The sequence below is a fragment of the Strongylocentrotus purpuratus genome, unplaced genomic scaffold (assembly GCF_000002235.5).
Source record: "Strongylocentrotus purpuratus isolate Spur 01 unplaced genomic scaffold, Spur_5.0 spur5_scaffold_1, whole genome shotgun sequence".
Lineage (NCBI taxonomy): Eukaryota > Metazoa > Echinodermata > Echinoidea > Camarodonta > Strongylocentrotidae > Strongylocentrotus > Strongylocentrotus purpuratus.
The window spans coordinates 18876401-19020579 of NW_022145594.1; the positions used below are offsets into that span (position 1 = coordinate 18876401).

Genomic DNA, 144179 nt, shown 5'->3' on the forward strand with positions numbered 1-144179 from the left:
ATGACCTGATGACCTTGAAAATGTTCCTGTCACGTCTCATGACAATGACCTATGACTGTGTCAAAATTGAAAGAAATTAACACAACCGATCTTGAGTTAACCGATAAACAAAAAACGGGAAGAAATAAAAATAAATAATAATAATAATAAAGAAAGAAAATTCTGACGAAATCAATAGGTGGTCTGTTGACAACAGACCACCTAACTAGAAATTTAATTCGTCACGAAGACGAATAAGGTGGTCTGTCTAAGTCTTATGATAGAATTGAGAATGGGAGAAGTTATATAGACATGTAAACAATGATGATCATGATGACCATGATGATGATCATGATAGTAAAGGTGATGATGATTGTTGCTGCCGCAGGATCAAAATAACTCAACGTTGAAACGGATGTTCATTTTCTGGTGACGAATGTCTTTATTTGACTTAACGATTGTCAAAACAAAGTAACAGTGATGAACAGTGCCGTGAAAACTGTGAACATAAAAAGTATAAAATAGCACAGAATAATAAATACCGTGCGAAAGATACAAATATATATACACAAGTAAATATACAGATTACTTGTCAATTTAAAGAGTTGATAAACCAGATAGATGTTCTTAACGAGAGTTGTTCATACAAATATGATTTGTCAAAATAAGTATAAAAAGGGTTCATGATAAAACATTTATGATATGAGCTACAAGTCTCTTACAAGAAATTTGATAAACATGCATTAAGAGCATACTAGTTAAGACTATGAATATAAAAGCAAGTTTTATATGCTACTGATTTACAGAGAATTCTTATTCATGAATAATTACTCAAACATGAAATATTCAAATGGCTTTCCATAATTTAGCGTTAGATGTAAACAATCTCACGTGTGTGGAAAACTAGCTCACTGAACGCTACTAATCACAACATGAAAAAACACTTATAATGTATCAAAATTACAAACTGATAGATCATGTAAGTAATATAAAATTGTTCTAAATACATTTCTGCAATAACATACCTCGTTGGCAGGACTTTTCCATCCTTGGGCAGCAAAATATACCTTGAAACTTTGGCGTTTCTTGAAGACCCCACAAAACACGTATTGCTTGGGCCAGGTCGTAATTCAGAAAAGCCAAGGGTCAACGCGTTCACCGAACTTATCGGCACACGGATATCAAATAATTTGTCCAACTGGAATTTTACTTAAAACAACCAACGATTTAGTTTTGACAGAATTTACTAATGTTATTCGCATTTCAATGAACATTACTTTACATTTCAGTACATAATTAATGATAATAACTTATTTCTTATGCTTGAATGTATGGAACTATTTTCTCGTGCGTACTAAAAATGTGTTTGTAGGCCTTTTATTGACATTGACCCGCGCTAGGCATGCGCTGTAAATCTTTCTTAAGTAACAAAGAGAAATTACTTAAAGGGCGATGCACATGTAAAATAGGTGGTGCTATGAACAAAAATTAAAAATACTAATGACAAATTCTGGCGGCAGCCACACTCCCACCCAAATCATCTAACTGATTTTTCAAACAACAAAACTATCTATTTGAAACAAAACAAGGAATTGACCGACTTGCAAAATTTATAAATACAAATGGTCTTCCCCAAATTGAGAAAATATTTCTTAGAATGTCAGGGCAGGATGAAAGTCCAGGTTAGTCAAAGCCATTTGTCTGGGTAAAAGTGAATGTCAGCTATTAAAGTCAAGCTTAGTCTTCAATCGCCTTGTCGGTGCTGCGGATCAAAACTACCAGTTTGTGTACTGGCCTTTCAAGAGTTGTCCTCTTATTTACTGGCTTACCTTTTTTGTCCAAGTCTGGGGTCGCCATGAGAAGTCGCACCTTCCGGACTAGACCATCATCACTGGACATTGTTTCCATGACTCTCGCAACTCTCCAATCTGTCCGACAAATGGCTTCTTTCTGGACAGCATGCAGGAGATTTCTCTCAGCGACTCTTTTGATCTCAACATCATCTATGTCATGTCCCTTGCGCCTGTAACAACACCTCACTAGTACAGCTACCGCTCTAATAGCGCTGTCCAACATGGCGAAGCGGTTCAACCTATCTTCAAATGACGTAAAGGTTGAAATCTTGGTCTTTGACATTACTGTATGTACTGTCGAAGACTTCACTTCAACGTCGTCAGGAGAAACCTCTAGTGTGACATCTTGCTTAGCAACTTCACTTTCCCAAAGGAAGTCTGGTCCTCCTAACCAGTTTGACGAAAGAAGTTCCTCTGTTGTCAGTCCACGTGATGCGTAGTCAGCTGGATTATCACCGCTAGTAACATAATTCCACTGACTACAACTTGTGGTTCTCAGAATACAATCCACTCTGTTCGCAACGAACATGTGGAAGCGCTTAGACTGGTTGTACAGGTAACCCAGAACAACCTTGGAGTCGGTCCAGAAGATATTCTTGACTGAGCTGTAGTCTAGCTCCTTATTCAGTATTTTTGCAACCTTGGCAGATAAGGTTGCTGCCTGAAGCTCCAGTCTGGGGACGGTAGACTGCTTGAGCGGTGCTACTCTCGCCTTTGCCATGGCAAGAGAGCAGTGGACTTGTCCCCTTTGATTTCGTAATCTGACATATGAACATTGTCCATATCCAGATAATGAGGCATCTGAGAAGTGGTGCAATTCCACTTCCTCAGCCTCTCCGAAATCTTTGGGCTGGAAGCAGCGAGGAATCTTTGCAGTTTCTAGCTTCAGGATCTCCTGTCTCCATATTTCCCATCTTGTCCGAAGATAGTCAGGAACGGGATGATCCCAATCCATCTTTTGTTTGCACATTTCCTGCAGAATCATTCTGCCAGCAAGGACAACTGGTGCAATGAGACCAAGGGGATCATATACAGACGCAACTGAAGCTAGAATACCTCGTCGAGTGAGGGGTTGATCCTTCAGAGTAAGTCGGAAGCAGAACTCATCAGAACTGACGCACCACTGAAGCCCAAGAGCTCTTTCGATTGGTGAGGTTTGTTCACCTAGCTGAACACTTGCATTCGTGACAGTGGCACGTTCCGATTTTGGAATGGTGCTGGTTACGTCCTTGCTATTGCACACAAATTTGTGCAGACGTAGATTGCCTTTAGCACACATTTGAGTTGCGTCCTTGATTAGCACAGCTGCTTCCTGTTCAGAAGACATGCTTTTTAGGCCATCATCGACATAAAAGTTCCTCTTGAGGAAGTTGGCTGCACGGTCACCGAGTTTCTTGTGGTCCTCCGCAATCTGTTTTAAGCCAAAGTTGGCACAGCCCGGAGATGAGGTTGCCCCAAAGAGGTGGACCTTCATCCTATGATCTACTGGGGTCTTGGAGAGATCCCCATCCTCCCACCACAAGAAACGCAGATAGTTTTGATGTGGATCTGCAACCTTAAACTGGTGGTACATCTTCTCCACATCGCACATGAATGCCACAGGACCTTGGCGAAATCTCAACAGGACACCGATGAGAGGATTAATCAAGTCAGGGCCTTGCAGGAGATGGTCATTGAGGCTTGTCCCAAGATACCTGGCGCTACAATCGAATACAACCCTGACCTTGCCAGGCTTCTTAGGGTGATATACCCCATGGTGAGGAATATACCACAAGCCTTTGTCACTACTATCACCGACCATCTCTGCATCACCGCGTGCCAAGATCTCCTTCATGAATACCTTGTAGTGACTGTGATATTCAGGTTTCTTCAGGAACTGTTTCTTGAGACCTGCTAATCGACCCAAAGCAGCCTGTCGATTGTTCGGAAGAGATGGCGGTCCTTTCTTGAATGGAAGAGGCATCTCATAGAACCCATCCTCTCTCTGGCGTAAACCTTCGGTGACAACTTGAATGAATTTTTTGTCATTTTGTGACATTGCATCAGCTTGTTCAGCTTCTTGGAAGTCCCTTTCCATGAGCTGAAGGAAATCCGATGCAGTCGCTTCCTTTAAGGGAGACTGGTAAGCGAATGTCACCTTCTTGATATCGATCGGGGCCTCTACCTTCATGCTGACTGTCCTGTATGTGTGGCCAAACGAATCGAAGCTGTTGGACAAGTCAGACTGACCTCCAACAATACTCCAACCAAGGTCTGTTTGGACAGCATACGGCTCACCATTTTGGCCTCGGACTGACGTCAGAGGAGCAAGGGCCTGTGCACAATTGTAGCCAATCAGAAGACCGACAGGACAGTCTTGTTTTGGCGCTATCATATCCTGCACACACACGAGATGAGGCCACTTGGAGGCAGTTTCTGGAGTCGGGATATGACTGTCGTCCAGAGGGATAGACTGCCTAGTAAATGTGGAGGGTAGACGAATTTTCTCCGAGGAATAAAAACCTCTGACACGAAGATTGTCATACTTGAAGGTTGAGATCGATATCTCATCTGTCAAAGTTGTCAACGACAATGTGGCAGGCTGGGATTGTACATCCAGGTCTTGGCCGACATCTTCGGAAAGGAAGGTGGTGTTTGACATGGAGTCTAGTAGTGCATACACTAGAACCTCCTTGTCAGGCCTCTCTGTACTAGAAAGGTACACAGGCACAATCATTGATGTAAGGTCACTACGTTCATCGCCTTGTACTTTGTGCGTTACAGCTTGAGGATTTGAGGTCGATGCGGTTTGAGCTTCCTTCGGTTGGCTTGATGCCAAGTTGGCCTTGTTCGAATCTCTTTGGTCCTCATGAAGGCAGCTTGGATGCCTTTTACTGCACTTCTTGCAGACCAGTCTGCTTTGGCAATATTTAGACATATGGCCTTTTTCAAGACAGCCATAGCAAAGTCTTTCATTTTTGATGAAATCCTTTCTCTGGGACATGTCTTTCCGAAGGAATTCCCGACAGTCATTCAGGGAATGATGTTGTCTCTTGCACAACAGACATTGCTTCTGTGAAGTTGAGCCAGACGTAGAGAGGGTTACCCGTTTTGAGACTGCGGTTTCCTGTTTTCTCTCTCTAGTCTTGCCAACATCCACAGTGAGCAGAGGATCATTAGCAATGTCTGCTTCGTTCCCAATGAAAGAAACGAAGTCAGCAAACCTAGGATAACAAAGTCGCTCCCTTTTTGTCTGTGCCACCGAGCGATTCCATCTATGGACGATATGATCTGGTAGTCGAGCAACCATTCGGTTGATCTCTCGTATATCATCCAGAATGTTGAGATCGACAATCTCAGCCTTGGCTACCAGACACTGTTGAAGGAAGTCTGCAAACCGCTGCAGCCCATTGTGATCCTTGCTGGTTATCTTGGGCCACACATCCAACTTTGTCCGAAAGGCTTCAGCAATAGCAAATGGATTGCCAAACCTCTTTTGAAGGGTGCTCTTTGCTTGCTCAAATGCATTTTCTGACCTCAGGAGAAAGTAGCCACTGACTGCCTCCTTTGCTGGACCACCAAGATACCTTCGAAGGTAGTGAATTTTTTCACCAGGAGGGATGCCTCTTCGCTCTACCAGAGTAGTGAAAGCCGACACCCAATCTGGATATTGGAGTGGGTCTCCAGTGAATATTGGCGGCTCCGGAACGGGTAGACGACTCTGAGCCAAGGCATCAGCGAGATCTAAAACTGGTGATCTTGGCTGGAACATCGGAGCTTGGGGATCAAGCACTACTTGCGCTTGCTGTGACACGATGGAGGCTGGTTCATCAATCAATTTGCTTTCTAACTTGGGAGATGCCCTTGGGATCACATCAGTTGGATTTGGCTGATCTTCGATCTTTTTGACAACAGTTTTACCTCCACGCGAGGATGAAGAAGAGACTGTGCTGGTTCCATCTTCTTCATCGTAGACTCTCATAATTGCTTCTTGTGCCTTGAGCTTGCCTTGTAGTCTTTCCTCTTCTAGTTGTCTTTTCAGCTCGGACATTTTGAAAACTACTTGCTTCCTCCTCATTTCTTCCTCAAGTTCCATTCTTTCGAGCTCCTTTTCCCGTTCATTTTGAAGCTTCTGGGCTGTAAGCTCTTCTTGTAATGCAGCGGCTTCTGCTGCGACTGCAACTCGTCGTGACGATCTGGAAGATGTCCTCGAGAGTCGTGATTGTGTTGAGTGCGCCAACCGAATTGATGGTTGTCTAGAAGAAGACATGTTGGATACCTTATCAATATCCGATAAGATATTACGAACAGAAATAGAAGATTCATCCATTGCCTCAATAACCTCATCATCAATGGAGTCTTCATTGAGCCTTTTTAGCTCAACAAATATCTCCTTCAAAGAATTGAGCCTAGCAGTAATGTCAAGCTTATTCACTGCTAAGCTATCACCATCAATGTTTTGAGACAATAAGCTATTTCGAGTAGATTGTATGATCGAATGCAAATCTATATGTTCAACAAAAAACTTACCTTGAAGGTCGTCTTCTTTATTCTGCAATGCTTTCTCTGTCAATTTGACAGGACGAGTGGAGCGGCGAAGTGTTTCAGGAGGTAAGTTAGTCGAGTCAGTAGTCAAGTTATTTTCAGTTGGTTGTTGCCCTTCCATATTGAACGATATATTTTTGAGGTAAATAAACCAACGAGAAAATCAGTGTTTGAGATCAAATTTAAATAATCTTGACCGAAATTTGAAGTTTGAATTTGAATCAAAGTTTGGAAGTGAAATAGAAATGGGCGTGTGGGAGTGGGCTGGTAACAGCAAATGGCAGTAGCTGATAACAAATAGCAAAGATAACTGCTTTAACCCAAATCTCAATTCGGGCACGATAAAAACACAGCGCTACGCAGGACATACAATTCGATACATTCAAGCTTTGAAATAATAAAAATATCAAACGTAGCATAGAATTAATGATATTATCATGAATCCAAATCAATTCCAATATCAACAAGGTAACCCGATTTCTAATCAATTTCAAATTATTATGACCTTTTGTTCCCTTGTTCTTAAAGGAAAACACTATCGGTAATCAGTTTCTTTTTAGTTTAGAAATTTTTTCAATCTTAATAAAAAAATATCCTTTCAAATGAACTTGATCATGTTATTTTGTCTCAAAATCATCTATAAGTGCACACACAAGGTTATTCTTGATGAGATGTTACATACACATAACAAATTCTGTAAACTTATCTCCACTCGTTAGATAAGTATTTTAAGAAAATTATAATCTTAGCTGAAAATTTAAATCCCAAACATCATAAGGGAATCAAATCTTATGTTGTTTTAAATTACGTTATCCAAACAAATCAGAATAAATAGCTGTTACAATTCTGGGATACGAACCAAGACTCTGTTAGAGATCTTAAAGGTTTTAAATCTGAAATTCTCTCGAGAAGTTGATATGCAAGCCTAAATCAATCTTTAGCTTGTTTATTGCTTAAGTTTCCAAACGAGAAATTTCAATCGCATATAAATGTTCTAGTGTTCTTTCTTTGATTTCAATCTTCAATTATTTTGATGAAAATGAACCTGACATCCTTGAGCGATGATCAACCTCCAAGCCGTTTGATTGCCCGTGTCTTGCCGAGTTCCTCGTCAGCTTCCTTAGTGGCCAGGTGAGGACGAATGCAGTTCCAGACATCACATCAAATATTTGGCTTGAGTAGTTGATCCAATTATGGATTTCTCAGGTGTCATGTCCATCCGAGTTTTCACTGTTGCTGCCGCAGGATCAAAATAACTCAACGTTGAAACGGATGTTCATTTTCTGGTGACGAATGTCTTTATTTGACTTAACGATTGTCAAAACAAAGTAACAGTGATGAACAGTGCCGTGAAAACTGTGAACATAAAAAGTATAAAATAGCACAGAATAATAAATACCGTGCGAAAGATACAAATATATATACACAAGTAAATATACAGATTACTTGTCAATTTAAAGAGTTGATAAACCAGATAGATGTTCTTAACGAGAGTTGTTCATACAAATATGATTTGTCAAAATAAGTATAAAAAGGGTTCATGATAAAACATTTATGATATGAGCTACAAGTCTCTTACAAGAAATTTGATAAACATGCATTAAGAGCATACTAGTTAAGACTATGAATATAAAAGCAAGTTTTATATGCTACTGATTTACAGAGAATTCTTATTCATGAATAATTACTCAAACATGAAATATTCAAATGGCTTTCCATAATTTAGCGTTAGATGTAAACAATCTCACGTGTGTGGAAAACTAGCTCACTGAACGCTACTAATCACAACATGAAAAAACACTTATAATGTATCAAAATTACAAACTGATAGATCATGTAAGTAATATAAAATTGTTCTAAATACATTTCTGCAATAACATACCTCGTTGGCAGGACTTTTCCATCCTTGGGCAGCAAAATATACCTTGAAACTTTGGCGTTTCTTGAAGACCCCACAAAACACGTATTGCTTGGGCCAGGTCGTAATTCAGAAAAGCCAAGGGTCAACGCGTTCACCGAACTTATCGGCACACGGATATCAAATAATTTGTCCAACTGGAATTTTACTTAAAACAACCAACGATTTAGTTTTGACAGAATTTACTAATGTTATTCGCATTTCAATGAACATTACTTTACATTTCAGTACATAATTAATGATAATAACTTATTTCTTATGCTTGAATGTATGGAACTATTTTCTCGTGCGTACTAAAAATGTGTTTGTAGGCCTTTTATTGACATTGACCCGCGCTAGGCATGCGCTGTAAATCTTTCTTAAGTAACAAAGAGAAATTACTTAAAGGGCGATGCACATGTAAAATAGGTGGTGCTATGAACAAAAATTAAAAATACTAATGACAAATTCTGGCGGCAGCCACAATGATGATAATGATAATGTTATATGATGATAAAAACGATAATGTTAATGATGATGATGAGCACAAGCATGATCCTGACATCTGATTGAAAAAATAAGGAAATATTTAAATGGCAAATAGTCTCAGCTACAACATACTAAAATTTGGGAGAAAACTGTTGAAAAACAACCGAGATACTGGTCAAAACACCTTGTCATGCAGATTCATGTTTTGAAAAAAGTGACCTCCCATAGACATAACACGCAAATATGACAAATTATGCATTGTCACCTTTAATCGAATATTTCACTATGATGATGTCATCTAAATGAAAAATAAATAACTTATTTCTGATAGAGAATTATCTCAGCTACAACATATCAAAATCTGGGAGAAAATTGATCACCGATAAGTGAGATAACCTCAATTAAACAAAGACAAAAATGACGTCATCAACAAAATACATTTGTTTGAGTTTGGATGCCAATATGATGACTTTATTTCACTTTGTACGAGTCAGGGTGGTATGAAATCATATCTCCAACTCATGCTTTCTCCAACCATGATATAAAAATTGGGGGTCAATACACTATCTGAAGAGCTATTTCGATTTATAAAGTAGCATGTTTTTGATCAAATTTACATTATATTGCCCATAGCAGCACGCGCGGAATTTGAACTTTGACGCGTGCTCACGGTTTTATGAAAGGTCAAGAGTGACTGAAATTAATGTAAATTGTCATTTACGGTAAGAGGAATCTAAATCATGTACACAAATTAAATTTGACCTTTTCCGCGCATTGTGAGCGCGCGCACCGCGCGCGGGGACAAGTACGGACGGAGAATTTTGAAATGCTTAAAATGACCTAATTCGTACTCTCGTTTAATAGTTAAGTGATTTTGAGCATTTTAAAATTTTGACGCGCGCGTACGTGCGCGTCATGACCTTTATGTGACCTTTGATGACATGACTTGTTGACCCTTGACCTGAAGTATATGTGATATGAATATGAATGACCTTTGCTCATGCATCATGAAGATATGATGGATAACGTGATTTCACAAAATGGCGCCTGGATGACGTCACGATGACCTGATGACCTTGAAAAGGTTACTGTCACGTCTCATGACAATGACCTATGACTGTGTCAAAATTGAAAGAAATTAACACAACCGATCTTGAGTTAACCGATGAACAAAAAACGGGGAGAAATAAAAATAAATAATAACTAGAATTTAATTCGTCACGAAGACGAATAAGGTGGTCTGTCTATGTCTTATGACAGATTTGAGAATGGGAGAAGTTATATAGACATGTAAACAATGATAATCATGATGAACATGATGATAATCATGATAGTAAAGGTGATGATGATGATAATGATAATGTTATATGATGATAAAAACGATAATGTTAATGATGATGATGAGCATAAGCATGATCCTGACATCTGATTGAAAAAAATGAGGAAATATTTAGATAGCAAATAGTCTCAGCTACAACATACTAAAATTTGGGAGAAAACTGTTGAATAACAACCGAGATACTGGTAAAAACACCTTGTCATGCAGATTCATGTTTTGAAAAAAGTGACCTCCCATAGACATAACACGCAAATATGACAAATTATGCATTGTCGCCTTTAATCGAATATTTCACTATGATGCATCATCGAAATGAAAAATAAATGACATATTTCTGATAGAGAATTATCTCAGCTACAACGTATTAAAATCTGAGAGAAAATTAATCACAGATAAGTGAGATAATATCAATTAAACAAAGACAAAAAATACGTCATCAACAAAATACATTTGTTTGAGTTTAGATGCCAATATGATGACTTTGTTTCACTTTGTACGAGTCAGGGTGGTATGAAATCATATCTCCAACTCATGCTTTTTCCAACCATGATATAAAAAATGGGGGTCAATGGACTATCTGAAAAGCTATATCGATTTTTAAAATGGCATGTTTTTGATCAAATTTGCATTATATTGCCCATAGCAGCACGCGCGGATTTTGAACTTTGACGCACGCTCACGGCCTTATGAAATATGAAGAGTGACTGAAATTAATGTAAATTGTTAATTACATTAAGAGGAATCCAAATCATGTAAACATTTTGAATTTGACCTTTTTCGCGCGCTGTGAGCGCGCACACCGCGCGCGGGGACACAAACGGACGGAAAATTTTGAAATGCTTAAAATGACCTGATTCGTACTCTCGTTTAATAGTTAAGTGATTTTGAGCAATTTAAAATTTTGACGCGCACATACGCGCGCGTCATGACCTTTATGTGACCTTTGATGACATGACCTGTTGACCCTGGACCTAAAGTATATGTGATATGAATATGAATGACCTTTGCTGATGCATCATGAAGATATGATGGATAACGTGATTTCACAAAATGGCGCCTGGATGACGTCACGATAACCTAATGACCTTGAAAATGTTCCTGTCACGTCTCATTACAATGACCTATAATTGTGCCGAAATTTAATGAAATTAACTAAACCAAACTTGAGTTATCCGGGCCACAAAAAACGGGGAGAAATAAAAATAAAGAATAATAACTAGAATTTAATTCGTCACGAAGACGAATAAGGTGGTCTGTCTAAGTCTTATGATAGATTTGAGAATGGGAGAAGTTATATAGACATGTAAACAATGATGATCATGATGAACATGGTGATGATCATGATAGTAAAGGTGATGATGATGATGATAATGATAATGTTATATGACGATAAAAACGATAATGTTAATGATGATGATGAGCATAAGCATGATCCTGACAACTGATTAAAAAAATGAGGAAATATTTAGATAGCAAATAGTCTCAGCTACAACATACTAAAATTTGGGAGAAAACTGTTGAATAACAACCGAGATACTGGTCAAAACACCTTGTCAAGCAGATTCATGTTTTGAAAAAAGTGACCTCCCATAGACATAACACGCAAATATGACAAATTATGCATTGTCGTCTTTAATCGAATATTTAAGTATAATGACGTCATTTAAATAAAAAATGAATGGCTATTTGTGATAGAGAATTATCTCAGCTACAACATATCAAAATCTGGAAGAAAATCGATCACCGATAAGTGAGATAATCTCAATTAAACAAAGACAAAAATGACGTCATCAACAAAATACATTTTTTTGAGTTTAGATGCCAATATTAAGACTTTGTTTCACTTTGTACGAGTCAGGGTGGTATGAAATCATATCTCCAACTCATGCTTTCTCCAACCATGATATAAAAATCGGGGGTCGATGGACTATCTGAAGAGCTATTTTGATTTTTAAAATGGCATGTTTTTGATGAAATTTGCATTATATTGCCTATAGCAGCACGCGCGGATTTTGAACTTTGACGCACGCTCACGGCCTTATGAAATATGAAGAGTGACCGAAATCAATGTAACTTGTCAATTACGTTAAGAGGAATCCAAATCATGTAAACATTTTGAATTTGACTTTTTCCGCGCGTCATGAGCGCGCGCAACGCGCGCGGGGACATGTACGGACGGAAAATTTTGAAATGCTTAAAATGACCTGATTCGTACTCTCGTTTAATAGTTAAGTGATTTTGAGCATTTTAAAATTTTGACGCGCGCGTACGTGCGCGTCATGACCTTTATGTGACCTTTGATGACATTACTTGTTGACCCTTGACATGAAGTATATGTGATATGAATATGAATGACCTTTGCTTATGCATCATGAAGATATGATGGATAACGTGATTTCACAAAATGGCGCCTGGATGACGTCACGATGACCTGATGACCTTGAAAAGGTTACTGTCACGTCTCATGACAATGACCTATGACTGTGTCAAAATTGAAAGAAATTAACACAACCGATCTTGAGTTAACCGATGAACAAAAAACGGGGAGAAATAAAAATAAATAATAATAATAATAATAATAACTAGAAATTTAATTCGTCACGAAGACGAATAAGGTGGTCTGTCTAAGTCTTATGATAGATTTGAGAATGGGAGAAGTTATATAGACATGTAAACAATGATGATCATGATGAAAATGGTGATGATCATGATAGTAAAGGTGATGATGATGATGATAATGATAATGATCATGATGATGTTGATGATCATCTTCAGACCATGATGATGATGGTGACATTGATGATAATGATGATGATGATGATGATGAGCATGAGCATGATCCTGACATCTGATTGAAAAAATGAGGAAATATTAAGATAGCAAATAGTCTCAGCTACAACATACTAAAATTTGGGAGAAAACTGTTGAATAACAACCGAGATACTGGTCAAAACACCTTGTCATGCAGATTCATGTTTTGAAAAAAGTGACCTCCCTTAGACATAACACGCAAATATAACAAATTATGCATTGTCGTCTTTAATCGAATATTTAAGTATTATGACGTCATTTAATTAAAAAATAAATGTTATATTTGTGATAGAGAATTATCTCAGCTACAACATATCAAAATCTGGAAGAAAATCGATCACCGATAAGTGAGATAATCTCAATTAAACAAAGACAAAAATGACGTCATCAACAAAATACATTTTGTTGAGTTTAGATGCCAATATTAAGACTTTGTTTCACTTTGTACCAGTCAGGGTGGTATGAAATCATATCTCCAACTCATGCTTTTTCCAACCATGATATAAAAATTGGGGGTCAATGGACTATCTGAAGAGCTATTTCGATTTTTAAAATGGCATGTTTTTGATGAAATTTGCATTATATTGCCCATAGCAGCACGCGCGGATTTTGAACTTTGACGCACGCTCACGGCCTTATGAAATATGAAGAGTGACTGAAATTAATGTAATTTGTCAATTACGTTAAGAGGAATCTAAATCATGTAAACATTTTGAATTTGACCTTTTCCGCGCGCTGTGAGCGCGCACAACGCGCGCGGGGACAGGTACGGACGGAAAATTTTGAAATGCTTAAAATGACCTGATTCGTACTCTCGTTTAATAGTTAAGTGATTTTGAGCAATTTTAAATTTTGACGCTCACGTACGCGCGCATCATGACCTTTATGTGACCTTTGATGACATGACCTGTTGACCCTTGACCTGAAGTATATGTGATATGAATATGAATGACCTTTGCTGATGCATCATGAAGATATGATGGATAATGTGATTTCACAAAATGGCGCCTGGATGACGTCACGATGACCTGATGACCTTGAAAAGGTTACTGTCACGTCTCATGACAATGACCTATAACTGTGTCAAAATTGAAAGAAATTAACACAACCGATCTTGAGTTAACCGATGAACAAAAAACGGGGAGAAATAAAAATAAATAATAATAATAATAATAACTAGAAATTTAATTCGTCATGGGGACGAATTAGGTGGTCTGTCTTTAATTCCTATGTTCATGCTCATCTTTAATTCAATATTTACTATATTGAAAAAGGGAGAAGTTATATAGACATGTAAAGAATGATGATCATGATGATGATCTTGATAGTAATGGTGATGACGATGATGATGATGATGGTGATGTTGATGATCATCAACAGACCATGATGACATCTGATTAAAAAAATGAGGGGACGTTGAGATAGCGTATAGTCTCAGCTACAACATACTCAAAAATCAACAAAAATCAAGCCGAAATAATGGCGATATTGCTATCAAAATACAAGAATGTAGAATCCAGATTTGAGAAAAAGTCATCTCCCATAAGGATTACATGCAAAAAGTAATGGATCAAGTGATAATAGGGTAATAATAAAGTAAATATGGTTGTCTATTACATTATTTGCGATTGTACGTGTTTTAATATTTAAAGGAGATGGTACAGTAAAAGGTCAAAAAGAAAAAAAAGTGAAAAAAAAATTTGTTGGAGACCCCCGGACTCGAACCAGGGACCTCGAGGTCGGAAGTCAAGTGCGTTACCGATATACCAAAACATTTCCCATAGAGATTACACGTAAACGGAAAATGGAATGATCAAATCCCACTTTGCAAGTGAGATATGAGCATGATCCCGGCATCTGATCGAAAAATAAAGGGCACACTTGTGATAGCTTATTGTCTCAGCTACAACATACTCGAAGCTCAGCGAAAACAAAGCTAAAACGACGGAGATATTGCTCGCAAAAGACAGGATGTAGAATCCAGTTTTGAGAAAAAGTCATGTCCCATAGAGAATACACGCAAAATGTGAAAAATTGACATGCCACCTTTAATCACAAAAATACGCCATGATACCTTTGTCAAAATGAAAAAGTGGGGCAACTGCATTTGTAGAGAATTGTCTCAGCTAGATCATATCGAAATTTGGAAGAAAATCGATCAATATTTACAGAGATACAATCAATTTTCCAGAAATCTGCTGACGTCATAATATGCAAATTGAAATTTTGAGTTGGGAGGCCATTAGGATGACGTCATGAATTAATTGAGGGTCAAATGAGACATGAAATCATATCTCCAACTCATGTTTTTTCTAACCATGATATAAAAGTTGGGGTCATTGGACTATCTGAAGAGCTATTTTGATTTTTAAAATGGCATGTTTTTGATCAAATTTGCATTATATTGCCCATAGCAGCACGCGCGGATTTTGAACTTTGACGCACGCTCACGGCCTTATGAAAGGTCAAGGGTGACTGAAATTAATGTAAATTGTCATTTACGGTAAGAGGAATCTAAATCATGTAAACATTTTGAATTTGACCTTTTTCCGCGCGTTGTGAGCGCGCGCAACGCGCGCAGGGACACGTACGGACGGAAAATTTTGAAATGCTTAAAATGGCCTGATTCGTACTCTCGTTTAATAGTTAGGTGATTTTGAGCATTTTAAAATTTTGACGCACGCGTACGCGCGCGTCATGACCTTTATGTGACCTTTAATGACATGTCCTGTTGACCCTTGACCTGAAGTATATGTGATATAAATATAAATGACCTTTGCTTATGCATCATGAAGATATGATGGATAACGTGATTTCACAAAATGGCGTCTGGATGACGTCACGATAACATAATGACCTTGAAAATGTTCCTGTCACGTCTCATGACAATGACCTATAACTGTGCTAAAATTAAAAGAAATTGATTAAACTGATCTTCAGTTATCCTCTGAACAAAAAAGGGGGAGAAATAAAAATAAAGAATAAATAAATAATAATAAAGAAGAAAGAAAATTCTGACGAAAACAATAGGTGATCTGTTTTCAACAGACCACCTAACTAGAAATTTAATTCGTCATGGGGACGAATTAGGTGGTCTGTCTTTAATTCCTATGTTCATGCTCATCTTTAATTCAATATTTACTATATTGAAAAAGGGAGAAGTTATATAGACATGTAAAGAATGATGATCATGATGATGATCTTGATAGTAATGGTGATGACGATGATGATGATGATGGTGATGTTGATGATCATCAACAGACCATGATGACATCTGATTAAAAAAATGAGGGAACGTTGAGATAGCGTATAGTCTCAGCTACAACATACTCAAAAATCAACAAAAATCAAGCCGAAATAATGGCGATATTGCTATCAAAAGACAAGAATGTAGAATCCAGATTTGAGAAAAAGTCATCTCCCATAAGGATTACATGCAAAAAGTAATGGATCAAGTGATAATAGGGTAATAATAAAGTAAATATGGTTGTCTATTACATTATTTGCGATTGTACGTGTTTTAATATTTAAAGGAGATGGTACAGTAAAAGGTCAAAAAGAAAAAAAAGTGAAAAAAAAAATTTGTTGGAGACCCCCGGACTCGAACCAGGGACCTCGAGGTCGGAAGTCAAGTGCGTTACCGATATACCAAAACATTTCCCATAGAGATTACACGTAAACGGAAAATGGAATGATCAAATCCCACTTTGCAAGTGAGATATGAGCATGATCCCGGCATCTGATCGAAAAATAAAGGGCACACTTGTGATAGCTTATTGTCTCAGCTACAACATACTCGAAGCTCAGCGAAAACAAAGCTAAAACGACGGAGATATTGCTCGCAAAAGACAGGATGTAGAATCCAGTTTTGAGAAAAAGTCATGTCCTATAGAGAATACACGCAAAACGTGAAAAATTGACATGCCACCTTTAATCACAAAAATACGCCATGATACCTTTGTCAAAATGAAAACGTGGGGCAACTGCATTTGTAGAGAATTGTCTCAGCTAGATCATATCGAAATTTAAAAGAAAATCGATCAATATTTACAGAGATACAATCAATTTTCCAGAAATCTGCTGACGTCATAATATGCAAATTGAAATTTTGAGTTGGGAGGCCATTAGGATGACGTCATGAATTAATTGAGGGTCAAATGAGACATGAAATCATATCTCCAACTCATGTTTTTTCTAACCATGATATAAAAGTTGGGGTCATTGGACTATCTGAAGAGCTATTTTGATTTTTAAAATGGCATGTTTTTGATCAAATTTGCATTATATTGCCCATAGCAGCACGCGCGGATTTTGAACTTTGACGCGCGCTCACGGCCTTATGAAAGGTCAAGGGTGACTGAAATTAATGTAAATTGTCATTTACGGTAAGAGGAATCTAAATCATGTAAACATTTTGAATTTGACCTTTTTCCGCGCGTTGTGAGCGCGCGCAACGCGCGCGGGGACACGTACGGACGGAAAATTTTGAAATGCTTAAAATTGCCTGATTCGTACTCTCGTTTAATAGTTAGGTGATTTTGAGCATTTTAAAATTTTGACGCACGCGTACGCGCGCGTCATGACCTTTATGTGACCTTTGATGACATGACCTGTTGACCCTTGACCTGAAGTATATGTGATATAAATATGAATGACCTTTGCTTATGCATCATGAAGATATGATGGATAACGTGATTTCACAAAATGGCGTCTGGATGACGTCACGATAACCTAATGACCTTGAAAATGTTCCTGTCACGTCTCATGACAATGACCTATAACTGTGCTAAAATTAAAAGAAATTGATTAAACTGATCTTCAGTTATCCTCTGAACAAAAAAGGGGGAGAAATAAAAATAAAGAATAAATAAATAATAATAAAGAAGAAAGAAAATTCTGACGAAAACAATAGGTGATCTGTTTTCAACAGACCACCTAATAATAAATAAATAAATAAAGAAAGAAAATTCTGACGAAAACAATAGGTGATCTGTCGAAAACGACAGACCACCTAATAATAAAGAAAGAAAATTCTGACGAAAACAATAGGTGATCTGTTTTCAACAGACCACCTAATAATAATAATAACTAGAAATTTAATTCGTCACGAAGACGAATAAGGTGGTCTGTCTAAGTCATATGATAGATTTGAGAATGGGAGAAGTTATATAGACATGTAAACAATGATGATCATGATAGTAAAGGTGATGATCATGATAATGATAATGTTATATGATGATAAAAACGATAATGTTACTGATGATGATGATAATGATCATGATCATGGTGATGTTGATGATCATCATCTTCAGACCATGATGATGATGATGATGGTGACATTGATGATGATAATAATGATGATGATATTGATGATGATGATGACGATGATGAGTATGAGCATGATCCTGACATCTGATTGAAAAAAATGAGGAAATATTTAGATACCAAATAGTCTCAGCTACAACATACTAAAATTTGGGAGAAAACTGTTGAATAAGAACCGAGATACTGGTCAAAACACATTGTCATGCAGATGCATGTTTTGAAAAAAGTGACCTCCCATAGACATAACACGCAAACATGACAAATTATGCATTGTCGCCTTTAATCTAATATTTTACTATGATGACGTCAGATAAATGAAAAATAAATGATATATTTTGATAGAGAATTATCTCAGCTACAACATATCAAAATCTGGGAGAAAATCGATCACCAATAAGTGAGATAATCTCAAATAAACAAAGACAAAAAAGACGTCATCAACAAAATACATTTGTTTGAGTTTAGATGCCAATATGATGACTTTATTTCACTTTGTACGAGTCAGGGTGGTATGAAATCATATCTCCAACTCATGCTTTCTCCAACCATGATATAAAAATTGGGGGGTCAATGGACTATCTGAAGAGCTATTTCGATTTTTAAAATGGCATGTTTTTGATCAAATTTGCACTATATTGCCAATAGCAGTACGCGCGGATTTTGAACTTTGACGCACGCTCACGGCCTTATGAAATATGAAGAGTGACTGAAATTAATGTAAATTGTCAATTACGTTAAGAGGAATGCAAATCATGTAAACATTTTGAATTTGACCTTTTCCGCGCGCTGTGAGCGCGCACACCGCGCGCGGGGACACTTACGGACGGAAAATTTTGAAATGCTTAAAATGACCTGATTCGTACTCTCGTTTAATAGTTAAGTGATTTTGAGCATTTTAAAATTTTGACGCGCGCGTACGTGCGCGTCATGACCCTTAGGTGACCTTTGATGACATGACTTGTTGACCCTTGACCTGAAGTATATGTGATATGAATATGAATGACCTTTGCTTATGCATCATGAAGATATGATGGATAACGTGATTTCACAAAATGGCGCCTGGATGACGTCACGATGACCTGATGACCTTGAAAAGGTTACTGTCACGTCTCATGACAATGACCTATGACTGTGTCGAAATTGAAAGAAATTAACACAATCGATCTTGAGTTAACCGATAAACAAAAAACGGGAAGAAATAAAAATAAACTAGAAATGTAATTCGTCACGAAGACGAATAAGGTGGTCTGTCTAAGTCTTATGATAGAATTGAGAATGGGAGAAGTTATATAGACATGTAAACAATGATGATCATGATGACCATGATGATGATCATGATAGTAAAGGTGATGATGATGATGATAATGATAATGTTATATGATGATAAAAACGATAATGTTAATGATGATGATGAGCATAAGCATGATCCTGACATCTGATTGAAAAAATAAGAAAATATTTAGATAGCAAATAGTCTCAGCTACAACATACTAAAATTTGGGAGAAAACTGTTGAAAAACAACCGAGATACTGGTCAAAACACCTTGTCATGCAGATTCATGTTTTGAAAAAAGTGACCTCCCATAGACATAACACGCAAATATGACAAATTATGCATTGTCGCCTTTAATGGAATATTTAACTATGATGACGTCATCGAAATGAAAAATGAATGACATATTTTTGATAGAGAATTATCTCAGCTACAACATATTAAATTCTGGGAGAAAATCGATCACTGATAAGTGAGATAATCTCAATTAAACAAAGACAAAAATGACGTCATCAACAAAAAACATTTGTTTGAGTTTAGATGCCAATATGATGACTTTGTTTCACTTTGTACGAGTCAGGATGGTATGAAATCATATCTCCAACTCATGCTTTCTCCAACCATGATATAAAAATTGGGGGTCAATGGAATATCTGAAGAGCTATTTCGATTTTTAAAATGGCATGTTTTTGATCAAATTTGCATTATATTGCCCATAGCAGTACGCGCGGATTTTGAACTTTGACGCACGCTCACGGCCTTATGAAATGTGAAAAGTGACTGAAATTAATATAAATTGTCAATTACGTTAAGAGGAATCCAAATCATGTAAACATTTTGAATTTGACCTTTTCCGCGCGCTGTGAGCGCGCACAACGCGCGCAGGCACACGTACGGACGGAAAATTTTAAAATGCTTAAAATGACCTGATTCGTACTCTCCTTTAGTAGTTAAGTGATTTTGAGCTTTTTAAAATTTTGACGCACACGTACGCGCGCGTCATGACCTTTATGTGACCTTTGATGACATGACCTGTTGACCCTTAACCTGAAGTATATGTGATATTAATATGAATGACCTTTGATAACGCATCATGAAGATATGATGGATAACGTGATTTCACAAAATGGCGCCTGGATGACGTCACGATATTCTGATGACCTTGAAAAGGTTACTGTCACGTCTCATGACAATGACCTATGACTGTGTCAAAATTGAAAGAAATTAACACAACCGATCTTGAGTTAACCGATGAACAAAAAACGGGGAGAAATAAAAATAAATAATAACTAGAAATTTAATTCGTCATGGGGACGAATTAGGTGGTCTGTCTTCAAGTCTTATGATGTATTATAATATTTACTATATTGAGAAAGGGAGAAGTTATATAGACATGTAAACAATGATGATTATGATGATGATGATGATCCTGATAGTAATGGGGATGACGATGATGATGATGATGATCATGATGATGTTGATGATTATCATTAACAGACCACGATGACATCAGACTGAAAAAAATGAGAGAACATTTAGATAGTATATAGTCTCAGCTACAACATACTCAAAAATCAACAAAAATCAAGCCGAAATAACGGCGATATTGCTCGCAAAAGACAAGAATGTAGAATCCAGATTTGAGAAAAAGTCATCTCCCATAAGGATTACACGCAAAAAGTAATGGATCTAGTGATAATAGGGTAATAATAAAGTAAATATGGTTGTTTATTACATTATTTGCGATTGTACGTGTTTTAATATTCAAAGGAGATGGTAGAGTGAATGGTCAAAAAGAAAAAAAGTGAAGAAAAAAAAATTGTTGGAGACGCCCGGACTCGAACCAGGGACCTCGAGGTCGGAAGTCAAGTGCGTTACCGATATACCAAAACATTTCCCATAGAGATTACACGTAAACGGAAAATGGAATGCACAAATCCCACTTTGTAATTGAAATATGAGCATGATCCCGGCATCTGATCGAACAATAAAGGGCACACTTGTGATAGCTTATTGTCTCAGCTACAACATACTCAAAGTTCAGCGTAAACAAAGCTAAAACGACGTAGATATTGCTCGCGAAAGACGGGAATGTAGAATCAAGTTTTGAGAAAAAGTCATGTCCCATAGAGAATACACGCAAAATGTGAAAAAATTAGCTTGCCTCCTTTAATCGCAAAAATACGCCGTGATGCCTTTGTCAAAATGAAATATTGTGGCAACTGCATTTGTAGAAAATTGTCTCAGCTAGAACATATCAAAATTTTAAAGAAAATTAATCAATTTTTAGAAAGATACAATCAATTTTCCAAAAAAATGCTGACGTCATAATAGGCAAATTGAAATTTTGAGTTTGGAGGCCATTATGATGACGTCATGAGTTAATTGAGGGTCAAATGAGACATGAAATCATATCTCTGATTCATACTCGCTCAAAATATGAAAAAAAAATTGGGGTCACCTTGCATCCTAAAGAGCTATAATGGATTTTGCATAGGCATGTTTTTGCCCATATATGCTATGTATTACAAGAGCTCGCGCGCATTGAAATTTATGTTAAACGGTCGATTATTCAATTATTTATAGTCATAAAGAGACAAACATGGTATCAATTTGTTTGTAAGAATATGTGAAATATTATGAAAGAAAAAAAATGGCGATTCTATGTTGCAAAATATCAGTACGCGCGAAAACGCGCGCCCATCCGCGTGTGCGCGTTTTTTTGCAAAATGCTTGAAATGGCCTGAAACGTATGCAAAATTAATTTGAGACGATTTGGAGCATTTTTATTTTTTGCGCGCGCGCTGACGCGCGGACGTACGCATGCGCGCGCGTTTTCTGACCTGAAATTGACCGGACGGATATTGACCTTAATCGTGATAAATATGAATGAGAAATGCCTTTCCGTTATGAAGATATGATCATGAGTAAAAAGTACCAACAAAAACACAAAATGGCGCCTGGATGACGTCATGAAAACTTGATGACCTTGAAAATGTTACTCTAACGTCTCATGACAATGACCTATGACTGTGTCAAAACTGAACGAAATTGACTAAACTGATCTTGAGTTATCCTGTTAACAAAAAAGTGTGAAAATAAATAAAAATAAATAATAATAATAATAATAATAATAATAATAAAGAAAGAAAATTCTGACGAAAACAATAGGTGATCTGTCGTTGACAGACCACCTAATAATAATAAAGAAAGAAAATTCTGACGAAAACAATAGGTGATCTGTCGTTGACAGACCACCTAATAATAATAATAATAAATAAAGAAAGAAAATTCTGACGAAAACAATAGGTGATCTGTCGAACGACAGACCACCTAACTAGAAATTTAATTCGTCACGAAGACGAATAAGGTGGTCTGTCTATGTCTTATGACAGATTTGAGAATGGGAGAAGTTATATAGACATGTAAACAATGATGATCATGATGAACTTGATGATAATCATGATAGTAAAGGTGATGATGATAATGATAATGTTATATGATGATAAAAACGATAATGTTAATGATGATGATGACCATAAGCATGATCCTGACATCTGATTGAAAAAAATGAGGAAATATTTTAATAGCAAATAGTCTCAGCTACAACATACTAAAATTTGGGAGAAAACTGTAGAATAACAACCGAGATACTGGTCAAAACACCTTGTCATGCAGATTCATGTTTTGAAAAAAGTGACCTCCCATAGACATAACACGCAAATATGACAAATTATGCATAGTCACCTTTAATCGAATATTTAACTATGATGACGTCATCTAAATGAAAAAAAAATGATATATTTTGATAGAGAAATATCTCAGCTACAACATATTAAAATCTGGGAGAAAATTGATCATCGATAAGTGAGATAATCTCAATTAAACAAAGACAAAAATGACGTCATCAACAAAATACATTTGTTTGAGTTTAGATGCCAATATGATGACTTTGTTTCACTTTGTACGAGTCAAGGTGGTATGAAATCATATCTCCAACTCATGCTCTTTCCAACCATGATATAAAAATTGGGGGTCGACGGACTATCTGAAGAGCTATTTCGATTTATAAAGTAGCATGTTTTTGATCAAATTTACATTATATTGCCCATAGCAGCACGCGCGGAATTTGAACTTTGACGCGCGTTCACGGCCTTATGAAAGGTTAAGAGTGACTGAAATTAATGTTAATTGTCATTTACGGTAAGAGGAATCTAAATCAAGTAAACAAATTGAATTTGACCTTTTCCGCGCGTTGTGAGCGCGCGCACCGCGCGCGGGGACAAGTACGGACGGAAAATTTTGAAATGCTTCAAATGACCTGATTCGTACTCTCCTTTAGTAGTTAAGTGATTTTGAGCAATTCTAAATTTTGACGCGCACATACGCGCGCGTCATGACCTTTATGTGACCTTTGATGACATGACTTGTTGACCCTTGACCTTAAGTATATGTGATATGAATATGAATGACCTTTGCTTATGCATCATGAAGATATGATGGATAACGTGATTTCACAAAATGGCGCCTGGATGACGTCACGATGACCTGATGACCTTGAAAATGTTCCTGTCACGTCTCATGACAATGATCTATGACTGTGTCAAAATTAAAAGAAATTAACACAACCGATATTGAGTTAACCGATAAACAAAAAACGGGAAGAAATAAAAATAAATAATAACTAGAAATTTAATTCGTCATGGGGACGAATTAGGTGGTCTGTTTTCAATGTTATGATCATTGAAAAGTCAAAAAAGAAAAAAAAAGTGAAGAAAAAAAATTGTTGGAGACTCCCGGACTCGAACCAGGGACCTCGAGGTCGGAAGTCAAGTGCGTTACCGATATACCAAAACATTTCCCATAGAGATTACACGTAAACGGAAAATGAAATTCTCAAAATCCCACTTTGCAAGTGAAATATGAGCATGATCCCGGCATCTGATCGAGAAATAAATGGCACACTTATGATAGCTTATTGTCTCAGCTACAACATACTCAAAGCTCAGCGAAAACAAAGCTAAAACGACGGAGATATTGCTCGCGAAAGACAGGATGTAGAATCCAGTTTTGAGAAAAAGTCATGTCCCATAGAGAATACACGCAAAATGTGAAAAATTGACATGCCTCCTTTAATCGCAAAAATACGCCATGATGCCATTGTCAAAATGAAATATCATGATGACTATATTTGTAGAGAATATTCTCAGGTAGAACATATCAAAATTTGAAAGAAAATTAATCAATATTTACAGAGATACAATCAATTTTACAAAAATATGCTGACGTCATAATATGCAAATTGAAATTTTGAGTTCGGAGGCCATTATGATGACGTCATGAGTTAAATGAGGGTCAAATGACACATGAAATCATATCTCCAACTCATACTTATTCCAACCATGATATAAAAGTTGGGGTCAATTGACTATCTCAAGAGCTATTTTGATTTTTAAAATGGGATGTTTTTGATCAAATTTGCATTATATTGCCCATAGCAGTACGCGCGGATTTTGAACTTTGACGCGCGCTCACGGCCTTATAAAAGGTCAAGAGTGACTGAAATTAATGTAAATTGTCATTTACGGTAAGAGAAATCTAAATCATGTAAAAAAAAATGAATTTGACCTTTTCCGCGCGTTGTGAGCGCGCGCAACGCGCGCGTTGACACTTACGGACGGAAAATTTTGAAATGCTTAAAATGACCTGATTCGTACTCTCCTTCAATAGTTAAGTAATTTTGAGCATTTTTAAATTTTGACGCGCACGTACGCGCGCGTCGTGACCTTTATGTGACCTTTGATGACATGATCTGTTGACCCTTGACCTGAAATATATGTGATATGAATATGAATGATCTTTGCTGATCCATCATGAAGATATGATGGATAACGTGATTTCACAAAATGGCGCCTGGATGACGTCACGATAAATTGATGACCTTGAAAATGTTCCTGTCACGTCTCATGACAATGACTTATGACTGTGTAAAAATTAAAAGAAATTAACACAACCGATCTTGAGTTAACCGATAAACAAAAAACGGGAAGAAATAAAAATAAATAATAACTAGACATATAATACTTGTTTGGAACAAGTATAGGTGGGCTGGTCAACTTAAATTTTAAACAAAATAGAGCAAAAATAAGCAAGATACTGCTTTAAAATTCTCAAAAAACAATATCATGTAGTTTCATGACGTAAACGAAATTCACCTTCTATAGGGATAACGCAAATTATGAAATTTTTGGCATGAGGCCTTTAATCGAGATTTTCACTATGATGACGTCATCAAAATGAAAAATGATTATTACTGAGCTTGTAGAGAATTGTCTTAGCTACATCATAACGAAATTTTGAAGAAAATTTATCAATATTTACAGAGATACAATCAATTTTACATAAATATGCTGACGTCATAATATGCAAATTCGTATTTTGAGTTCCAAGGCCATTATGATGATGTCACAATATACCTAATGGCCAAATGAGACATGGAATCATATCTCCGACTCATACTCTATCTAAATATGAAAAAAAATTGAAGGTCACGGTTCATTTCAAAGAGCTATATTGGATTTTGTATAGGCATGTTTTTGCCCATATATGCTATGTATTAAAAGAGCTCGCGCGCACTGACATTTATCTTTAATTGACGCTCATCTTGTTATTAATGGTCATAAAGAGATAAACATGGTATCAAATTCCTTGAAAAAATATAAGAAATATCATCAAAGAAAAAAAAATGGCGATTCTATGTTTTGTAATGGTGTTACGCGCGAAAACGCGCGCAAATGCGCGTACGCGCGATTTTTTATAAAATGCTTAAAATGACCTAAAACGTATGCAAAAAAAATTTGAGACGATTTTGAGCATTTAACAATTTTGCGCGCGCACTGACGCGCGAACGTACGCGGACGCGCGCGTTTTTTGACCTGAAATTGACCGGACACATATTGACCTTGATCATGATAAATATGAATGAGAAATGAATTACCGTTATGAAAATATGATCATGAGTAAATTTTCAGAAAATTTCACGAAATGGCGCCTAGATGACGTCATCAATCAAGGGCAAGGTTGAAAACTTTGCTGTGCCTTGTTCATATGCCTATACATATGTGTACCAAATTTTAAGATATTTGATTGAGCCATTTTCAAATTATCTTGAACACAAAAAAGTGGGTCGAAATAAGAAAAATAAATAATAAATAATAATAATAATAATAAAGGCAATTTTAACAAAATTATAAGGTGGTCTGTATTAGATACAGCCCACCTAATAATAATAAATAAATAAATAAAGAAAGAAAATTCTGACGAAAACAATAGGTGATCTGTCGAAAACGACAGACCACCTAATAATAATAAACTAGAAATTTAATTCGTCATGGGGACGAATTAGGTGGTCTGTTTTCAATTTTATGATCATTGAAAAGTCAAAAAAGAAAAAAAAAGTGAAGAAAAAAAATTGTTGGAAACTCCCGGACTCGAACCAGGGACCTCGAGGTCGGAAGTCAAGTGCGTTACCGATATGCCAAAACATTTCCCATAGAGATTACACGTAAACGGAAAATAGAATTCACAAATCCCACTTTGTAAGTGAAATATGAGCATGATCCCGGCATCTGATCGAAAAATAAAGGGCACACTTGTGATAGCTTATTATCTCAGCTACAACATACTCAAAGCTCAGCATAAACAAAGATAAAACGATGGAGATATTGCTCGCGAAAGACGAGAATGTAGAATCCAGTTTTGAGAAAAAGTCATGTCTCATAGAGAATACAAGCAAAATGTGAAAAATTGACATGCCTGCTTTAATCGCAAAAATACGCCATGATGCCCTTGTCAAAATGAAATATCGTGGTTACTGCATTTGTAGACAATATTCTCAGGTAGAACATATCAAAATTTGGAAGAAAATTGATCAATATTTACAGAGATACAATCAATTTTCCAAAAATATGCTGACGTCATAATATGCAAATTGAAATTTTGAGTTCGGAGGCCATTATGATGACGTCATGAGTTAATTGAGGGTCGAATGAGACATGAAATCATATCTCCAACTCATGCTTTTTCCAACCACGATATAAAAATTGGGGTCAATTGACTATCTGAAGAGCTATTATGATTTTTAAAATGGCATGTTTTTGATCAAATTTGCATTATATTGCCCATAGCAGCACGCGCGGATTTTGAACTTTGACGCGCGCTCACGGCCTTATGAAAGGTCAAGGGTGACTGAAAAAAAATGTAAATTGTCATTTACGGTAAGAGGAATCTAAATCATGTAAAAATTTTGAATTTGACCTTTTCCGCGCGCTATGAGCGCGCGCAACGCGCGCGGGGACACTTACGGACGGAAAATTTTGAAATGCTTAAAATGACCTGATTCGTACTCTTCCTCAATAGTTAAGTGATTTTGAGCATTTTTAAATTTTGACGCACGCGTATGCGCGCGTCATGACCTTTATGTGACCTTTGATGACATGACCTGTTGACCCTTGACCTGAAGTATATGTGATATGAATATGAATGACCTTTGCTTATGCATCATGAAGATATGATGGATAACGTGATTTCACAAAATGGCGCCTGGATGACGTCACGATGATCTGATGACCTTGAAAATGTTCCTGTCACGTCTCATGACAATGACCTATGACTGTATTAAAATTGAAAGAAATTAACACAACCGATCTTGAGTTAACCGATAAACAAAAAACGGGAAGAAATAAATAAAAATAAAGAATAAATAATAAAGAAAATTCTGACGAAAACAATAGGTGGTCTGTTGACAACAGACCACCTAATAAAGAAAGAAAATTCTGACGAAATCAATAGGTGGTCTGTTGACAACAGACCACCTAATAATAATAAATAAAGAAAGAAAATTCTGACGAAAACAATAGGTGGTCTGTTGACAACAGACCACCTAATAATAATAATAATAATAAAGAAAGAAAATTCTGACGAAAACAATAGGTGATCTGTCGTTGACAGACCACCTAATAAAAAAATTGAAAGATGAAGGGAAAATAAAATGAAGCATGCGTTACTGTGAGCCCATTCTATAAAGAACAAAAAGAAAGAAGAAATTCACTTATAAACAGCAAGGTACCGCCATTTTAAGATATAGGCAAATCTGAAAAATTTATTCAGGCCTACAATTTGTGCCTATTATTTATGACAAATAGTTTATTTGCAAAATTAGGAAGAATTTTGAACTTTTTTCCGAATGTTTTTTTTTTGTCTTTAACAAAAAACTTGTATTGCTTCATCATGTCAACAAGGAAATAACGTACGTCAGAAATACTTCAGAATTATAAATGTAAACTAAAATGGACGAAGGAAAATGAAAATGAGTACGGCCTTTTAAACTGTTAACGATATTTCAGTGATATCCCGCTGTTGACTTGTTGTTTGTGTATCTATTTTAATTTCAAACGTGCGGCACGTTTCAATCCGAAATTGAATTGTCATATGGAAGTATCTCCAGAATATTTTGTCTATACAGTTTCTAATTTCATCGAATCATAGTCTAGTTATATACATATATATATATATATATATATATATATATTTGATAGATTTAAAGAAATCATTCATAAGATACCACATCCCTCAGAATTCTTCAAATCGTCGCTGTTTTCACGAAGTGACGGTAGTGAAAAAAAATTGCATTCACTTTGCGTTACGATTTTCCTCACTACCGTCACTTCGTGAAAACAAGTACGAAATGTACGCGAAATTTCGTCACCCCCATCATACCAGTCTTTGATAGCAATACAAAAATATATCAGATTAAAAAAAATTGTATGCAAAAGTAAAGAAGATTGTCTCACTGATTTTGGAGAAAATCTCCACTCGTTTGGCCGCGTCGCATTTCACCATTCCTTTAAAATTCAACAAATGAATGTGATCGGTCAGTTTTATCTCCTCTTTCTGTCCAGTAACATCTCTCTCACTATGTGTTGTGGCCCCCTTGTCCGCTTCACCCGGATATTCACCTAGGTGCATCAACCAAAATGAACAACTGCATCAAGATTATGTGAATTAGGTAAATGATTTAAGAGGAATATTGCAAGACTCTATTATCATTCATGTTCATATTCATATTCACATTTTATGCGTATACGTGTATATACTGATACTAATATTGGAATTTATATTTTTGTATTCGCACTCGTATCCGTTTTCATATTCAAATTCATATTCATATCAATTTTTGTAATCAAATATAAGGGCAATCGTAATATATTGCAATGGACTTTTAAGAGGCGATCCCTCGACCTTTAAAAATCCGAACTAATTACCTGTAAGAGAAAAGATGAGCGAATTGATTAAAGATGACTTCCCAGCTTTTCCTAAGCCGAACACTCCCACGTTGATGTTATTAGTGTCCTTATTCATCGTTGTTGATGTGTTTGGTGAAAAGTCCATGATTTTCTTCCTCTTTTCAAGTAACGACTGCCTCTTATTACGATCTGCCCGTTGAAAACAAAACGGTGAAATGTTTGATATTGTTAAAATAGGTCAACGAAATGTTAAAGACTATTGATAATATGTTAAATAATACAGGATGTTGCGAACATGGGAATAATTGAACATTATTTCATTACATATTTTATGTCCTTATCAAACGGCATTTACTGCTAGAAAATAAATTTTAGAAGTTTTAAATTGAAGAAATATTGATATGATATTGCTAAATAGTTTACCATCTAGATGATATATGTACGTTACAACTGATAATGATCAGATTATTAAAAGTAAACTCTATTGAATTGGGCTCGTATCCTAGGAGCATATTCCTCTTAAAAAAAGGAAGTTCCATTTATAATAGTGGTAGTAGTGGTATTACTAGTCTTAGAAATACTTGTGGTTGTAGTAGTAGTAGTAATATTAATAAAAGTAGTTGTAGTATTAATAGCTGTTGTAGTAACAGTACTAGTGGTAACATTAGTAGTAGCAGTTGTTGTAAAACGAGTATTAGTAGTGGAAGTAGCAATATTAGCAGTAGTACAGTGTAGTTGTATCAATGCTACATGCTATACACACATACACACAGTTAATGTACACTGTGGTGTATGGGCTCTTCTATACACAATATAACCAGTCATGCTGGATTGCAACTTCACTCTGATGTTTCTCTATGTGTCTTCATTTGAGTACTAACCATATAGCTAAACAACCCCACATTATATGGTGGCAGCGATACAGAACCTACTGGACAATATTTGTGAACTTTGCATCATTTTGGAGAGATTTTGGAGGCCATCTTATTGACACACTGTCATTGGATCAACAGGTGCTTCTTTCTACAGTCCCATATGATGGTTTTACTGTAAGTAAAATGTGCATTGATATTTGCATTACTATTGGAGTTTGAGTAGCTGGTATGAACTATGAATGAATCATTTACACCCCGCATGAATTGGGAAGACCCCGACAGAGCAAATGCTGTTAAGATTTTTCATCAGCAGTGTGACTTATACTTCTCAGTCAAGAATGTTGCGATTGGTAAGCAAGTGGATCATGTTATTTTGTTCACTGGTGCCACGGGTATCAAGCTTTACAACTCGTGGGGTCTGGAAGGTGGAGATAAGAAGAATCCAACTGTTGTTTGGGAGAAGTTCGAGACACAACTGAGGCCAAGGGCAAATTTCCGTGTAGCTAGGCTATACCTTCAGAAATATGTGCAGAAGGAGAGGGAAAGTGCAGATGACTATATCTCGCGTCTGAAGCTGCAGGCATATGACTGTGAATTTCGTGATGACACTGAGCTCCAAGAACGCATCATTGAGCAGTTCATCACAGGCACTAGATATCCTGAGCTCCAGAAAGATCTTCTAAGGAAGAGCAAGTCCCTCACTCTTATACAGATGCTTGAGCTGAGTAGAACATTTGAAGCATCGCAGATGCACATGGCTCAACTAGCGCAAGTACAGACACATATTCAGCCTGCATCGATTGATGTAGTTCGTTGGAAGACTAACACGAGTAACAAGTGTCCTAATTGTGGTGGTAATCATGCTCGCAGTCCACGGGAAGCATGTCCGGCTTATGGCACCAAGTGTAACAGCTGTGGAAAGCTGAATCACTGGAGGAGTGTTTGTCGGTCTCCAGCTCCAAGTACACAGTGGTCTGGGAGATCTCCAGCTTCAAGTACCCAGAAGTGGAAGCAGAAAGCTAAATGCGCTACGCCACATCGTGGAGGCAAGAATGTGAACTCCATTCAAAGCACGAACAATATTGAAGCAGCAGCAGCGGTCCCACTACTGAATGACGCAGTGGATGTCCTGTCATGTAATCGAATTATTGTGTCAGGTATCAGTGCTGTAGAGGTGGATGACAGGGACGACCTAACAATAGCGTATGTGGAAGTCAGACGGGATGAGAGAACCATAATGAAACTGCGTTCGAAGGTTGACTCCGGTGCGGAGGGCAACACACTTCCTCTTCGGATGTTTCGTGGGATGTATCCTGGCCATCTCACTAAGGATGGAGTTCCTCATCCTCAATCAGTGCATAATTCAAGTGCACGGTTGTTCGCTTACAACGAAACACCAGTGATGCACTTCGGTTCGGTGAGGCTCCCCTGTCGTTTCAACAACTCAACTTGGCTTTATGCTACATTCTACATCGTAGAGTCCAGGGGTCCAGCGATTATCGGATGTGACACAGGCTTTAAACTGAAGCTGCTTACTCTACACACACGCATCAACGAGATCAAGCAATAATACAGGATGTTGCGAACATGGTAAAAAAGGAAAATTTATTCATTATGTATTTAATCACCTTTAAATATCAAACGGCATTTACTGCTAGAAAATAAATTGTGGAAGTTTTAAAATTGTAGAAATATTGATATGATATTGCCAAATAGTTTACCATCTAGATGATACGTACGTTAGAACTGATAATGATCAGATCAAAGTAAACTTTATGAAATGGGGCTCGTATCCAACGATCATATTGGCCCCCAAATACATGATATAGCTATAAATAGCATTATGATAGTGGTAGTAGTGGAAGTAGTGGTAGCAGGATCAGTAATAGTTGTATTGGTGTTAGCAATAATAATAGTAGAAGTCGTAGTAGTAGTAGTAGTAGTTGTTGTTGTTGTAGTAGTAATTTGTGGTAGTAGAAGTAGTAGTAGTAATCATACTAGAAGTCGCCGTAGTAGTAGTGGTAGGAGAAGTGGTAGTAGTAGTAGTAGTAGTAGTAGTAGTCGTTGAAATAGCAGTTGTAATAGTGACGGTAGTAATGGTAGTCTTATTAGTTGTAGTAGTAGAACTAGAAGTAGTAGTAATAGTGGGAGTAGTAGAAGTAGTAATTGGGGCAATTGTAGTAATTGTGGCAGTAGTAATAGTAGTAGTAGGTTTAGTAGTAATAGTCGTAAAAAAGTTGTATAGTAGTCACAGTAGTAGTAATAATTGTGGTAGCAGTAGTATTAGTAGTAATAATAAATTGAGTATTATTAGTAAATGTAGTGGTAGTGGTAGTATTAGTAGTAGTAGTAGTAGTAGTAGTAGTAGTAGTAGTAGTAGTAGAAGTAAAAAATTGTGGAAGTAGTATTGGTAATAATAGAAGTAGACGTGGTAGTAGTGTCAGTAGTAGTGGTAGTAGTAGTCATGATATTGTTAGTAATTGTAACGATAATGGTGGTAGTAGTAGTAGTAGTAGTGTTATTAGAAGAAGTACACTTTTTGGATACCTTGTTTAGCCCGGGGAAAACTTTCTTCAAAGTCCAGTTATAGAATATAAAAATTATATTTTAGAGGGGAACTTGAATTTATATCGTGAATTATAAGCCTACACACTTAAAAGTTTATTTTTATTATCCATTCTCTCACTACTCTCGCTCTCTGTTTAAAAGTGTAACGACTTTATAAAAATAAAAAAATTGGCAACATGGTATAAATATTGTTTTACATTATCAATCCATATTTTTTATACCGTGAAGTTTAACATGGGATAAAACAATTTATTAACCTACTCATTTAAATGTGTACTTTCACTTTCCGTTCGCTCACCGTTCTTTTTCTCCATTAAAGGTGTACATGTCTCTATATCCATTTGAATATCGTCATCTGTTTAAAAACGTAAATGATATATTTAAAAAATTGGGTAACATGTTATAAATAGTGTTATTCAGTATCACGTGTCGGACGAAAAAACTAAGACTCGAATATATCGTCATTGTTCTCATGGCATGATTTTAAACGTAATACAACACCAATAAATAACATCATCTAATAACGTCAAGAAATAGATAAAATTGTCCAAATTAATCTTTCTAACTCCACTAGTTTGATATATAATCCCATTATCATACTGTTCAATCTGAATTGGGATTTATGTATTGAATATGATTAGAATAGATGTATTAACTCATGAAATGGGGACTTAATTTTCTTTTACAAAATGTACACACAATGAATTTCAACTTTTGGGTCTGGCTTGGTTCCTTAAAAATGCACGATGATTTATCCCTCCATTAGACGCAAGGATAGTCTACTCTTAATGGAGTACATAAGGAATATCATATGTAGGCCTAAATAATGTTTTTTGAGAAATGAGGTTGAGGGAAGTCAATGTGATCCCATGATAGACAGTTCGATCATGTTACCTTGTCCATGTTGTGGTCTCTTATATTTCTTCCACAGAAGTACAGGTATGAGGATAACCAGCACCAGCACCACAAACACCACCAACCCCACAAATGCCGAAATTCCTGCTGATACTAAAAAAGATCATTTAATTATAAGAAGGCATAGTAAACCAATTGTCTTTCAAAAAAAAATAGATTTCGATATGTTTGACTATTGTTAATACGTGAATTTTTCTAACACAAATATGTACATGATTTGTAATTAACCATGATTTATATTATCATCTTTCGCAACAGAACTGTCAACCATTTAGGATTATTCATGCATGTAAAACTGAATTGATATCACCATGATCACGTAGGAATATAATAGTGTTATGGAGATAATATTCTTTATGGAAAAATCCAACCCTGATGGACAACTACAGTAAAGGGAAACAAAACAAATCAGAAAAGCAGACTGGCATGACTGGTGAACATCTCAATTACATTATTATTGCTCCGATAATATTTGCACATTCGCGCTTTTTCCCGGCCTTCTTTTTTCTATTTTGTTTATTTTGAACCTAGTACTACAAAGGTTGGATTACACTAAGCTTTTGATTCCATATATTGCTTGAATGGGAAGACTCTTACCTCCAGGGGGAACCTTGTTGATCCCAACTGTCACAGATGCTATTCCGCCAATTGCCTGGCCCTCAGCGATGCAGGTGAAGTAGTATTCTTGATTAGACTGAAATGCAGAAGCCTCTAATATCACAGTTAGTTTTTGATCTACAGTTCCCTCTCGTTTTCCCTTGGTAGCTATTAAAGATGTCCCGTTCCATAAGTCATATAGGGTGGTATTATCGAACCAGGTCATGTATAATTGTGGTTTAGCACCCTCAACGAAGCAATCTAGCTGCACATGACGTTGGTTACGTGTGATCTGGATCATACAGCTTGCCTTTGGATTATCCGTCACATTAACGGAGACACGGTTGTCGCTTCCACATTCGTTAACCCTAACGAAAGGCCTGATTGCTTGAACTGTAATAGGGAAGATTGTCAATGATCATCATCATTTTAAGTAACCAGAAAAGACCTGAAAACGATTGGTACAACCTATCGACACGTCGAGATAAAACATACAACGTACTTAGTAAATGCCAACATGGATTTATGAAAGGTCATTCCAGTGAATCACAACTGATCCGAACCATGCATGACCAAACTCTTTCTTTCGACAAACAGACTCAGCCTGACGTTATTGTTTCTGAATTTTCTAAAGCGTTCGACACTGTGCCCCATCATCGTCCCCTCCTTAAACTTAATCAGTATAGAATCGATAGGAAAATCAAGAGGTGGATCTCATCTTTCTTACAAGACAGGCACCAACGGGTAGTATTTGGAAGAACATTCACTTTTGGTTAGGGTTATGTCGGGCGTTCCTCAAGGGACAGTGCTCGGAGCTTTTCTCTTTCTAGTATATGCATAATAGCTCCGTGTTGTCTCATTTGAAAACGCGCTCTACCGTCAGAGTCAGCAGCCTGACATGTTAGCCTATGGAATTTTACCCCCCAAATCGTGTAAAATTCGTTTTTTTTTTTAACGGAAAGCACATCTACCCCGACGTATGTTATCACTAGCTCTGTCATTGGAACCCTCAAGTCCCATTGACTTTTTAAAGTTAACCCAACGTAATTTGATCAAACTAGGTTGCAAGTTCGCCATTGCCTATAAAACACATGTGAAACAAGTCGAACTTTGGACTCAGTTTGCCAAGCGATTGTAAGATTATAGGTCAAGCACACGAAGGATAAGAAGCATGAATTATCATAGATCACTTCTGCTTGGTTCATTATGTCCATTTTATCCAGCCCCCCCCCCCCCCACCGTAATTTTTCCATTTAGTCAAAGCAAACATTTTGCCGAGGTAAGCAAAAACATGAATATTCATGATCACCATGGACTATTCGATTATTTACAGAGGGGTGCAATTGTTCACCACATCAAACTCCCCTACTTTAAGTCAAGTATTTCATTGTATTATGTAGTTTGGTAGGTTTATTTTAATAACTGTTTAATAATCAGATATCAATGATAGTTTAAAGATATGGAAAAAAATGTTCTTGTATTTTATATTCAGCAAAGCAATCCCACATACGAATTCACTACCAAGTGTCGTCTAATCCGCCGATTGTTGTCTGCTATATACGTCCAACGAGCGAAAATGAGACAACCGGAACAATATGTCAATTACCCACCGGACGAGATATTATCCTTCAGTTCAGTTCAGTTCAGTTCATTTATTTTCCACAATAATAAAAGTACAAAGATGTACATTACATATAACAGATATATACATGTATATACAATAACAACAACAAATACCAAAACAAAATGTGAACATTTACAGTAACATTGACAAAGAGCATAAGTGATTGATTAAAGTGTAATGATATAGAACATGTTATTATTGCGGAGGGAGCCAACTGGAAGACAGGAAAATAGTCTTAAGTGCGTTGGCACCCATCATGATCAATTAAATATAATCTTAATACATTAAATAACAATTGAATAATTGCGTTAAACAAAAAAAAAAAGCAAAGTAAATTTGTATATAAAGAAAGAAAGGACGGGTTAAGAAGCTCTACTAACGTTGTAGTTGATTACGGTATGAATTTATCAAGTGTTTTTTTAGTTTGCGTTTGAAAGATTGGAGTGACACTGAGTTTTTTATTTCATTTGGTAAAGAACTCCACAGTTTTGGGCCGGTAAAAAATAAAGTAGATTTTGCATAGGATGTACGTATTTTGGGGAAATGAAAATCATTAGAAGACCGAGTTTGATAAGAGTGAATACTTGCATTTATAGGAAATAGATCAGTAATATAACGAGGGAATAAGCGATTTTTACATTTATACATGAACATACCAGTTTGTAGCTGACAAATATCGGATAGGCTTAATACATTGAGCTTATGAAATAGCGGAGCAGAATGAGAGTTATACGAGGATTTTGATATCAGGCGAATGGCTTTTTTTTGTAGTTTAAAGACTCTATCAGAATCCTCGACTGTACGACGATACACTGACGACTTCATGTTATACTCTGGCATTAAAACTCAACTTGACACTACCAGAATACAGGACGACCTGGACAGACTTTCTGCATTGGTGGGTAAGTGGCAAATGCAACTACACCCCCCCCCCCCAAAAAAAAAAAGTCATGTTCTTAGATTTGCTGCTTCTAGATCTCCTGTGATAACGAAGTACAGTAAAGGAGGTACCGTATTACAGGAAACCCCCTCTCCCCTCTTACTCAAACCTTGGTGTATAGATATCTCCCTTGATTTAAAGTGAGATAGACATATTTCTAATCGAAGGAAATTTCGAAGGTCTGTATATTGCACAAGGCCTTGGGGGGAGGGGGCACTTGACCCTGTCGATGTCCGACTACCTGCGTCCAGCTACATGAGCCACCAGACGTACTTCCGGAAATTCCTTCATACAGTATTCCACCCGCACCAATTGATTTAAACACTCTTACATTCCACATACCATCAAGGACTGGAACTCACTACCCCCCCCCCCCCACGAAATATAAAGGACCGCAACATCGACACCTTCAAACTACAAGCAACCAACTTTTTTCGCAACCAAGGCTCAAGCAATGAAAACTAAATAACCACCAGTGCGCACCCCTCATCCTCCTCGTTTGGTTCCTAACGGGACGTTGAAGAGTATTCCAAAGAAGAAGAATAAGCATAAGAGGGCCTTTATTTAGGGCCAACTAATCGTGTCAAAAGATCAGGTTGTGTAACCCCAAACCTCACTCACTCAAATTTGTCCTCACCATGGAAGCCTTCAAAAATTACAAATATTTCGACATGAGAACTATAAACGTTTTTGCTGTGAGTTCCTAAATTCATTTGCAATATCACGTGCAACGTGGATTTTTAATAGAAATAAATGTTCCTGAATAAAACAAATTATATATTAACTCATATTAAAGTAGAATAAATTCATCACTTCGCAGTTGTGTATGAAGGTCTGAAAATTCATTTGCAAGCGAGCAAAAAAGAGAGATTATTTATTTGGTGGGTCGATAGGATTTTTGTAGAGACAATAATAGTTCTTTAGGGGTTTTTCAGTACCATTGTGCATAAGTAGAATGAGAAAGACCCTTAAGGTTACATAATATGACAAGAAAAGTGACTGCTGTCAGTTACTTTTTATTTTATCAGCACAATAAAACGACATACCTGTCACTGTAACATTTGTATAATTGCGAAACACTTGTCCTGTCTCAAAGTCGGAAACTTCACAGATATATCTGCCCTCATCCTCCACGATGACGTCATGTATGAGAAGAGAATAGTCTTCGGTAATATTATAGCGCCCCTCGTCGTACCCCGGACCCGATCTTTCTCCGACCTGATAGTATTGATCTAGAACAACTAGCAGATCACTGGATGACGAATCGCTCATGAATCTCCAATAGACGGCAAATGATTTATGTTCGTAACCACATTTTAGTAGCCCTTCTTTGCCGAATGTAACAGTAATCTCCGGAATGGTTTCAACAACCGGGACAACGGATGCTTCTCGACCTAAGGGGGCATGAAAAGAAAACTTTTCTAGAATTTTTCCTGAATTTGATTTTTTTTTTTTGCGTTTTCATCAATCAGTTATTTAATGTTTACGAGCATAAATTAATGTCTCGAAGCGAAAAACTTATATAGCTTCGTATTGGATCGCTAATCCCTGGATATATATTAAAACAGTGGCGTAGCATGGGCTCAGGTATGGGGGGGGGAGGGGGAGGGGGGCAGTCTTTAGTCTACTATATCTGTGATTTTCAACCTTCTTTATGGAACCCTTTTTGGTGTTACAAATTTTCGCGTCTCCCCAATCCAAACTTCATTACAAATGATTTGTTTTACATCCCTCGTATACATAGACGTACGGGCACATCGGGTGGGGGCTGTGAGCGTATCTTGCCTGGAAAGAAACTCTCCGGATGCCGAATACTTATCAAAATACACTAGATACAATTCACCTTCTTTCCTTTCCTTTCCTTTCCTTTCTGTTTATAATCCCAACTTCTTTTCTCCCCAAAAGGCTAAATTTGTGATCATTCACGTAATGTTTAGAACGAAGAAAAAACAGAAAACGATATGATAACGTGAATATATCACAATCTTTGTATGCGGATATTAGAATGATCCCGTCCGTTTATAGTTCCCGATTAACATGATATCAATTCAAGGAAATATGTTTGATTGCAGTTAAATAGAAGTTGGTAAAAGGCAATCAGAAAGTAGGCACTTACCTTGCATTTGCAGGCTAAGCAAAACTAGTAAACAAAATAGCTTGGAAATCATTTTGTAATCTTTCCTTCGAGCGTGGTTCAGTTCCTGCACATTGGCTGTATATGTCTGCATGTGTAAGATGGCAAGCTTGCTCATTGTCCAAAAGTACATGCGATATGACGAGCGGTTTGTTTGTTTAACAACTCTGCACGATCAATAATTGACCCCATGTGACTATAACATCATGAGTATAATGTTTACATGCATATCCTAAATGGTACAAAGTGCGATGAATTATGAATAATAGGTGACTAATTAATAGGGGTGCGGGTGTGCGCCCTTTCGCCATTAACTTGTTCCTTTAGTTTTCCTCCATATCATCCAAGGGTCCACTTGGTATGTTGCATGATCATTTATACATAAAGACAACTGATGATAATAATATTGGAAAATATTACAAAAACCACCTGAAACTGCCTGTTGGTGTGGGACCATCTATCTCACATACACGTTCGTATGACTGCTTACACTTCTGAGCAGTTCTGGGTGGAATTAAACGAAACCTTTTTATTAATCAAATATGTATGGGTTAGTTTGTATTTTTTTTAGTTTGAACTTCTTTTCACTTTCTTTTCTTCTTCTTTTTTTTGTTTCATACTTCCCTTTTCGGCCCCCTAAATGATGTACGCTGTTAATTATGGCACTACTTGAATGGATATAGCACAATACTACATTCATAGGGAGAAAAGTAACTTAATAAATCCTGATGGATAAAAAAGAACACAACAGTCATTATCTTAAATGACCACTGTCAACCCTTTCAAGTGGTGAGTAGTGCCTACCTGACCAGATGACATAAATGCCAGTTTTCCTGAATTAATGGATAAATTGACTAACCCACACCTTAATACGTCTGGCAGTGGTAATTGATGATAAAGAGGAAATGATCTACCATTTTTCATCAAGTTTGTTTCTATTCAGAAACTTTCTCGCGATAAATGTAGTCTTTTATTACAGGTATTAATTTCGCACTAATTAAGGGTGTCTGGCATCTAGGGGTGTATGGCTGGCGTAACCCACCACTCAGTTGTATTCCCGGTAGTTCGTATATTTAATTTATGATTTCAACCAGGAGCGGATCCACGTAGCGATTTTTCCGCCCCCCCCCCCCAACCCCCAAAACGATAAAAAATATAGGATAATAACGTAAAGTTAACCTTTTTTAAAACAAAAACAAAAGCGCCCCCCCCCCCCCGCTTATTCGCCGGCCGGCTGAGTTGGCGCTAAATTTTGTATATAGATTTGACCCCCCCCCCCCCCCCTTGTCGCCGACTTGATCCTCTTTAGGCGCGGATTCACGGGGGGGGGGGCTGACGGGTCAACAACATCCAAAAATAATTTTAAAAAAAAATATTCTCAGGAATTTGGCCAAACGAACAAAAATAGTGATCTCACCCACCCCCTCTCTCCGCTTATTCACCGGCTAGCCGAGTCGGCGTAAAATAATTCCTGAAAAATTGGACCAAAAAAAAAGTGCCTCTACCCCCCCCCCCCCCCCCACTTATTCACCGGTGGCTGAGTCGCAACTAATATTTTCTCACGGATTGGGTCCCCCCCCCCCCCTCTTCCCGCGGCTGGATCCGCCACTGATTTCAGCAGGAGTGTGTCCAGTTCTCCTTAAACTAGCAAAAGTAATTCATATTTACAAAAAGGACAATGCACAAAAAATGAGCAATTGTCGCCCAATATCTTTACTTTATAGTATATCAACAATTCGTGGAAAAAATGTCTACAATAGGGTACATGATTAAAAACAAAATCTGGTTTAGGAAAAACCACTCGGCAGCTGGCTTTAGCTCTTGTACAAACATACGACAGAATTACCAGTGTAGTGGCAAAAAAAAACACGTATTAGGAATGTTATAAGACTATTGCAGAAGTTTGGCCAATATGACATCCTCTTTCACATTATGATACAATTCAAGTTACATGTTGCTATCAAATTTGGGGCACATTTGGGGCTCCCAACACTTTAAGGGGCTTTAATATTTGCGCTTATCTACAATTGGAAGTAAGGTAATCAGGAGCAAATAGTATTTCATGTATTAGGGAACTTTTGAATAATGATTTTCATATTCATGTGCTTCAGAATTGGCTACCATACAAAACAAAACTACAAGTTGATAATGGCTCTAGAACGCTGACTATTCTTGAATAAAGTTATTTTATATTTAACCAATACACCTAAGCGGATATTTTGTTCTCGTGCAGTTTCTGTTTAAATCTATGTTATAAGAGAGAGGGACAGGAAACAGGTACAGTTAAGTTTAGCCAGCTCACTTTATTCAAACCGTTCAAAATCAAATATACAAAGCCTTGAATACAAATACAAATGAAACTTTTTTGTTTGTTAATATGCCTCTAAATGCCAAGGCTAGATAATACGGACACCCAATACATTTACAAGTAAACATAATTATTAAAAAAAAATACAGTACATAAAGCATTACACACTAAACTACAGGAAAACAGAACGTAGAAAAAGTGAAAAAGTAAAGGGAGAAAGTGGGTGAGAGGGTGTGTGTGTGTGTGTGAGTGAGAGCCAGAGAGAGATAGGGAGAAAGAGAGAGAGAAGTGGCGGAGGGGGTGTGGGGGGGGGGGGGGTGGGTAATAAAGTCAATAGGAATGTACATATTTGTCTGGCTTTAAGCGTATCATTAAACGTTTGAATTCAGTTTTTAATCAAGTTATAGTTTAGCTAGAACTTATCAGGAGGGAGATTATTCATAATTATACGAGGACCCAACATATTTAAAGAATTAACGAGTTGACTGACTTTTTAAAAAAAGATAATGGAAATTAGAGTGATTTTCATTGAACTAATTTTTAAAATGATATTACATAGGTGGTAATTCATGTTTCTCATAATACATCAGTACCGCAATTTGGATTTTATGAATATCAAAATTTGTCAAGGTGTTTACTCGTGTACATATTGAGCGTGGCGAAGCTATATAAGGGGCTTTGAACACATGTGTAAAGCCCCTTTTTGCAATCTGAATACGGGGTCCAATTTTGTAATGCCAGAGCTTGCAAATGTAATGTTGCCGTAATATATATAAAGAAGTATAAAAGAGTATTATATAAAGAGGTGTTTTCTGTACGATTACTACGCAATTTATATAATATGCCTATGCAATTGAATATCTTATTACATACAAACATAATACACGGTGTTTTATTTATTTCATTTTATTTGAAAAGGGTAGCCCCATCAGTAGTTAAAATACTGTTATACTTGGGGGCTCTGCATAACATACATATACATATAAAGACATACATATACATGAAAACATCATTACATGGTGAATAGTAAACATGATATACCAGAAAGAATACACATTACATTTTAAATGTAAATTTAAACTCAGCAGGTAAACGAAAATCCAACGCAACACAAATTTGAAGAAGAAAATATATATATCGTAGTGACAAAATTATAGTTTCGTCACTTCAAATGGTCTGATGATTATTTTCCACAGTGATCAGTTTTCTATCACAGTTAAAATGTAAAACAAATGATTCACAACCAATATTCAATATTGAAATGCAGAAAATGTTGTAATTGTTGACTAGAATACGTATGTGAGAAGCATGTAAAGAGTTAGTTAAATTCTCCAGCAATTATATTAAATGTGACTTCTTTGGGCAGAATGATTATACAGCAGAATTCCCTGTGATAGGACACAGGATAGTAGCTGATTTGACTTTTTGTGACTGAAACGGTTAAAAGACATTGCAAGTCTGCTAATCATATTCACATGACCAATCAGGACCTCAATTGCAGATATCCATGAATCTTTAACAGTCCATGTACCCCAAGCGCAATTTCTTTAAAAATCCAAACTTACATTGTTGTCCATAATGCTGGAATTAATTTATCATACGTATTTTCTCGAAATGATTATGGCAATACGATCTATTCCTGATAGACACAGTTCTTCTTGGAAACAATATAGATCAATCTCTATGACTCTTAGATTGATTAATAGACTTCCGAGAAGATGTACATTTTATCACAGGAGGGCTCACGGTTATGTGTCTTTAACTCTGTTAAAAAACCCATTCGTAATCTTTTATAAAATGGTGCACCAATCGTCTCCTTTCCTGAAATGTGGAGACTGCCGGTTTTCCTCTACAACTGTTAGACAATGCAAAATAAAATCAAGGAATTCGATACTTCTTTCCACATCTTCCTCGTGGCTCTCCAGTGTGTAGTTGTCGAGGATACAAACACGATCTTTGGGTATTCCAATGGTATTGGCCATCTTTGTTTTAATGTTATCATCATCGTCATCCAGGTCACCTTTATCTGGTATCACCAGCACGATTCCTTTACCTGCAAGTTTGACAATTCAGGCAAATGTACAAAGATGTGATACATAATCTTAGATATGGAGGAAGTGGGGAGTATAATTGATAACACATTTAGCTGTGAAATCTTCGTCAAACCAATATGAGCCAATGGGGGCACCGGTCATTGCATATTAAAGGTATCTCCCAATAAACCAATACATCCCCACTTAAGTTAAACAAACAAATAAAACATACATTTTCAAAATCATATTGATATCCCCATGCCTTCCCCAGCCATCATCATAATTATATTGCCACCTTTTTCTTTTTTATTATCTAATCCCTTCCCCCTCAATAAAGGGCTTATCACTTTTTAGTTTTCTTTCCCATTCTAGATCGAGAAAGAAAAACATCCCCAAATCAAAAATGAATAAAACAATACTGCCCTCAGACCTCCCCCTTTCGTTCTTAAAGTATTAATGTCAATAGGCCGTCGCATCTTTGTGTGTATGATTTTTCTCATTACAAATTTGACAAAGTTGAATTTAAAACATAAACTAGAACAAAAATTGCAAAAGGTGGCAAAGGCAGACTTCAACCGGTTCATTGGAAAACTTGTTGTCTATTGTCTAAATGTTATTATTCAAATTTGATTCCTTAATCAAACCAACGACTCCCCCCCCCCCTCAAAAAACAACAACAAACAAACAAAGCTATTGAAAAAACATGAGATCTTCAAAGGACTAGTTTCAGTATTTCGTCAGTTTGGTTTGCGTATTTCCTCCCAATATAACATTTGTCATCATAACAATGAATTAACAACAACAACTACTACTACCATTACTACTACTGCTTCCACTACTACTACTATAACCAAAGAAGGAATCGGTCGGTTTGGCGGTGTGAATGTCGTATTAGTTCCTGCGTAATGCTATGGTCACATTACCCAAAAGTAGCCTGCTCGGCGGCCGAGCGGCGAGTTTTTAACCAATTCTGCCCGGCGGCTACCCAGCCACCGAGCGGCGGCCGCCCAGGTACCGCTCGTTTTTAGGGCATCGCTCGGTCGCCGCTGAAGTTTTAGCGCGGAGTTAAAATTTGGACGGCGCACGCTCACTTTTCACTCGCCGCCCAAAATACGCTCGGTGCCTGGGCGGTCGCCGCTCGGGCACCGACCTAATCGCTGGGCGATGCCTAAATTCCAGCAGCGACCGAGCAGGCTACTGATCGGTCGGTCGCTGCTCTGATTTGTGACCATAGCTTAAGACACTAACTTTGGACTCTGTGTAAGCGTTGCCTAATAAACTTAGTTTAAAATTCCATGTTGTAAGTTCGAGATTTTAGACGTTATTTGGCATGTGAAAATTAATCGTGTTCATTATTTTCAGATGATAATCTCTATGTCTTCAGAAGTAAAAATGTCAATGCAATGTGTAGAATCCTACCGAAGTAGCGGCACACGTCGTTGGACAACAACCTCATGAATTTCTCACGTTGTTCCTTATTATTCCTGGAATGAAAGAAATATTTGAATATACAATTGTGAAATCAGATATCAATCCCTTTCCTGGCATACCGTTAAAAATCGTTTGTTTGTTTGGTTTATACTAGAAGAAAAGTATTAAGGATATATTTCCCTGATTTTTTTTTATCTGCCAAGAATTCATGAAGGGCTGACCTTATGCAGAAAGTGCATGTCCTTGCACTGACCGGTTCTCGGACATGCAAGGACCGGCGTCGTATTGTGGTAAAATGTCCAGCTTACTAAAAAATGTTCAAGATTCACCAACATTTTAGTTGCTAACTGTAGACCCATCTCAATAATGGTTGATAATCTGGTTTGTTAAATTTTGAAAGTAGCAGTCATTGTATGCGTAGTTTCCGACAGTTAGCTGCATGCGAGCGTCACAGTACCCCTAATAACGGTCAGTGAAGAGAAACAGAGAGAGAGAGAGAGGAAGAAAGAGAAAACAAAGAGATAGAGGGGGAAAGACAGACAAAGGGAAAGAGTGAGAGAGAAAAAGAAAGAAAATAGATAGAGAAGAGAGAGGCAGAGACAATGGGAGAGAGAGACAGAAAGAGGGAGAAAAGGAGAAAATCAAGGATAAACGGAGAGAAAAAGAGAGAAAGAGAGAGAGAAAAAGAGAGAGAAAGAAAGAGAGAAACACGGAGAGAGAGAGAGAGAGAGAGAGAGAGCAGGAGAGAGAGAGAGAGAGAGAGATACTGGTAGGTGGCTTTATATGGCAGCGGCATTTTAGAGCAGATAGCATTTCACTCAAATTTGAACATTTTGAAAGAAAAATGAAAACAAACAAGTGAGCAAGCGAGATGCACTCTATCTATGCTTGATTTTAAGAAAAAAATGCGACGATATTTTTAGAGTCCTCACCTCGAATCACAGATGAAGATTGGGCAGTGAATCTTTATCGAGTGTCCCTCTGTAAAAAAAATTTTAAAGAATAAAAATTGAAAAATGATGACAAAATAAAATGGTGCATGCGTTACTGTGAGACCATTCTATAAAAGAACAAGACAGAAAAAAATGTATACATTGCAAGATACCCAAACTTAAGCTAGAGGAAATGTAACAGTTCATTATACTGTTGGTCATAAAGGTGGAATAATTATTTTTACCCCAATTTATGAAATGATTTTGACAATGATTTATTCCTAATAGCTCTAGCTAACAGTATACATTCTCATATGTTATTGAATAATAATTTGCGAGTGTTTGTTTTGCGTTCTACTTTGATAGCAATATAGAAAGATATCAGATAAAAAATTGTATGTAAAATTTAAAAAAGATTGACTCACTGATTTGAGAGAATATCTCCTTTATTTTGGTCGATTTGTACTTCTCTATTCCTTTGTAGTTCAACAAATGAATGTGATTGGTCAGTTCTATCTCCTCTATTGGTGGATCATTGTCTCCCTCCTTATGCGCTGTGGCCCTGTTATCCGCTTTACCCGGATAAGCTCCTATGTTCATCAACCAAAATGTAATATTATGTGTTATTAGGTTAGCGATGCAAGAGAATTTTGCAAGACTCTATTGTTATTCATATTCGTACGCATATTAGTATTCAAAACCAAATTCGTATGTTATTAATATTCATATTACTATATATATATTTATATTCACATTTATTTTCATATTAATGATAATATTCATATTCATATTGTTTTATTCGTGAAATATATGGACACATATGGAAACGTTGTATCATCTGCTCAATCTGACTTGCGTGCACAGAACAAATAAGCATTTTTCCATGAAAAAGTGAAGTTTTCTAAAATGTGCGTTTCTTTCCAGCATTGGGGCGCCCGGAAGTCATTCGGGTAACATTTCATAAAGTATAATATAAAAAGACCATATGCAAATTTTCTGTAATTTTGTCGGAAAAAATACATTTATCCAGCATAATGTCGTCTCTTTTTGCGTTGGAGAAGAGCAAATAGTGAGTTTCAATCACACTTTGGCCGCTCTCGCAAGCTCTCACTCGTTCCACTGTGGTCAAGAGACTTTGGGGCAAGCGGTTAATGAAAATACTAATCGTTAGCTTTCTTCTGGTATCAAACTTGTTTTGATTGATTGTATAATTTTGTCAGAATAAAGGAAACAAAAAGGCTCGACCAATAACTTATCAGCGTCTGAATTGACCTTTTGACCTTGAATTCCCTGATGCAAGCGCACTATGTCGTCATATTTGCTAAATCGGTGTCTTTTATCATGAAATGAGACACTTTCACAATGTTTATACATCTTTTTTTGTAATTATTAGTAAGATATAACATATTTTTTCTGATATTATTGAAGTTTTGGGTTTTATTTAATGAGTAATTTTAAAATAAGACCCATTTTACTGTTTTGATTTACTGGATCGTACCACTAAAGTCGCAGGGTAGAAAGATGCATTTTCCAACAGCGCCAAATTTAATTTACGTTCCGACATTCTGTTAAATGGTTTCGTGTTGTTACGAATCCACTGCTTTCTGCTCCAACAAACGTCCACATGCGGAATCGTTTATCAACTAAATCATTCAAATTTATGGATGTTTCCTAGCTTCCCAGGTGTTTGTGTTGCTGTTGAAGCATTTCATTCACCTGCTATCATTCTTTGTACTCCAATTGCCAGAACGTAAATTTCATTTTGGTTTTATATTTTCACCGGAGTCGTTTATCAACTATATGTATTCAAATGTATAAATGCTTCCTCCCCAGATGTTTGTGGTGTTTATGCATTTCAGTCACCTGTTATTATTCTTTGTACTCCAATTGTTAGAATACAAAATGCATTTTGGTATAGTTTCATGCAATAAGTAAGTCAATAAAAGAGTATGTTCTGCACAATAAAAACACTGTGTGTCCCAATTGTACAATGTAATGTGTCCCCTCATTTTGTAATAGTTAATTTACCCGTTCACATAATGGAACTGCCTGACCGATGAAGCCGGTGGCCTGTGACCCCTGAGCACTCAACACCGTGTGGGAGTCAGTTCGTGGTAAAATTCTTTTATGAGACAAATACAAGCAAACATTTCCATATGTAGCAATATTGCAATGTAGCATTCAGAAGCAACCCCTTCGCCTTAAGCAATCCGAACTAAATCACTTATATTGTTACCTGTAAGAGAAAAGATGAGTGAATTAATTAAGGATGACTTCCCAGCTTTTGGTAACCCGAACACTCCAAGATTGATGAGATTAATGCCCTTATTCGTTGTTGTTGGTCTATTTGGTGAATAGTTGTGTATTTCAGTCCTTTTCGTAAGTAATAATGGCCTCCTGTCAGGAGCTCTCTCTTCTGCCCCTCAAATACAAAAGACAGAAATGTGTGATATTGTTAAAATAAGCCCATGATATTTTTTAAAACTTAAGATCATATTTTTAATAAATCAAGATTTTGTCAGTATTGGAATAAGTAAAAAAAAAAAATAGATATATTTATTGATAATTTGATAAAACTGCATTTATTTTTAGAGTTTTGAAACAAAATATTTATAAGGCTATTGGCGAAGAGTTTACCGACTGTATGGTATACGTACATTACAATAGAAATACTCAAAATAGTAGCAGTATAAATACTAGAGGTACTATAAAATAGTAGAAGTTTTAATTATAGTAGTAGTAATAATAGTTTTAGCAGTAAAGTAACAGTATTAGAGGTATTATCAGGAGTAGTAATATTGGTAGTAGTAGAAGTAGAAGTAGTAAACCTTATATGATATATTGTATAACCCGGGCAAATATGCCTCTAGTTTAATTCATCTATCTTTTTTTCTTTTTTTCATTTCTACTTAAGGGTATTCCTCGCCTACTTACTTAAAGGTGTACTTGGGCCACTATCCATTTGAATATCGTCATCTGTATAAAAAGGTAAAGAAAAACAAAATCAAAACAATTCGCAATATCCTATAGATATTGTTATTCAATTCAATTCAATTCAATTAAATACGGGTTTATTCACATGACGTTCTGGCAGCCGAAGCTGAATTACAGGTCATTTACAAGTTTTGATGGCTAAAATACAGCATTATACATGTAACCATGAAATAAAGTCAATGACATATAAAAGGATAAATATACTAGATACATTCATACGCGTAATAGGAAGCATCATTAAACATAAAAATATACAGAATGCAAGAAGCTTATTCTTTTGAATAATAATCATTTGAGTATTTAGTATTATTCCATTTTCTATAATCACATGCAACTTAACGTGTGTAATATTAAGCCTCAAATATATCGTCATTTCTCTCATGGTATGTCTTTAAACGTAATACAACAACAAAGAATAACATCATCTAATAGCGTCTATAAAAAATAAATAACATTGCCCAATTTAAAATTCTTAACTCCACTAGTATGATATATTTCCCATTTTTCTTTTCTTTCTTTATTATTTGGTCCCATAATCATACTGTTGAATCTGAATTAGCTTCTATGAATCAAATATAATACAAATTAACAGATTTACACAGGAAAAAAAGGAGAAGTAAGACAAATGATACCTAATGATACTTTTAATACTAATGATGTTTTTTGTTCTGACTTGATGTCTTAAAAGCGTAGATGGCCTACTGTTTATGGGTTTATAAGGTTTATGATATGTGGGCCTAAAGTATGTTTTGTAAAAAAAAGGTTGAGGGTAGTCATTGTAATTACATGATAAACGATTCGATCATCTTACATTTTCTATGTGGTGATCTCTTGCATCTCTTCCACAAGAGTACAGATATGATGACAACCACCACCACAATCAACACCACCAATGCCGAAACTGCTGCGGCTACTAATGCCGATGGTGATACTAAAAAGAGAATTCAATTATAAGACGGTATAGTATTTGATTGTCTTTAAAGCCTATCTGCACTAGTTTTGCCAGGAGGGATTATACCTTCCTGCAGGGTCACTGACTGGTGGTTATCTCTCCAAATCAGCTCTCAATAAACATAAGAAAAAGAGTACCATGGGGGACCAATGGTCACCGATTTGGCACTGTTTGGTATATAGAGGGCGCAAGTTGCGTAAGTAGTGCAGTGCATGGGGTTTTCATTATCATTTTACGAAACAGAAGTGTCAACCATGTGGGATTATTAATGCCTGTAAAACTGAATGTATATTGCCATGACTACGTAGGAATAAACTAGTGTGACGGAGATAATATAATTAAAGGAAAAATCGAACCTTAAAGTGACTCGGTAACATTGTTGAAAGTTCATGAACAATGTGTGTAATTTGTGTACGAAATGTTACTTATTATATTTCTTCTACTGACTTAAATACTAACCCTCTAACATGCGAACAATCCTGAAAAAATTCTCAATCTAAAAAGATATTTATGGTTTTTATTGAACGTGTTACTGTACGACACCCTCTAACAGTAAATTCTCCCAACCATTTTCGAATTTTCCTTATTTTCTTAAACTACCTTATTATCGGTCCGATTTATTTCGAACTTTCGAACCTATTACAAAAGTTGGGTTACATTTTAAGCTTTTGTTAGGATATTTTTCGTTAATTGGAAGACTCTTACCACCAGGGGGAACCTTGATGATCCCAACAGTCACGGATGCCATTCCGCCGACTGCCTGGCCCTCAGCGATGCAGGTGAAGTAGTATTCTTGATCGGACTGAAATTCAGAAACCGCTAATATCACAGTTAGTTTTTGATCCACAGTTCCCTCTCGTTTTCCCTCGGTAGTTATTAAGGATGTACATTTCAGTGAGTCCTGCGGGGTGTTATTATCGACCCAGATCATGTCAACTTGTGGTTTAGCGCCCTCAACGAAGCAATCTAGCTGCACATGGCGTTGGTCAGGTATGGTCTTGATCATACAGCTTGCCTTTGGATTGTACGTCACATCCACAGATACACGAGTGTTGCTTCCACATTGGTGAACCCTAACGAGAGGCTTGATTGCTTGAACTGTAAAAGGGAATATAATACAATATCAATTATTATTACCATTTAAGTAACCAACAAAATAAATCTTAAAGACGACCTATCAAAACGTCAAACTAACACTGTTTTTAAAAATACGTGATATTAGTTAGGGCACATTACGACCGAGCATATCTTTTTAGAGAAAATAACAGATCTTGAAGGATTTTTCAATATAATGTCGCCAATGAAAACGGAAGAAAACCTGTAAAGTTACAAATTTGTCCTGCTTTTGGGCAAGCAGGAAAGATTTGCACTACATTATATGACCTGTGTCCTCGGACAATTGCAAGAAAAGTGCATAGTTCTTCACAAAGGCCCGTATGAATTTATCGCCGACCTAAAGCTACGGTCACAAAGTTTCGTACGAACGATGCGTTCGTAAGAATTTCCCTTTTCATACGAATTCCAGAGTTCGTAGAGATTCGTAAATAGGGCATAGTTTATAACGTCCTTCTAATGGAGTTCTTACGAACGCCGTTTAATTTTTCGTTTTTTCCGTTAGAATGCCTTACAATCTTCTTTCGTCAGAAATACGACCATCTTATGAGATTTTGTTCGCGCAAGATTGTCGTAGGTGTAACTGACGGCATTCTCAAGTCTTTCGTATGAAGTTCTTACGATTTTGGGGTATATTTTGTCTAAATTGCAAAAAAAGCGCTGCATAAATTGCATTAATTGTGTACGTTTACCTTACAAACACCTTACGAACGAAGATTCTAATGGCCTACTTACGAACGACTCTTGGCGTTCTTACAAACGCCGTTAGAGCCATACGAACGCCTTTAGAGCCCTCTATGAACAACTTAGGGCGTCCTTACGATCATTGGAAGAATGTTAAGGCTTCTAGAATTGTCTCTCTATACGAAGTTAGTTGCGTGGTTCTTACGATGTTATTATGACGTTCGTACGACCGTCTTGAACACAATCTTGGGCAAGACCATCGATCAGTTTGTGACTTACGAACAGTCTTCGAAGGGTCTACGATTTCAAGCTGATTTCGTACGGCCTTCTTAAGAAGATCTTACGAAATGGTCTGAAAGTCGTTCAAACGGCGTTCGCAGCAGTTCTTAAACGAACTGCTACGATCGCCGTACGAACGATTTCAGAATATTTCGTAAAGCTTCGGTACTCAGGTCAATAATACACACCTGTCACTGTAACGTTGGTATAATTGCGAAACATTTGACCTGTTTCAAAGTCAGAAACTTCACAGATGTATCTGCCCTCGTCCTCCACGCTGACGTCATTTATGATCAGAGAATAGTCGTTAGTAATGTTATAGCGCCCATCTTTGTACCCCGGACCACTCCTTTCTCCGACCTGGTAGTGTCGATCGAGAACAACTAGCAGATCACTGGATGACGAATCGCTCACGAATCTCCAATATACAGCATATGCTTTACGTTCGTAAGCACATTTCAGTAGTGCTTCTTCGCCAGATGTAACAGTAATTTCCGGAATGGTTTCAACAACCGGGACGATGGATGCTTCTCGACCTAAGGGGACATGAAAGGATATTTTTGGCGACTTTCTCCTAGAATACCGACTTTTTCTTGAGTTTTCCATCATCAGTTACACTGTCGCTCATAAAGTTGGAATATTTTTGTTTTACCCCAATAAATATAAAATTATTTTGACAAACATTAATTCTTAATAGATATAGAAAGTAGTATACATTCTCAGATTTTATTGAATAATAATTTGCCAGTGTTTGTTTTGCGTCACTGCTAAAAGCTTGTGTATGCTACTATGATTATCTAGGGGACCTACGCCCTTTAGTAATAAATGTCAGTAATGAGGATTAATGCCCCACAAAAGGGCACTAATAATATGGCACATCAACACAGTTTTGATCCTCGGGCCTCACAGTTACGAGGCCATTGCTTTGCCACTGAACCACGTAGTTGTTTTAGTTGCGACATTTGAGACATACAAATAATTAACATATTTCAGGGGCGGATCTAGGGGAGCACAGGGGGCACGTGCCCCCCCCCCCCTCCCCCGGCCCTCTAAAAATAGTGCTCACTACCCCCCCCCCCCCCCCCCCCCCAATGAGCGAATTTTCTGCCGGAGCAACAACAACAAAAAATAGTGCTCACTACCCCCCTCCCTAAGAAATCCTGGATCCGCGCCTGTATGTATATTATATCAACTACGAAACGGAAAGCAAGAGAGCGTAGCGAGCGAACTTTGGGGGAAATTAAAGAAAGAACGGGATCTTCACACATTTTAAAAGGGGCAATGAACGGAAGTGAAAAGGAAAACTTCTCGTGTCTAGAATTAAAAAAAATCAATAATATGATAACGTGAATACAATTCATGACAATGTTCGTAAGAGGATATTTCAACGATCCCGCCCGTTTATAATTCTCGATTACCATGATGTCAAGGAACTGTTTTTGATTGCAGTCAAATAGAAGTTTGTAAAATGCAATCAGACTTACCTTGTATAAGCAGGCTAAGCAAGCCTAGTAAACAAAATAGCTTAGGACTCATTTTGTAATCTTTCCTTCGCAAATGTTTCCAGTCCGTGCGCTTTGGCTGTATATGTCTACATTCGTAAAGTGGCAAAGTTGCTTTTCGCCAAAAATCCATGCGAGTTAACGAGCGGTTGTTTGTTTAAAAACTGTGTACGATCAATAAATGGCACCCAGTTTGAATAATATCATGAGTAAATGTTGACTGTTCATGTTTACATGCAACTCGCAAATAGCACAAAGTGCGTTCATCAGGGATCATAAATTGAATAAATATAGCCTATATTCAATACTACCTCATGGCAAAACAGTATTTAGATCTAACCAGTCATAACCAGGCGCCCTTAATAAGTACGAAAATTAAATAACTCACACCTTAAAACGTCTTCAGTGGAAATTTATGAAATTGGGTACCGCTCTTTTGTTTTTATCAGGCACATTTTAGGTACCTTATTCGCGGTCAGTGTATTTTTTTTTATTACATTTATTTATTTGTCACTAATTAAGGGCGTCCAGCAATTGGGGCAGCTGACAGGCAAAACCCTTTACTTAGAACGTCTGACAATACTCATTTATGATCTAATAAGAGTCATGATTCATTTATTTAAAATCAGGTTTGATCCACTAGTGAGCACTAATTTTTGTTGAGGCCCTCGAAAACAAAATCGCAGCCCCCCCCCCCCTTGAGCGCCAGGGGAGGGGGCCCATCTAAAAAAAGGGTAAAATTAACGTGTTTGTACACGTTTTTCAACAGGGGGGGGGGGGTGGGGGTCAGGCTCCCCTCGTTCCACCACTGCTTGCAGGCACCTTCACCCCTTAAATTGTCTGGCAGTGCCAATGGAAGACGAGGTTGTGCTGAACGTTTTCCACCACGTTTGGTCCAGTCGCCTTTTCCGCTAAAATCTAGCTAAATTTTGGGACCCCTTTGAATTTGGCCCTATAGGAGGCCCTCCTGGCCGCCCGATCGCTTTTTGCACGGCAGACGTCAATTTCATGACTATCGTTTGTTTATGGATCATTATTGCGTTCCTGAAAATGAGTTTTTCCCTTTTTTGCTATGTAGGCCTACGCCCACTTTTAGGTTACCGACCTTTTAGCCGATCACGGAAAATGTTGCATGTTGTGTATACGCCCCTTCGAGATCGCAATACGATCTTCGCTTTACCATCGCGGAGGGCGCTGTGAAGAAAACAATTCCAATTATCCTTATTTATCTATCAAGGAAGTGAAGAAATGGCGTCGAAAAGGTCCTAATTTTGTTGGGTAAGCCATTATATATGTTGTTTCTTTATTCCTTTGATATGTATTTTGTATTATTAACATAAGAAAGGGATGTCAATGGTAGGTTACTGCGTAATTTGGGCTTTGATGTCGTTGCAATGCCACGTCGAGCGAAAACAAATTTTTTATTACAGTCCCATATGTTGCGATTAGCGTTGGATATAGTTCACGTAATTATCTTCATTGGCATTGCATTGTTAATTGTAGGGAGCACTCCAGCAAAGCATAGAGAGTCAATGCTAATGCGTTTTGACCTCTACTCTAGCACTGCACTACATGTTGATAGGCAGCATTTTAATACATGAATAGTCATTACACTCATGACACACAGATGCACACAATCATGCCGATGCGGCTGACCCGCAAGATTTTTCAGATTCGGGTAGCGGGACCGCCGATTACATCGCTAAAATGTGATATTTAAGGATATATTTGCCATTGCAAATGTGGTTCTTACTTACTTTACTTTAATACATGATGTTGTAGGTCTAAGCCTGTTCATCGATCCAGGATTCTTCCATGATTACTGCTATTTGTGGAGGGAGGAGGTTGTGTAATTAACATGAGACAATAGACAACACCTAGACCGGCTCATACAAAAGGCTTACATTCTTTGACCAGTGACTATCAAGTCTATTCTTAAATGAGTTTACCGACCCAGTGACTATGGCATGTTATGGTATGTGTGGGATATATGTGATATGCTATTATGCAATGTATTTTAAAGGGATTTAACCATGAATCCAACGGACCGGACGAAAACTGTCGCCGGTCGATTACCCCCTCCTTTACTATAGCGCAGCTTTTAATGATGTAATACGGGGTCCAGACAACTCGCCACAAAGACAACCCGCCCCAAGACAACCCGCAACAATACCCTGGACATCTCGCCACAATACCCTGGACAACTCGCCACACTTTTTTCCCCTCATGATTTCTAGATCTAAAATCCCTCATCTTCATGATCTTAGATGAAATTGTCATTTTATGTATTCATTATTCTTTTATAAACACAGTCATGACAGGAAACATGGAAATTGTGAGTATTTTGAGAGCTTTCCTAAAGAATAAAGATGATTTTCCTTGCGCTTGCAACAAGACCCGCAACAAGAATCTATTTTGGACTGTGCGAAATTAACCTAGAAAATATAGAAATAAACCATATTTCAATTTTATTTCGCGGGTCAACTGCCTCCTCCCCAATCAGGACGCCAGTGCTTCCAGTACCCTTCCATGAATTCCTACCATTAAAAATTATCAGAAAGGAAAAAGGACATGTACAAAGGATAAAGGGGGCACTTTAGGGGAACCTGGAAAAGTAGGGGCACAGTGTCCCCCCCCCCCCCCAATGAAGAATGCCGCCTCTGACGAAACTAACCCAGAAAATCTAGAAATAAATCACATTTCAATTTTATTTCGCGGGTCAAATAACCCCCCCCCCCCCCCCCCCATCAGTACACCAGTGCTTCCAGTATCCTACCATTAAACAATTTCTGAGACAGAAAAATGCAGCTGCTATAGACCTCTAGATCTAAATACCAAGTTATCCCAATGATCTGGCGGTCGTACGCCTTCGGTTTGTCAAAAATATATTATTGTTGCAAGGGAAATCAGCTTTATTCTTTATTCTTTGTAATGACTGTGTTTATAAAAGCACGATGAGGGATTTTAGATCTAGAAATCATGAGGGGAAAAAAGTGTGGCGAGTTGTCCGAAAAGGCACCCCACCCTGGACAACTCGCCTGTGGCGAGTTGTCCAGGGTATTGTGGCGAGATGTCCAGGGTATTGTGGCGGGTTGTCTTGGGGCGGGTTGTCTTTGTGGCGAGTTGTCTGGAATTCTGTAATACACAGCAAGGAAAGTAATGCAGCTACATGTATGTGTGGTAGTCAATAGGGAGCGCGCGCCGTGCGTTCGCTCTCTAATCTATAGCACATGCTCGTAGTTGGACGAAAAAATGAGACCGAGCGGTCAGAGTACGTAATCCCCCGCACGGCCGAAAACTACACCTGCAGGTACTGTGATCAGAAATTGGAATCTAAACTAAAAAGAGATACGGCGCTATAGTATCCGGCTGCAGTGATATAATACGTGCGGTGGGATACTTTTTTGCTTGCGATACTCAAAAAATCTGACTCTAAGTCTGAAAAATATTTGAAATACAGCTCATTTCATGGTACCCATATTCCTTACAAACACTTGAAGATATTCAATTTTTCAGATTCGGGTACCGGGACCGCCGATTACATTGCTAAAATGTGATATTTAAGGATACATTTTCCATTGCTAATGTGGTTCTCCAGTGACTCTGGCATGTTATTGTATATGTATGATACGTGCTATGCTTTTATGCAATGTAACAGACCAGCCAAAAACTGCAACCGGTCGAAAACTCCCTCCTTTACTCTAGATGTACCTTTTTTGCCTCAATCTCAACTTTCCTCTTTTCTGTTGATTGACAGGATTTCAGAACCGGTCTATTGGTAGGGTCTCTGATCGTGCACTCGGTTTTGTGTGCTAAAATTTAAACCCTTGCCATAGAAATTGCACACATCCCTATGCAGTCTACAGTGTACATGCGTTGCATACTCATGCAGAATTGGTCAATGTTTTTATCACCAAATTGAGATTAAAACTTTTTTCTTTGTGGTCCTAAAGGCGATGCACAAGAAATGAGTCATCAAATATTGCATACAGCAGGCTTCTAGGAATATTGCCAGCTGAGATTAAGATTTTTTTAGGTGGCTGGCAGAAGAAATAACTTATTAACAATTTTTTTTTTTTTTTCTCCCCCAGATGTTTTTCCTTACCAAAGCTGAAGCAGTACAATGGATCTGAGTCTGGCAAAAGGGAAGAAAATAATGAAAGACGAACCCCAGGATGAACTTAAAAAGGAGGGTCTGACCCTGAATGATGGCGCCAAATCCAAACCACTCAAAACCAAATGTGCTAAAGCAGAAAAGGTAACAATCTGCCTAACGTTACAAGGGAAGTCCAGCCAGATATTATCTTGTGTTTAATAAAAGCAGAACAATTAGGGGAAAAATCTGACATGTTTCTCTAATTTGTTTGGCTTTTATTAAAACCAACTCAATATCAGGGTGGAATTCTCCTTTAAGCCAATATCAAACCCTGCCTGAGTGCACAAATTAACTCCCAACAATTTATCGATGGATACATATCTGGATTCTGAACATATCAAAATAATTCCATACCTGAATGAGAAAAAAAAGAATGTCTTTATTGATATACTCGCAAGTTCATGTCTTCTTTTTTCCACATACATGTATTCATGACATGTAACAAGAAAAATGTTATAAAATGGAAAGATTGACACTTGGTCTTTCATACATGGGGTCACTAAGTTAAGCTAACTTAACTTTAGTCACCTTTGAGAATACAGTCTGTGACATGCTATTGCTGGTTCATACATGTAGGTGACTTTTGCTAAGGAGCGAAAAGGTAAACCTGTGAAAGTATGTTATCGATGAACATTTACAACTTTTGTACAGAAACAGTGAATAACTGTATCGTAGGTTTGTTGACGTATAGTTATTCTTTTTCTTTAATTTGATAAAAAGATGAAACCCAGCTTTGCCTTATGTCTGAACGGACAAAATGTTGATACACATTTGCCATTCTTGACCCATGGATAACAAATGGGGACTTGGCAGGACTGAAAATTCTGAAATCTTTAAGCCTTTCTGGCAACTTGATTAAATCTAGTGTAAGAAGGATTGCCAAGTAGCTAATCAAACCAAGAAATTGATAATCTTTTAAAAGCCTTTGTTTTTTTAGCAAAGCGTTCTTCATTTATTGGCAGGCAAGCAAATGTGCCTAGTGTCGATAAGCTCTGGTGGAAAATAGGCTAACAACATATGATTCGGCAGTGTAATTTTGCGAATCTCCCTTTTTTCATTTTCAGATGGAGGAAAGCAGAGTGTCAAAGGGTAACAAGCATCTTTCCTCATTCAACTACCTCATTAAAAACTCTGATCAGTACTTTACCTCAAGGCGGGTCATCATGGTGCCCTTTGTCTGTGAAGAGTGCGGTGAAGCCTTTGAGAGCATCTCGGAGCTTGTGCTCCACTTCCGGAGCCATTTCAACGGCAGTCTTCACGAGTGCTCGGTGTGCCTGACTCCGTTCAGCAGCAAGCATGCTCTTAAGAAGCACATGGTGGCACATAGCGCAGGTGACACCAAAGCTAGCAGACACTCGGGGAGTAAGGATAAGGGGAACAATCTGCAGGAGAATGGGGGAGATGGTGAAGAAGAGGGTGTAGGGTTGTTCAGGTGTGTCCACTGCAGGAAGGTCTTTGAGAGCGAGACGCACCTTGAGGATCATGCCGTCGAACATCAGATCCAGGAGCTGCACACGTGCGAAGAGTGCGGCAGGTGCTACCAACAGAAGCACCTCCTGGACAACCACATCAAGATGCACCACGTTGAGCTGTGGACGTGTGAGGAATGCGGAAAGAGCTTTGAGAACAAGAAGCGACTGATGGTCCATTACGAGATGCACAGCGGCATCCAGGCCGAGAAGCGGCACAAGTGCGACGAGTGCGGGAAGGCCTTCGTTGCAAAGTCAAAGCTTCTGCGGCACATGCGTGTTCACACGGGCGAGCGCCCTTTCCGTTGCGACGTCTGCGGCAGGGGATTCAACGACAGGTCCAATCTTTTCATTCACGCTCGCGTCCACACGGGCGAGAAACCCTACACCTGCACGCTCTGCGGGAAGTCTTTCACGGGGAAGAACGACTTGAACAGGCACGAGATGATCCACACGGGAACCAGACCGCACACATGCAAACAGTGTGGGAAAGGATTCCGCGAGAGTTCAAAACTGAAGCGCCACATCAAGACTCACATTTTACATGACTCAATGCACAAACCCAACATGTGTCCTACGTGTGGAAAGGGATTCCGTGAGAAGTCAAAACTTAAGAGGCATGTTAAGATACACGAAAGAGCTATTAAAAGCTGAGTATGTTTAAACATGTTACGACAGTGCTTCTATTCATTCCAATCTGGTGTATTACGTCACTGCAACATTCAGATAAACATTTTTTTGTAATGTCAGAAAGCCATGTTCGTTGAATTCCATGCATTTCATGCTATTTACAATATGTAAACAGCAAAATTATTTTTTTGTTAACCAGACTGGTAAGGCTTCAATAGTGCCTTTAGTTTCATTTGGCATCTTAGTGAAATGTGCTATATGTCTTTCTTGCAACTTCTTAACACTCACAGTGCCATCTTTTTTGCAAAAGTATGTCATAATGAGAGACGCGTTTCTACAGGATTGAAGAAAAAAAAATGATTTTCATACTTTTCTGGACTCCTCCAGGAATGCTCTTCTGTAGAAAGTCAATGTAATCAGATTAAATCTGACTCTTAATCATGGAATAGCGTACTGGAAACCAGAAGTGATTCTTTCTCTGCATGCACACCTTCCCATTTCTCTAGAAATGTTTGCGCACTCTAGCGTTATCATATCTAGGTCATGGGACAAAGTGCACTCTTTTGAGACATGCAGTATACAAGCTAAAGTCTATTAACCTATTGTCTGCCGGAACTGGGCAGTCCCTGTGTTAAGTCTATGGGGATGAGACAATTTGGTAGTCAACAGGTTAAATACACTCCTGTAGAAACAACCTGGTAACAACATCTAGGATAACTAGTGACAATGTGACAGGGCTTTATCATGGTTTGTTTTGCAAAATTTCTTCTGGATAAAACAAGAGTTCCACAAAATTGAACTTAAAATATAAACCTAATTTCAAAGTCATTCAGAAACACATCAATCTCAATCTTTGTCCAGAAGCACTAGATTCAAATTGTAGTGGTTAGAAGTAAGTGTGAATTTTCACTACAAAATTAAATGATTGCTTTTCTGCTGACAAAGTGTCAGAAAGAATGTTTCTATTTTGTAACCTTAATTGAAAAGAAAATGTTCTGTTTACTGTCTATTCATGTTCCATGCAAAGCATTCCATACATTTTGAGTTGGAACTTGGAACTCTCACTAAAAACATGACGGACAAAGAAAGAGGACAAAATATACAGTTCCTCATTCTACCCTCAACAGTTGCTGTGGTAGACAAAGGAACATCCCTTCACTGCTATTATGTAAAAATGTGTAGAACATGATGTCTGGTCGGTGTGTTTCAAACCATCAGATCATCTTATTCATGTGACAGTTTGCTAGTAAATGTAAAGAAGAAGAAGTGGATGGAGAGAGTGTCATCATGGCACCAAAGTCAGTAAATCCATTGTAAGAGGGGAAATACTGACTTGAATAAATGATGATGATGATGATGGTGACCTGAATGTTCATGTATGCATATCTTATCCTTCAACAACTGTTCCCAGGATAGATTGGAAATCACCTTGATTGTAAATACCTAAATTTGCTCCATTCCCAAGTGTTCTTTTCTTTCTCTTTGTAAGTGTTTCTGCAAAATCATTAAAACAATGGGATGAAGCAGGGCAAATTCAGTTTTTAGCGCTGGTGTGGTTACTACGCCATTGTTTGGCGCAAAATTGTTTGGAACCAGCAACCTTGATAACTAGGCCAGTGTGACATTGGTATTCTATTATAATTACCTGTACATGATTTTTTGTGTAACCTGTTGATGTGATTGGACATACAGTGCGTCCCGGAAAAAACGAAACCGAGATTCATCAATGTTTTATCATAACTTTATCACAATTATAATTGATAAATGACACATATTTATGAAGCTTAGATCCTCTTCTAACAAAAGACTTAACTCTGTTTCGTTGACAATCAGCCGTAGACGAAAGACTTCATGCATGGCTGATTGTCAACAAAACAGAGTTAAGTCTTTTGTCAATTCTGCTTGTTGCTACGACAGTCAGCCAGTGAAAACGAATTATGGAAATGCAAGCACTATTTCAAACATACAGAACGTTGTCTTTCCTTGCTCATTTTTTCTGATTGAGGTGTCATATGAAAGGCCAGAAACTCAACTTTCTAGACATGTGACTTTTTCTTTGAAATTCAGATACAGTCCGCCAAATGACTTTTTGGTCTCCTCTCTTCAAATTCATTTTAATCACTCATGCGTGAAATATGCATCATATGAGTTGCATTCAATGAAAGAAGAGGATTTAAGCTTTCCAAATATGTGTCATTTATTAATTATAAATGTGACTATATTATGATAAAACATCGATAATTCTCGGTTTCGATTTTCCTGGGACGCACTGTATAATCAACTTTGTCATGTAACATTCAGTTTCTATAGACTACTGTACACCCTAAGTTATCTCAGACTTAATATTTAACAGGTTAAAGCGATACTGAACTGATGAACTTTCTGCCTTCGTGTACTGTTTATTGCACATCGCCATCTCATGCTTAACTTGCCAACAAGGCGTAACCTAATACCTAATTTCTTTTCCACATAAATACCGAGAATTGTTGCCATTTGCTTATGCCTTGCAAAGGCCAAGATCTACGAATAGCACACAATGGTGTACAGAAAGATTACAATAAATAGCAGTTTTTTTTTATAGATCTAGTCGAAACGAGCCATTTGTTGATTTTTGTACTGCTATAGTTACCAAAGCTTTGAAAATGTATTTGAATTAAAACCTAAATTTGTACAGTTGTTGTGTAGGATTGATTAAAAGTACATTACAATATGACGTTATGATAATTTTTTAATCTTGAATTATTTTCTGGCAGGAATTTTGGCTACATTGTGGTCATGGGCCTAAAAAGTGTATTTTTTATTTTATTTATGTGATTGAGAGATTTAAACCTTTATAACGAAAGTGAGCACAAATTATCGCGGGATGCTCATTGTATCCAAACTTCAAAATAGTGACAAGTGGACAAAGGATTATGTGCACAAAAAAACAAAAACAATTCCCTATAGTGGTATTAGTGGTGACCTCATGATGATTTATTCTTGTTTAGTTGTAAGACTCCAGCATTCCAATAACATGTTTGTTTGAATTAAATTGACACATTATTGTTATATATTTGGAGGGAAGGGGAATTAATAGAACTGTTATTTGTTAGTAATGTGTAATATGAAATTGCAATTGAAATTATTGAATGTTAGTTGGTTTTAAAAGTTGGTTTTGATTGTTTGTTTTATCTTGACTGCTCAGAAAGCATGGTATGGTTGTAAGCAAGCAATTAAGGTACCGACAGCTTTGGAGGGACTTGGTTATGAGGATTATTGTATCGCCAAAGGGCATTAGCGCATTGACTTGGTTTCAAACCCGGGACCTCCCGGTTGTGAGACCACTGCTCTACCACTGAGTCATTATGCCTCGTAATAATGTTGTAATTTGAGAAAAGAGAGTAGTGTAGACCCTATTCAATGTTTGTTTTGAATGAAGAATTGGTTATCTTGATGGATTTACAGAATCATAGGGTGCCTGTTCAATGTTCAGACTCTTCAGAAGATATTTTGCCCTGTTCAGACTATATTAAATTTGTTCAAAACTCATTTAACAAAACGTATAAGGATTCATTGTATAGTGAAAGGGGCGTTCAGACTAGATGCCAACATAATATCAAGAAATACCATTACAGAAATAGTTATGAAGAGGTCGCTATGCCAGTGCTTTCTTTGTTTATTAGACGTCAATGGAACTCCGGGGTGTGGGTTCATTTAGACTTAGATGAAATTTATTTGAATCTTCTTGATGCACCTTGTGACCTTAGGGTGTCAAGGGAATAGTTACAACTAATATTGTAAATGATTTCGATTATGTTTCATTCTCTGTTTAAACAATTTGTTGATGTATATTTATTATCTACCTATTTTCTAGATCAAACAAGTGTCTTATTTATGTTTTACGGTTATTAATTCATGGGAACTAATTGGTGCTTATAGTGTATGAAATATCAAATGGTGCTTTAGAACTAATCTCAGCTTGAACACGTTAGCTACAAAAAATATAGTTTATAATGATTTATATAATTTAAATAGAGATGTTATTTACAAATCATAGTGATATTAGTATTATCTTTAGTATGAAAGTACTGTTTTTGAAATGTTATTCTATTGTAATCTATGTTTATTTAGTTTTTAGCATAACAAAGTAACCTTGATTGAAATGATTCCAATATTTTATGAAATAACAATTTTACCTAAGAAATAATGATATACTAATGTAGTCAATTACCATTGGCATTATTCTGGTAATAAAAGTATGAGTACTGAATAATTTTGAACTTCCCCCAAGTTTGTGTTTTGTGTTTATGTTTTCCCCCATCAGTTATGATTATTGTTCAGAATCTTATCATGGACCACTGATTTTAGAATCATTATTCCAATAACAGATGAGTGGAATAATGATTCAGATTTGCAGATTGGGAAATGTGCTACAGATGGAGTGGAGAGAGAGAGAGAGAGAGAGGGAGAGAATAGATAGAGAGGGGGAGGGGGGTGGGTGTCTCAAAATGAAGAAAGGAAGACAGAGAGAGAGAGAGAGAAAAAGAAAAACAATAAAGTTATCGAAAGGGAAAGAGACAGGAAAAGGGCCCAAGCCAGAACATAATAAAGATGGACTGGTGAAGAGAATTAGACATTGAGAGAGGGAAGGGCAGTTATCGCATTTTTTAAAGAGAGTGAAAGAAAATAAAGAGCGTACTGAGATGTATACAAAAACAATTTAATAATTAGAAATAATGATCCTCAGTACAAGAGGAAATTTTTTACAAATGTTCAGCCTTAGGGCTTGTTAAGAAACGACCTTATTTGACTTATAAATTGTTGTGCGTGAAAATATGCGCATCCTAAAAAAGGCGAACAGAGTATGGCCAACCCGATTTCAGTTGGTCATAACTTGGCGCTACCATAAATTAATGGCTCTGGGTATTTCGCCTTTTAGCGCCATCTCTTGTCAAATGGATGCCAACCTGAAATCCGCTGCTGTTTGGTTTTGAGTGATGTTAAAGACAAAGGGCAAAGCGTGGCTCGTGAAGAAAATTGTTTAGTCCAGGGTTTGATTTTGCAGTTATTGTAAACAGTTGTCATGGAAATATGATCACCGAAACATATTTCTTATAATCACACTATCATCAGTATCACTAGCATAACCGTCAACATCACCATCACCTGTCATTATTGTCATCCTCACTGGTATCTTTGTAATGACGTCATCAACCTCATCGTTACGAATATTTACTTTACTATGCATCAATTTCACCATCTTCACCATCATCAGCATCATCATTACCGTCATCATCATCATCTCAATACCAGCAACATCGTTACCGTCATTATCATCTTCATTACCATCATGGGCATCATCCTCCTCATCATTGTCATCACCAACATCAACGTCATCAGCATTACCCGTTCCCCTCATTTTTCTTCCTTCTTCTGGTCTTCCTCTTCATCATCATCATTGTCATATATCATATAGAAAAAGAAAAGAAAAAGATTCTGAGAAATCGAGGGTTTAATAGGGGAACCTTGGTTTACAGGGTTACAAGTTCACTTTGGTAGCTCAATTGCACTTGAAAAATTATAATCGATGAAGACGACAATAATAAAACACCAACCGAACGAAACTCTAGACCAATAAAATGATACAAAAATAGCTACTAATATATCTACAAAATCAATTTGTTTGAAATAATCTACGCATTTTGCTACAATCTCAAAAGGGAAGACATTTTTGGGGTACACTCTATGATATAAATACGACACTTAAATGTAATAATGACATTCTGAAACTCAGGGATACATATTTTGGCATGTCATTATTGTTGAAAAGCGGAAAGATTGCATTGTTATGTAAACTATCCTTTCTGAAATAGGTGTAGACTGACATCAATTTTTTTTTTTGCAATTACCAATTGCTTGCGAAGCAGAGAGAATCTATAGAATCATTATATATCAGGTTTCACATTTGTGAAAGAAAAGTAAGGAAACAAAAACAATTTAGAAAAGTTTGGGTAGGGTGGGAAAAATATATCGGCATTTCAGCGGACAAGTAGAGGGTGTCACGGTAAAGGCATCGGGATTGTGTTCAATTCAAGTATTGGATGACAACATCAGGAAGGCTAGTGCGCATGTGCAGATTTTCGCTGGTTTCTAGCCAGTCGAGCCTTGGCAGAAATTACACTAGAAAATGAAGAGAGAAAGAGAACAGCATTGATGGAATTGACTGCCGATAAATATATTATACATTCTTGTGTTTTCTTCTGCTATAACTTAATTCACATTTTATACCTCATTTACTCATTCATGTGTCATCATGTTCGTCAATGATAGCAAATTACAAATCAGCTTGAATCACACATTCTTCAAAAGAGAGATATCATGTTAGGCTTACATAACACAGGACCTTGAATCATAGAAATTCAGCCTTTTTTTCTCTACTTGAATATGATAATTTTAATTTTACTAATGATAAAAGTTATTTCACACATTACGCATTTGTATCTACATGATTACACAACCAGGGAATAAAAAAAAAGGTTAGTTGTCTCTTCTGCCTGAGTTTACAAAGGTATACATAAAATGTGAGCGACTTCACTTAGGATATTTCTTCTGACAATGAAAGTGAAATCTAACTGACTTTAAAATCAAATCAAAATTAATCGGATAGGACAAACAATAAACGAAATAGAGTCAAACGTGAATTTCATTGAGAAAAAAAATTCTAAAATTATATAAAAATAGATTCCTACCCATCCTGCAGAATTTTCTGTATCCAGCCACTTTCCTTGCTTTGGTTTTGTCGCATTTACAGACAGCCTTAGAGAGAGGTTGACGGCAGACTGAGTGAATACAAAAAAATATTGATTATGATAATAATAATAATGATGATTTTAATAACAACCATTCCAATAATAATAGCAGCAGCATCCATAGTAGTAGTTAAAGTGGTTTATTATTTGTTAAATTAGTAGTAGTAGCAGTAGTAGTTGATGTTGTAGTAGTAGTAGTAGTAGTAGTAGTAGTAGTAGTAGTAGTAGTAGTAGTAGAAGTGGTAGTAGTAGTAGTAGTAGTAGTAGTAGTAGTAGTAGTAGTAGTAGTAGTAGTAGTAGTAGTAGTAGTAGTAATAGTAGGAGGAGTAGTAGTAGTAGTAGTAGTAGTAGTAGTAGTAGTAGTAGTAGTCGTAGTAGTAGAAGTGGTAGTAGTAGTAGTAGTAGTAGTAGTAGTATTGGTAGTAGTAGTAGTACTATTAAGAAGACGAACGAGAAGAACACAAAAAACAAGGAGAGGAAGAGGAAAAGTGGGAGGAGGAGGAGGAGGAGGAGGAGAAGGAGGAGGAGGAGAAGAAGATGAATTGCATTAATGCATTATGCATCGCCTTGTAACTTGAATGTTATTACCAAATACAAGTTATAGTCAAGTAAAATAAAAAGGAATGTTAAAACCCCTTTGAAATGTTGGGGGCCTCCAACATTAGATGGCAAAATTACACTTAAATTGAATAATAATGTGAAAGAAGATATCATTTTAGACACATTGAGTGCCTTCTTCCTACTTTCAACAGAAAACTCTCTTTGTTTGCGAATTTGGGGCTCCCAACACTTTAGAGGGGCTTTAATGATCGGGGTGGGGGCCCGGAGTGGGGGGGGGGGGGAGCACTTACGGAAATATCTTCCAGTTCCTGTTCCTCTCTTTTCCATCTCCTCATCCTGCTCGAACTCGGCCATGAGGGAGGCAACCGGGTCTCTCTTGCTCATGAATTCTTCCTCCTCGGCGAGCTCGAAGTCCATATCATCGACGAACTCGGCCACAGTAAGCACGATGCAGGCAGCCAGGACGAAGGCAAGGATCAGTTTGGAAGCCATCTTAGGTCTGTAACCAAGGAGATATTTGAATGGAATTGAATGGAATTCAACGATTTTGATGAGTACTGTATTATATAGAGCTTCATTGAAACGAGAAGATAATATAAGAGATGTGGTGGAACAGTCTGATTGAAATAGTATCAATTGAATAGAACATAAAAGAAATGAAATTGAATGACATTGTAGAAATTTAATGCATTAGCATTGAATAGAAGGGAACATAATATAAATGAATGACAATGAATGACAATGAAATACAATCGAAGTATTCGGAATAGTCACAAATATTATAATCAAATGAACTCCTCCTCTTCGCTGATGGCGAGGTCCATTACATAATACGAAATGAAATGGAATTGAACAGAGTACAACCTGTAGAATATAACTGAATGAAGTGGAACGGTAAACAAAAGATAATGAAATGTAATAAAATAGAATAGAGTATAATTGAAGCAAATAAAATATTTAATAAAAACATAAATGAATGAACTCGTATGCCTCCTCAGCGAGATAAAAATCCATTTCGTCGACGAAATCGGCCACAGTTAGCACATACCATTAAGCCAGAACGAGGGAAAGGATCAGCTGAGAAGCCGACGGAGAGGGCATTATTGGAATGGAATTAAATATGATTAATCACAATCAGAATTGAATTTCAAAAGAACGTCAAAGACTAAAAGAATAGAGAAGAGAAAAGAAGTAAAGAGAATGAAATGGAAGTTTAAAGTAGCATTTTATGTTTGCGCCTTGAGCAATTGATTGTCAAGTGGATTTGGTGCCGTACACATGTTATGTATGATTATATATTATTGTAAATGAAATGAAATAGTATGGACAATTAAGAATTGAAATAGAATTGGATAGCATTGAATGATATTGTATAAAGTGGAATACTAATAGAATGTAACGAATAAAAATAAAAATTAGAATCGAATTAAGTGAAATGGTAAGTATGTAATGTTATAAAAGGAAGGTAATTGGTTAGAGAGAACAGGGTTAAAATGAAATAGACAAACAAAGATGTACTGTAAATTAAAGGATTTCCTCCTCCTCTGCCGCGAGATCGAAGTCCATTTCGTCAACGAACTCAGAACACAGGACGTATCTTAGGTTTGCAACAATGGAGGAAATTGGAAATGGAATTGAAAAAATGAAACAAAATGATAAGATTTGGATACAACTGAAAAAGAAGAGAAGAGAAAGCAATGAAATGGGAAGAAACATGCATAGAATGAGTTGACATTGAAAGAAAAGGAATAGTTTATGACTTAATGAAATGTAATTCAATGATTTGACTTCGAAATCATTCGAATTGATGAAATAAAATAAACATTAAATGACAAGTAATGGAATAGGAAAAGCATAAAATAGAAGGTAATCGAATACGTTGAAAGAGTATAAAATATTATGGAACGGAATGGACCAGAATGGATTGGAATATAATATAATGGGATGCACTATATTGGAATGAATTTGGCTGAAAATGCACTTATGGAATAAAAGGATACTTGATGAAATAAAATTTAAAATGTCATGGAAGAAAACGGGATGGGATAGAATTGGAAAGGAATGTTTGTTAGAATTGAAATGAAGGTTGTTATGAAAATAATGCACAGTTCTATGGGATATAGAATTAAACATAGCGTTCAGAAATGGAATGGATGTTTATAGGATAGAATACAAATTGGAATTGGGATGGGACGAAGAGTAGTGGACCATTTGAAGTGAAGGACAGAATTAGAGCTAAACTTAACGGAAAAGAATAGAAAATATTGAAATATAACATTATTTATACATTTATATCATATACGGTACAACGCCACATTTTATTGCTGTACTTACCCTTTTTTACAAGATCACGCACAAAAATCCACTAATATAGTTCAAAAACCCGCTGTGTTTTTTAATCAAATGCAAACTGTGTGAAAAAGGAATAACTGATCACGCTCTGAAGATCCTTGATTAACACCAAATTAAATGTCCTTTGTTCTCTAAAATGGCTGTTTTCCAGATGCATGGATAATCAACGTGATGCCAATAAAACTCGCAGCAAGCAACTTGGCTTCTTTCTCAAAAGTGCAATCTCCGAGAAAGAAGAATAATGTCACAAAAATAATGATGCACGATCTCTCTTCAGTTCACGGCAAAATTTGACAGTTCATAATGAATAAGAACTAAGAAAATGATTGGGAAATTACACCCTGCCACATGAAATTTGATAAGACAAAGCAATTATCGGATTGAGTTATTAACTCGAAAGGCGGCGCACACCATGCGTACAGATAGTGCATGTGTAATTACCGTAGAGAGAATAGACTATTGTCGACAATTTTGAAGTTAATTAACGGGTTTTGAAGAATGATAAAAATAGAGGAGATCTTACCGTGTTTTTGTGGGCTGATCACAGAATAAAGTCTGGTGATGCGGAGTTAATTAGTCCGGGATTGGCACTGGAAGAAATTGTAGAGTTGGGCGAAGATTATATGGGGTAAGATGTGATATGCTTCAAAGGATTTGTCTTTCTCCAAGTTTTGTACTATAGTGATTTGAAAGGATGGGTCCACCCCTTGGGATTATCAGGATAAGGGATAGTGCAAAGAAGGATGCGGCACTTGGCATGTTATACTCTCAATGACGTATAACTTTGGCATATTTTTTTTTTTTTTTAGGCGAAATGGGGCTGTAGCAAAGATGAGGAGGGGGGAGGTGGGGGGGGGGGTTGATCTACCGGTATAATGCGTGTTCAGGGGATCTTACCATGTTTTGCTATTCTTTGCCCCCTCCTCTTTTCTTGACTCCTCCCCATTTTCGAATCGGTTTGCCACACGGTATAGAGAGAGGCACAGATATAGGGTGGGGGAGGAGACAAAATAAAGAGAGAGAGAGAGAGAGAGAGAGAGAGAGAAACAGAAAGAAAGAAAGAAAGGAAAAAAAGGAAGGAGGGTAGGAAAGAGAGGGTCCATTTCCGTGGTAGTGGTTGGAGCGAAGGGAGACGAATTATTGGTACCAACATCGTCTTGTAGGAGGAGTTGCTACGCATCTTACATTATACCATAAACATGTACCTTTGAAATGATTAAATGCAAGTGTCGTCTACCGTTATGATAGATTGAGTTGTTCATAGCTGAAGAACAAATTTTTATCTCTAATTTTAAAATGTTTGTGTTAATAAGGTTCAGTAATTGGCAATATCTGTAGAACTCATTTTACAAAAGAAAAAATAATACCACCTTTTTGAGTACTATTGGTAAAACTCATCGATCACGAGTTTTATTTCTGTTTTAAGCGTCTTTCTTTTTTTCGACCAACAAGTAAAGGAGCAGTGCCGCATCCCACGCCAATGGGACATCTTTCTCTGGATGTTGCGGCTTCCACAGCGCATCAAGGTTAATCTTCCCGGCCGCTAGCCCTCCGCCGACCCGCCCATGGTAAGGTGACCAGGCGGGCAGACGAGTCATTAGCACCAGTAAATTAGACCGCTCGATTGCGTGAAAGCTTGTGTGTGATGAGAGAGAAGATAAAAGCAAGATCGCCGCAAAATGGCGTTTTAAACAACATTTTAGATAATATGGAGGGTGTTTTTTTGCCCTTGACTCTGCAGCCCGCCGCCCCTCGGCAAACCCATAACCGTGATTAGAACTCAACGCATTCGTCTCACCTCTCCATCTCTTGTTCCCTCTCAATTTCTTTCTGCTCTATTAACTACTCAGTTTTTATTAAATATCAATGGTAGGAATTTCAATGATTTCATATTCATTATTTTCATTTCATGTTGAGGTGTAGGCCTATCAACGTGGTCAATTCACTGTAATTTTGTCACTTATAAATAAGAGAGACAATCCATATAGGCGTTCGTTGTACCAAAATGCTGTAAAGCAACTAGAAAACAAAGATTTCGGCACTTCTGTGTTCTAGACCATTTTAAATTGTTTGTTGTTTGTTTGTTTTTTATCTTTCTTTCTCTTTGTCTTTCTTAAACATTTTTCCAATCTTGTTATTGGTTTCCAGCCATACAAACAAATTCGGTCGACTTTCCTTTGCAGGAAATTGATTTGTTTATTTATTTATCCATGTCTTCTTTATACAAGCAGGGTGGTCCCAATGACTGAAATGACTGAATGAAGATATTGTTTCTAACCATATTTATCATTCCTTTGAGGGAAAGGAGGGGGAATCCTCAAAATCCTTATTGCCACCCTCCCCGCTTGATGTGTAAAACATCCTGGATAGTGTAATATTATTCCTTTCCTTTTTCTTGTATTCTGTTTTTTTTTTCCTGCTTATGCTATTCCACAAGCTTTGTTAAATTAAAATTAATGTAAATTAATTCTTGCCCAGAGCGAGTCAATTCCCTCGAGTCACCTTTTCTCAAAGATCCGCCCATCTCATTTCAATAACGCGTTAATACAATAGTTCTAAAATTTTCTTTCTTAAAGCAAAATGCAAAGATAAGATAAACCCCTGGGTCAAATATAAATCCCGCTATTACGGAACACATCTTCTATATTGAGATATATTTTTTCTTCAAAGTCGAAGTTTCGTGCAAAGTGTTAAAGATATAAATTCACACAGACCGTGAAAGTTAGCGCTATACAAGTTCTTAACTTGATAGCGAACATTCTTGTTTTATCTCTCTCTTTCTCCTCCATCTCTCTTGATCTATATATATATCTCTTTGTCTCTCTCTCTCTGTCTCTTTGTCTCTCTCTCTCTCTCTCTCTCTTTGTCTCTCTCTCTCTCTCTCTATGTCTTCCTCTTTCTCCCCCACTTCTCTTTATCTTTTTTTTCTCTCTCTCTCTCCCAAGTTCTCTTTCACGAGAGTTCTCCGTTAAAAATAAGTAATTGACTATCTTTCAACGGCGGCCGAAGAGCAATTTATAGCTTTTGATTATATCAAAACAAAACGAATGTTTTCTGTCTTTTTGAAACAATCGAAGTAATACACATTTCCCTGGAATGTCAAATTTACCATTTGATAATAAATATTTGTACAACGCATACAAAAGATTTTCTTTGTTTCTATGGCAACAAAATAACTAAAGGTTGCATTCAGTCAATATGCCCTTTTTCCCCTAATAAGATACGACATACTTAAGTTTACACCTTAAACCTATATAAGGCAACAACAAAAAAGTCAACTAAGGTAGGTATTAAGGTTCATGTTGTTGCTTTTGTTTTGGGACTTTTAACCATCACCATCATCAGTCTACCCCTCCTCAAATCCTCTCTATTACTAACCAAAAAAAAAGCAACAATAAATGAATCACGTTTGATTAATTACACCATCTTAAACATTAATAGAAAGGGTCGGTGTACGCAAAATGAATTACGATGAGAGAAGATGTGATGCAGAATGATTTTCACTGGTGCGGAAAATTATTTTTGCATTGTAACACTATACTCGCTTTTTCAACTAGCGCCTTCGCCGTTCATCTTCGGCCAATCAGACACGTGCATAACTTCCAATTAAATTAATCATGATTCAATTAGGTATGGGTTTGAATGAGATTCTTTCAACACATATTCAATTTCATAGATCCCCGTTAATATTCAAATTTGCATGGTTGAATGGTCGCGGCCAGTGGGAAATTACCTTTTAATTGCGATGAAAGTGATTAGCTCAAGATCTACTGGGGCAATATAAGTTCTAATACAGTTGAGAAAGTCTTTGAGAGTTTTCGATTATTTCTTTAATGTTAGTATGAAAGAGCCTAGTGTGAAATAGAAATGTCCCATCAAGGGGCTAGCTCTTCAAATCCCTTCATATTCGAAATATGACAAGGTGGAGCTGAAATGTTTATACTAAACTTTCATATCAGGTGCAAGTGAAGTATTTCTTTGTGTAGTGGATGTGACTTTTTAGCAAGACTGCGACAATTTCTGATCATTTTGATGATTCATAACCCTCTCAATAACCCCAATTATTGTGTGCTAGATAATCAACGAATTCCAACTGTTTATACAATAAGTATATTTAAATACTTGTAATTGCACGACTCAAAATCAAGTATATTCTGAAAGAGGGATTTGAGTTCTACCAAAAGTGAAGGAAAGTGTCCTCTTTCTTATTAATGTTTTATTTATGTTAAGGAATGGCAGCAACAACTTAGTAACAACGTCACATGAACACCTTTCTTCTTGAAATGCCCCATATTCGATATATAAATAGCTTTAAATATATTGGACAAATTGTAATGCCATACACGGGTGTGTATTATTTACAGTTGTTCTAACTGTGTGTGATTTTCACCAAGATGGAGTTAATTTGAGAATATTTTGATGATCACCATACCTCACAATACACAATTAATTTGTAAAACATTTTACGTCACACGATGCTATCACAGATTACAGGAATTAAAAGCACGTAAGCACAGCCTTCGGAGAAATCGCCTCAGGGGCAATTTCAATAGCCTATCGTATATATTATACCTACAATATGATATTACATTATTTTATAATGGGCCTTTTCAATATTAGATACAAAGCGCATATCGAGAAACACCTGCAAACAAATAAAGAAATACAACGTTTTCATTTTTGAATTGAATTGAATTGAATTTATTTATTCACCACCATTGAAAACATTGAAACAAAAGATAAATGTACGATGACAATGTCAATATAACATAAATGCATGACATGAATTATACAAAATACATGTTCTGCAGCGATATACATGTACATTATGACAAAGATAAAGTAAACTTTGCTTCAAGAGTAAAACAATAAATGACCAGTTACAATGAGTTTGTGATCGATGGTAAAATAGAGTAAAAAATAGCACATGTGCTAGTCGAGATTTGTGTATAATATTAACATGAGACTGGTTACTATATACATCTATATAGTTACGAGGCTATGATTCGTGGTTTTCACTTAAGAGTAATTTTGTAAGTTTTTTACGAAAAGAGGTTCTTGATCTCTTTGAGGATGACATTAATCACAAACAGAGAGGCATATTAAAACAAATCAGAAAAGAGGTGTTTTCCGACCTCATTTCATCAACCTCGTTTTTCATCACTGCTTTAACATCAATTTCAAGATTATTTATAATCATTTTGCGTCATCAAACAATAGAAGGGCTACTAAGCATGGACAGGCCATTTCCGTCATCTAGGTTTGATCTCTGCCTCTGTTTTGATGAACCTCAACAGTTAATCGTTTCCCCAGTCATTTTGTTGCGATCTATCATTTTTTGGTCGATCTACAGCTTAATAGTGTGAATTAATAGTCTTGAAATCGGATCGGTAATTTATATCGAGCATTGCCGCGGACACCAACGTTTTTTGACTTTGTATAATTGAAACATTTATTCATTTATTGAAACAAATTTATACGGGAAAAAAAACATGATCAGCAAATATGTTTTCATCATGGTCCTGATTGAAGACATACATTAGTAAAACAATATATATATTTTTTAATAGAAAATACAATTACAGCAACTTGTAGGTTACAGTACGATAACAATTAGAATAGCACATTGAACTAAAATGGAAAACATATACACCAATAATCCGTAGACACAACAAGAATGCCCGAATATTCAATTGACTCGGAACAAACCGGAAGACGAAGTAGAAGAAGAAGAAGAAGAAGAAGAAGAAGAAGAAGAAGAAGAAGAAGAAGAAGAAGAAGAAGAAGAAGAAGAAGGAGGAGAAGAAGAAGAAGAAGAAAAATTCGAGAAGAAGAAGAAGACGAAGAAAAAGAAGGAGAAGAAGAAGAAGAAGAAGAAGAAGAGTAATTCGAGAAGAAGAAGAAGAAGAAGACGAAGAAGAAAAAAAATTCGAGAAGAAGAAGAAGAAGAAGAAGAAGAAGAAGAAGAAGAAGAAGAAAAATTCGAGAAGAAGAAGAAGACGAAGAAGAATAAGAATAAGAATAAGGAGAAGAAGAAGGAGAAGAAGAAGAAGAAGAAGAAGACGAAGAAGAAGAGGTTTTTTTCTAAACAAAAATTAGTTTTTCGTGTATTATTTACTTTGTGTACAGAAGAGAATATACAAACTAGAAGAAAGACGTGTTCCATTCATCATCATTGTAAAAGTAATTACTTGAAAAATATTATAAATATACCAAAGCCAGAAAAGATATCAAATGAAAAGGAATAGTAAAACCATCACTCATCAAAACCATAAGAAAAGGCCAAATGCAATTCGTTTGTCACATTTACTTGAGGATAATCTAATAAAAATAATATTGACAAAGAAAGGTTGCTGAAAGGAGGAGCAACGAGAGGAAACGCCTCACATGTTTGAAAAGCCTGAACAAATGGGCCTCAACAAATGAAATCAGCAATACCTGCTTTGTTAAGAATAGCAAATACTGGACAGCAATGGAGAGCCATGACCGCCAATGTCTGTTACAAGCCTGGAACATGTTAATGATGATGATGATGATGATAACATTACATGCAACATAGCTCTTAGTACATAGTAATTTTGTATAAACTGGAAACGAAAAAAAAACATACCAAAAAAAGAATCACCGAAACGGTCTGAGCTGAGACGAAATGAGAGACTATCTATTGAGACTTAAGCAGGGCAGATGGCATAAGAAGTAGGACAGGGGTTATGATATTAGTCTAAATGAATATATGACGAGGGAAACAACTTTTCTTAACTGTCTTAATCTTGCTTAATGGTTTGCCCACAAAGTGTCGGCCGTAAATGATAGTTTGAAGGAGCAATGCTGCAAAAAAATTGAAAGAAAACGGTTAACATGTTTTTGATTATGCCGATGTTTTATATTTTTAATTACATATTATATGATGGCGCAAAATATATATCTATATCTTGTTAGATAAGTACATTATCTTACTGTTTGTAGTGCCACGTTAATCTATAACGGTGTTAAATGGGTTGTCGTGAGTTGTCATAAATTGTCCACGTTATATAGATTCAAGAGAAAAATCTTTCAAGTATTAATCGAAAAAGTATTCATGAAAGTATATGTGTGGAATTCTTTTTGTATATATCTTGTTTGAGGCACATATCTTCTGTTTAATACCAACATTTATATGACTTACATTTTAATCTCAAAAGGGTGGGTGCTTTTTTCTTTAACTATAGGTCAGATTATTTACTTAAATCATACCGATTGTCTCGCATTGAATAAAAGATGTTACAGTAATCCGAAAGGCAAGATATTTTTCCCTGTCATTGAATTTGAATAAAACCGTATTTTCAATATATTTATATTATATACACATATACATGACGGAATATATTGAAACAGTTCATACGAAAGACCTGAACTTTTAATGATGTTTATTTCAGCTGTTTTGATAATCATTATTATTGAATACATTCACATATGTATATATATTATTTAAAGCTTATCTGCCATAGTTTACAGGAGGGATTAGAGCGCTCTGCAAGGTCACTGGACAGGTGGTTATCTCATCAACTCAGCTCTCAGTTAACATAAGAAAAAGAGGATCATGGGGGACCAATGGTCACCGATTAGGCATTGGTTGTTATATAGAGGGCGCAAGTAGCTACAAGTAGTGCAGTGGGCCTTTAAGATCTCATCTCTCAAACCGAAATGCTATCTCCTTTCCCCCAACAGTTTATATAATTATTTCTTGTGCGCCTGGTGCATTCAATTGTCAAACCTTATCAGATTTACGGATGCACCATTTTCGATTTGAACTCTGATTCATACTTTCATATATTTCTTTATATTTTAATGTTTTTGTTTCAATTCATATAGTTTTGATATTGTTTTCTGTCATGATATTCCATCTTTTATCTTTGTATATATTGTCATGATGACGGAAATAAATGTCAATTCAATTCATTTCAACTATATATTCACTTGAATTCAAGTGAGGCTTGGGGGTTGGTCATTGGTCAAATTTAAAAAAAAAAATTGCGTAATTATCAAGCGTTAGCTCTCTCTCTTTAAATTTATTTAACTCAATGAAATACATTTTGATATTTTGATTCATTTTGTACTGGCCATCCGTATTCCAGTCGGCCCGTGTCGTGTTGTGTGTGTTATAGGTAAGAGCCCTGCCCTCTCTCGTTGTCTCCCTTCTTTCCCTGTCCCTTTTACTCCTTCTATGTTATGTTTCATTGGTTTATGTATTTGTGCGTTCCTTTAGTATTGATATACTATTTTTGCAACTATAAGTTATAGGGGGCTGCAATCTACAAGCCCAGCTTTTCAGCAGTCCCCTCCATGACCAACCTGTTTTATATGCCTACTGTACACTGTGGACCAATTACAAATGTATTGTTAAGTTTCATTGTTTTACTATGTACAATGCAATCCCATGTACTTTATTTATTTTGTTGGAAATGGAAATAAACGAAATGAAATGAAATGAAATGAAATGAAATGAAATTGTTCCAAACCTCACCCACCCCAGGCCAAAGCTACTGGCTCATCTCCGTGGTATAGTGGTTAAAGGTAATACAAAGATTTGGTAAGGGGTCATGAAGTTCAAATGAACAAATTGGAAGCGTATGCGATCCTACAATATTCAGTGATCGGTATCGCGGTTGAAATCGAGTCTAAAGTCATGAAATTATGAATAATAAAGTCTTCATGTTGTTTAGCTCCCTCTCAAGGTCAAGGTATTTATTAAGCTATGAAACAATGTTTATTGACTAAAATCGACCGATTAACTATTACCGTTTGGAAATTATATATCAGAATAACATAGATTTTCATTGTCGTAGCTACCACTGTACGGCCGTAGACGCTATTTGAAATTCATCAAAATTTACCGGGAGCACCTGTAATTTTTATATTCAATTTTCTTCAAAAGCAGAAGTGTTTTAGGGGTTTAATTTTCTAGTGTTTATAATACATCCACAGGGGCATCCAAATATATCAAAATTGTAGAAATTCACTATCCACCCAATTTTCAAAGTTTCCCAAAACTTTGTATTACCCTTTAAAGCATTGGCGTCCTCAGCAAGTTACCTGGGTTCGATTCCCGGTAGACACTTTTAATTTTCAACGTTTTCCAAAAACAAAAATAAAAAAGTGAAGACGGAAGTGGGGAACCATTATTCCCTCATTATAGTTCGCATTGTAATTATATACATTATCTTCTGTATGTAATATGAACATATATATAAATGTTTATGTAAACATTTTTTTTTTTTTGGGGGGGGGGGGGGAGGGTTGGAGGGGATCCATTCAGCTCAAAGAACAAATGGGAATTTTCTGAAACATATCTAAATTATCTCATAATATGTCATTTCATTAAAAAAAAAAGACAGAAAAAGAAATATGTATCTGCTATTTGTCTTTTTACACACTTAATATCTCGTTCTATCTCTGTCTCTATTTATATATATATATATATCTCTCTCTCTCTCTATTCTGGTGTGTGTGTGTGTGTGTGTGTGTGTGCGAGTGCGTGTGTGTGTGTGTGTCTCGCTCTCTCTCTCTCTCTCTGTCTGTTTCTCTTGCCCTTTCCCTCTCTCTCTCTCTCTTTCTTTTTCCTCTCTCCGTTACCATCATTCTCTTATAAATTCATATGGTCTCATTTTGAATTGTTTTAAAACAAAACGGTACCTAGACGGCGTATGATTTAATAGTAAACCGATTTCTTTCCTGGTATTATTACCTCTAATTACAATTCCAACAAATATTTTTCTTCACATTATGTGTCTCTTCACCTCTTTTTCGTAATCGCCTCTCACTTCCGTTCTCTATATCTCCTTATCTCTCTCACTTACTCGATTTTCCTCTCAGTTGCTCATTTGAAGGATTAGCATTAACTTAATGAAATTGGGTTTCTTTGCAAGTGGACCGTTTAAGCTTTGAAAAAGAGATACATTAACCATATAAAGTGAAATAGGTTGATACCCAAAGATAATGGAAACTCGTTTAAATGCGATTGATTGATAGAGCACAATTAACAACTTGTATGACTAACGTACGTGCCACACCCCTTCATATAACGATAAAACGTGGGATACATCGAATAAATAGTGAGAAAAAAAGAGAGAAGAGAAGTGCATAGGCGAAAATAATAGGTTCTATTTCGCATTCTAAATTTGATTTGCTTGAAATTCGTATCTTGCACCTAGTAAGACCGCGGCACCCCTCCCTAACAATTCCAGTGCCCCCTCATGTTATTCACACAACAACACTGATAAGCAGAATAAATGAAATAGGCTGCACGAAAGTAAATGAAACCACAGGCGAGGTCAACCAAATTTATTACTTTTTCTTCTAAAACACATAAATTATGTGAGACAATGACGAACACTGGAATGCATGATAAATATGAGTAGGTACATTACTTGAGTGCACCGCCAACGTTTCCTAAAAGAAAATGATTTCCTCAGTTTCAGTATTGTGGCCATGTGATGGCTAAACAAACCAGAACTGGTTACGGAGTTAATCAAGTCTTTAAGGTATAAGAGAGAAGCTCACTTTCTCTAAACGAAAGAAAGATTCGCCACCTTACAAAAACTAGGGAGGTGAGACAGTCTCACATCCCTACAAAAACACTCAAGACACACACTCAACATATTCATGATATATACAAAGACAACTGTTAATAGACAGCATGATTTTTTCGTCAACATGAATTAACATTTAGCTTTTTAATGCAATTGATTTTCATAAATTATTTCATTTAATTTTAATTGCACCTATGAATATCAAATGGAATGTAACAATGTCTTTAGCGACATTACACCTTCTTTTTTTCTTTTTTCGAGTAACGCGTACTAGGCTGATCCTTTATTAACACGTGATTAAAAAGAAAGTTGAATTCTGAGAAAGGTGAGACAAAAAATGTGAGCTTTTTCATTCTGTTTATGTTAGTGTGGAAGAGCACCGTAGAAAAAACAGGGTCTCTGAAAAGGATGGTTCCTTGAATGCTCTCATATTCGAAATATATAATGAAATACCTGAAGTGTTGTAAGCCACAACACATTCTTTTTTTGAGTCCCATAAACATATTTCTGTGCACAGAGCTTGTGACTCTAAACAAGAATAGGACAATCGCTTCTAGGCAGTTCGTTTTGTAATGCAGTCGCTTGACCAGCGGTCAACTTTATCTTCCAAGTGTCAACAGTCAAAATGTAAAACTTATTGGGGAAAATTTCACCTTTTAAATATTGACTTCCATATGCAGTTCATTTCTTTTTTCAGAAACGACCTACTTTATAATAGCTGTGTTTTATTCTTTAAACAATATAGATTTTTAAGACCAAATTTTGATTTTCTTAAACAAAACTTATATATACTTTAAAAAATCAACATGAGTTCAATACTTAATCTAATACTGTATCATCAAAAGCCATTGCAAAAAGTCTTCCTATTCTGTTTTGTCTTTGAGTAAATGAAATAATATTAAATATTTCTTTCATATCGAAAGACCTTCCATTCACCTCTCTCATTTGACAAATCTTTACCCCATTGAATCTAACATAATTCCAATGATAATGTTCTTGGCGTTACAAGAAATGAAGTCATAATTGTAATTAAAGAGTACCTAGTTTTGTAATGAAAGATATATGGAGTTACGTCAATAATTTCACTACGCCTGATGTAGTTAAGCAATTTAGATTAATGAAATAAACATTTATCAACATTTTGCGACCCATATTCAGTTTATACCAAAGCACTTATAGATTGAATTAGCTGTCAACTCGTGCATCATCGAGTGATGGCATTATTAACATGTGGAAGTAATCGACGTGAAAATGGATTTCCCTGTTTATTATATATACGTTCATTCATTTATTGTTTAGCCTTTTGGAGTCCCTGTGTACTGGATCTCAATCAATTATCTTTGGGGATACAAATCTCGATATTCGAATTTAAAAAGTAGTCGTGTCTGAAACCGGTTATTGTTCATGTAACAAACTACATTCTGTAGTATTTTTCCCGAATATTCATCAGTGGAATTACATATTTTATTGCTAATAATCTGATCTGAGTTAACTTAAACAAACCATACTATATAACAAAAATAAACCTGACTATTCTGCTTAAACAGCATAACATAAGTAATAAGATATCACTGTGATACCATTCCATATAAATGCATTGTTCTTAAAAAAAAAAAATGTTTCTTGGCTTGTAAATATCGCATGGATAGTGAATTATTCTTTCAAAACATTACTATACTTTACTAATAACATCCAATTTGAATACATTCTGTTTCATTATAGAATTTCAAGTATTGTAAGTACACGTTTTGGCACTTTTGTTTGCGCCCTCTACAGGTAGTGCTTGGAAAATACCACAAAAAGCTACTTTAGGCTAAGGTGAAAACGCAATATTGTTCAAAACTTGGCAGTGAACTGTACACATTGATAACGTAGAATTTATGAATAACTTGAAAATCATATTGCATTCTGACGATATATTTCGGGCAACTACGAATACCCACCCCTCCCCTTCCGAAAACAAGTTTATGACATAATCCAAGGATTTCAAATTCTTTAATGTGACCTTCCGACAAAAAACAAAAATATTCTCACGGAATATCTCAATCAAGGATGTAAAAAGCTGCGAAACAATGTGTTGATCAAAAATCAAAAATCTAAAGATGAGGAACTCAGGACCAATTCTCAGACTGGGCGAAGCTGGCGACGGGCACCTATTAAACAGAAGGATAAAAGGGAAATATGATTTACGTGAAATGGTAATAGGCACGTTAACATAAAATAAATGATATATTGTAATAATGAAGTCATAGTCTATTCAGAGCAATCTAAATTTGAGATCAAATCGATCCCATAACACTAATAATAACAACAATAATATTTGTTTATAATTTTCATTAAAAGTAATACTGATAATTATCAAAGCAATAACAAAAATAATAATAGCGGTAATAATAATGATAATACTAGTAACATCAATAATAATACAATTATATTTATAATAATAATAACAGTAACTAAAACTAGCACATAGAACGTTCTACTTAGTAAAAATATATCAAAGCGTTTACAAAATATAAAATACATGATATTGAATTGAAGTTAAATCCTTCAGACTTTTAACACCACAATTAAATTCATCGAAAAAATATTAGATTACTTAGAAATGTGTATCCTAAATTATCATTAAATCGTGTTTGAGATTTCCCCTCCATGAGGAATAAAGAAACTAAAAATGGACGATTTTTTTTCGTTCATAAGTCTAGAGCATAAACCTAGAATCACTCAACAACAGCTTGAAGAGTAAAAGTTAGGAATGGAAATGATAAGGATGGAAAATTGAAGTTCTTTAAGAATAAAGAAAGCGTCACTTTTGACTATAATGAGTTTAGGTTATTGAATCTACAGTAGACAACAGAGACACTGTTTGAAGCTATGGTAATTTTTCATTGTGACGATGTTTTAAGAACAAACTTGGTAAATTTCCATTAAATCCCTAAATAATAATGATTAAGAAGACAAAATGGAAACAAAATGGATTGACAGATGAGTTGCATGCTTTCCAAAGGCTTATTCATGCACATGCACTCTGGTCAGCTTAGGTTAAGAAAAAAGTTCACGGTCATGACATTGACACCAAATCTAAAGCAAAATCAAACAAATGTTAGATGACAATTAAATCTTCTTTTTCGACTTCCTCGAAACTCCAGCTGCATTAGAAAAAACGCGATGTAGCTTCGAGTTCTCTACAGTTTTTAAATATTGAACACAAACAAACATTCAAAGCGTGTAGAGGATTATAAATTGTAGCATTATAAGGCTACAGGAATTACCATTTTATAAAGGGGTTTTAAACAAAACTGAAAAACTACAAAATAATATGTGACTAAGGGTAAATAATACTAAATAATATACATTTCACTCTAAATACCATACCAAAATTATAAATTGATTAAAAAAATAATTGTTTAAAAAAAACCAAAAAACAACCAACATATACCGACAGATATATTTGGCTTGTGTGTGCCACAAAACTTCTAGATAATCTTGCCTTAGGTATATAGTTATTATATTCTTTCATCAACGTTTTCGCCTGTAGTAAGTCCATCGTAATAAGTAATGATCTGTTATCGGTTCATCAACTTCTCATGCCAAAAAAAAGGAATATGGCATGCGAATGAAAAGACAGAAAAGAAGAAAAGAGAAAAGTTATAAGTTAATCATTTTATAGGAAAACGGGTGTCGTATAAGGGTATATTAATAATACACCCACTGCCGAATGACATGGCTACATGTGCATTTTCTAAGCGAATAAAATTTGAGTCTTACATAATATAATATTTGGTATACTTAAATGTTACAGTCAGCCTCTAATAATACATAATGTAGATCCATTAAGAAAAAGAGCTTTAAATACATAGATATTTTATATTTAAAAGGTAAGAATATGCATTCAAATTAAGCGATTTCACAAATTGCATTTCATCTCCGAATATTTGCTTTTCTCGGAAATTATATCAAATGCATAATCAATACTACACCGGTACAATTGACAAAAAGAGCATCCACCCCTTCCCAAATAAAAGACAACTTTCCGAGAATGAACATGATATAAATAATAACAGGTTCTTGTTAACGCTGGAAAATAAATCAACATAATCTTTTCTACTCTAAAGCTTAATTATAAGCATATTAAAAACATTTTGTCTGGGTTTTACTGCAGTGTACTTTTATCACTACTATCAAAAATGTCTCTTGTTTATTTATATATTTGTCTGTTTTGTTTTTCTTCTCTTCAACATCATACAAGCCATAATAAATCACTGTCATATCATTTGTAACTTTAGATCACATTTCTTTCATGGCTTTCGCAAATTTAATTGCAACGACATTTACTTTCCCCCGCCGTTAAATCCACATTTATTGAAACGGGCGAAAGGGAAGTGATTGATGCTCTTCTTTTCCATTCATATGGGGACAGAAGTAGCCTGTATAGCTTAATTCCAAAAGGGGCTAAATCCACTTTTGAGCGAAATTCTTACTTTTTTAAGAGGAATATGTGACACATGAGAATCATATCTATATAACACATTTTAAACATGAGACAATGTCTGTTGAAAAGTTTGGTTACATTCCAAAAAGAGCTAAATCCAAACTCGTTTCATGCCAAAAGAAAGTGTATCCCATATATCTGAAACGATTACGAATTTTGTTCTTTTGTATGCAATAATTTATTTAAACTAATAACATTATTCATGATTGCGTTTGCAAGCTTTGTTTAAAGAGATGAATAGTATGTAACGCAATATTCCTACCACAATTTACCAATACAACTGAAGTGATAACTGATAAGGAAAAGTGGTAAAATATAAGATTCTAGATTTACTAAAGAAACGCTATACAGTGGATTAACCCTAATAAGGCCGGGGGGGCCATAATGACCCCCCCCCCCCCCCCTCCACGATTTTTCCCAATTGCTCGGGAATGCATATGGATGGCGCCCCGCCGCTGGCTGACTTTTTTCTTTCGAGTCTTGCGCAACTTTTAAAAGAATTTTTTTGAAATTCGGACCTACGGTTACAAAGTCACGTGACCTTTTGTCTTTGCATGTCAGCCCGAAAATCGCTCTTTTTCGTGATTTGTGTACAAAACATATGGAAAAGTCATTTTTCCTAAAAACAGACCAAACATGGGTTATTGGGTCTTGTTTAAAGTTTGGGTGGTTGTTTTGGGAGTCAAAATAGTTGAATTGTAGTAAGAAATGAAATAAAACAACAAAAACAATGAAATACATAAGTTTAAAAAACAATGAAATACATAAGAAATTATCAAAACAAGGGATAAAATAAGGAATAAGCTGGCTCTTCCAAACATTTTTGTCGTATTATTATTCAGAATGGTCTAATGAATATATGTAGTGAAAAAGAATGCTTAATTTATGAATAATATATGATTTATGGGTAAAAATGTGATTTTTATGACTTTATTTGCATAAATTACCATAAATATGCAAATGAGTGAATTTTTCAAAAAATTGAAATTATCATATTATTCTATACACTTCACTTGGCATGCGTGCAAATTTTCGCGGCGATCCTTCGCGGCCGAGATCTTAAGGGGGCGGGGCATAATGCCCCCACGGCCATACTAAGACCTCAAATAGCCCGGCCTTATTAGGGTTAAGCCCCTTTTGGAATGAAACAATCTATATATTGGGACTTGTTCAAGAGGTATTCGATGATAATGTTGACACCATCATTTTGTGGTAAAAGAAAGTTGTGGTACTTCTGTTCTTGGTAATGTATGCGACAGGATGAAATAAATTTATGTTGTGAATTACATTTATCATATTGTCAAAAATGATTTATATTGACATCCTTCTGCCACGGCTACGGCGCTAAAAAGCTTTCGAAGAAAGTGAGGGAAAATGAAGAAAAAAAAAACTTTGATTCCTTCTCAGACTTAGATCTTGTTACTTCTTTAAGATTGCATTAAAAGATGCAACATAAACAACCACAGAGCCGATAGTACGTCACTTTTTTTTATATTTTTTTTAATACCAGCTAGAGCCTAAAGCCCACCGCACACTACATGATCATGCTGCTATCCGTTTTTCGTTGTAAGGGCGGTTATATTTCATATGGAAATCTAAACCGTCACTTTCTTCCTGATTTAGATTCTAAATAATGATACGAATACGGAACTTTATGCTAGGAGTCCACTGGGCCGGCGCCAGTTGGTGCCAGTTCGCGCCAAAGATTATGTGATTGGCGCGTAGTGGCTCGCTGTGGCGCCGAATTAATGTCCGCTCGGCATGTGTCGCCAAGTGGAATAAACTGGGTGCCATATGGCGTGCGCCAAATGCCACCCGGCTTGCTCCAAAATGTTGCGCCAGTTCGCGCCAGTTTGCGCCATTACACGGCCATTTGATTCCAAAATTCACCCTGTTGGCGCCATTCGCGCCAATAGACGGCTACTTTGCGCCACTTGGTGATTAGTTTGTGCCAAAGGTCGCCAAATTGGTTTGAACTTGCCGCCGCTTGGCGCTACTTGCCGACTAAATAAATACCGGCCATTGGCTACCTGGTTCAGACCCTCCTCAGCTGCTGTATGAACAACATCTCTACTAAATATTTACAATTTTGATATGTCTGAGGCTTTTGATAATGTTTGAGTGATGATGCTGCTCCATCAGAAGATGATGAGAGATGCTGAGGTGGCCACTGCCTATCAACTTATGCTGGCCAATCCTGAAGAAGAAGAGCCTCCTAAGAAGAAAAGGAAGCACAACTGGTGGTTTAGACCCATGCTCCACCCACAGTTGAGGGCCGAACGTGGACAGTACCACACTTTGATGGAAGAGCTGAGTGAGAATGACAGGAGGAAGTTCAAGAACTACACCAGGGTGTGCCCAGAGATGTTTGATGACCTGTTGGTCAGGCTTACACCCCACTTGCAGAAAAAGGACACCCACATCAGGAAGGCCATTCCCCTGGTCTCAAGTTGTCCGTCTTCCTGCGCCATCTCGCCAATGGGGCCACCTATGCCGAGCTGTCTTTCAACTTCCGAATGGGCAAGGAAACCATCCAGAAGTTTGTCCCTGATGTAGCCAGAGCGGTAGTGGATGAGTATGCTGCAGAAGTCATCTCCCTCCCCACAACCAATGAAGGCTGGCTTGAGGTTGCAGGTGATTTTGAAGCCAGATGGAATCTTCCTCACTGTCTGGGAGGCTATGATGGAAAGCACATCCGTCTCCAGAAGCCCAACAAATCAGGCAGCCTTTACTTCAACTACAAGCAGTTCTTCTCGGTTGTCCTGATGGCTCTGGTAGATTCAAAGTACCAGTTCCTGTGGATCGATGTGGGTGGGGTTGGCCATCAGTCTGATGCCCAGATCTACAACAACAGTGAACTGAAGGAGTGCATTGAAGCTGGCACTTTAGGCATCCCAGATCCAGCTCCTCTTCCCCATGATGATGAAGAGCACCCTATGCCGTACTTCTTCGTGGGAGACTATGCCTTCGCCATGAGGACGTACATGATGAAGCCTTATGGCCGTCGTAACATGGACCAACAGCAGAAGATCTTCAACTACAGGCTGTCCAGGGCAAGGCGTGTGGTTGAAAATGCCTTTAGTATTCTGGCTCTGCGGTTCCAGTGCTTCCTTGGCCAGATGAGACAGGAACCAGACACAGTCCGCCTGCTCATTGAAGCTGCCGTCATGCTGCACAACCTCATCAGGAAGCACTATCAGACATGGGACGTCCGCATGTTGGACCAGGAGGATGCCCAGCACAACCTCATCCCTAGAGCTTGGAGAACTGCCGCCATCAATGTGAGAAAGTCCTGCGATGCCGCCCTGCTGTTATAGGCGGCAAGTGGCGCCGAATGGCGGGCAACAGGTGGCATTTGGCGCGAAGTATTCAACAATCGGGTGCCGTTTGGCTCGCGTAGTGGCGCAAACAAGGTGCCCCCTGGCGCCAAGTGGCGCCATGTGGCGCGAAATCTCATTGGCGCAACTTGGCGCGCGCCATTACAGTCCAGTGGATTCCAATAGGCGGATTGTTTGCGCCAAAGGGCGATATGTTCGCGCCATTTGGTGCCACTTGGCGGACACTTGGCGCTGATTGCTCGATGCAAGTGGCGCGACGAAAATTTCAAACATTTTGAAATTTTCTTGCCGCCACATTCAAATTTGGTGCCGTTACGGGCCACCACGAGCCAGTTGGGAGGCAGTTTGAGCCACTACACGCCACTAGGCACCTTATTGGCGACACTAGGCGCCACAGTAAATTGCATTGGCGCAAACTGGCGCCAACTGGCGCGGCCCAGTGGACTCCTAGCATGAGTGCATGGAACTCTTTAAGCCAGAATAAAAGCCTAATCAGCTTCAAATCGTTAAGAAACATACTGTTGATCTGACTGGTGAGCCGATTTAGCTTTTCCTTTACCAAGGAAGCATGACACCTCTAGAAAATTTTGATTTCTTTAATCACAAGATAGTTCGGGTCCTCGGTCATTAAGATCTACATGTTTGAATGTTCGTATCAAAAGCTATTGCCAATTCTTCCGAAATATGATCGTAGTCAGATCGTAGTCGGATCGTAGTTGAATCGTATAGCATGAGGTGGACTTTTACTAAATCCATGTTCGAATATATATTTTGTCTTCTATTAACACAATGCATGAAATATAAAGGTTGTAGTATTTAAAGTTAGTTAGGGGAGAATAGATTGGTGCAAAATGAAAAATGTAGAAATGACAATCGAAAGGATGAATCAGGTAATCGTGCTATGGATAAGATAGATCCAAAATTTCGCATATATAGATTTTGTCTGTTGAATGATTGTTTCATTTGCAGAAGGTTTGTGATATAACTGGTTTACTGATTCATTACCTCTACAGTAATAGAAATATTTCCTGCTGTACTTCGGTTTTGTTCTGTCACAAAAACATTTTGTCTGGAGACCCGGATGGAAACAAGCTGTTGAAGAAAATGTTGAAAAAAAGAGAAACAAAAATGTATATTATTAAGCAATCGTAGTGTACAGGATATTCTTAACTCAAACACTAATAATTTTGTTCGAATCATTTCTGAGATTGAACAAGGGAAACAGCTATTTAACTTTAGTCGGTTAGTATCCCCTCCCCCCCCCCCCCCCCCAAAAAAAGGTTTTGAATGTTTGACGTAATCTTAAGCGGCCTTTCAATAGCTATGAAATAAAGCTTTGAATCAATTAAATATTAATAAAAAATGATGTTTTTATAATAGTGTATCGAAATTGAATTGATCGGGTCAGGGCACTAATGCAACACTTGTCTGCTTTTAAAGGACATATATTGTCCTCTAAAATCGAACCTCGACTCGAATGTCTCCCTTTAAATACTTTGATTTAAAATTCAAAGGTTGTGGGTTCGATTCACGACACTTATTTTGGGAGCAAGGTATTAATATAGATTTACCACTCCATACCCATGAGAGACATGTCACACGGGGACCTTGTAAGATGACGAAGACATTTTTGCAATAATTTATTTATTATTGAACTTAATATTCAACTTACCAATGAACTTTTGTGTGCCGACTCCTCGTTTAAAAGGAAGATCCTCCCACTCGTCCTCCCAGTCTGGATCCAGGTCTGTGTCGCCTCGCTTGTAGTACTGGTCTTCATCCAGGTCTAGTAGCCTCTGGAGGTCATAGGTAGCTTCCGCCACCAGTGCTAAGGTCACGATCGCCAACGCGCAGAGCGAGATCCCGCTCTGTACTTTCATTGTGGGTAAGTCTTGTGTGATTTGATTCCGATATCTGGAAGACAAGAATTATAGGGTCATGGTAAAATGAATCTGATTTCAAAATTAATATAAAACAAAATTGGAAAATACAAGTAACCATCTTTTGTATCTTAAATTCGACGATACGGGTTTATGCATAAATTTCATTTATGTGACAGTTGAGATCATTTGTTTTCCACGATGTATCTTACTCGCCTTTCCTCTCTGCGTGTTCCCCCTCATTGGTACTTCTATATCCGATGTGCCACTGATATGATAGAAATTCTAGTTATATTGTATTGATTTTAATTTTTGGACCGACTTTCAGCTGCCCCCCCCCCCCTTCCCATATTTACCGCAATCACAATAAGGCGGCTAACGACAAAAATGTTGCCGGTGTCGTATATTTGTCTCCGTCTGTTATTATTGTTTCCCCACACGTCTGGTATGTTCATTACAATCTCTCTTCATTGTTTTTGTATTACATTTAAGTACGTTGCGCTTCATGAGCTGTTTGACGCGCGAACATGGACAATGACGCGTAAAGGAGGGAGGCAGGACTCCGTGAAATAAATCAATCTCCTTTTTTTTCTTCAACGGGTTGCATCTGACATAATTTGCTGACTTTTTTCCCGCCTTATATTTTTGTAATGGAAGTAAATCCGGAAGTGGACAATGCCGTCTAGAAATCAAATTTGTATACAAGAGCGACTGTTATTATAATAATGATAATAATCATGATGGTTAGGAGATGCGACAACAATACCAGAACACTTCTTTTCTGGGCGGATTGTTTTTGTATCTGTATTTGTGACCAGGCACAGTCCACGAAACCACCCCCCAAAACTCGCATAATATTATTTTCAGTTAAAGCCCAAGGTACAGGACTGGTGCATGTGGTCAGTTTGGTAAAATTTTACTTGTTAGTATTTCCTGAAAGAGTGTACTTTCCTCCATCTAATTTCAAATTTTGGATTTGATGGGATAGAAATACGTTTACGAACATTCACATTTACTGCACGTTCAGGTATAACGATGAACCTGCCACAATTGTAAACCGTAACCTACTGGAGGCTGAAATATTCATTTCCCAACCGTCACCTCATCAAAATAAAAAATAAAGCAAGAACAAATTAAAAATATTAACAAACAAACCACTGCTAAAATAGCATCGAAGACGGGCAGACAGAAAGATAGATAGATAGAGAGAGAGAGAGAGAGAGAGAATGAGAGAGAGAGAGAGAGAGAGAGAGAGAGAGAGAATGAGAAAGAGAAAAAGAGAGAGAGCTTTGGTTTTCTTTGTCAGATAGAAAACAATTGGGAATTAAGGAAAGGAGTGTGTATGAATGTGCGTGTGTGTGTCATAGTGTTGCAAAAGAACTGAAATAAAAAGGGGGCGGGAAAGACGATAAATATTATTGCCTTCATTATAATGAGAGATCACGATAATACTTTACTGAATAAGAGTATAAATGACATGAAAACTGTCAGAAAAATCTGAAGCGAATTTATAAAATGCAAGAAAGATCGAGAGCGTGATCATCTATGGCAGTTACGTCACAGCGAGTAGTTAGTGGCTGCGGCGAGATCACAACATATTTGTTCCATGACATGACACAAAACCAAAACAGGAAAATGGATCAAGAATCTTATTAACACGGTTACATCATAGCCTAACAAGCTTTAATGACGCAATAGATAACATCACAATAAAGAAAATGACCTCTTTTGTCAATCAACACTATGCTATCAATGGAACACAGATGTTTTGGTACTTGTTAATGTTTTCATATTTTCAGTTTGAACGTCACCAGAGCTGTTTTGTAACATGGCATGTAAGGACTATTTCCCGCCGAGACCGTTAGAGTAGGACACGCTCTTTTACCCTTAACATCAACTGGGTCCCCCAACCGTGTCGCGGGCTATTACTAGGAGAACAGGGGAGTTGGGTGATGCTATGGTCATAACAAGGGGGCGAGAGGCATTCGGAACCTGTGACAAAGGATTATCCTATTTCATGTTTTAGTAGTTTAAAAGCAGCTCTAAAATTCATTCGACAAAAACAATTTTGAGAAGAGACCAACGAAACTATGTCACAAGCTAATGTTTATCAAGGAAATAAAATCTACTTAAAGAAGTTCAACTACGAAGGCTTCGGACCAGTCATGACGAGAATATACTCTATCCTCGATTATAAACAAATATAAATGTCTGAGAGCTGAATGACGATCCTAAGAAGTGTCCAAATACTCTAGCGGCCCTCCCTATATAAAATAACAACAACATGAAGGTAAATCAACCTTTTCTGAGCACCACAGAGTATAGCTAAGTATAGTTAAATCTGTATAAATTTTGCATTTTAAATCTTAAAGAAAAGTTATTAAGAATTTACGCCAAGATCCCCAATGGAAACGGAGAGTGCAATATTAATGTAGTTTTGTATGTCAATGTTTTTAGTTTTCACCCGTTCGTAACATCATGCGTCATAATAAACCATAGCCACCGGCTCACTAAGGCGATCCTAGAATAATATATAAACAAGAAACAATAATCTCTCTCGCACACACACACACACACACACGCGCGCGCGCGCACACACAATATCTCATGTCATTATGATATACATATTCTTATCTTCTGCAAGCGATGGGGAAAACTTCTCACATAATTTTCCCTGACAAGTCAACTTAAATAGCATAAATATCTGACATTGTCAGCTAAAGGTTAATTGGTTGTAAACATTATCAAAATATCAAAAGGTGCCGTGTTATAGATAGCTAAGATATGCCGCGGATTTTATTTTGAATGGTAAATGAACGGAAGCTGAGCTCTGTGTTAAAAGAAACATAAATGCCAACTGTATTGCACTTAAATAATCTCAAAAACACCGCTACATCATGTCTGATGTGGTTTTAAACAGAGGTATAATCATGATCATTTTATGAGAAATTTACAGTAATGCTAGGAACTCTAAATGATAATCTACTCCTATACAATCTAACCAAGCCCTTGTAGTTGTTGAAGCTAGGAGGGCGTTAAGCCGCAAACCCGTAGTTAGAGTCCTTAGGAGCCTTACCATACTGTTTCAAAGGGACCTGTGACTTGTTTTGTGTGTGTTAATAAACTCGGCCATTAAGTCTAAGTTGAAGAGTGAAACCGATCAAATTATACTGATCGAAACTTAAAGCCCAACTGCACTAGTGTGGCCAAGGGGGATTAGATCTCCCTGCATACTCACCGACAGGTTGTTATCTCATCAAATCAGCTCTCAATTTACATAAGAAAAATGGGATCATGGGGGACCAACATGCACCGATTAGGCATTGATTGCTATTCAGAGGGCGCAAATGGTTATAAGTAGTGCAGTGGGGCTTTAAAGGATCAAAGACCTTTTAGAGGAGTTCATCAGCCCTTTTGAAGGCTAATTCTCTTGAAAGTATTACATGGTGTTTTAGCCTGAAAGCTTTACTGACATTTAAATTCTGATTAATCTGTCTTAAATTCCACATGAGACATGTTTGTTGGCGTTTTACAGCTTACATGGGGCTAACACAAAGAACCTTCTATAAACACGTTTCTTCTAACAACATGCTATACACCAATGCCCTATATATTATGCATGGGCACGGTGGTAGATGGGAAACAGTTCAAATTCCATTGACCGATATTACAGAAGAAAGTAAAGAAAAATGGGTGTTAAAACAGAGATGGAAAGAATCGAAATTTAATTGACCGCTATAATTGTAATTTCGTTGATAATGAGAAGGTGATAGAGTTCAGTCATGAGAGCAAATACGCAATAGAAGTCTTTTGACGTAGCTGCTTAGGCTAGGTGAGGCAAGTCAGTGATACGCCCTCTGTAAAGTTTGTATTTTTTAAACAAATGAGAAAAGGAAATCAATGCCGGGTTGTGTTGTTGTAAAGATTCTTATAAGTAGGGCTATATTCACAATGAAGATGCGATGCATGGTATGGCTCGAATTATAATATACCAACATGTGTTTTTAGGTTATAATGGGATCCTCTTAAATTCTTTTCATTTTTTTAACTTAAAATGACAGTAAAAAAGGGTGTGGGATGGACGGGGGTGAATTTTTTTAAGAACCAAAGCATTTACCAGCTGGTGTTATTATTGATTCTACAAAATTAGAATTTCCACTGTTTCTTGTGACTCGTTAGTTGTAAAAGTAATTGCATTACTTAAGAACAACCATGTTTTTTACTACTGGATGCGCCCGTTTGACAGTTAATTTAATTAGACCACGCTAATGATGTTGTGTTTGTAATCGCTATATTGAATTAGGATTGATTGATATATTCAAGTAGACAGTGAGGTGAAGAATGACCGGGGTAGGGAGGATAAGAATGAAGAGAGAAAGAGCGTCAGACAGAAAAAGAGAAAAGGGCTAAAAGAGGATGTAAACACGGAGAGAAAAATAAAAACAAGAGAGGCTGAGAAAGAACGAGACACAGAGATAAAGAGAGAGATGAGGAGAAAGGAGAGAGATATGAATAAAGGATAGACAAAGGAAGATAAAGAAAGAGAGTAAGAGAGAGAGAGAGACACACACACACACACAAATAGAGAGAGAGAGAGAGAGTATGTGCTCGTCGGTGATGTGCCTCTGCATGTGGATGGTAGGGAGTGGATGGAGATCATAAGAATATTGTTTGTGAATTAGAGAATCATGAAGACCTAAAATTGATTTGTCCTGGATATTTGAATGAAGTTTCAACGAGAGTAATATATCAAATTTAAGGTTGATCAATAATAGAACAAAAGATTGATGAATACTCTGAAAAAACCTTATTTCAAAAAGGTTGTTGTTAATTTGTTTTTGCATGGCGCTTTCTATTCAATGTTGAATTTTTACGACGTGGGCTTTGTTTTTCCAATCTTCTTCTTTCAGTTCACGTTGCTGAAAACGTCAATTAATTAGTCTTCGGTGAATTTGATTTGAAATGTCTCACACATGCACACCCACTGCACATCTAATTTGACCTCTTCCTCTGCTTCTTTCGGAGAATGATTAACTCACTAAACGGATTCACGAGGCTTGCCATTGAGAGGAGTGGAGTACCAATTTAGGAAAAACAAGCAAAGTTAAGTACAGCCTGACAGGGAATTAGCAATTTTAAAGAGCGATGTTATCAGGTTGAAGTGACCGTGAAGATAAATTAGGTTCATAATTGACCGATCCTTTTTACAACTGTCAATGACTTTTTTTTTTCATGCGTAAGTCTGAAGTGTGGCTGGTTTGCTTGGTCTTATTAGTAGGTCCATGATGTTTTGATATCATTTTTTAAATATTGGGATAAATCAATACATTAGCCGCGATCGGATATATACATATTGGAATAATGATGAAAGTCGCGTTGTAACTTTCAACACTGAATTACCCTTTTCAACCGTATGCGCTGAAGACACATCTATGTATGTAGAGGTGTTGTGGACTAGTGGATAAGTCTTTGAACTGTGAACCATAAGGTACGGGGTTCGAATCCCTACCGCATCACTAACGCCATTTGGCAGTTATTACCATCATTACTTATGTATTTACTGAGTACTAAAGGTGTGTGCGTGTATGTATGTTTGGGTCGAACAATTCGATGAAACTTGTTAACTCCTATGAAAGAGAGATTAAGCTTTAGGAGTGGTTTAGAAGATATAGATAAGACTACTCAGACAGTATCTTCCTGGCGCTAAACCAAACCAAAGAAAGAAAAAGTTCTTTATCGGGATGTTTTTTTGTTCTGATTCCCCATCACAACCACTGATGACTTCCTTTTTTATTCCGACTCAGATTGTTTCTCCAATCAGTGTCATCCCTTACGTTTGACTGGTTTGGAGATGCCCATCCTACCTTCTAAGCAGACTTGCGTCGGCGGATCCGAATAAATTAGTAGCCTACCTTCCAAACGAGATATCAGGGCAACCCAACCTTTGCAATGAGTTCATTATATGAAAGCAGAACGAATAAGAGAATGGCAAACTTCACTCCTGAGTGCTTTCTCTCTCGGAGCACTCCTTAAATAATATATTACGGATAGAATATTACAATCGGATTATATGGAGAAAATATCCTCCTGCATTATAATATGGGTGTCGGAAAATTGCCATTTTAGTCATTTCGTATGTTTGAAACAAATGGGAAAGTTGTTCAGCACAACGTAACAGTGACATTACCGATTCATCCAATTTGAAAAATTTGAAGAGCCAACATGTAGTATAGTGATTACAACTTTGATTTTACAAAGTCGTAACTTCCTTATTTTCATCCGATCTTTTTCAAATTTTCTCCGGTCTACTTTTCCGATTTTTATGCGCAGATATAGTGAAATGGTAGCTCGTGTTGGTCTACGTAAGCCAATCTAAATCAAACGTATCGTGAGGGGAAGGGAAAACAATCATTTCGCCTTGAAGAAAGGCTTATTAGATAGGGATAGGAGATGGAGAAAGCAATTACGGGTTCGTCCATGGCGGATTGAGACACGTGATCACCATAAACGGTGGCGACTTCTTCTGAATGGAAATAGATAATGTATATGAATATACAATCGCGCAAGCCCAAATTAACCTTGAATTTGTTATGACGTCAGTACCCTCACCAACATGTGTATACATAATGAATGAGCCTAGAGAGGTAAAAAGAAAGTGACAGAATGGGGCATAGAGAAAAGAGATAGAAGGATAGAGAGAGAGAGAAGAGAGAGAGAGAAAGAGAGAGAGAGAGACAGAGAGAGACAGAGAGAGAGACAGACCGACCGACAGAGAGTGTGTGCCTGGGGAGAGAAAGGGAGATGTAAAAACACTTGTATGTGGATGCTCATTGCGTATAATACACAGAAAGGGAGAGAGATAGCGAGAGGGGGGAAATAGAGAGAAAGAGGGACTATACGAGGGAAGTGTGAACATTTAAAAACATAAAAGATAAGTATAACTTACATAATGTGGCAAGAGATTGAAACATGTGGTTTTCATGTAAATGAACGAGAGATAATATAGATAAAGTCAGAGACGGAAAGAAAGAGAGAGAGAGAGAGAGAGAGAGAGAGAGAGAGGGGAGGGAGAGACAGAGAGAGAGAGAGAGCGAGAGAGAATGGGGGGGGGTGACAAGTTTAAAAAGGTGACAACCTACATCTGAGATATACGATTATCGTTGTGCTTAAATATATGAACGTAAATTATGAAATTACGGTATTTTCTTTTTATTTCATGCATGTCAACCGTTATTACATTCATGTTTACTGACTAGTCATGTTTAACAACTCAACACATTTTTCTTGGCCGTGACATGTCAAGGAAATATATGATTGTGTAGATCACGATTCTGTTTTTATAGTTCGTAATACATCATTTTATGAATGTTATTTATAGTTTAATGAGGTTATTTTCATGATTGACGCATGCAGAAATGGACAATTCGTTTTTTATTGCCATCATAAAATGCTAAAAACACAATTTTCTGTTTACTTCTATTTTCTTTGGCACAACTTAGGCACATTTAACTTTATTTAAAACTGAAACGTGACCGCTTTGAGCTGGAAAATTCTCATTTCCGTTATGGATGGTCAATAAACTTGGGGGAAATGGTATAATGGATATTGTATCGTATGAACTTCAATATCTCTTTCACCAAATCGGTAGCATATGCATTTAGAAGACGATTTGCCCATTCATGACGTGAAACGGCTCCTTTCTAATGGCTTTTCATCAATATTTTAAACCTTTTCTATTTCCTAACGGAAGAAATTTATTCATTGTTTGCCATTTGTAAAGGCCGTTTATATGGACTGTCCATGTTTTTTTAAACGAGAAAATTTGATTAGGCAATAAATAAAGCTGTCTTCTTAAGGAAACATAACCATGACATTGTTGTGATTTACAGAAGGCGATTTTGTAATATGCAATTCGAAAATCGTGAGAATGAGCACCAAAATGGTCGTGTAATCCTTTTGAAATGCCCCATTCCATACCAGACGTCCATATATTTGAATTGGAAGCGATAACAATTTGTTTTAATGTTCAAGCGATACTCGTACAATTTTCGCAAATCACTGTGCACGTCGTAAAATATCACCGAAATAGCAGAGTTGAGTAGAAATGGTTTACCGTTGTTCATTTTGGAAACAAGAAATAAATCTAAAGTTATACCAAAGTTCGATGGATATCAATTCTACATTTCTACACCGTATGAATAAAAGGTTTCCTTCATCAGTAATCATTTTAATCTGAATCCGATTTAGAATAACCTGTAATAATTTCCGATTTAGAAGATTGAAGAAGAACAAGAAGAAGAAGAAAGAAAAAAATAGAAGAGAAGAAAAAGGTAGGAAGAAAAGTAGTTTAGCTCCTGCCGCAGAGCTATCTATAAAAAAAAAGAATATCGTGTTTCTAACGCGCAGCTCGTGAGCAAATACTATATAGTGAAACTCCTAATACTTCTCGTGTTTTAGACATCTGTTGTCTGACACTCTCCATCATTCAATTCTAAACCTTACGTTTCGTTTGTATCGACTAGATAAGGGACTATTTCGAACAGAACCGACACATTAAGGTGGTGAACAAACAATTATTTGTTAGCAAGTTAAGATCCTCAGTCCCATTAGATACCAATTACTACCGAAAGACACGGGCGTTATCAATCGACTGGTAGTATCCCCCGCGTACTACCCCCATTACCTCCCAATTCCTCCTAATTACCCCGTATTTCTGAACGTTTAATGAAGCATTAACATTACCGAGGACGTCTTCACTTTGATTGATAGGCTCAATAAGTCAGTCACACCGCCAAACCGATACCATACCGAATCCAAAACCAACCGATATTTGCCCATTAGGAGTAATGTATTTTTCTGGTTCGGTCCGTTGTCGAATTGGTATCAGCCTGGTTGATGTAACTGAGGTATAAGATAAGGATCAGGGGAAGTGACCGTGTCATTATTTGCTGCAAATATTATTAGTAAATGGTTGTCCTTGTGACGCCATTAGGCGTTTTTACGGATTGAGATTATATGTCTGGAAGGGTGTGTCAGATTTCTCTCTTCAAAAGGCCATTCTGATATAATACCAAAAAAAAACACAGAGCAATTAGACATAATCACCTTATACTAAATTCATCTCGTTCATAGATTGTATATATATTTGATTTCACATCTTGATCATTTTCTTTCAGGTTCTAGAGGGAACTTAATTTATAATCAAGACGAATTAGGCAGGGGGAGGGGATTAAGCGCCCCGTACACCTTTTAGAACCGCTACTGAAGATGTCATTGTCTCCCATCAAAAATTCACCCCAAAAACATCAAGGTCTTCTAACATAATATTCGCACTGCATCAACATGGAAAGAAAACCATTATGCATGCAAACAAATGTCAAAAGTGACAAGTGCATGGCATTGAATAAATAAAACGGAAGAATGATTACAATGATCAAGTGCAATGATAAACAACATAACCCGATCAATTAAAGTGCTCTAATGAAAACTCAGAACTCCAACAGCCCGTTACGTGATTCAGTATTTTCTCTCATAGGGAATTCAGTCATTCTTTATGAATGAACACGCAAAATGGGCGGGTTATCCATAATATGTAGCCCTAAACCAAAATTTTGGAAAAGCTCTTTTAAATAAGAAGATTTGAGAGAACGAAGGCTTACGAGACCGATTTTTTTGTTGTTGTCGAGTTGACATTCGGTTATTCGGTGAAGTATAGTCTCGTACACCTCCCAAAACAACACCGTTTCTTTCTTTGAGGTTTGGAATTTTAAAAATATGATGAAATAATGTTTTTCATATTAATACAACGACGACTACTACGTACACGCCAACAAAAGCTATTATTTTAACTGCTGCTGCTACTACTATTACTGCTTCCTATATTACTACTATGACTATTACTACTCCTACTGATACTACTTACTACTAATATTACTACTACAGTAAAACCTGAGTTAGTGACCACCTGTATAGAAAGACCACCTGTCTACAAAGACCACATCTTTTTGTTTCCTCTGAAACGGTTTCTCATTAAAACGTGTAATAAAGCAACCTGTACATATAGACCACCTATTTATAAGGACCATTTTGCTTGTCTCCCTTGAGTGGTCTTTATAGACAGTTTCACATGTACTACTACTTTTAATACTACAACTACTAATAATAGAGCACAATCTTCAACAACTGCACTACTCTTCCTATTAATACTGCTACCCCTAGTACTTCTACTACTACCCTTTACACATATTGAGATAAATATTGTTCTGAAATTATGATGACCATAATTATACTGTATGTTGTTTGTCACAGAGGTCAAAACACATGTTCAATTGACATACAGAAAAATCTACACTTCGAGTCTTCGCTAATCGTTGGACTGTAAAATATTAAGTGATTTTAGGGAGTTTATAGATAGGGCAAGGACCCCATTATAGGCTTACCCTGACTTATGACTCGTGTTCTTCGTTCCCCCCCCCCCCTGTAGGTACACCACTTATTGTGCAGACATGATGAAACGCACCAATTGTCACTATTTGCTCCGTCTAATTGTACTAATTATAGTATCCGCGTTATCAGACAAATCGTATTATTTGTGCAGTAATGATATTTATAAAAAAAGGATATTAACAAAATGAATTTGTGAGAAAAATCAAAAGCTTTTTTATAAGAAAAAAAACATTGGTAACGGGGAAGGAAAGGGATAACGAAATAACAGTCCAAAATTATCGTGTAAAAAACCCCAAACAAAACAAAAAACATCCACAAATCCAAAATTCAATATAACATTGCTCAATGCACTTTACCATAAGAAAAACAAATGACTAACACACAAAAAAACCAATTAAAGCAAAGGAATTAAAATAAGTGAACATTCAGTTAATTGTGGAGGCATATCGTTAGGTTTTTCCAAAGAATCAACTGAGTTTATTTTTTGTATATAAATCAACATGCATATAGTTAAGCATTTGCCCTTGACTTTGTATTTTTAAATATCATTGTGCTTGTGTTAGAATTAAAATAAATACAAGACCGGGCAAAACTACGAGGTAAACAAATTAATGATTGATACAAATATTCCTTTAAGAATTGTATTTGGACATCCATAATCCAACATTCGGGCAGAAACGTAGAGCTTGTTAATCGTTTATATCTTGCAAAAATTAAATGATTACCACTTAGCACAATAAGAATGGAATCATAATGCATAATTGACTGCTGCCACCTTTCATAATCTCGAGAGAACCGAAGCGTATACGTCTTCTTTGTCTCTCTCTCTCTCTCTCTCTCTCGATATTGTTTTAAAAAACTTTAAGAATTCAGGTCTGTATTTGGCACAAGATGCAAGCCCCTCCCGCTATACGATAAAACTGTTCTCTGGCCCTCACGTTACCTAAAATGACCATCACAAATCATCACATCGGTTAATCTCTTACCTTTAGTTGAAAATCCTTCCTCTCCTCGCACAGGAAAAAAATAGAACCAAAAATACTAAAACTAAAAAAAGACGAAAATCCCTGCACAGATGTCCAGTTCTGGTAATTTGTTGTGTCCTCTTTTGGGTCTTAAATGTGATTTATTTTCTGAAAATTGATGGTATAAGTTTGTTTGAGGCTGACCGCCAGTCGCTGTATCTCTCCGTTTGTCTGTCTTCAGCTCGGCGGTGAGATGGGTTTATATTACCCCGCTGCACGCATCAATGCGCAATGCTTGTGTCGCGACCCGCTTTGGCGGATTAATAAGAATTTCTGACGCGCTTTCATTGGCGATGAGCAAAACATTGCGTATTATTGTGAAGCCCCCTGAATTTAAAGATGGATGGAAATATCCGCATCTTTATGACAGTTTCTTTGTTCTTGAAAATGAGCATTTTTTGTTTTAGCGGTGATATTGTAGGGGGTGGGGTTGAGTAAGCTACGCGACAATAATTTTCTCATTAAAACACCCACAACATTCACATTGATTCAATGCATTACACTCCTTCATACATTTGACATATATTTTGGAGAGCATATTCAAATTTATTTATATTAATTATATATACATATTTATATATATACACTTTGTTGAAAACAGTTAGTTTTATTTTACAAAATAAAAAAGAGCTTGTAGGAGGTTTCTATTTTGATTTCATGAGGAGGGCGATTCGCCAGGATCAATAAAGATTACAGATCTTGTTGTCGTTGTCGCTTTAATTATTTGCCTATTATTTATATTTGCATTATTTGTTGCTGAATGGACATTATTGGCGTTTCAAGACCGATAACATCGACTCATATGTTTAGAAATTATATATACTTGATATTATAAACATGGGTTCTGGATCGGTAAATACATTTATAGCACATGTTTTCTTGAATGTTCAATGTAATAAAAATGGGTTCAATAAATAATATTAGAGTATAAAAAAGAGAATTACGAATAAAAGGGAAATATATTCAGAAGAATAAAGAATAGTAAGGGTGACAGGGAGCGATATAGAAGGAAGGAGAGTGAGAATGAGAGAGAGAGAAAGAAAGAGAGAGAGAGAGAGTTGGGTGACAAAAACAAGATAGTTTCGTGCCTCGTTGTAAAGCGAATCATTTCCGTTTGTCTCAATTCAGAACACATTTCAAAATAATATGAACTTAATTAAGAGAGGTATGGTCCTTTATTTTAATATTGATCTGTATATTTCCGATATGGCCTTAATTCGATGTGTTAGTCAAAAATCGTTCAGCCCCTTCAAATTCTGGGAAAATTAATTTTTCGTTTGTTTGTTGTGGTTAAAACTGAGTCATAACTACGTAGAAAACGTAACTGAAACATTATTGCTCTCAACAACTCATTTGCATAATTGGTTAATGAACCATGTTTCATTACATTGCCGACCGCGATGTGTTGGCATTGTAGCGATAGGCGAATCAACATTTTTTCTGAAAAATACTACGAATTTAGTCTTTCGTCCGATTAAAAAGGCCACGTATCATCAAGTTTATTTATGTTTTTTTTTAAACAGTTTCTTTTTACGAATGTTAATCTCCTGTTTAAAGCAAGTATGTTAACCAGGATAATAACGCTTGGATAATTCATTGTATCGTTATCAAAATGTGTCTGGATTTAACACACCACCGGAAGAGGAAAAAATAATCTCAAATACCATTTTATGAATATGAAAAATCATGTGGCAAATATGTACATCTTCTCATATTTTACGCTTTCATCTAGTCCGAAAAGTAAAATCAATGATTCTTTCTTAATGGAATGATACTTTAATTACCATTAAAGTCAAACATTATAACGTTCGTCAGTTCTTCATCAATTATTTTTATCCTTTATCATTTACTGATATAAGATATCTAAACATAAAATGTATATGTCCAAGGGGTCTTCATGTACGAGACTAGTTCAACCTGACAATGCGTACATGTTGAAACCTAAAATCTAGTAAGTGCTGAAGTGATACCTTTTGTGTTTGCGATAAAACCGTATTTTCCATATCCAGAATGTATATGAAAGTCAATGCTACCATTGATGACGTCCTTTAGATTCCCTAGAGTTTCATAAATGTTTGAAATCGAGCTGTCGGAAAAGGGATTGTTTTCGTTGAAAAGTCAAATATGATTATTGCTTAGGATTTCGTGATTGGTAAATGGCTGAAAGAATGATAAAGTTCTGCATTTATGACGGTTCATTTGATAAATAGTGAAATGCAAAATGTTCGTGTATACTCGCTTGAGAAAAAAAAGTATTGATCTTTTTTAACTTGAGCTATACAAATGCGTAACAATAACAAAATCTGTTAATTTTGTTTCCTTAAACATATTTCAAGTGAACTTGGATTTATTCCAATATGTGTGGCATTGATACAAACTAATTGGAATTTGTTTAACACATAAAGGCTTCTTTAAACAGTATCATGGAATCGAGAGAAAAAAATGTGAAATAATAATGTGTTCAAAAGTATAACTTTAAACAAAAAACATAATCCTAAGGAGAGAAATTAAAATATTGATCCTGCAAAATACAACAAAGTCAAACCAGGAGAAATTTAAAATGAAGATACTACAGTATTTCAAATTAAAACGGTGAATTTAATATAACCTACATGCCTTATCTATGGTTTAATATTTGATGACGCAAAATGATTCCTAGAAAAAATGAAACAGCAGCATATGGTGCGTAAGCATGTTAATTAATAAAACATCAATTAGGGATGAAAGTTTAAAATATATTGAAAGATAAATCTGTTCAGCGCGATTCCAAAGACTTTTCAGAATATCAGCCAAAGGCAATCCATCACCTCATCCCATTCATCACCTTATGAAATATGCAAACATAACAAGGGTGTATTACGTAATCCAATTAATTATAGGGCATACCCATTGACGTATCTAAATTCCTTTGCTATGATTCCACTAAAACCTTTGCGATCTTGGCATGAATTTACAATATATATTTTGAAATATAGAATCACTACAGTGCATTTTTTCATAAACAAGAGAATGAGATATGTAACGAGAAAAGGCGCAATTTTTTGTTTCGCCCTTACCACGACTCAACCATCGCTTTAAAGCTTATCAACACTAGTGTGGCTATGGGGGATTAGACCACACAGCGAGGTCACTGATAGGTGGCTATCTCATCAACTCAGCTCTCAAATAACATAAGGAATAGAGGATCATGGGGGACCAACAGGCACCGATTGGGGAAGTTTTCTATATAGAGGGAGCAAGTAGCTACAAGTAGGACAGTGGGGCTTAAGTTCAAATAATGAAGCGGTAAACCGCAGCGGTTCTCTCTTAATGACGTAAAGTGTAATTGGCTTTAAATCTATGTATCTTATGACACAAAGTTCAGTTGATACGCGCAAGTTCAGTTGCCCTTCATTTTACACATACAAAACAAAAGAACCGCCACGACTTTTTGCCACGGATTACAGTGCTATAAAAATGATATGAACACACGTTAATACGTCATGCAACCGTACTTTTCTTCGGATCCAAGAGCTGTTTCCGGTGTCAAAATTATGATCGGAAATCCGCCACATGTCCTAAAACGAAATATGCACCAATGGATGAAATTAATTTTAGGTTAAGTTTATTTTATGTAATATTAACCATTTTGTAATTCTATCATTTCACGTTCTAGATACTACGTGATTTATTAGTGCAAAAATAGATTTTGTAAATAGTAAGTATTCACGAATCAATTTGTGCGAATGAGTTAAATTAACGAATGATATTTAATAAGCTAAAAATGCAGTTTTGTGCACGGTGTACTTCTCATCGAGAAGACATACAGACAAAGAAAAAGACGGAGAGAGAGAGAGAGAAAGAGAGAAAGAGATACAGAGAGAGAGAGAGAGAGTGAGAGGCATAATGACAGGGAGAGCAGGAGAGATAGAGAGAGAGAGAGAGAGAGAGAGAGAGAGAGAGAGAACAAGTCATGCTACTTTTAATACGCCTACATGATAACTAATTTATACAAAGGGTCAAGAATATTAGGCAATTGAAATGGTTTCAAATTAGATTAACGGATTACGATATGACATCAGAAACGTAGAAATCAATGAGATGGAACAACAGATGGAAGACAAGGTCGTGATGGCTAAATCAGGATATTGGCTCCAAGCCTTGATTGAATGGTGGGGTAAAGGTTGTTGGCGTCGAGGCGATACCGCGCAAACGGCTGCGTATATCTGGGGGTATTGAGAGTGTGGGGTTCAGGGTTGAATAAATGCGTGCGTGCGTGTGTGCGTGTGTGAGTGGGAGGGACGGACATGGTAGCTATCTTAGTATTGTTGATCAGTGTGATCGGGACTATTTAGTTTTATTAGGAGGTGATTTCAATAGTATATTGGATGGAAAATTAGATTATGTGGGGGTCAAAAACACCTGTACAATCTCAGGTTATTGATTTGATTAAGGAATTTTTTTAAATAAATACGATCTTAGAATATAAGTGTTGCCGCCTCCCCCGCGATGCGCGTGTCTTCCTACTGGGTCGACTTTATCAACATTTGAATTTCGTATGTCTTGGATATGATTATTAAGTACATCACTGACATTGTCTTTATTAAACAAAATGCGGGTCAGGAAGAAAAAAAAGTCAAAATAACGAATTAATCCATTACCCATTTGTGTGCTGAAAACAATTAACTAAGATTATAATGATAATGATGATATGAATAATAATAAATAATTATCATGGTAATAATAACAATGAAGTTTTTCGTCATTTTGGCGTAGTAAGAAAGCTTGTCATAGTGAATGTAGGATAACTTGGTCCATATTTGAAGAGTTTCATTCCAAAAGGAGCTAAATCCACCTTGGGTAATTCTGAGTAAATCGACTTTTTTTATTTCTCCACTTTCCCTTCAGCCATGTACCTTCATGCTGTTATATATGTTAAATGTGTCAACCTGGACCAATAATATATGATTTTAAAAAATCTAGAAGTTGTTTCTGATTTTTTATTAATTTTTAGATTTTTATTTTTCGTGGATTTAGCTCCTTTTGGAATGAAACATGATATTGTACCTACAATTTGTGACATTTTAGAATATTTTCTCAATAAAGTCACTGAAATTTATTTAAATTTAGTTGCAAGCCTTTCCTTTTAAATAATAACAGTGAAATCACATCTAAAAATACCTTTTGAAAAGAAAGTAAACAACATATCACAGTTTCATTCCAAAAGGAGCTAAATCCGTTTCATTCCAAAAGGAGCTAAATCCATGTTTCATTCCAAAAGGAGCTAAATCCATAAATTTTAATAATTTAATAAAAAAATCAGAAATAACTGGTAGATTTTTTTCTTATCATATATTATTGGTCCAGGGCGACACCTTTAACATAAATAACAACATGAAGGTACATGGCTGAAGACAAGTGGAGAAACAAAAAAGTTGATTTACCCAAAGTGGATTTAGCTCCTTTTGGAATGAAACCAATTTGGATTTAGCTCCTTTTGGAATGAAACATGATATTGTAACTAAAAAAATTCATACTTCCTTGTGAAATTTTAGAATGCGATATAGTGCATTTTATTGCCATGTAGGAAACCATTATTTTAAGACAAAAAAAAAAATCAGTTTTGATAAAATATGGATTTAGCTCCTTTTGGAATCAAGCTCTTCATATTTAGGTCTACAATAGCTACAATAACAAACCAAGTTAGAGGTAAACATATTTTCTGGTTAAATCGGCTTATATTTTCCAGTCATTTTTTTTTCCATCTTTCTGTCTGTATTTCCGTCTTCTTTTCGATCACATATTCATAATTGTCTTCCGCCGTCGTATTAAAACGTCATCTTTTATTTTGTATTCTTAAATCAGCAGGTATACTGCGTTGGAATGTCGTCCATAAAAAAGGAATGTTGCTAGTTGTGGGAAAGGTCAATAACATGTCAGTGTAATCCCTATAAGCCCTATCTATCACTAACACCCACATGTAGCATTAAATCATCACACAATTCAGATTTCAGATATTAATCCCGTGTGTCATGACGTCATTATAATAACCTTACGAGTGCCTCCCAATAAACATATTGCTTTAGGAGTTTATCAGACAGTAGCATTTCTTAAAAGTTTTAATACTTAAAGTATTAGTATAGCGTAAACATGTCTATAAAAGGTCTTTACTTTGATACTTGTCATTTAAAAAAAAACACGTCATTGACCATTTAAATGAAGGAATCCAGCTTGTATTTTCTTAAATCTCACTGCTCCAGCATGAAATAAGAATTTCAAAAGTTACAGTCTTTTTCTAAAATGTTATAGTATCAAATGAATTAAAAGAGAGTAGTGGTGGTAGTATAGAGAGGAGAAGGAGGGGGAAAAGAAGAAGACGAAGAAGGGTCATAATTTTAATCATATCGTCATGACGCGTATACACACACGCACTTGTAGTATTCAGTCCAATGGTTGACGGTTCCAATCCCAGCTTAGGTTATTTGCCAAGCCATCAGTCCAAATTTGCCACTCTCCACCCAGGTGTTTATGAGTACCTGGCAATTGCTGGGGTAAAACCATTTGCAGGGCATGTAAGAACAGCAGTATCAATACTGATTTGGATACCCTGGATATACTTTTAAGAAGTCCCAGTTATAAACCCTCAATAGTTGCACATTTATATTAGCAAGCGAGTGTCATACATAATTTAACTCTAGTTACTGGAGTCTTTTAGACCTTCATTCAATTATAGAAAGTCAGTATATTTTGTACAGTTTTTACATGTTTTTCTAGAGACTTCTCACATGTGGCCTATACAATTAAATACATTTACACCATGTTAATTTTTTACTAGTTTGAATATGACAACATCGCATTAAATGAATAAACAATTGTATGTTTGCTCGTAAAATGCTCTACTCGGGTGATGTGACCCACGAATCAAAGAAAATCTAAACAAATCTAAAACTAACGAGTTCAATCAAATTAACGTTGTGTGACAAGCATGATAAATTATTGATTATAAGATAAAACCAAATTGATAACAAATAACAAAAAGAATATATTAAAGTCAATTCATTTCTCTGCCCATCTCCCGTTGACAAGGAACAGGAAGCTAAAAACGACCACCATTCATTAAACGTCTCGCTTGGTCACGTGACTGTGACCAGGTAACTACAACTCTGTTCTATTTTTACAACAGGAAATGCCAGAGATATTCTTAATATAAGTGGCGGAACGCTCACCACATTACGGCGGGGAAAAATAGATGTTAAGGGTGCAGACTACTTATTCAGTAGTCTTAATCATTATGTAATATTCCATTTATTGTGTCGATTTTGTGATATTACTTGTGCCTCTTCGATGTAAAAATGGGAAGAAAGGCAAACGTTATGTCAATTTTTTTTTTTTCGATATTAGGGATTTTTAGATTTGCACCTCGACATAATCACTGCTACGTGTGACGTCATTTTAATGCGATGTGACGTCCCTTTAAGGCACTGTCAATGCCTTTAAAGGAAGTCACATGTAGCAGTCCACTATGTCGACGCGTAAATCTAAAAGTCCTGAATAATTGGGGAGAATCAACCTGGCAAGCATGGTAGAGCTAGTCACTTTCGCTTCCTTTAATAGCATGAATGAACGTCAGATCGGTCTATTAATATCTCGTGCTAACCAATCCGTCTACGAACCAGCGTCACTATCACGCTAATCATAATGGAGTAGGATGGGCACAGATAATAGATCGGCATTTGATTCAATCAATACAATTGGGTAATGCTCTTTTGGCCAATTAAAAAATAGGGACTTTACCGCTACACCCCCATGATTGTTTTTCTTACGGGAAATCAAGTCCACAATTGCATAACCACTTGATATCAATATGCTCATGAAAGCTGATGTCTTGATGTGAAAACACCTAGATCCAGAAGCCTTAAAGCCCCACTGTCCTACTTGTAGCTACTTGCTCCCTCTTTATAGAAAACTTCCCCAATCGGTGCCTGTTGGTCCCCCATGATCCTCTATTTCTTATGTTATTGAGAGCTGAGTTGATGAGATAGCGATCTGTAAGTGACCTCGCTGTTTGGTCTAATCCCTCCTAGCCAAACTAGTACTGACGGTCTTTAAACATACTCTGTAAATTGTATGTTTTTATCAGTAACTGTTTATTTCTTTCGCCATCGAAATGAGGTTTTGTACTGATTAAGACCTTGGAGGGATTCGAAAATTACTTAGTTCTGGCGTTCGGGATTGGATTCATTTCGGCAAGAGAGACTGAATAGTTTCTGAGATCTTGTGTGACAGAGACTGGTGTTGGTTTTGCGATAACGATAGGGTCGAGTTTATAATGGAGTAGTTGTGGGGACGTGATGGAATGTTCGCAATTAAACCTACTTCAACTCTTAATTCAATTCAAATAATTTTATTTCAATAACTGTTAAAATCGATACATGATAAAAGGCTTTGGAATGAAATGTTCACAATTCAACTTGATTCAATTGAAATTATTTCATTTCCATAACTTAATCAAAACATGAACAAATGCTTCCATAAAATCCATTTCAAACGACATTTGCAATATGAAAAAAGAAAATGATATTATTAGTGTTTATAAAATACTAAATGTTGATTCGTGATCAAAGCATTTTAGGTAACAAGATATATAAGCATAATATCTCCAAAATTAAATAAAACCTTAAAGCAAATGAGCTTTGTGCTGCTAGTCGATCTTTATATACCAATAAATAAATAATTATAATAATAATAAAAAATAAATCCACTAAATGGCAAAGCTTGCGTTTGTGCGTATTACTCAAAAAAAAAGAAGAAGAAAGAAAGACGGATAAAGAAATAGGAAAAAATAGACATGCACTGGTCGGAAGTATGAGCTTCCTCGAGAGAAACACAGTCAATCTGGGCATGTGTGCCAACGCTCCAACACCCACGAGTGGTCAGGGTATTGCCTCTTTGTTGAAGGTAGTCTCTCTACCCAGGCCCGTTCTCTTAACGCGATGGTTCTATGAATAGCGGGTGCGAAACACACAGCACAGTCCAATAAGCATTAACGATAACTGCTATTACGAATGCGCGCTTGCACGCACATGGCAGTGTATTAAGGGTTAGATTGCATGTACAAAGCACTATAACGGTAGAGTGCATGCAGCCGCATGGCATGCTATGAGTTAAAGAGTTGATATCAATCGGAAGTTACGTGCGATTGATATCAACCGCAACTATATATGTATATACTTTAGGGGTAGGGGACCGCAAGCTTGAGATTGATTAGAGGTCCCGTGATTGATTTGGATCAATCGCAACTCGTTATATTTGAAGGGGCCCATGTATCTTAGGGAGAAGTCATTTGGTCAAGCGGTGATATCCGCGGTCAGCTCTATGTCTCCGTCTACAAACGGATTCTTATCTGATAACCAAGTTTCAAAACTGAATCACATCTTACGGATGGCGACTTTAAACAGATCGGTCCCCAGACGTAAATAAGCATATCTGATTGATATACGTCTATAAAAACGAACTTACACACACTCACACAGAAACACATAAAATGTCCACGTTTCTGCTCCATACATTGGAGTAGACCAGACATTTAAAATTCAAACTGCTCATTATAGGAAAGTAGCCGATAGGTTGGTCACTTTCACGGAAATATACACAAAATGGTATATCCAACAAAGAGATATGCCAAACGCTTTTTTATTTTAAAAAAAATTGTAAATGTATATGGTACAGTGCTAGGCAAAGACAAATGAGGAAAATGAGCTAAATAACCCCGACCCACTTTAAAAAGAAACAGGTTTTATAAGTCGTACATTTTAGAGAAGTTTATCAACATTACAATACTGCCACGTTTCTTATGAACTAATAATGATCTAAATAATTGGATACATTTCAAGCAGTTGGCTGACTTCTCTTGCACCATAAACAAAAACAAAAAAAGAATTACAAAAAGTTTTTTGATTCGTAGAGAAAAATCTTATTTTTGTATTACAATAAACTACAAGTATTTACTCTATACTTAGATCCTCATACAACTTTTTATCAGAATTCCAGACACCATTTGTAATGTTCACGGTATGATGTAACTCCCAGTTGAATATCAAATCCATATATTGACATTGCTATGGAAACTATTATTTGTCATGATTTTCCCGTGAGAGTAAAATCTGATATTAAGACATAAGCTCTGATTATAGAAATCGTATTTTTAATCTCTTATGACCCGATTTCATCATGCTCAGATTTTGGAAAAGGACGCATCTTCCTTACTTTGTTTATCTGCTCTATTTTCATGATCTCCTCTTGATAGCCCACGCTAAGCTGCCCAGTCTATGTCCCATCTCCTCTTCCTTCTTTGTCTCGCTTTATCTATGCATTGTCCCCTTGTTATTTAATGAATGATATTCAATTCATATGTCTGTTTTAATCAGTTTTCTGGCTTTTGACATTTATGGTTAAGCCAGCGATCTCTGTCTGTTTCTTATTGTTGGTTCGTTTCGAACGCCCACCTGCAGGCCAGTTTTGCTTAATCTCTGGGGGAAAAATGTCCACGCAGCAATACCCGCGCAACTTTTTGTCAGATAAAGTTGATGAGGAGTAATATTATACAAATAATACACAGCAGTGAGGGCATTAGTAAGAATTACCCACACAAGGTACCTTTGGAACAGTCTTACAAGCCCGAGGCGGTAGCCGAGAGTGTTTGTACTGTTTTGAAGGTACCGAGAGTGGGTACTTTTACTAATGCCTGAACAAAATGCTGTGTATTATTGGTTTTATAAGATTATATTTTATTGGTTATCGACATGCAGTGTTATAACATGATTTTACTAATAACCGGTCATTAGTATTGGATAATAACCGGTCATTATCCAAATTACGCGTTAGGCAAAATAAATGCCTGGTCACGTGTGCGCTTTCAACTAATCATTTGATTACAATCGCGTTGGGGCGGAAGAAATGGACCTCCGTAACTTCTTGTCCTAATTGGTATGCCCCTCTTTCTTTCTTTATCTCAAAAGCATTGACTCACTTTTCCATCCGTTTTATATGATATAAGATACGTGGAAACACGATTACTGACATGAATCAAAACTTTCGCTCACTACAGTATAGGGTTAGCCTACTTTAGACACAGCATGTGTTGTTTTGGTTTTCTGGTTGGCGAGGAGAAAGTATTATGTTGTTGTTGTAAAAAAAAACACATATTAATGCGTAAGTTTATGTCGAGAATTTATGCTTCCAGGGGGGTGTTTCACAAAGATCCTAAGTTGAACTTATCTCTAAGTTGGACTTAAACATTATGGGAAGCCGTTAGCATCTATGAAAATATTTTGTAAAAGTTATTTTAAAAGGCATAAAATGTTGAATCAAAACATTCATATTTTCTATTATCAAGGAGATTTAAATTTGTCTTGATGTTGAAGTTATGACAAGTCTAAACACTTGAATGTTTGCTTTTGAATATATTTTATTTTAAGGCTACAAATGGCTCTCCATAATATTTAAGTCCAACTTAGAGTTAAGTTAGACTTAGGTTCTTTGTGAAACACCCCCCCCCCCCCTGGGCAGCAGAAAGACGATACATTGTGATTATTTAAAGCAAAGCAAAAGCAAAGTGATTATAATATTACCCTTTCTGATTTTTTTTTTTTGTGTGTGTATGCGTGTGTGTGTGGGGTGGTTTGTGTGTGTTGCTCCGGGGGGGGGGGGGGATTTTCTCGTAAATCAAGAATGAAATGTGTACTGGTTAAATTGGGGCCTCATTGGATATTTTAGATGTAAGCTGTTAAATATATTGCATTCTCAAGAAACATAACATGAGACAAATCACAATTTCACGCACTTTAGATATTACAAAACATTGTACAGGTATGAATGACTTAGTTTCCTAACTGTACATTTACTGTTGCGCCACATTCTCAAGGGTGGTCAACAAGATAATGTGTCTACAAGAAAACAAATCTCTAAAATGTTAAAATATAAATATTTTTTTTACTGTTATATGATTTGCTTTTTGATTGGCATAATTATATATTTTTCCCTGCAGGAACCCAATTTGCTTACATTGCTGCAGCTCTCTTGAGGGGATAAAGCAGGGGGTTGCTTTGCTACACGCTGTTTGCTCCGTCGAGTTCGTTCGAAAACAGAAATTAATTACCAGTGAGATAATATCTGAAAATAGGAATTAGATTTAAAACAACAACAACTTTCGTTTATTCCTTCGAATGAGAAAGATTTTCTTTCTCATTTCTTAAGATTGGTTTGACTTTGGACAGGCAAAGAACCATGAAACGTAAAGCCTTTATTTTTGGCTGTGCAGTCGCAGTCGTTTCCCCGTACATCCAAACCTATCGCATGCTGAAAGCTACTGGTGCAACTCATTTGTGGTTTGGGGTTTTCGCTGCTTCATCAAACACGCCACATCAAGGCGGATTACATTTACTCGTCAATGACGTCAGTGGTGTTTGCGTCCTCATCGAACTTATCGTTTAAATGTAAAGTTGAGTACCGGTCATGTGATAACATTGTAAAAGAAAATGTCTGGAAGTTATTGAAAAAGGTTGATGTGTTGTTAACAGTGAGTAGCGAGAGGTGTCAATGGTGACAGACATGAACATTTTATACATATGAGCCCTACACAAGTTAGTTTTAACTGTTAAACTCTGGGGTATTTTTATATAAAAAAGGTACTGGACAAATTTCAATTTAGAAGTTCAAAATAAAATATTTTTCTTATTAGTTCACCCACGAACCTAATCTGTCTAAATAAGATTCACTAATATCCGCTTTCTCAAAATTCCATTTGAGCACTAGTTACATGTGAAGTACAAGTGGAGGATGAATCACAATACATATGGGCTGAATTTGTGTTATTAAAATTAATACAGAATGTTATAATATGTGCATCGTCGCATTTTCTTTTCTATATTCAAGCTTTCCATAACAACATCGCCATGCATGTAATTGTATAAAACAAATCCACGAATTCCTGATCAATACATCGTTTTGCTTCCGTTTTGGATGGGTCTGTGTTATTGCGCTAGACATAACAAATGATATCTTGTTTATTCATTAGATGAGAATTAGATTTGTGGTTTTGAGAGAGGGCAAATTTTCGTCAAGACCACTACTAGCCATGCATCGATGAAGTCATCACCTTTAAATCTTCTTCTTCTTTTTTGTTCTCTCTTTTTTTATTCTATATTTTTCTTCATTCTTTTTCTTACTTTTATGTACAACTTCCTTATAATACTCAGAACCCTGCAGTGACGAAACTTGAGGAGGGGGAGGGGTTACGTATCCACCTCCCCTTATCCAGTGGATACAAATGGGGGAAGGGAAAAAATAATAGTAAAAATAAGTACAAGAGGAAAGGGGGTGGGATAAGCAATGAATAAGATTATGATTTTGTCTAATCTATTTCATGAATTTTGCCATCAAATAAAAGATAAACAATAACCGAATTGTATACACATGAAAATAACAAGATACATTAAAACGCTAGAATTTGTTGTATTTCCGGTATAAAATCGGGTGCATCATCTTAGTATTGAGGATAAGTTAAAAGTCTAGTACTAATCTATCGTCATCCCTGAATCATAACTCCTTTCTTTACTTTATACTGCAAATCATTCATTATCAAAATGCATGCAGAAGAACATGTCATTTGTATAACCTTCTCTTTTGTTCGCGTCAATTCAATATTTTTCACTTCACAGGTTGAATCCCCCCCCCCCCTACTCTTGTGATGTTTGCAACCTAATCGCAAAGACTCTTAAAAACACATTAGGGGCCAATTTTAATATGACGTTGCATTGCCTATTGAAATGGTCGAAACTTTCAGGATGTGACGCAAAAGCGGATATAAAAAAATAAAATATGTTCCGATCTTGTTAATATGCATTCGTTTGTACAAACGTTATCACCTTATTTTGTTCATCCAATGTCTTCTGATCGAGCGTCTGGTGGTAAGCTAATCAGCATTATCAAAATGGAAAACCTTCAATCAGTTAAGAGGCTGATTAATTTTACTCTTTTAAAGTGAAGCAGATCTAAACTAGAATTTGTTTTTTCTTGATATTTCGGTTCTCATAATTAAGGTCGCATTGTTAATAAATAAGACAATAAAGGTCCTTGTATAATCATGTATATATATTAATTTAAGAAAGTAACGGGAAAGCGGAAGGTATGCTCGGCCTATGGTATTATTGTGGTGCGTAAGTAAAGGTGTGTTTTTTTTACATTGTTACTGCACTTGGTATTGGGGTAAGTACATTTTTCATGAATTATTTCCCTTAAACCATTATCATTCCAAGTGAGTTTTAAACCAATTTCTTTATTGTCGAATATAGTTCTAAAAGACGCCCTTTCGACAGGCATTTTTAATTGCCATGACATATCTTGGCATGTGTTATAGCAAAACGAATAGCTACGAGATTGAAAAGTGATTGAACCCTTTTCTTCTTTTATTTTTCAATTTTCATAATATCTTGATTCCCTTTTCAAAGAAATTATTAAAATCTCACTTACTTATGTTAAACTGGTTGGACTGGAACTAAACAAGATCGAAACTAGTACATTTTGCTTTAAGCAATTGTGTTGCACGAAGCAGTCATTCCGTGTTTTGCGAAAAAAAATTACACGTGTGGCAACCAAGCGGCGATAGAGAGAGGCGACGAAAGCAACAGAATAGTTGATACCACATGCTTTATACGCGAATTTCCTTTCAAACCTATCGTCATTTCATTTAGTGACAATATCTTACATTTCCATGTGATTCATTTTCCTAGATTGAGAATGATCAAGTTGTAAAAAATACATGGACACATTTGTTACCATGGGTACATCCGGTTTTTGGCTTTTATTATCATTGATTAATGTGAAGTCTTTCCAATCAGGTAATATATTATCAGAAGGGTTTCAGTTTTAGTTTTAGTATTAATTTCCATTTGCAACAGAACAATCATAATGACAAATATGACAAAAGTTCTTTCAAAGAAGTCAATGCATATCAATATATTTCATTTTGCAAATCATGAATCAAATTACAAATGAAAATGTACACATTTACAGTAAAATATGTATGCTCTCTTTGTGAGTTAAATGTGTGGGAATGGAGGATCCACTGAAGAGCAAAGCTTGTAGAATGCTGATCTCTCAAATAATAATCATGAATTTTCGGAATAAAATCATGTCATGAATAACTGACATTTATACAAATGGAAATAATTGTTGCACTTGCAATTAATTAATGAATACATACTAGTCCATCATAATTTGGAAGAAAATAAATGTTCATTTGAATTTGAATATTCAGTAATTTACCATTGTCATTTCTAGACTATTATAATAAATTATAAACATATACTTATGCCTATAGCGTGTCTTCTTATAGAAACAACGTGCTCTACATAAATATATATATGTCGATCACAAGGTCCGCGGTTCGAGTCCCGCCGCTGCACTAATGTCCTTTGGCAAGACATTGATCTACATTTGCCACACTCCACCCAGGTGAAGTAAATGGGTACCTGGTTGGAATTTATTCCTTGAAACGCAGCGCGCTTTACAGCTGCACTGCTAAAGCCAGGGTAATTATGCTGCATTAGCGTAGAGCGCTTAGAGACTTCTGACAAAGTAAGTGTTAGGCGCTATATAAGCACTGTAATTATTATTATATATATATATACAAATTGCAAAGCCAATGACAAAATATTACAATGGATTAATGACATTACAGAAATATACAGCACTAAAAATTGCATCACTGAATTTTTGTCAACATGACATTAACAACATAAGTAATTTATAGTAACGGTAACATCACCTAGGGAATCTTGGTTTGACAGATTACTTAAGTAAGATAGATGGAAGTTGAACGCTAATAAAATGGCAATAGCGGGGAGAAAATATGTTTTGGTGATCATTTAATCCCTTGGGAAGATATATCTCCCTCCGGCTGTCCAAACATTGTCATATTACAAACCCTACCATCAATATGTTCATGATATGGCGCACAAAATAATCTTCATGTGTCACAACATATTTATCATTTGATAGATATACCAAAGGCTTCAAGATTATCTTACTTTTTCTAGTGGAACATTAATGTATTCCGTGTAAAAGGGTTGCCATGGAGCTAATCAAGACTGGAAATGGGTAATTGTGTAAAGTCACTGTGTTACATAAAGAAATCCTTCTGTTAGTCGGTGCGCAATGTTTTGTGCGAAAATGTACGTGTGACAGACGAGCACCGTTCATAGAGACGAAGAAAGCAACCGACGGGTTAATATGATGACTTCTCGAGCGTTTATTGTACCCATCACTCATCTCTCTCTCTCTCTCTCTTTCTCTCCGTCTCTCTGTCACTCCACTCACTTCCCACTCCATTATCTTTTCTCTCTCTCCCTCTCTTCCTCTTTCTCTTCCTCTCTCTCTCTCTCTCTCTCTCTATCTTTATGGGCGCGCTCGTGTGTGTTCTTATGGATATGATTATCCAACTACCTCGACCATAACCACCGGAGATGGCGCCCATCCGATCATGAAGAAAATGTTACAGCCACACTGCTGACAAGTAGGGAAATCCGAGGAAAGACTGAGGAAAGGATTTGTTCATTTTTGAGCCAATTTTAATATAGTTCCTATTAAAAGTTATTCGCTTGTTGTAATTGTTTGTCGTTGATATTGATGTATTTGTATGAATTGTCGTTGCTGTTATTGATGTTTGTTTAGTATGCATCGCTAAAGAACATTCAACATTCCTTGATAAAGATAGCAACACTTAAACTATTATGTAATTCTTATTCTTATGCTGGGTTTTTCTACAATACTCTCAAACGTTCTTGTATTATTGCCATTAGTGATTCATTCATTCATTCTTAACGTAGGCTTTTTTTTTTTTTTTTTATATCTTTGTCTTTATTAAGGTCACTTAATTTCAGTTATGCACAACAAATGGACTGAACAAATAATGCACGACCATACAGAAAATGTATTTGAAGAAAAAAAAGCGAGCTATTCAGCCCTCAATGTTGGAATATAAAATTCATCGTCGTGCGCCCTCTGAAGACTAAACGATATTTTATTTTCAGTAATAAATAACAATAACTGTGGGTTCTTGTGTAGCTTTAGTTTCTAGCATATTGCCACACCCTGTGTTCAATTGTTATTACCCTGACTTTAGCACGTTTTTATAACATTTAAAGGAATTCAATCCTACCACGTAAAACATGACCTCACCTGGGTCGAGTGTGGCAATTGTAAATTTATGTCTAGCTGGAACAGGGATTCAAAGCCCGTACTTTGTAGTTTACAACCCAGAGTCTTATCTACTAGACGACAATGCCTAATTCTTCTTTTTCTTCATTCTGTCTTTAGTTTCATCTCATTTGTCTATCCATGGCCCACGATTGGGCAAGGTCGGTCACTCAGCCAAATCCTTTCAACAATGCGACAAAGGAGTCATTAAAAACAAATTGTTAGCTTGTTTTTGCTTTGAAAGCTGAATTTGTTGCGAATATGGAAAATTATAGTTATTTGAGACACAAGTAGAGACTGCCTAAGTGCCCTGGTTTGGAAATGAAAAGATAACTAATGAATAAGTGTACACTATGTAAGAGGGGAATCGCACATTATATTTATGGCATTTTAAAATGATCTAAAGAGTTTTTTTTTTTCAAATTAAAATTATGCTCAGAAGTTTTATAAGAAGTTAGTATCCATTTTATATTATTTTAAAATAAATGAATAGATCTTAAGCTAGGGCTGTAAAAACAACAATGAATTATAATGGCAATGTAACAACAGTTGCAGATTTTATTACCATACCCATCACATTTCCAATGTAAAAAAGAAAAATTGAGAACTGTCAAAATGTGTTAATTAGCATTCTTACGATTTGTTCTACCTTTTTTTTTTTAGAATCATAGCCTCCTTTGAAATCCACATAACTCTCTAAGGTTATATTAGTTGTTTTATATGTAGAGGGGTAAATATCATTATTAGTGATAATGTAACACCAAACATAACACTGTAGAAGAAATATGTTTAAAAAATATAAAAAAAACGTTTCAATATTCATTAAAACAAAATATTAAAAAACAAAGCTGAGTATTATCTTACGAGGGATTATTGGTAAAAATGAAAGAGCCATGTGGTCCCAGATAATAATCAGAAGTAGGAATGGGTCAAAATGTAATAAAACAAATGATTAGAGGACGTCAGTTCAAGCATTGGTTATGACGACCCCTTTGTCTATATATGATTACATGTGGCTTAGTTATAGATTAATATATGTGTCATGATGTGTATGTAAAATAAATTAACATCAATAAATGAACATCAATCAAATAGGCCCGAATTCACAAAGGAGGTTTGTCGACAAACCTTGGTTTTCCTGCGTCATATGACGCGTTTAGACGCGTTTTTACAAGCCAGGTTTGTAGAAAAAAAAAACGCTTAAAAAGCATCATATGGCGTACGAAAACCAAAGTTTGTCGACAAACCTCCTTTGTGAATTCGGGCCATAATATTTACACCTCTGTTAAGCCTCACAGTTTGTTTTCATCTCTCTCTCTCCACCCCCATGTTTGTTATGTACCCTTTCCTTCGCTCACCATGTCTCTGTCTCTGTCTGTCTCTGTCTGCCACTGTCTGCCTTTATCTATTTGTGCCTCTCTGTCTCTCTCTGTCTCTCTTTCTCTCTCCATCCACCCATATTTGTTACGTACCCTTTCATGCTCTCACCTTGTCTCTATCCGTGTCTGTCTCTCTGCCTCTATCTCTGCATCTCTCTCTGCCTCTCTCTCTCTCTCTGCCCCTCTCTCTCTCTCTCTGCCTCTCTCTTCCTCTCCCTCTACCTTCACTCTCTCTCTCTCTCTCTCTCTCTCTCTCTCTCTCAATCCCTCGTAATTCAATTAAGTTACTTTCTTTCTCTCACAATCTCCCTTTTGCCTCCTTTCCTCCTTTCGTTTTTTTTTATTTTCCCTCTCCATCTCCTTACATCTGCCCATTGTCCCTTCTCCTCGACTTTTACCCTAATTGCTGAATCAAACACAACAATAACCAAAAAAATGAATAAGCATTCAATTCAACTGATGATTATTTATTATTTCAACACCAAACATCGAATGCAAAAACACGTTACAGTCTTTTCATAATTTTACAGGAACAATATTGATAATAATAACAACACATATGTACACCTAACCCATGTACGACGAGAAAACACAAGTATACCATCATACTGGTTCACAATGAATCCAATAACAAAAAACATTATAATCAATCTTTTACAGATTTCCAGAGGCGTCCGAAAAACCCTAACACTTTTTTTTTTCTCGGTAATCCTATTGAAAATCAATCGATAATTACAACCAATCTTAAATCAAAGAAATTAATTTAAATATACAACAAATAATCATTGAAACCTCAGCGAAAAGGCATGATCCGTGCTCAGTATTGTTTAGGTTTTTCCAAATTTATTCTTCAATTTCTTTGTTTTTTTCTCGATATTTCAATCCGGAATTCTTATGTAATATTCTAAAATATCAATGATTTGTGGAATGTTATGCAAATATTCATGATGATTACATTTAAATAAGGTTATAAATATTATCTTTACAAGAATAAATGAATATGTTTTATGAGACGTATTCTCCTCACAAGCTGGTGGTGGGACATTAACTCATGACTGCCATTCATTTAATCTATTTATCACACCTCTCTCAATAAATCATAATTCAGGTACAAATTGAATTACCTATTGTACACTTGTTGTGTCTAATTCTATACACCTTCTCCAGACTTGTATAGGCATCTGCCTGACAACTTCAAAGCGGAGATTGCCAAAACGGCATTATTTGGAAAACTGGCAGCTAGCTTTAGTCTACCAGTTCACATGTTTAAGGAATCTGGGGCCCAAATTCGCAAAGGAGGTTTGTAGACAAATCTATAGGTTAATGTGCGACGCGTTTTGACGCGTTTCAGACCAAGGTTTTTCTGAAGCTTGGTCTGAATCGCATCGAATCGCGTCATATGACGCACCTAAGCCTAGGTTTGTCGACAAAGCTCCTTTGTGAATTCGGGCTAAGGTGTCTGGACTGAGACTGTCACAAAGGTAAATAAATCTGGACGTGTCATAGAATTCTTTTCCAATTATACAAAACATGCTGGTTAAATTATTCAGCTTTAAACACTGATTATACACACATGTTAGTTATGTAGGTAACCACGATTACAAATATTTAGAATGGCGTATGAAATGCATACTTACATGAATGCAACTGATTGCTACCAAGGCTAAATGCTACACCTAAACTCGTAACATTATGACAATATGAAACTGTAAGCGGCAAATATACATACACAATACATTAAATGCAATATTGTTTATTTCGATGTACAGAAAAATAAGGACGAATAGCGAAGCGGCTATTCTGGCTGTAGGGCTATTCGACTGCAGTTCGTTTCCCATTGAACACATTTGCTGAAAATGGTTCCGAGATATTGGACTACCAGGAACACCATGCTAGTGAGATGTCAGGTAGGGGGCAGGGGAGGGGTAGGGTGGTTCGGATGTAATAATAATGGGATAAATTAATGTAGATAAATTCTTTAATGAATGCAACACACGAAAAAACAGGAGTGTCGAAAGCGTAAGAAGGGAGAAACACAAAGAAATCACATGAGAGAGAGAGAGAGAGAGAGAGAGAGAGTACAGATCGAATGAAAGAGTGTAACATAGGATAAGAATAGAGAAAGAAGGCGAAGGGGGTAACTGATAACAAGTTTATAAATATAACTGGGATATAATACACCGGCTCAATTGACGTAATGATGATCACCAGTTGCGTGTTATCCTGTTCCACGGGTTGTTCAGGTACGGTGGAGCTGAAAAAACAATAGTATTGGTAAAAATCGATTAACGAATCAGGTTTGGTGACTTCATGTTCGGCAGCTTCAGTGTCTGCAGTCCTCAGGTCAACATTAGGGACTTTTAGATTTGCACAACGACAACGTGGATTGCTACGATCGACTTCCTTTTAATGCACTGCATGGAAAGGACGTTACACGTATCAGTCGACGCAAATCTAAAAGTCCCTATTCATTGACATTTTCGAATGGTAGATATAATTGGGTACACCTATTGGATGGATACACAGATTTCTAATAATAATACTAATAATACATAACATTTATTAGGCGCTTGATACAGGTGTTTCTAAGCACACAAATACCTAGTATCCTTGATTCTGCTTTTCTTTCAGTTCTCGTGTAACATCGTGGGGTGACGCAGATGCACAGTGTCAACACACACTTCACACACAAACGCACACCACCACACACGCACATAAATATAAAAATGCCGTGTGCGTGTGGGCATGTGTCTGCGTCACAAAGGTCAAGGAAATTTATACGTGCTGTCTCCCTAAGTGAACATAGAATAGCCCTTCAAATTTATCGAACCACATCACCCGGTGTTACTAACGAAAACTCACCCTCTTAGGAAGGAAAACATATTCACTATCAAGAAAAAAGCCTGTCACGTAACCAGGAATAGATAGGGGCCCTATCTATAAGTGATTAGCTAATGGGTATATAGAACAGTGCATGGATTTTTGAATAATGAGTCTTTTCTGAGTCTGCCGTAAAACACGGGGACGAAAGCATTTCAGATTTATTTCATAACATTTCCCTCTTTTTTACGCTTCTAGGAGTAAGTGGAATGAACTTAAATAGGATGTGTAGAAGTACAATAATTGACTGATAAGCCTTGAAGTTTGGGGCCTATTAAATCATATCCGATGCAATATATAAAAGAAAATTCGCTTGGGTAGAAATCATTTTGCATATTATTCTAAAGTAGTGGTAAATACATCATATTTTCATCGTTCTTTCTTCATTGCAAATAAAGTGATTTTTTTAAACAAAATTCTCTTCTTCGTTGTAAATTTTTAATTTATTTGTTACTGTTATTACTAGTGAATTGTTATTATCGTTATTGTCATTAATGTTACGTTTATATTGGTTGTTTTTATTTATAGCAAAATTCTCTTCTTCGTTGTAATTTTTTAATTTATTTGTTACTCTTATTATTAGTGAATTGATATTATCGTTATTGTCATTAATAGTACTTTTATTTTGGTTGTTTTTATTGGTGTTACTATTGCAATGTTACCTTTTATACTAGAATCATTGCTAATCAGAAATCCATTGTGTTATTCGCCCTTTATTAAGTTAACATGTCAGAAGAAAATGCCTCTTTTTAAAGATCCTCCTCCGCCCCTTCCCAGCCCCACACTACGTTGTGACCTTCTTACCTTCACATTCGAAGTATTTTCGTGATGAGAGGCCGTAAATTGAAGAACATTTACACATTTTTCCAGTAACGTGATGCCGGCAATCTGGAGAGGGGGAGAGGGAGCAAGATAGAGAGAGAGAGAGAGAGAGAGGGGCAGAGACAGCGAAAGAGAGAGAGAGAGAGATATTAAGAGGGAGAAAACGAAAGAAAGAATGAAATGTAGAGAGGGAGAAGGAGAAAGGGAGAGAGTGAGTACGTGTGTGTGACATAGCAAAAGAGATACAATGAGATGGATTTTCGATTTGAAGAAATATAGAGTGGGGAAATAAAAAGAGTGAAAGATATATAAATGGTTATTGAAATAGAGCGTTTATTTTTTTGTTAAAGGCCGAGTAGAGGTACTTTTTCAAATCAACTTATGTAATGGAAAATACTCAAAAGTAGTCATGGTCTAATTAAGCTAATGTATTAATGTAACAAAGGGCTAACTTACTATGGAAACAAATCAAAATGTTACAAGTGTGTTGAGGGCTTACGCCCTTTTGCCTAAAGCTCCTGGGTGATTATCTGGCGAGGTTTCTCCTCTATGATTTTGGGTAAAATTTGCCCAATAAATTCCGAAGGTTTAATTCCTATTCAATTCCGAGGTTCTTCCTTTCCCCCTCCCTTACTACCACTAAACATAAATAAAACATCACAACAATTATAATAACAATAAATATATTAATAATTCAATTAAATTAAAGAAGAAAATAACAAAACAATCTTCTACGCCACAGTCCTTACAGTCCTATAACAATCTTCTGGCGATTTTCGCATTCTCATTTCGGCTAACAAATTAATATAACATTTTCAAAAGTTGATATTTATGCTATGTCACATATGTGTTTCTGTTGACCTTCTTAAAAGTAATGGTTCTGTTATCACACCATTTTACGTTTACCCCACACTTGTGCTTACAGTTCCATGATGATCTTTTGTTGATGTTCCCACTGTCCTTTTCAGTCATGGCCTCCGCATAGGCATCGTCCAGGAGCTCATCCAGGGCAGCGATCTCCCACAGTTCCAGAGGGGCTGCCATGGTAACCGCCGTCATCAATGCAACGGCCAACACGCCGCATAATGCCATCTGTTTATAATCCATCTTAGTTGAAAGTTTCTATTGTTTAATCTGAAATAGAAATTGGATATAATATATACCCTTAATGGGATATGCAATATTTGCAATGTTTTGACAATGAATAAGATATGTTATACATCTATTATATATAAGATGTAACTATTGATTAAATGATATAACTATGCATTCCGGCTTGCCATATGTTTTCTTTGTAAAAATGAATCAATATGTTATGTTGAAAGGAAGAAAATTTTAATTTCAATCTGTTAAATTTGTTTATTTTATTGTTGAGAGCCTGTTGCATGCATCAATGATTCTATTGTTTTATAGTCCATACGTGTTTCGGTTTCTTAGTCCATTTCAACTTTCATCCGGATTTGTATTAACATGCTTGATGAGTGTTATCCTATTAACGAAACAAAAATAAAACAATTAGTAGGAGGAGAGAAACCCGCTTTGAAAATCAAGTTGGAGGCTGCCTAACTACTTTCATGTTTAGACGCACTTTCTGTTTTTAGCATTCGTAATTTAATATGTACATAACTTACATTCACAGCGGAAATATTGCGATTTCTACCTGGTAACCTGGGATGTTTTTGTTGTATTTCAAAAATTGCTCGATACCATACGCAAAAACATCTATTACAATCCAGGGGTTTGCCATCATCTTCCTTCTTGAGAAATATACGGCAATGAATAAATCAAAACCAGAGTAATATGCAGGGCTTAAGAAATATATATTTTACCTTGAAAAGGCTCTCCCCAACAAGCACTTATTCATATATTTTATGGAAAATGAGTCCTTAAGCCTAATGCGTCTAGAAAAATAAATCACTTTAAATCGCTTATTTGCAATTTTTTCTTTTTAAGAGAATTTTTTTTATTCGTATGCCACTGAAAATACTTCAAACTGCGTTGTTATGTATTACTTTCCACATGTTGTTATCCATCATCATCATCATTATAATCAATTTTGTTTTAGTTTTTAATATTAAAATTGTTATCATTACTACAATTTTTACTATTGTAATTGTTAATATTATTATAAACGTTACTATCATCACCATTCATATTAGTATCGTTATGCATTGAGTAATGTTTCATTCGTACTAGTGCTAGCATCCTGGTGAGTTAAAGAGCGCTTAAGTCATGTTTATTTAAAAAAACATATATATATATAGTTTGTCAATCACAGATTAATAACTCCTCACCTCCACGGCAATGGTTTCATTTCGTTTATCAATTGCTGATCATCTAGTAATATGAAAGCTATGATTCTGTTTAAAAATACAAATCGTTCATTTTCAAACACAAGCAGGAGGAAGATTTAGAATCCCATCATAGACTAGCGATTTAAGGAATTTCTTAATTTTCTTTAATATTTTTCATGAATAATCAGTCAAATCATTATCATTGTTATTATTATCACAATTGTGGTGATTATTATATAATTATAATTATATAATTACCCTTATTATTATTATTATTATTATAAGCATTATCATTATTATAAGCGTTATCATTAATATGATTACAATTGTTGTTGCTATTGTTATAATCATTATTATCATAATATTGGTTACAGTTAAACGCGGAAGCGTCAAAGTACTTTTGGAATGTGCGTCAATATAAAATGTTGAGATGTAGACATATTTTGAAATCAGTTCGGGTTTTAAGAAGTTTTACTTAGAATCGATGCGACACAGCACTTGACACGACGTGTCCCTTATTGTACAAACCAAAAATACTCAAGGAAACGAAGGAAAGGAATGAATAAAAGTAAGTGAAGCATACTCCATAGAAATAAACTGCCTCTATTTTCGTTTATCTCAGGACTCTTGAATTTTAATCAATCCCGCATACAATCTTAAGCCTGAAATTTAGGTGGGAAGCGGGGGACGGGGACAAAAAAAGACAAAAACTGTACATACTGTAGGGAGATAAACAGACAAGCATACTAAAGAGAGGGAGAGTGAACACAAAAAGGAGGGGAGACTGAGAGAGCTATCCAGGCAGAGAAATAGAGAACATGTAGGGGAATTTGTGAGAGAGGAATAGAGAGAAAAACAGAGACACAGGGAGAGACACAAGGAGTGGAAGGTGGGAGAGAGACAGACATATAGATAGGGACACAGAGAGAAAGAGAGACATGAAAGCAGAAAGACAGAAATACAGGAACAGGGAAAAAGGAAGAAGGATAAAAGAGGCATGGAGAAAAACATAAATATTATAATTAGATACCTAATCGGGAAAGATTCTATATACATGTTTCAGTATATACAGAGAGTAATGTTTTAAGACGTAAATGAATATAACATGAAGCTGACGTGCATCCATACTGTTCATTAATCAGCAAATGAGATTTTCAAAAGTTGAAGGGATAGTTGAGTTATGTTTTCAGACCGCAAATGCCTTTAAAGTGCTGGTTATTGCTCTTATTCTTATCTATGGCATTTATAGTGCCCTTTTAGAACCTAAAATTGCTATGGAGGTAATTTTAGACCCCAAGATGTGTGAAATTTAGCCAATACGATCATTCCAATTCAGGTCCATGCATTTTCAAAAAAAACACACGGTGACCGTTAATTAAATATTTAATTTAAAATAACAATACATGAGCCGGGTAATAGTGGGTAATAATAAGCAACACGAAAATGCCAACAAAAAAGCCAACATCGGCATTGGCTGAAATACGACGTAAATAGCGTTATTTCGTTTTTCGGTTCTTTTCGGTTTTTTCAAATTTTTCAAAATATCTAATATTTGTGGTGGTACACAAGTATTAGAAATCGTTATATTTCAGCCGTCTCTGAACCGATTGTGATCAAACAAAGATGATTTTGTCATTTAAATATTATGTTCTTTCAAATTTGACACTCAGTTTTTCATTATCTCACCAAAAAAAAATGTTGTGTAGCGCCCTCTGCAACAGAACTCAACTATCCCTTTGAGCTATCAATCGTCAAACCCCCTCATTAATAAGGTATTTTTTTGATCGCGGATTGGAGTCGTTTCATATCCAACACAAAAACAGAAACATGACTTTTCGTGATCACTACAAAGGGGATTTCCCATTCTGTTTCGCAGTTCGAAAAATGTAGACAATTTTTTGAATAAAATTACGTCGTACCTTTACTTTCTAAACCAAAACATTGATCACTTGTAGTCCTGGAGATTTTCCTTCGTTGCATTAGGCAGCTGCAAGAAACTTTTTTTTTAAACTCTAATCCCCCCTCCCGAATAACAAGATATCAAAAGATCAAAACCAAATACGAAGGTAAGTATGTGGGTGTATGTATGCATTATATATCTACATGTACCCACAAACATACGCGCACGTGCACTCACACATACACACTCACGTACATACACACATTTACATTCATCTGTACTAATGCAATATATATAATACATAATCAACATTTCCGAATCGATTCCCGATAGTTTCTATCACCGTAAAGCATGACCAGGGCCTCTCCTTATAACAAAACAAAAAAAATCATAATTATTTGCGACTAATACAACTCGCAACTCTGCACAACCTTCCGATTAATTAGAGGACTTGCGATTGATTTGGATCAATCGCAACCTTTTCAAATGACGGGATCTAGAACTGCATTTCCTCTGTAAGAACTAAATCTAGTTCATTTCGCTTTCCGGGGCACGTGTATACGGTGTACTGCCCCCGTTGGTCCCCTTAAATTGATTCTGAAGTGTATGAATGACCCAACTAAAATAATGTCTCGCGTTGAGAGTATAATGGAGAGGAATTGTTGTTTTAAGGATACCGTACACGTGCTTGAGATCATACTACATCACGTCATTCCACATTAAGTGTTTTTTCTCCTTCTTTATATCTTAGTTTTACGCCACATCGAAATAGAAATATGGCCACGCTCTAGATCCTGAAGGGAATTATTTGACACGTTTGCATGCACTTGAATTATAGCAGTGAAAATAACAAGTTAAAAGTATGAAAGCATGTCCAATCTTTAAAACATTTTGAAGAAATGGGATCAAGAATTCATCTAATGTGTATTTAAGTGCACTTTAAAAATGGGGGTATTTAGGGGATCTACCTGTTTAGCATTGTATAATTTAGCATTGAAGGAAGTATGGAAAAGGTGTTTTAAAAAGAATTTAGCCCTGGGGCCAGTCTCGATAACAGGTTTGTTTTTCTTCCTCTTCAGAGGTAATTTATTTAATGATGTTACGATTCAAAAACATTTACAACATTAACAGGAATTGGGAAATGATTATAAACATATTCAAAAGCAATAATAACATTAAACGTATTTGAATACGTAATTCATAATCATTCACTTTATATTGACAAAAATTGAAACATATTTTAATCAATTAAATTCCTAGGGTAAAGCGTTGAACAGCATTTGTAAATGTAATTTATTTGAATGGAGTTCGTTTTTTTAAATGTGCCATACCACAAATCTATTGTACTTTTTCTCTTGAAAGTAATTTAACGTGTTCATTTTATATATTGTGCGTATGCAATGACTATGTTTATATATTTTGTATTTGAGCAAGGTGTATTTGTACAAAAATGGGTAATACAAGTGGCGTGGTGGTGATTATAATGGATACATGCAGCTAATGGTCAATTAAGGAAGAAGAGCGAAACAGACAGATGGGAACATGGAAAGGCACTCATGTATTAAAATATATGGAACTGTTTTTTCCAACGTGTTTCGATGCATCGCCGTCATTGCTTTGCGATCACAGCAAAGCTCTTACTTCGTAGGAAAAATATTAGACGTGCTTTACATATTAAAGTACTCATCAGTATTCAAAGGGACTTTATAATCTGTTGTAGAAGAAAATGTAGCAAGATGTTTAAAATAGCAAGAATAATCCCGAAAGATACTTCTCCGAAATTGAAATTCTTAAAAATTACTTGTGCCATGTTTCTTGTCTGTTACAATCAAAGGCAAGTCAAAAACTGATAGTACAATTTAAAAACTACATAACACCCTATGAATTTATAAATAAGGTTTTGTTTGCCGGATAACTACTTTGTTTTTCTTTTTAGTTGTTGCTGTTTAAGCAAAAAGAATATTCTTTTAACAATTAGAGTATAGGGACAAGGATGATAGATTTCAATAAACTTGGAGGTATATGGATTTGTGTAAAGTTTGTTCGTGTAATTCTACATTATTTTTTGCTCTATCTCATTTGATTGACATTCTTTAAAGCTTTAATATCTGCCGTAGTTTATAGGAGAGATTAGACTGCCCTGCAAGGTCACTGGACAGGTGGTTATCTCATCAACTTAGCTCTCAGTTAACATAAGAAAAAGAGGATCATGGGGGAGCAATGGTCACCGATTAGGCATTGTTTGTTATATAGAGGGCGTAAGTAGCTGCAAGTAGTGCAGTGGGCCTTTAATGATTTTTATTTTCTTCTTTCTAGAGGAATAATGTTAACAGATTTACTATTTTCACTTTGTAAACCAGCGTTTTTAACAGTCAAACAAAAACCACAAGAACCACAAGAGTCTCCGAATTATGAATACAAAAATCAATATTCACATATGATCATATGTATAGTTTTAAAAAAATGAAACGTTCATGCATATCAGGTTGGAGGAAATTTACAGAGAGTCTAAACATCTTGCGGAAGTTTTTAATTTAGCATTGCTCTTTGATCCTATATCGTCAAAAATTGAAACAAAAGTTAAAAATAAACACGATTCAAGGGCGGTAAGGAGAGCAGGTGAATGCGCTTCCGTTCTAAACAAACAGATGGAAATTGGCGGAAATTAATCGTCTGAAAGATATTGAAACTGAAATAATATTGAAGAAATCAATACAGTTCAAACATTGAACAATTACGCATTTTCAAAGGAGGTAGGAAGAGGAAGAGGAAGAGGTGAGTATTACTCATTCACTATTCAGGGAATTAAGTAGCAAATGTATAAATTTATCGAGTCCTCGACCGCTCCTGCATAGTGTTGGGGCTTAGACACACATGCACTGGTCGACTGTGTTTTCATTATGCATAGGAAAGCCATAATTCCGAACAGTTCGTGTGATGATTTTATTTTTTATTTTTTTATTTATCTTTCTTTCAATCTTCCTTTCTTTTTTTTCTCTCTTGAGTAATCCTCACGAATACAAGCAATGTATTTTTAGTAGATTTCTCAGTTTCCTTTAGAATTCGTATCAAGTTAAACAATAAAAATATGCTTATATCTTGCAGCGTAATTTTTTGAATAACATATCTACATTCGATATTGTAAAACAATAAAGGAATAACTAATCAATTTACTGCAGTAGGCATGTTAAACAAGCAGACAACGAATATACATTTTTTTGTAAAGGTCAGCCATTGCATAAGATACTCAAAAATAGTGCATTGTGAAAACAATTAGCAGAAAGGATTTGTCTAGAGAAGGCAATATCAATATCTAGGTCTTCCAAATAGAAAAAATGAAAATTCCCTCGATGATCCTTCCCTTCGCACGAGCCGATACCGTGTCTTGAGAATGCGTGTCGATATTCATGATAAGGAATAAAGAGGGCGGGTGAATATTGCAATTGGCAGGTAAAACCATGGGACCTGGATTTCATCATTCAATTTTACGTTCCACGTTTTAATTTTTTCTCATTTTTCACCAAATATTACATGGAACTACAATACTCACGAGATAGTGATAAACCTATATTTAATACGATTATAGTTGAAAAGCACCATTGCTGATGATTGCCTGTTTTTTGCATTTCCACTAACTCAATATCTACTAAGGATAACGCAAGATATTAGTATGTAAACTTGTTACTGGTGTGTCTTTAAGATGAGAAGTATTGTAGACACTTTCAACGATGTCCATAACATGAGGGGAGTTCTCGGGTGTGCCCTTCGCAGCAAAGTGCCCCTGATTAATTAATTAAGTCATTAATTGTTAAAGGTACTGTGTCCCATTTGCAGCCCCAAAAATGAAAAAGTTAAGTTCCAACAGTATTTGAAAGACAATACTAATTTAGAACGTCCCTTATTAACGGAAGGGCTCGAAAATGGCTTTTATTGAGAAAATAACGACCCATAATTTTCGAATCGACTGAAGTGATTGCAATCACCTGAGTAATAGTCTGATTTTCAGACCATATGACCGATTGTTCTTACGTTTTGTGCTGCACAAAAATTCAATCCGTTTAAGCTGGCCATTACAAGTAGTGGGTTAATAAAGTAGACAAATGCTCATGTACAGTGTACCTGTTACAGCTCAGTTTATGTAAATTATTACCAAAGAAAAAAAGATGTCAGGCAGTCACTAAATAGAGTCTGACAGTGGAGTCTAGAAGGTAAATGGGTTTCCTTGCATAATTTGAATAGGACACTGTTAATGTTTTCATTTCACAAGAAGGACGTACATGATATATATTCATCATCCCTGCAAAGTTCTAAATAATTTGATGTTGGCTGCAAAAAGGGCAGTGATTATCTTTAAGGAAGTATGTGTATGTTTCTAAACATTTTAACAACGCATCGTCGTGACTTATGGGCCTCGAGCTAAATGCTCAAGCAGTAGTGATATAACACTTTTCGGAGGATCGCGGAAAAGCTCTATTAGTAATAACAACTCTTCATTTCCGCTAACTCCATATCTACTAAATGTTATGCGAGATTGTGGAATATGTATAATGTTCAAGCAGTAGTCATCTAACACTATTCAGAGGATCGTGAAAAAGCACTAGTGGTAATTAGTAATACTAACTCTTTATTTACACTAACTCTACATCTACCGAAGATTATACGAGATTGTCGAATATGGGCCTCTCAAATTTGCTCTCAGCTAATCAGATTCCGTGATTTCAGTAGCTTATAACAGTAGCTTGTAACTTGTTATTGATAACCAAGCATCTCATGGACTCATGATGTATTGCCTTCTAATCAATTTGGTATTTTACCGGTATTTTTTATTTTTTATACAACCAAAACAAAAGTATGAATGAAGACAATAACAAAGGCTGATATCGAAGCAATTTTTTGTCTGGTGTACAGATAAAGACAATTCCCAGGCCTTTTTTACTGAAACCAACACTGATTGAAAACCAGCGTCGCCACCTCCTCTTTCTTATCTGTTAATACAGGCAAATGTGATATTTTAGGTGCTTTTCTATTAATTACAAGACTTGTTTACCCATGTTAAAGTTGTTTTAAGAAATGATTCGATATCAGCCTTTGTTATTATCTTTATTCATATTTTTGTTTTTGTTGTATAAAAAAATTAAAAATATTTGTAAAACACCAAATTGATTGGATGACAATTATACGTCATGAGTCCACGAAAAGCTCGGTTATGATCTTGGCCCTGATTCATAAAACTTGATATCGATAACAAGTTACAAGCTACTGTTAAAAGCCACTGAAATCATGAAATCTGATTGGCTAAGAGCAAATTTGTCATAGAAATTCAGCTTTTGTTATAGATACCAAGTTTTATGAAACGGTTCCTGAATTTCATCATTCACCAAGGTAATAGGGACCAGCTCAATAAATATTTGATGACAAGCTAATACTTAGAACAAACAAACTGAAAATATATGCTGCTTTAACGAAAGGACATGAACGGAAACTGGTTATACCTACATAATCTGATGTTTCATGAGTTAATATCAATAGTAAAAAATAAACGATATTTACACTTTTATCATCGGTTAATATTTATGTTTTACATGGAAATTTTGCATTAATTCTCGCAAAATGACGTAAATGAGCTCTGGTCTAGGCATAGTCTCGGTAGTAGTTCGACAATGGTGATAAAATATGAAAACGGATATCAAGCTGCAGCCGTATGGACATATATATATATATATATATATAATTATAAGCTGGTAATGGATATGATAAGCTGGTAAGCTAACAGTCCTAATACCAAGAAAAATGAGAAAGCCTATAAAAAAAGGGCAAGCTCTTCAAAATACCAAGTAGAGTCTCCGTCGTGCAACCACCGTCATTTGATTTATTTTTGCATTTATCAGACATGAGTATAAATGAATTTCACGATATATCTCTTCTCCCATAAACTTTTCGATGTTGTTTCATAAAATACGTCATTTCATTTCCCCTGATATCTCTTTTTTTGTTTAGATCAGTATACTCGAATTTCAGATTATTTTTATCTTCCTATTTAGTTTTACCTGTTGTTCCAGAAAAACGTGCAATTTCTTCGAAAACGGTAGGCTACCTATCGTATACCGAAACCAAAAAAAAGATAGATAAAAAGGGCAAGTTCGTAAAAATACAAAGTAAATCAATGCCCTCTTTGAACTCCGTCTCCGTTTTGCGAATAATGTAATTTACCCAGATATATGCATTTGTTCAACCAGTATACTCGAATTTCAAGTTTTATTTCACTGCCCATACAGTATTCCCTGTTGTTCCAGAAAATACGCCAATATATGAAAATGTATATTGTCCCGCATTAGAGGGAGGATATCTATTGATCGTCGTTCCATGCATTAAGAGAACACAAGCATGAGTCGGGGGTTGGGGAGGTGGAGAATAGGGAGGGGAGGCAGCGTTTCTACTCTTGGTCGATGCATTGCGAATTAACAAGGTCACATATTAGCGGAGGGTTTAGGAGATGATATTGTCATCTTCTAAACTACCCCTTTTCCCTTTTTTTTCTCGCTTTTTTCGCCTTTTGTCGCCATTCAATGTGTGCGTGTGGAGGGTACGTGCCCCCCCCCCACCCCCATCATGTAGCTACGCCATTTTACATACACAGACCGAAAGGGTGACCGAGGCTTTGTTTGGGATTCGAACCCGTCACTCAATATCAATTCAGAACGATATTTGTCAGGTGACCTCTTAAATCTAAGAGGGTGTTAGCAGGATTGTAACCGAAACGGCACAAGGCTTTCTCGGGATAAGCTCCCGGTGTAAAAAGCGAGGGATGCAGTGATCGTGTTTGACGTGTTAGAAACCAAAAACAGGCAACATGTTTACGCGATCTACTGTGATGTAGGTCGGCAGACGATAAGCTGCAATTTATCATTTGGAGGGAAAGCACAACGTAAGGTTTTATAAAAATTAATTCCATTTTATCAAGGAGATGTTTATACACATAGGAGCACGAGACACATAGGGGCGGGGTAGGGGGCAGAAGGGAGCTCAAGCTCCTATAAGAGATTCAAACAGAAGAATATTTGGGCGATCGTCACCTTATTTTTTTTTTTTTTTTTTTTTTTTTTACTGTTTCCTTACATTTTAACAAAGCGGTAGTCTCTTTCATTTTGTAGTGTTCATTTGATAATAAAGTGTCGCCATGGTATCTGGGCAGTGAGCGCTTTGAAACCCACGTTGCCAACTTCAGGCATTACCATGATGCTGCTGCTGCGCATCACTAATGAATGACGTTACTGTTTTATATTTCATATTGAACGTCAATTAAGTATTAATTCAAATCGAAGTTACACAAATCCTCATCTCAAGAATGAATCCCCTCTAAGTCTTGGGAGCTCAACATTTTCCAAATATTTTATGGCAAAATTTGACTTAAATTGTACAATCGTATTTGAAAGAGGTTGTCATTTAACACACACTTCTTCAATGATTTATAAAAAAAATATGTTTGAAGACGAATATTGATGAAGGAATGTCCAATTTAGGTTTTGTGTTGTATGCAGAAAATCTAAATTTTGTATAGTTTCTTCCCTATTCGTCTTCAAACACAAAAGTTTTTGAAAATCCTTGCAAAAGTGTGTCTTAAATGACATTCTCTTTCACATAATTACACAATTTAAGTGAAATAATACTATCAAATTGTCGGGCCTCCCAGCAATTTAGAGAGGCTTTAATGTATATATGTGTGGCTGTAACAAGATGACAATGACGTCAATGGCGTCATTGAGTTATGAGTCAAATAAAAGGGTGATGTCACAGCATTTATTTATAAATAGAATGCTTTATAAAATGGATTAAACGTTATAATGTCTGTATTCCTATCACTATTGTCTTCATAATGTTGCACCAGCCACTATCTGAATGCCCTGCGTATGCATATGCATACAGACTTTGACCTACCAAATCGTATACAGTCTGATAACGAATTACACGAGTATGGTCTAGTCTTGACTCGTGTTACTCGATATATCAGTGTTTACCTAACGGAGTTGTGTCACCTTCTCCAAAGCCTCAGCTCCGCTTCATGAGTGTCTATTGGTTTTAAAATGTTTGTAATCAAAATATAAATTATCATCGGGGATGTATCCATCTACGGGCTGTTAATAGTCTCATCAATCTTCAAGTTTGTCGATTCTTATTTAAGATCAAGTAAGATTCATACTTAGTTTTTCGTTAGGGTTTGTTAAATAACAGAAAGAGGGGATTCTATGTTGTATGATATTTACTATTTTGTTTATTCACAAGTAAAATGCTATCAGGTCACTTTAAAGAAAAACTTAAGTTCAGATTGTATCTCAACATGCAAAACAAGGTTAAAATGCATTATATTTACAATTTGTATTATCTTTTTGCCAAGGTTCCTTCAGTTTTCTATTCGTTCAGTTTCGGAAACATAAAAAGCCAAAATAACAAAATAATTGGGCTGGCTAAGGTTTAAGTTTATTTTTTGGATGACGGTAATTAAAGTTTGGTTTCTACTTTTAGCCTTTTTCAAAACGAAATGGAAATACATTTCAATATTGACAAGATTACCAAATCATATCTACAATTACAATTAATGACGATGTAAAAATAAGGTAAAAACTGTTAAAATGACATATTGTAATTTTTTATACGAACGAGATGAGCATACGAATCAAACGGAGAAGGGGAAATGAAATGATGCAATGTTATTGCTAACTTTCCATCTGGAAAAGAGAAATTGAGGTAAAACCATTTTGTCCCTGTCATAAAAATATAATGATATGTTACACCAGGATTAAAATGTGAAATGAATGATGATTTTTGACGCACTCAAGTTCTATTCTAGTCATTTATCAACATCAATAATGGCTTATACGTCTATTTGAGAGAGATAGTTACGTCACCCGGAGTTCTTTTGATTGGTAAGGCGTTTCATGAAGCTCCAAAATGAGTCCCCTCCCATTGAGATGTACATGGGAGGGAACTGTTTGGAGCAAGATGATCTAACCTTTGACCTATGACCCATCTCCGTACGGGTAGATGCGCGTGTCAAAACTATCTCTCGCAGTACGCTATGGTTTCAATCACAATTCAAGCACAAAGCTAAACATCTTAGATTCTAGCAGATATCGTGTAATGTTGCTAAGAGAATTTTAGTATTCTTTTACTGGGTAAGGCTTTCTGCTGTCCCATGAGGTAAGATAATGACCCGATTAATCAAAAACTCTCTCCCGTACGCAAGTCTTGAGCGTTGAAATATTCATGGTCATTGGTGTTACGTGGGACTATACACTGGGGAGGGGGGGGGGGGTGTATCGTAGGGGCGTATGGCAATGACAATGACATGAATCCGTATGCGATTGAAATAGGCGAATGCATTAGGGCAATTAAATTGCACTTGGATTGATGTCTTGAGAGTATGCGATCATATTTTTGATTAGTTGATTGATTGATTCTGTTTATTGTTATAAAAACACTGAACTCACTCAAAAACACTCAAATAATATCTCCCCATTTCTCCGTTTGGTAGGATAATCACGTGATTCCTCCCCCTCCCCCCCCCCCCCTTTATATACGACTGTCTATCTCTGGCTCTTAAAGACTTTGGTGGTAAGCGCTTTATAAGCACCGTTTTTTATTATTATTTATTATAAAGGTCGTTATATGCGGATGAGGTAAATGGCCGTCACATTGCCTGTCTCAAGGATCCATTTCGAAAAATGATTGAAATGTTTAATTATGTATTCCTGGACTCATGGGGAAACACCTCATGTTTATTGCGGGGTGTCGGGTATGCGAATGGAATTTCATGCATTTGAATCGGTGGCTTGACTTGCAAGATTACAGGTAGAACAGAGGCTCAAGATTGATTTCAAGACTTCACAGGAAAAAAATTGTGAACATGAATAAAACCAAAAAAGTGCTTCATTCATGAAAGTTGCCCATTAATTCCCCGTCTCTTTTACTTTCTTCCCCTCTTCCAATGTCTAGTCTCTCCTTCTCTCCGTCTATGTCTCCCCCTTTCTCATTTTTATTCACTCCCTCTTGAACCTGTACCTCTTCCTTTTTCTCTCCACGCTCTCCGACCGGTTTTGTTTATTTCATTCTATTAAAATCAAGTGATAGGAGTCGAATGTAAGTCTATTGACTAACTGCTTCCCGATGTTTGAATCCACTATCTCATTCTCAATAATTGTTTGTCTTTTTTCTTCGTTTCTCATTTGTCATGCGATTCTTCTATTTGTATTTATCAGCCTCTTATTTCTCTGTTACTACACTATAAAGCGATAGAACCATTCCAAGTTATAGCATAATTTCGAAATGATAATATTCTTAACTGACTTTAACCCATTGCCTACTGGAACCTGGGGGTCCCTGTGTTAAGCCTATGGGAATTAGATAATTCAGTAGTTAACGGGTTAACATTGCCAATACCATTGTTGGATGTTTTTACTCATATCATTTAATACTAAGATTTTTCTTTTACTTTATTTAACGAACACCGTAGCCAATTTAAGCGAGAAAGAAATATCATGATAATAAATAGAAGACATTTAGATCTTTCAACGTGATAACTAGATAAATATTGCCTCAACATTGTCATATTATATTTGATGTGACGTTTCCCGCGAACAAAACCTAAAACGCGTGGGACCGGCGGTAGGCGCGAATTTGAAGTAACTTTTACGAGGGAATATTAGTGAGACTCCCCGGGTCATCCGGGCCTCTGGCAACACTTACCGGTCGACTCTCGGGTCAAATATCGGACAGTCATTCGAGAAATGTCTTATATTCTTAGATTTCCAGTGCAATATTGTACTGGAAATCCCTTTTCCCGCGCGTTAAAGAGAAGGTTGAGTTCTGGGAAGAGGTTTAAAATAGTTCGTGAGCGTTATCATTCTTATTATGCAAGTGTGGAAGAACATCAGATAAGACATGTTCTCTGAAAAGCATGGCTCTTCAAATGCCTTCATATTCTTAATATGTCATGTAACATCGTAAAACTCTGGGGTAGGATTTTTACGCCATGTGTTCGCGTAGTCCCATATACATTCTGTGTACAGTATTTGTAACTTTACCAAGACTTGGCCAAATTTCTTATCATTTTGATGATTCCAGAACCTTGCAATACACACCAATTCTTATATGCTAGATGATCAACCTTTTCTGGTCGATTCCACATCGTTTCTTTCGCAATGCAATCGCATGACCAGAACTCAACTTCATCTTTAAGTTGTGTTAGATATAAGGTGCACAACTCGACAAATATGAAGCCTGTTGGTCTGAAGTGTGCTCGCTGAGAGCCAAATCTCTCTGTGACGAATCAATCCTGTCGTACGATTGATAATTGGAAGCGAGTTATTTGATATCCTTTTAACATCCGTAATGGAAATGTTTAGCCCTGAGTAGCTAGCTCCCCAATCGAGGGATCTCATAAGAGGGGCTAATTTCGGCTAGGGTAGCTGAGGGCTTTCTCGGAATGGTATAAATGTGAAGGACAAGATTTTAAAGAGTGAGATGGAAGAGGGGGGGGGTGAAGCTGAGGACCGTAACGGCCACGAAGATGTAGATGGTTAGCATTCAAGATATAAAGTCATCATTTAAAGGTTGTGGTATTTTTTAAGAGTCGTCAAAGTCAAATGACACAAATTCCAGGTCCAAGTTCAGGACAGAGAAGCTGAAGGAAGAAGAGAGAACATTGAAAGAGAGAGAGAGAGAAACAGAGGCAGAGACAGAGAGAAAGAGATAATGGTATAAATGTGAAGGACAAGATTTTAAAGAGTGAGATGGAAGAGCGGGGGGGGGGGTAAGGTTGAGGACCGTAACGGTCACGAAGGTGTAGATGGTTGGCATTAAAGGTATGGAGTCATAATCGGAAGGTTATGGGGTTTGTTAAGAGTCGTCAAAGTCACGTGACATAAAGAACAAGGTTGAAGTTCATGACAGAGGGGCCGGGAGAGGGAAATGGGGAAAGAGAGAGAGAGAGAGAGAGAGAGAGAGAGAGAGAAAAGAGAGCAGAAAAATTCATGAAGACATAAATATATAAGAGAAACCAAGCGGGAACGGAGAGGAGAAAGAGGGGAGGAGAGACGATGACAAAGGTGTGAAGATAGGTGAGAGGTAGAGAAAGAGAGAGACAGGGAATGGAAGGATAATGGGGAGAAACAGACTCAAATAAGAAGCACTGCATGCTTTTAGAGATAGGTAGCGAAAGGGAGAGGATTATGATGCATCCCCTTATTATATGCGTTATCTATGAACTTCCTCACCTTCTGCCATTTGCATCCAACTCAACATGTGCTTTTTAAACATTAAAATTTAATCCAGAACCAATTCCTAACGGAATCAAAATTGGATAAGATGTTTTTAGCCTATAGATTCCTGCAATCTTACAAGAGATGAAGTGTTCAAATCCAATTTCCTGGTAATTGCTGTGAACTTCCAATTTGATCTTCAAGCAAATCGGTTTAAATCCCCCCACCCCCTCCCCAGAAAAAAATATAAAAAATACAGAAGTAGAATAAGAGACAGGTGCGGCAAGATACTGAACAAATATTTGTCTAGGTAATGTTGCCATTGGATAGACAGCCATTAAACTTGTCTGCATCACGGAACTCATTACGAAATGTTAAGGCCACGCCGAGGTGTGTTTTTACGCGCCCTTTTAATTGGCCCGAATATAGACAGAAAGAGAGAAAAATAGAGAAGGGAAAAGATGGAACTTTTTAATGACACCCTCCAAGTATACACACCAGTTCGATAACTTTGCTTTACAACTGACAAACATTAACTAATTATTCCCAACTCCAAGCTCCTATCTCCGGGTATTAAACAGTTTTACAATATTCGGCTCATTGTAATTCATTCTACATCCTATCAATTCAGGTTAAAATTTGTGTTTTTGTTATATTTATTTTATCACAACTGAACCGAGTCATTTTAATGCTGCTGCTCATTTACTTGTTGTGTGGATTGTAAATTTCAACTGAATCTATTTCTGTGTTGAACTATAAATGAGTTTTAGTATAAATGCTGATTACGGTCTCCGTATTTTCAAGATTAAAACAAAATGCAAAAAGGATGAGTATTGTGTCAACTTGTCAAATTAATTACTATTTACGCTTTGGAATTGACAACCTATATAGTATTAAAGGTACTATGTCCCATGTGCAGGCCAAAAAAATGAAAAAGTTAAATTCCAACTGCATTTGAAAGATAATACTAATTTAGAACTTCCCTGAAAAAGGTGGGGCTTGGAAATGTCTTCAAGTGGGAAAATAACGACTATTAGTTGTCAAATCGACTTTAGGGCTACAGAGCCCAAAAGTAATAGTCTTGAAGACAATTGTACCGAATGGTCATACGTTTTATGCTGCGCAAAGATTCAATCAGTTTAATCTTGGCCATCACAAGAAGTGGGTTATTGATGTATTCAAATGCTCATGTATCCTTTACAACTCTTTTCATGTATGTTATTACCAAAGAAGAAAAAAAGCCAGTCGGTCACTCAATAGTGTCTGACAGTGAAGTCTAGCAAGTAAACGGGTTTCCTTGCATAATTTGAATATGAGGACACTGCTAATGATTAAATTTCACAGATAGGACATACATGACATATTCATAATTCCTGCAAAGTTCTACAGAATTTGAGGTTGGCTGCAAAAGGGACATAGTACCTTTAAGACACAAATGATAATGACAATATTCTGTTGTTATCATAGCGAAGATCACGTCATAACGTCTCTGTACACATCAAAATGGTTTTGGATATTATAACCCCGACTTTAGCTCCGCCAACCGTAGTGCTCAGTGCATTCAAGGAGTTAATCCTACTAGGTACCCCGCTTTTTACCCATGGGTCGAGAGGAGTAAATGTAGATTAATGTATTGCCAAACGATATTATTGGTGCAGGAGGATTATCCAATCGATGACAAAAATAATAATGAAGTGCGATCGTCACGCCTCATTGAACATTACGTATAATGAAGTCCTTATAGCTCTCTCGCTGTCGGTTATGGATCCCAAATTGATATCTCACGTACGAAATTGGCAACGCAGCGATACGTTACGCGCCAGTGATTGCATCATTATAGGTCAATGGCATTATAAGAGCAGTCATATTAGATATGGGATAATTTCATCAAGTTAATATAGATGGCCGAACGGGGAATAGGACTGTCGCGTTATATGGAATTAATTCAAACTTGATTTCCCGTGACAGTTCAATGTTGACGTAGAGGGAGCAATATTTCAATTCGATATGTGGATTTTCCACGCCAATGTATGCAGGTCACGTGTTTATCGACCACGAGTGTAATTGGGCTAATGCTGTGTACGGCCAAAAGGTGTGCGTAAAGAAAGTCAAATGCATTGCCAATTTAGAAACGTGCCTATGTCAAATGTCCGATCAATATATATTCAAAAATACGTTTGTCTAACACGTCTATGATTATAACGACGGTTGAATATATAATTAAAAGTGAAATATCATGCATCTTTGAACGAGGATGCCAACATGGTTTTGGCGTTGGCGTGATCTGAAAGGGAGGAAAGAATGCATCTTTTATATACATTGGATTGATAAAATACAAGCGATTAAAGCCCTGAAATGAAAAAGTGCGGATGGAATTTGTATAATATTTTGTTGACGTTGCATTCTCCCTTTTTTCTTCTTTTTTTCTCTAAATCTTTTCCCCTCTCTCTTTCTCTCTCTCTCTCTCTTCTCTCTCTCTCTCTCGCTCTCTCTCTCTCTCTCCCCCTTTCTCTCTCACTCCTCTTTCTCTCTCTCTCTCTCTCCCTTTCTCTCTCAATGTGTCACTTTGTTTCCATTTGACAGTGGAGGCATGTCGGCAGACCCCCAATAATAAGTCTTTGGATAGAGGCCTATATCTACTTACTATCATTGTCTACATGCCCATCTCACTTCCTTCCATAAACTTAATTAGTCTTATATAACAAATCAACAACCAATATTAATAACTCCCTGGTACCGTTTCTTTGACTCTCTTTTTATTTCTCTCTATATCCACCCCTCTCTCTCTCTCTCTCTCTCTCTCTCTCTCTTTCTCTAGCCACACCTGTATCTCTGACACACTCTCTCTGTCTCTGTCTCTCTCTCTTTCTCTCTCTCTCTCTTTCTCAGTTTGTCACCTTTGTGTTGCCATTGAACGGTGGGGGCATGACGGCTGATCACCGATATACCTAGCTACTACCAGGGTCGTAATCCCCATCTAATTTCCTCTCATCGTCTTATATCCCAAACCAAATCATCAACCCAAGTTACCGTACACCTTGATTCACACCTATATACCCAAGCGTGTGAGAGATCATTGTCGATAGTCAACATGACTGTCAAGGTTGACTTCGATGCGTCGAGGACAACCTTAATCTGACATCGATGACCGGTGAAGCAAGATGAAACGGCTGCATCGATTTAAGGAAACGTCCTTGTTTTGCACAATTCTTTTCTTCAATTTACCCGTAATAAACTCTTTCTATGCCCCACAAATAATTTTCATGTGCCACATCGTATGGATCATGCGATTGATATAGAATTGATTGAAGATTTTTTAAATGTTTCAAGTGAATGTTAAATCTCTGCCGGTGTTAAAAATGTTGTATTGGAGCTCATCAATACCGGAAAAGGATTAATTTGCAAAGCCATTGGGTTACACAACACAATACTTCCGTCAATTAGTGGCTACTTTTTGAGTAAAATTGCAAGAGTTGAAAACAAACCACCATGCGGGTTGGCGAAAAAAGCAACCAGAGGGTTGAGAAAAAATTACACTTAAAAATCGCAGTTCAGTCACCTAGCTTTGAATAACAATAATAGTAATGATGAAGAAATAATACTAATGATAATGATTTTAATAATAATGATAACAGCAATTATACAAATTATAGATTGAAGAGGAAGGGCAGGAAGGAGAACAAGAAGAAGAACAGCAAAAACAACATTGATAATGCAGTTATAAGTAATAGTAATAATACCACATGTAATAACTGTTTATTATAAAGAGCTTAACAAGCCACAACCGATCAAAAACGCTTACAGCCTTACTATTCTCCCGGTCAATGGATTCAAGTACTATTCCCAACACTATCAACTCCCTGGGGAACATTCCATTTTTTGCATTTTTATGGCGACAAGAAACATCAGGAGGGTTCGAATTATTGATTTTTTGTATTTATCAGGAAGGGGTGTCGGTGAGGAGTTGTCCTTTCAACCTGGCTTTTAAACGAGAAGATGAAGGTTCGAATACCGGCTATCCGTACCCCCCTTCCC

General features: G+C 36.4%; 5 protein-coding genes across 7 annotated transcripts; 1 reads left to right on the forward strand and 4 right to left on the reverse strand.

Annotated features, from left to right (window-relative positions):
- Nucleotides 1-397: 397 nt before the first annotated feature.
- Nucleotides 398-8734, reverse strand: LOC115918255. 2 transcript variants are annotated; one of them, XM_030977780.1, is made up of 3 exons: nucleotides 8239-8734; nucleotides 1005-7712; nucleotides 398-478 (listed from the first exon to the last, which is right to left on the reverse strand). In XM_030977780.1, the coding sequence occupies exon 2, from the start codon at nucleotides 6475-6477 to the stop codon at nucleotides 1717-1719; it is 4761 nt and encodes a 1586-aa protein (XP_030833640.1). In that variant the 5' UTR covers nucleotides 6478-7712; nucleotides 8239-8734; the 3' UTR covers nucleotides 398-478; nucleotides 1005-1716. The 2 variants fall into 2 exon arrangements, with proteins under 2 accessions (XP_030833640.1, XP_030833641.1); XM_030977781.1 differs by lacking the exon at nucleotides 8239-8734 and having other exon boundaries at nucleotides 1005-7891.
- Nucleotides 8735-46135: 37401 nt separating this feature from the next.
- Nucleotides 46136-53790, reverse strand: LOC105441989. The gene is made up of 8 exons (XM_030978578.1): nucleotides 53658-53790; nucleotides 52362-52709; nucleotides 50803-51195; nucleotides 49957-50076; nucleotides 49086-49127; nucleotides 48388-48573; nucleotides 46577-46741; nucleotides 46136-46200 (listed from the first exon to the last, which is right to left on the reverse strand). The coding sequence occupies exons 1-8, from the start codon at nucleotides 53707-53709 to the stop codon at nucleotides 46148-46150; spliced, it is 1359 nt and encodes a 452-aa protein (XP_030834438.1). The 5' UTR covers nucleotides 53710-53790; the 3' UTR covers nucleotides 46136-46147.
- Nucleotides 53791-54851: 1061 nt separating this feature from the next.
- LOC590592 (zinc finger protein OZF) lies at nucleotides 54852-61289 on the forward strand. Its single transcript, XM_790190.4, has 3 exons — nucleotides 54852-54953; nucleotides 57767-57933; nucleotides 58896-61289. The coding sequence occupies exons 2-3, from the start codon at nucleotides 57799-57801 to the stop codon at nucleotides 59952-59954; spliced, it is 1194 nt and encodes a 397-aa protein (XP_795283.2). The 5' UTR covers nucleotides 54852-54953; nucleotides 57767-57798; the 3' UTR covers nucleotides 59955-61289.
- An 18631-nt stretch (nucleotides 61290-79920) lies between these two features.
- Nucleotides 79921-101538, reverse strand: LOC105437513. Of its 2 annotated transcripts, none has more exons than XM_011664182.2 (4): nucleotides 101342-101538; nucleotides 89702-89943; nucleotides 89035-89121; nucleotides 79921-82352 (listed from the first exon to the last, which is right to left on the reverse strand). In XM_011664182.2, exons 2-4 carry the CDS (start codon nucleotides 89907-89909, stop codon nucleotides 82324-82326), a joined length of 324 nt encoding a protein of 107 aa, XP_011662484.1. In that variant the 5' UTR covers nucleotides 89910-89943; nucleotides 101342-101538; the 3' UTR covers nucleotides 79921-82323. The 2 variants fall into 2 exon arrangements, with proteins under 2 accessions (XP_011662484.1, XP_030833642.1); XM_030977782.1 differs by lacking the exon at nucleotides 79921-82352 and adding an exon at nucleotides 83694-83780.
- Nucleotides 101539-120440: 18902 nt separating this feature from the next.
- On the reverse strand, nucleotides 120441-124847 carry LOC105437514. Its single transcript, XM_011664183.2, has 3 exons — nucleotides 124620-124847; nucleotides 123679-123762; nucleotides 120441-122248 (listed from the first exon to the last, which is right to left on the reverse strand). Exons 1-3 carry the CDS (start codon nucleotides 124801-124803, stop codon nucleotides 122199-122201), a joined length of 318 nt encoding a protein of 105 aa, XP_011662485.1. The 5' UTR covers nucleotides 124804-124847; the 3' UTR covers nucleotides 120441-122198.
- Nucleotides 124848-144179: the final 19332 nt, after the last annotated feature.

What these genes read in the sequence shown, in the direction of transcription:
- LOC115918255 (XM_030977780.1), bottom strand. Translation starts at nt 6,477, where the DNA reads ATGGAAGGGCAACAACCAACTGAAAATAACTTGACTACTGACTCGACT.
- LOC105441989 (XM_030978578.1), bottom strand. Translation starts at nt 53,709, where the DNA reads ATGAGTCCTAAGCTATTTTGTTTACTAGGCTTGCTTAGCCTGCTTATA. An exon ending in CATCAAGGTTCCCCCTGGTG is followed by an intron (nt 50,077 to 50,802) that starts GTAAGAGTCTTC and finishes TTCTCTTTTTAG; the next exon opens with TATCACCATCGGCATTAGTA. An exon ending in TGGCCCAAGTACACCTTTAA is followed by an intron (nt 48,574 to 49,085) that starts GTAAGTAGGCGA and finishes TTTGTATTTGAG; the next exon opens with GGGCAGAAGAGAGAGCTCCT.
- LOC590592 (XM_790190.4), top strand. Translation starts at nt 57,799, where the DNA reads ATGGATCTGAGTCTGGCAAAAGGGAAGAAAATAATGAAAGACGAACCC. An exon ending in AATGTGCTAAAGCAGAAAAG is followed by an intron (nt 57,934 to 58,895) that starts GTAACAATCTGC and finishes TTTCATTTTCAG; the next exon opens with ATGGAGGAAAGCAGAGTGTC.
- LOC105437513 (XM_030977782.1), bottom strand. Translation starts at nt 89,909, where the DNA reads ATGAAAGTACAGAGCGGGATCTCGCTCTGCGCGTTGGCGATCGTGACC. An exon ending in CGGCACACAAAAGTTCATTG is followed by an intron (nt 89,122 to 89,701) that starts GTAAGTTGAATA and finishes TTTCTTCAACAG; the next exon opens with CTTGTTTCCATCCGGGTCTC. An exon ending in ATATTTCTATTACTGTAGAG is followed by an intron (nt 83,781 to 89,034) that starts GTAATGAATCAG and finishes TGGCATGAGAAG; the next exon opens with TTGATGAACCGATAACAGAT.
- LOC105437514 (XM_011664183.2), bottom strand. Translation starts at nt 124,803, where the DNA reads ATGGATTATAAACAGATGGCATTATGCGGCGTGTTGGCCGTTGCATTG. An exon ending in CAAAAGATCATCATGGAACT is followed by an intron (nt 123,763 to 124,619) that starts GTAAGCACAAGT and finishes CCCCCTCTCCAG; the next exon opens with ATTGCCGGCATCACGTTACT. An exon ending in AAAATACTTCGAATGTGAAG is followed by an intron (nt 122,249 to 123,678) that starts GTAAGAAGGTCA and finishes TTGTTTTTTCAG; the next exon opens with CTCCACCGTACCTGAACAAC.